The sequence below is a fragment of the Pithys albifrons genome, chromosome 16, assembly GCF_047495875.1.
Source record: "Pithys albifrons albifrons isolate INPA30051 chromosome 16, PitAlb_v1, whole genome shotgun sequence".
NCBI lineage: Eukaryota > Metazoa > Chordata > Aves > Passeriformes > Thamnophilidae > Pithys > Pithys albifrons.
In genome coordinates, this window is record NC_092473.1 from 10,981,904 (window position 1) to 11,103,799 (window position 121,896).

At 42.7% G+C, this 121,896-nt stretch overlaps 1 protein-coding gene across 8 annotated transcripts; it reads right to left on the reverse strand.

The window, feature by feature from the left end:
• Positions 1–26,421: 26,421 nt before the first annotated feature.
• PDGFA (platelet derived growth factor subunit A) lies at positions 26,422–114,125 on the reverse strand. Of its 8 annotated transcripts, XR_011699170.1 has the most exons (9): positions 113,225–114,125; positions 112,049–112,145; positions 104,630–104,734; positions 102,302–102,489; positions 95,507–95,633; positions 87,499–87,672; positions 33,912–33,983; positions 32,800–32,953; positions 26,422–26,484 (listed from the first exon to the last, which is right to left on the reverse strand). XR_011699170.1 is itself a non-coding variant. In XM_071570795.1 (7 exons), exons 1-6 carry the CDS (start codon positions 113,285–113,287, stop codon positions 87,539–87,541), a joined length of 714 nt encoding a protein of 237 aa, XP_071426896.1. In that variant the 5' UTR covers positions 113,288–114,125; the 3' UTR covers positions 78,868–80,959; positions 87,499–87,538. The 8 variants fall into 8 exon arrangements, 4 of the variants coding, with proteins under 4 accessions (XP_071426896.1, XP_071426895.1, XP_071426897.1 ...); XR_011699169.1 differs by lacking the exon at positions 26,422–26,484 and having other exon boundaries at positions 32,502–32,953; XR_011699171.1 differs by lacking the exons at positions 26,422–26,484; positions 32,800–32,953; positions 33,912–33,983; positions 87,499–87,672 and adding exons at positions 89,395–92,567; positions 92,673–92,786; positions 93,768–93,850.
• Between the last annotated feature and the right edge of the window lie 7,771 nt (positions 114,126–121,896).

Consider the following 121,896-nt stretch of genomic DNA (forward strand, 5'->3'; position numbering starts at 1 on the left):
CACGAATTGTGGGACTCACAGGTAAGTTCCAAGGAAAGAAACGTGTACTGGGAGGCTCCCCAACATGTTTGAGCTCTTTCCAGAGGTGATTTTTACACCCTAATTAACATCTGTCACCAGTCTCTTCCCTCATCTCTTCTTGGGGAAGAAAGCTCTGCTTGTGGCCTTGTGTGCAGTGAGGCCAGAGGCAAACTGGCATCATTACATTGGATTTCTGAATTGGTGGATTGAATTTTGAACTTATATTTTAAAAGTCCAGGCACTTTGAGAATAAACAGAAGACACCTGAAGTTCTTTATTGTGCAGCTGACTGGGCACTGGAACAGACTGCCCAGAGATGTCATGGAGTCTCCTTTTCTGGAGATATCCAAAAGCTGTCCTTAGTACTGTGCTCTAGGGATCTTACTTGAGCAGAGAGATTGGACTAGATGACCTCCAGTGGTTCCTTGCACTCTTACTCATTCTGTGATGCCACTGCATTCTTGCAGAGGTTCATGCCATCTTTGTAGTCCACCCCAAAGAAAACTGTTGTCCTGCAGAGGCAGCTTTGGTGGAAAAGGTGTCCCATGATGTGGGAGTTGTCACTCTTAGTTTTCATATGAGTATTCCAGGCACAAGATACTGGTCTACAGTTTGGACTTGAAAGGTAAGAATAAAGTGAGGCTGGGAAATGCACTGAAACTGTAACAACAACTTCACCAACATAAAGTAATAAAGGCAAGACAGTCCAGTGTCTGTGAGTCTCCAGTAAGATGGCATGAAACATTACCCGAAAAACAATTCCTACTGTCTTCTCTAACACCAAAACCTTTTTAGAGCAGTCAGCAGTGGTCAGAAACTGCATCTTGGAGCTATCCCTCAAAACCACATAAACACAATCAAACCAGAAGGTGCTGCTGTGTCTGGCGAGCTTGACAAAAATAACCTGAGGGTGAAAAGCAAAGCATTTCCAAGTGACCAGTCAAAGGTTGTTTGTGCCATGCAGGGTCACCAGGAAGGACACGGCAGGAGAAGAGGTGTTGCTTCTCACATGGTTTTCTATCACCTTACTAAGTGGATGGGATGTTCTTTGCAAGGAAATGTCTTCTCAGAGGAAGAAGGTGGGAGAAAGGATCATGAAATAACATGACAATTCCATAAAATTTCTCAGGTCCCTCCCTTGGCACTGGCCCAGTGCCAGTCAAGAGTTGAGGGATGTTTAGCAAAGCTGGTTGAAACCTGGAATTTCCCTTTGAAACTGGGGATATAACAATATTCTGATTTTATTTTTTTTCATACCTTACTGGAAAAAGAACAAGAAAGGTTGAAATTTCCAATGAAATGGAAATCCTGAGTGATTTTGTCCTGATAGCATCAGAACATCCTCTTTGCAAACATTTGTTTCAACATGCCTGCAGCCTTCACAAAGTCACAATGCTTCACATCTATGGCACTGTTTAGAGTTTTAGAAAACATAAATTCAACAGGAATTTTTGAGTGAAAATACAATCTTTTGTTTTCTCAGAATGGTTGTTCTCAGTAACTTCCTCCTGAAAAAAATCGGTTTCCTTTCCAAGCATAGCTTTCCTTCATTGAATAAGTGCACTTCACTGGAAAATGTCCACAGTCTCCAGTCCATTTCCAGTTAAGCCTGTGCAGAGAAGCATTGCAAGTGCTTACATGTTTGCAGGAGCCACGCCACGGACATATCATTACAGTTCCAAGTTGTTTAATCTTTTGTCTAAATATAAATAGATGAGTGAATATCAGTAATTTCCTCTGCCCCTCTCTCTGAAGGGGGTTTATCTGTGTGAGGGAGGGCTTTAGGATTAGGGCCAGTCATTGGGGCTGTTTCCAGGCTATCTGCTCAGGAAGGCTCATGAGCTGTTTTGGAGATAACACCCTGTTCATACTTGGCCTGATCAGCCATGGTCCAAGGGGCATCCCACATCAAACCCAGTGCTGATTTAAAGAAACAACAGCTCAGCTGTTCTGTGCCTGCTGCTTCGGGTGCAAAATGGGAGTTTCCCACGAGGCTGAACTGACTGAAAGGGCCTTTTCCTTTCATTTGGCTGCTTGGGCCAACCTCCAATTTCTTTAATTCCCTGCTGATTTGGGACCTGCCAGTGAGCAGAAAGCACCTTTTCCCCATAGACCTGGCTAGCCCAGTAAAACTGGAAGTTGTGGGTAGTTTCTTCAAGAGAGATCTTTTGGAGTTTTGGGCCAGTTTACAGGAGGTTTTGCTCTTACTGGCCATGATCACTGCCTTTATCTTTTCCCGTAAGTGTTAGCAATGTTTTTCTTTTCATCAGAAATGTCTTCTTTTTCTCCCTCTTGATCTCTAGTGGGTCACTCACCTACCAAATATTCAAAAAAAAGGGGTGAGCATTCACCCTGATGAACTTGGATCCACATTTCTTCCCAGTCCCAAGATTATCCTCATATGACCCCAGTTTCTTCTTTCACTGTCCAAGTCCTATAGCTAAAAAAAACAACTCCATCACAGTGGCTGGCTGACACAACCAGATAAAGACGACACAGCTCATAAGGATAACTTGGAAGGGAAGCCCTAACGTTTGATTGCACTACACAGGGAACTAAACTTTATCCAAACAAAAGGCATGCTTCCAAAAAAAAAAAAAAAGATTCCTGTGGGATCCCATTACCCCATAGGGATTAAGACCTGTGCTTAAGCTGGGCCAGCTCTCCGGCCTGGTAATGTCATAATTGAGAAGTCTGCTGAGCTACAGCTATTTGTAGTTGTTAGACTGAAACGTCCTTTCATCTCTGCAATCTCATTCAGTCCCTTAGCATTGTGGGGATGCAGGCAAACCACTATAAATAACTGAACCTTTTCATGTCAGCTGGTACAAATACCAGCCACTTTGAACAATCTGACCTTTCTTGGGGATTCTGACCAATCTGCAGTGGAAGCTGGCTAATATCTTTCAGGATTTTCCATGCTTAAGGTATATATAAAACTTGCTGGCTGTTTGTGTGCACTCTAAATGCTTTCTGACTTGTTTAATCTGGCTGTGACACTTTGTTCTGTAGTTAAAAAATGAAAGTAACGTCCCAGTTAATGATTTTTGATGAAACCCATTATTCTCACAGCTATTTTTAAACACCTTGGAAGGCAAATCAATCTAACACACCTATAAGACTAATATTTTAATAAACTAACAGCGACACTGGGCTAAAGCCATGCTATTTTTTTCCTCTGAACTCATGTTTTTAAGTGAAACCCTGTGAGGTTACCTTGGCATTCCTTTGCATGAAGAAAGCAAAACCTAGAAAATAAATTGCTCTTGCTGTCTCCTGAAGTCTGTGTTCAGCTTTAAGTGGAAAACAAAATAGAAAATGGCTTCAGTTTCATAATTAGCAAAAGCTGATGAAGTATGTTCCTGGAGAAGGTATTAAATGATTATGAGATTTCCCCTCCTTTCACACACCTGTTAAATGGAAACTGATAATGCCTCTCTCTTATTAATATCTTATGAGGAAAGTCAGAGGAGATGTATCCTTGATCAAGAGATATCCATTTTACACTTACTGCTGTAGTTCATTCTGGAACATAGAATAAATTGTGCCTCTTTGAGAAATTGAAGATATTGACCCTGAGTTTAGTCATTGCAACCAAAAAAATAATGAGAAAAGGTTATAAAATAAGGAAAATAATCTAGACTTGCTTTCCAGCTTTGCTAGAAGCTGCACTGAAATTACAAGCAGATTTTTCATGTCTGGCATCCCCCCATTCATTCACAATCTATCTGAGAGCTTTACCCCAACTGTCCCATTTATCAGGAGCAGGGCAAAAAGGATCAGAGTTTTCACCCACTCGGAGAAACAGCTTAGAGTTGTGAGGTTTTTTCAGCCACTTTGCAATCCCTCATAAGGACAGTGCATTTAAACTATAGATGTGCATTTGTTTCAGGATAAAAATTCCAAAATATATTCAGAGAGCAGAAATGTATCTTGGTCTAAAATACATTTTAGACTTTCACCATGACATTTCTTGGGTTTGCTCTCTTTCATTTTGCTCTTTTCTAACTTGAAGCCAAGTTCCCTTTTGTTGTAGCTGGTGGCAGAGCTATGTACAGAAAAGAAGATGCTCAAGAGCACAAATGCCCATTCTATAAAATCAATACATCTGGTCTGAGACAGCAAGATGAATTTCCTATTCTGTCCTTATATCAAACCTGAGGTTGCCCACAAGCAAAGCAGTGTGTTGGTGAGAGGGTATTTTGCTAATGCAGAGCAAAGCTGGAGTTCATGAAATTATTGCCTCGTTATAAAATCTGCAAAAGCATATTGTCTTCAAACAAGGAGATGCTGATGTGAAATTTGAGAAGCCTTTCACCACTTTAAAAGTGCAATAGAATTGAAGGACATCGATGAGGAAAGGTGAGGAAGGACTGAAGAGAAAAGGGATCAGCCAGAATACTTTTCCACCTCCCTGCATTGCTTTCCCTGCTCCCCAAAATAGCAGGCAAACTCTCCCATATTTTCTGGGAAAAACTCACAGAGAGCCTCAACTCTCCTCTGAGCTGGACAGTCCACAGCCACCATGAACTCTTATTTCATAACCCATCCCTTCCCATAGAAGCTGCTCTTGCTCACAGCCCTGTGCTGTGTTGAACAAACACCCATGTTCTTACATTTGGCCCTTTGCAGTGAATAGATGAAATGTTCAGGGACTGCTCTGTCCCTGCAGCTCAAGGCAGGAGCTGTAGCAGGGAGAACAGAACGACCCCATGACTGGCATTAGCCGTGCTCTCTCTTTTAAAGGCAGCTGTCAGAAAAGGAGAGTCACTGAATGTCAATTAAAATGCTTCAGTGATTTAAGTGGGCAGCTTCCATGCACTGCTTTGTAACACTACACCCCTCTGTGTCCAGCTAACGGCTCTGCTCTTACAGAAGCCCCTAGTAGGTCAATTTATGCAACAGCATTGACAGTGACCTTAAGGAGGGATCATTAAACTATTCTCCTCTCCTGAAATTTTGTAACTCTATCTGCTTTCTCTGCAGGAGAGGATGAGACAAGGTAGGGAGGGAAGGAGCAGTTCATTGACCACCCAGAATGAAGAACCTTAAATTATTTTATCAGCTTTGATTCTTCTGGTGCACATTCTAAGTAGAAAAGTGAGCAAAAAAAGCAGGTGATGTGGTACCTGCAGTGGGTAAGAGCTTACTGGTGTCAAACAGCAGAGCCAGAGGGATCCTGTTCCCTGACGGAGTGGGAACACACTGAACAATGGTGAGTTTGGGGGCTTTGCCGCTGCTGGGGAGGACAGCAGGGCCCTATTGTCCCAGGGTTCTCTGAGCCACTTCTCCACTTGCTCCTGCAGCCAGAAGCACCACCAGCACCCAGCAAACTGAAACACAGCCAAAGTCCAGGAGGGGACGTGCCAGCAGAGGTTTCAGCAGCTGTGCCCATTAACTTCTGGGAAAGGATGACTTTTGTCACTTGTCTCATCTCAGGCACACTGCAGAGTTTAGCTGAAAGCTTTTAATGGTCCCTTGACTCTGAGCCTGCAGATACAGAGAGATAGAGAGCATAATAAACTTTCAAAATATGATCTAACTGCGTAACACATCAAATGTGTATCTTAACTGTATCCAATGGAGCTGAATGGAAACAAACACACCATTTCAAACCAGACCACACACAGCAAGACAGTGCACATGACTAATTTTGATGACTGATTTCATATAAATAATGTACCAAGATTAGTAGAGGCACTGTAACATCTCTTCATTCCACTCCTTTAATTACCTTTTCATTGAGAATCCCATTGGAAGTGGCTAATAAAATGTTTGCTTTTTGAGACTTAGATTAAAACTGCATCCTGTCCTTACCAAAAACAGGGAGAAATTGCACGAAACTTATGAAATGGCCAGCTTGATGCCATTCAAAATAGTGCCAGTGTTACAGCTCTTAGCTGGGTGGCAAAGGAAGAAATAACAGGTGTAGATAAGAAGTGGGAAGAGCACAGTATTGTGGTTGCTACATGTTGTAAATTGCTATGGGAACCAAACAGTTTTGTTCTAGATCAGTTTTGCCACCTACACAAAAGGGGAATAAGACACAGATAACCCTACAGCTGAGTTCTGTTCTTCTGATGCCTGGCACTGTTTAAATGAACTCATGAAGGAAGTGTTGAGTAGTGAAAGACAAATGACCTTTTCCATCTGGGAAAGGTCTTAAAATCTTAAAGCTGCAATGCCTGTGTTTATCAAAGAGAATGGGGAAAATGTAGGTGAGGAAGAGAGAAGCCAAATCCCCACTGTCTGAATTCAAAGAGGATGGCAGGATTTAAAAGAGTTAGTGACCTTCAGGAAATTGATCCTGGTGTTGATGGATCACTATATATAGGATGCAAACTAATAGGTCAGCTGCTGTCTTTTCACTGTATAAAAAGATTTCCTACTCCTCCAAAGACAGAAACTTTAAATTGTTTTAATGAAGCAATGTTAACACTTATTACACCATCTCCAGGGGTTTTCAAGTTATTTTGCAAATAAGTCAGGCAGGTAGGGCAGAGAAATCCTCCCATCCTGTCATTACTGATGATAAACCTGATACAGAAAGATGTGACATGCCTTGTTCCAAGAAACCTCTGTTAGAGGCACTGTCATTGCTTATTTTAAAGGAACAGTGAAACTAAGGCAATTTTTTCATTATTTTAATTTTCATACTCAGTTCTCATATTCTACATTTCAATGTGCCTGAAGGGTTTGCATGGAAGGTAGCTTGCAGATTTCCAAGATTTCCAGATTTCTGTTTCTGCCTTGATCCCAAATTTCAACTCCACTGAGGCCAGCAGCCCCTCCACACAGCATTTACAATACTAAAATCTAAGATATTATTTGGATGGGACCTTCTAAGACATATTTACAAGCTCCATCTGTAATGGATATTGCCCCACTGTCACACCACGGTGTGGGAGAGCAAAATACTACAACAGCAGTGTCAAAGCTGGGTAAGGGAAGTTAATAACAGCAAACAGGATAAGAGAAAATAAATAATAAAAGGATTACCCACTGCATGGAAAGCTTCCCAAGGTTCAATATGACATGGGAAAGAATTCATAATCCCAGGTTGAATTCAGACCATTTCTGAGAACAAAGGCACCTGTATTAAAATCAGTAGTGTTGATTTTGGCAAGCCATGATCAAACAGAACAGAAAATAATAGAAAAATGGTGCAAATCTGATTATCCCTGAGCACATAATTCTTGGTGCTTCACATTCTCTCTACCCTTCCCACATACTTCTTGGCATGACCTGGTATCTTTTGTTTTGCACCATATCTTTTTTGATTGAGTGAAATATCTCTAAGATGGTAAATAGGTTGTGAGTAGGAGAGAGTATTCTGTGGCTGGAGTGAGCAGGCTTCACAGGGGCAGGCCCACTACCTGCCAAGTCTCACCACAGTCTCCTACCCCCTGGATTCTTTTGGAATCCACCCCAAGAAAAATGCAGTCATATGTTTAGTTAATTTTAAACTAAAAACTAACAAGAAGACAACCAGAGTTAATAGTACTCATTTAAATTAGAAGTTCTCCCCTATATAGAAAAAGTCCTTGGCTGGGTTTCTCAGCAAGTGGAAATGCTGAGCTCTTGGACCATGGGCTGTTTCACAGCAGCTGAGCACCTTCCCCAGCACTCCATTCTAAAGGCACCAAGAAAAGAAAGATGAGAAACAGAATAAATGCTGGAATCATTCCATAAAATCTTATCAAGATAAGAATAGCAAGAGATAATAATAGCTAGTAAGGAAAAAAGGAGGACAGGATCCTTCCAGTGCAACGTGTAGAACTACGTGTGGAACTACTGGAGACCACTCCTGAAAATCAAAGTGTAGCACTGCAGCACAGCCCCAAGACCCAAAGGATTTTACAAGCAGAAAGAAGTGCTTCCCCAGCTTCAAGTGCCATTCACTGCTGAGCTGTAGCATGGAGTGAAAAATAGCATGCATTGAATAGCTGTTTGAGAGAGAAAGTGAAAAACAACATGGCCTTTGAAAGGGCAGGAGGAATTTCTGGTAGGCAGAGCACAATTAGCCAAGTTGGCCCATGGCCAGGACATAGAGGTTAGTCATCTCCTTTTGTGAAAAGTGCCACTGACTAAGAGCATTCAGGACCTTGGGTTTTTGTCTAATCCAGAAGATGGATAACAATGCTAAAAAGGAAACATCAGAGGCGAGTATGATCATAAACAGGGAGGATATTCAAGATATCTTGCAGATAGAGGGGGAGAAATGGAGCTCTAAGCACTGGCCAAAACAAACAGGAGTCACCATGAGTGGATGGGGGTCATTCCAGGCTACTATATGAGTTACATCAGAACCAGCATTGCCCTCCATATGGATTCACAAAGCTTGGCTTTAACACTTGAATGCCACTGAAAGAACAAGACAAAAATGCTGCACCCACAGCCAAAGAAAGCCAAGAAGGAAACTCAAGGAGGTACAAGTTAGGAGTCCAGTTTCACCTGAGGGAACAATTAAAAATGATTTATCACAGTTGAACTAATGGATCTTTATTTTTAGAGAAGAGAGTTAGGGAATTTTAAGAGTTTCCCCCTCTTAGCTTGTATTTAAATAATAAATAACTATCTGAGTTCTGGGGAATGTTCTAGACAGCAGTTCATGCCCTTGCAGCCAGGCCACAAGACATTGTTTTCAAAATCAGAGCAATAACCAGCATTCCTGGAGCCAGTTCAGATGTTCTGCCATCTCTTCAGAAAACACACAAATAAATAATTTCACCTAGTGTCACTATTGGGGTCTATCCTGTTAAGTTAGAGGATATTTAAGAAACTCCAGGATTGATCTGTAACACATCATTCAGCAAGAAAGTCTGCAACTGCGAAAATAAATCCTGTAAAAATAATCCTGATGGATTTTCAGCCATCGACAGACTGAACAAGCCTGGATATAAATGCATCTGTATCGAAGTTTCTCTATGGCTGAAAGAAGGGCTGAAAATCAAATCTGATGCTTTTCATCTGCTTCAAAGTAACTAAAATGCAGATCCGCAAAGCTAGCCCTAATTATTTATTTTGAAAACATCATGCACTTTGTATTGAGCACAGCCTTTTACTCTGTCTGCAAGCTATTTCTGGGGATTGTGTCTTTATCCATTTCACCCACAAAGGTCATTTCTAAGTGTACATCAGGAGGGGAAGACAGTGAAGAGCTGTGCTGGTCAGACTTGCTCCTAACCACTTGCTGTTCAAAGAGCTGAGTAGGGCTAGACATTAATGTATTTGACCCTTCAATACCTGAGTAGCCAATTAGCTTTCTAAAGGCTCTGACGAACTCCGCTCATTTACTGTGCATCCACACACTCCAGTGTTGTATTTAACAAGCAGTGGGACCAGCAACAGCTGCCCAGCAAGGCCACACTTAGTGTTGAGGCTGAAAATGTTGTCACTGGAGAGGAAAACAGATGTGAAAAGCTTGGGATGACTTCCACCAAGAAAGAGATGTCGTTCACAAAACTGTAAGATTCCAATCAGTTCTATAATTTTCCAGTTTCCCTTGAATTCTCAGGAACAGCTCCAGAACATCAGTTCACTTTGCTCCAACAAATGCAGGTCTTATGTATCCTGCCAGAGCATCAAAGCCTTAAATGCCTGGAAAACCCAAGGTGATCCTTGACATCTTCATTGGAAAGATGGTTATGAAATGTCAGAATTCATTGGAAGATGTTCACACCTTTGCTTGACAGGTCTAGCTCATGTTTCTCTCTACCTCACCCACAGCATTCTTGGCCAGTACTGGAGCCCATCATGACAGAACACTTAATTCCCATCCATAACTCACAAGCTGATCTGCTGATTTTCTTCTTAGATATCAAAACAACTTTGCCAGACCTCATAAAGAGAAGTCTAGGTACATAAATGCAGAGATACATTATCAGAGACCCCTATTTTTCAGTGTCCTTCAATCAGTGCAACACCTGAAGATCAGCAGGGCTGATAGCACAGCAACCACAGTACAGTTGTGAACACCCTTTATCTGAGAAATAAATGCACATACTTAGTCAGCTACTTATGAAGGGCATTTATTGGTCTGGTACCAAATCATTGAAACACTTAACATATTCTTAAGTCATATACGCCCCACAAGTGAAGTGTGTCCTTGGCAGGAAGCTGAATCCAAACAGACTGAAACACATGCTTAAATATAAGCACATACATAAGTGTGTCACTGAACTGTGGCTGTGTTGACATTTGTATCACTAGCCAAGGTGTCAAGCAGAATCATTTATTATTTCCTTCTCTCTCCTCAATTACCTTTTTTTTGGTACTGGTGCCTTCATAAAAAGATGTTGTGCTTCATACCACATAGGCACAACTCATCAGTCTATTTTAATAAAGAGAGAAATTCGATGAGAAGGACAATGGTGACTGTGAAATTGCTGAGATGTTGATGTGTTATTTTCAAAGCCCCTAATTTTTTTAAAAGTGCTGTATTTTAGCACCTGGTCACCAGTGATTGTGCAAAAATAAGGCAAATTTGAATTAGAGTTTTCTTTTAAAATTTCCAGTAAGCTAAACTTAATGGAAAGTCAGGGATGTTTTCTTCATGAATTAAAGGAAATTTTCCCCTTTTAAGTAGCAAAGCCAGAGATGGGGAATGTTACTTTTTTTTTTCCTCAATATATAGCAGTTGTGCTGTTGTACTCCCAAAACTTCATGTGCCTTTTATGTCTCTCAGTTGAGCTGCCATAATCTGCCTAGTGACAGTTCAGTCCCACATCCATTTGAGGGCTACATCTAAGACAGCCTCAATTTGTCAGGATCTGATGGCAACCAATCCTGAGTGAATCTCCTGAGAGCTGGACACCGCTCACCTTTCATGGAGCAAAAACATTTATCTGAAGCTCCCCACCTGCTCCAGGGCCACTTTGTCAAATATGATACTTCAGGAGGTGATGCCTCCCTGTCATACTGATTTTTGGATGTTGACACAGTGGTTGGAGCAAACATCTGTTGCTGCTGCTCCACTGGGATCTCATTTAGACCCTGCAGAAGCAAAGATGACATGTTTTGGTGTCTCTCTCCTGCCCTCTCCTCCTGAGAAACCCTCTGCATTTCATCTGAGCATCTGAACAGCTGTGACCAGATGACACTTTATCTCCTCTCTTTGTAACATAAGTTTAGTTCCCATCTACTTGCTCACTGAATCCTTACCACTCGTGGTAGTCCTCTGGGTATCATGGTCATTTCTGATACTTTCATATAAATATCTTAGAACCTAAACCAAGGGGAAATCAGGTCACCTATTTTGCAGCCAATAGAAAAGGTGAAGAAACAAACAAACAAATATATCTGAATGCAAATCACAGAGGAGAGAGCTCTAAGGTTGAGTGTGCCACTGAATGGGAGTGTGCTGAGATACTGGGACTGGATAAGGGACCTAGTCAGCTAGAGAACATACTGGAAGCAGTGGGTTGCAGCCTGCCTGTGCTCCCTGCTATGGCCATGTGCCTCCTGCAAACCATTCAGAGCAATGCATACTATTTCATATCTCTAGAATTTGCTCATTATTCTGGTTTGGAAGCTTTAGGATCAGTTTTATAGTCCTCCTACCTTGTGCAAGCAAAAAAGAGTTCCCTTTCTAAACAGCTTCAGTGTACCTGGCTGACTAGAAAACGGGCACAGATGACCAGGTTCCACCACCATGTGATGCTACTGAAAAAGACACAGGCAGGGTCAGGGAGGAGGGTTAGGATGGGTAATGTAGAAAGGACAATCTGTTTCTGTACCTGCTCACTATTAACCTGTGGGAAGCTACCAAGGTCAGTTCTCACTCTGGATCTCAGCCTAAAAGCCTTTTTTTGGGCTGCAAAATGAAGACAAACAAAAACTGTAGTCCTGTTGTATTTCAGGCTTAGATGTGGTATCAGTCCCTCTTTTCAAACGGTGACAGCAATTAGAGGCTGTGGCTGATGCTTTCTCCCAACAGCCTTTTGTTTAATGAGCACCTTCTCTGCATCTAAGATGTAGCTGCCCCTCTAGACTGGTGACGCTCTGTCTCAAGCACAAAGCTTACACACAGCGTCAGGAAATAATGACAGCAATATAGTCATAGCTACCTACAGGATAGACATTCCCTCGGTACAACAGCTTCCAGAAGTTCAAAGCTTTGCATGAGCAGAATACACGAAAGCTCTGTGTTAACTAATCAGTGTTTCCATCTCTATGTGATCATTTTCTAAATTGCCATAAAAGTGGCACCAGGAGCACTGAAGATGACACTCTTCTGTCTGGATGCTGTAATCACACTGAATGTGTCTGAGCAGACTGCATAGCAAATGGGCACTGGAGATTTTAAATATCTCGGTTTTCATCATCAAACATCAAGAGCTAGTTCCTGTTTCCTTCTCAGTCACCTCTCCTGACTCCATCAGGCTGTTGATGCAATGCTGAGTGATATGTGGCAGCATGTTACTCTCAGTGGAGATTAATTATTTCTTTTTTAAGAGTCCTACATCCCCCATCCCCTCTGGGTCTCTCAGTTGGTAAAGCAGCATGTCAAAAACTAATGGAAAGGTGTGAGACATGACATGACTTTAGGAGAAAATAAAATTTGGGACAAGGAAGATGGAATTTGGATTTTGACAGCGAACTTTGTTTTTCTGTTTGTTTCTTCCCCTTAAGAATATGTTCCTATTTTTGAATCTGAATTCATTGCTGTGATTCATACTATAATTACTATAGGAAATTGGGAGGGACTGCACCTGTGTTGGACCATGAGGGAGCCCAAAGTGACGCTGGTTCCTCCCCACACTGACTAATCCCCTTTGTCTCCTGTGCAAAAACACCAGTACCTGCCCGAAACCCCTTCAGCCCCCAGATTTCCATTTAAAGCTGTCTCCAGAGTGTCACAAGGAGACATGATGGATGGGCAGAATTTTATTTCTGTTAGAATGAAGCCAACTGAATATTTCCAACAGCTTTATTAGAAATACTAGTTTTTGCTTTGCTTAATCTTGAAAAATGTGGCATGTTCCTGCAGCTGAGTTTGCGTTTTGTCTAGGAAATGAATGCCTGAGGTGGAATGATCTTCTGGGGGAACAGAGTAAGATGCAATTTAATATCTTCCCTCTCACAGGAAGAGAGCATACAGCTCGGGAGAGAGAAGCTGATAGCCCACAACTGCCATCTCCCCAAAGGGAGAGCTTCAGATTCTTGGGAACATGATCCATGAAGTCCAACACAAAGGCAGTCAGGCTGATAACTCAAACTGGAGACCTCCCTGTCATCTCAGGCTCACTGCTCTGCTCCCTGACTACCAAAAGGCCTGCAGAGCATTGCTCTCCCTCCTCAGTGGATTTCTGTCATCCCTGCTGTTGATACACTGCCTATGACCCGTAGTTGGCATCAGTTACAGAAGACTTCTAGAAGAGAGCACTGAAGTGTTTGGGTTCAATGGGATGGGGTGGCAGGGAGGGAAAGAAATCAGAAGCACATGAACTTGGCGTCTAACACAGGGGCCTGAGGGTGTCAGTTTTGGGTGAACCACTGCTCTGTCTCCATATCTATATAACTAAAAGTCTGTCCAAAGAATGGAGTTTGTTCAAGGTTTCTGTTTTCTTGCACTGCTTTTCCTATTTCCCTCTTGTTTTCCCAGAAGTAGAACATGACATTTATTTTCATGGACATGGTCTTATGGCTATTCCCCTGTGACGGAGTAATCTGAACACAATTATGTTCTGTTGACAAAAAGTGATAAAAGTGTATTGTGTCAACACTCTGAACTAACAGATTTGTCATCTGTTCTACTCCCAGATAATGGAACCAGAATTAGAAAATGCTCTGAGAGACTCTACCATTCCCTATGGTTAGGAGAGCCCCAGCTCTGTGCTTGGTTACTGTACTCCAGTATTCTCCCTCTTCCAGAAAAATCTGCCTGGTTTTAAATTCAAGTGTAGATTTTGCTTTGATGAACTCTTTTTGGCAGCTTATATTCTCTGAAGTAGTTTGACCTAAGTTCTCCATTTCTCTTCAGTTCTACTATTACCCTTTCTTTCCATGTCTTTGAAAAACCCAACTCTTTTTGTGTATCCTTTTTTTTTTTTGTACCATGCAAATTTCCTTCTAGAAAATGTATTTGACAATAGTACCTGCATTATATCCTCCCTCCAGATGACTTCTTGAGTTCATGGTCAGAAATCTATGTGGGCTGTTTTTTTCCTGAGACAGGCACACACATTTTGCCCAATATGTAAGGCCAGCCCTAAACACATGCAAATTTTCATTGGAAAGATGTGTACACATCATAACATAAAACAACATCTCCTGCTAGGTTTGAAGACAAGTCTGCACTTCCAGCTCTTGGTTAGTTGGATGACAATTACTGCTTAAGAACTAAAAGCATGATGAAATCATTCAAGCAAAATAGAAGAAGCTTTTCCATCACAAAAAAAAAAAAAAGACAATTTAAAATTTCTGTAAAACATTTTGTTTTCCAGCTGTGATTATTTCACTGTTAAATGTCATTAAGCAGCATTTCCACTCATGTGCAAAGTCTATTAAGGCCCTCCAAAATTATGAATCAGAAGCCACCAGATCCAAGTGTGGAATGAATCAAGCATAACATTTGGTGTTCTGGCTGCTGCCTGCCTGAAAAGGCCACAAGCATTGACCTCCTCATCAGAACAGAAGAGTTGATAAGTACCATGAAGATGTTCTTAGCTTACATGACTGATCCTTCCTCAGCTCATTCCCTCAGCTTCCAGGTTAAGCATTATGTCAAACTGAAACTCCTGAAAATCAGCTTTTAGGACCACAAACATCAGACTAACCCAAAGTCTGCTCTAATTTGAGGTGAATTCCGGACTCCTTCTTCCCCCTGCCTATCAAATACTGCGCTTTTGCTCCTCAGCTTCTGGCACATCCAGCCACAAAGAGCTTGTCCCTGTGCAAACAGCATTTTTCACAGGTTTTTCCTTTGGTTTGATACATTTGTTCGAACAGAAATATGCGACTGGTTTTGACAGCAGAGTGAAATGAACTGAGTCTGTGCACATGAAGAACAATTGTTTATTCCCCCAGTCCAGCTCCTGCCAGTGGGATTTTTAGTGTGAGGGTGGAATCAAGGCATTTACATCCTGAAATAAGAATAATTGTCTGGTATAGTGACTTAAGGCATTTTGGCACCATATTCTGATACCCGTAGCAACCTTTACAGAAAATTGAGCTGGACACTGTGATGGAAACTTAACACCATCTACAACTTAATTCACAACCCAAATTTCCCAGAAGAAGCCATAGCTCATTACCACACCTACAGAGCCACTCGTGAAAGAGAGCATGGATCTCACTCTTGCTCTTCCTCCTCCTCTCTGAGCGACAGCCAGACTTGGTGCTCAACAAAAGGATGCTGCTGTGAGAAAACAGCTAGGGGGGGGGAAAGGTGCTAAATTTCTTTGCAGAATTGACTTAAAGCAGTATATATGTTGTGTAACTAACAAGTTTGGATAAAACCAAGCAGCATCATTGCAGACCAGATTTTTGTTTAGACACCAGGTTTATGCTCTGTGTTACTGCACTTCAGTCTTATCAAGTCCATCTCCTAGAATAAATGAATATTTATCTTGTTTTATCAGTAACTATCCTAATGTATCATGCCATAACAAAACAAGATGCATATACCTAATGTGATTTATTTTACCAAAACACTTGGTCCTAACTGTAATAATTCTCTAAGGTTACACTCAAGATTATTTTTTGGTACAATTTGGTCATGATTTTAACACTAATCCAAAATATCTTGGAATCCAACATACTCAGCTTGTAGCACTTGAGTTTTCCACTGGAGTCAACGAGAACATTATTCACATGCTTAAAATTAGGCATATGCTTAAGTTCTTTGCCCTTAGGATAAAGAGCCCATTTGGGACTCTACAGTACTTAGCTCTGATAAAATCCATCAGTCTTGCTTAGATGATTAAAACAAAAGCATCTTTCTCAGAACTTCCAACAGATGTTTTCATAAATTTTAACATACTTCTTTTCCCTGTCTCATTCGTTTCCAGTACAAGTATTCCCTTAAAAGCTGCATGAGGAAATCTGTAAACTTAATGGAGGAAATTTATTTGGATAGAAAGACATCTAAAGAAGTATAACAGCACTTGCAATGATCTCCAGCCAAATTCTGCACCCGTTAACTTTCTTTATGCCTTTCCCCGCTGCCAGATGTATCTGTGCAAATTAGATTTTCCAAAGTAACTATTGTCTTATTTGAATCCCAGAAAATTCTTTTAATAGACTCTGAGCAGAGTTTTTAACAAACCAAGTGAGTGTGTAACTCCTCACTCCATATGTCTGAAGTGTATTCTTTCCTCCATCCGCCCCATTTCATTCTGTCGACAACAGGCATTTTGTCAAACCTCTTACTGCAAATCATTCAGTCAATGAAACCGAAAGACATTTCAGCACATTTTTATCAACAGAATGTAATTTTGTGAAAATCATGCTGTCAACAGGAAGGAATGCCAAAAGAAAAGTGAAAGAACCCAAACGCATTTTGTCCGCAAAAATTAAATTACAGTTTGCTTTTATTTTGTGCATGTAGACAAAATGGAAACACTGAAATTCCCCCATCTGTGGACAAAATTGAGATTGATCTCTTAATCTAGGAGACTGAATGGTATTTGATAGAAAAATAGCAATGCTATGAAGGACAGCTGAGATGCTGAGTCAGAAGAATTTTTCCAGAACTGTGCAACTTTTACTGGTTTTCTTGCATCAGTGAAATGCCACCGAAGACATTTAATCCATTGCAGCAAAATACTAAGTGATGGGCTCGAATACAAGAAGGCAGCCTGAGTTAAAGAAAAAGGCAGATGCTGTTTTCATTTTCCAGCTGATGAATGCCTTGGGTTGCTGTGCAGGTGCATGTCCAGCCTGCGTGGTCACTGACACTCCTAACAGCTTTATGCCATAGCTGCAGCCACATCCTATTTTTCTCTGTTTTCATCCCTTTGTTGCTTGAGTTTTGGTCCTATTATTACAAAACTTGTTCTCTATACCTCAGGTCCCAGACTGCCTGGCACAGCCTGGTGGTCACAAAAGCTCTGCAGGACAAAGCAAAAGCTGGTTTCGTTGACTGCCTTGCAATCATTCTTCATCACAGGACTGGAACCACCTCCCAACAACTAAAGAGCCTATTTTGCTGGTGCACACTGGATTCCTGCCTGGACTTCAGTTAATGCCCAACTAGGCAATGTGCCTGGCTTCTCTAAAGGTGAAGTGAAAATTGGCCCCTGGGAGAGGGAGGTTACAGGAGGACATTTAAACATTTGCTTTCCTACACCTACTCAGGTTTTACTTCAAGGTAAGTTCAGCTGATTGTGATTGCAAAGTTATTTTTTTAAGGAGATCTGTTCAATTCCTTTCAATCCTTTGATACTATTTTCCTATGGACTGGAGTTATTTCTTAATATGGTAAAAAACAACAACAACCTTCCTGGATTTTTTTGGAGAATTTCACTGTGTTTTAGATCACCTTATCCCTTCCAGTTCTTCAGTGAATTGTTCAAATAAGGCCTTGGAGAACTGACAGTCCCGACGAGTTTGTATGGGGCTGGAGGAGCAGAGACACTGGCTGTTATCCAGCATTTTAGAAATCAGAATGAGACTTACCACATGCCATTTTGGTACACACTGTGGGGGACCGCAGATCATTTGCTCCATCAGTCCCCAGTCTTTACTGGGGAAAACAATGATCCAGCCAAATTCCCCAAGTCCTGCTCACCCACAGGAGAGGGATGCACGGAGAGAAGGTACGCATTGTGCAGCATTAAAAATGTAACTGCTTTGAGACACGGGCCAACGCACTGACACCAAAAGCTGGCAGCAAATATGTCAGAGGGATCACGAAGTTGGCATGAGAGGGTTTCAGCTAATACAAGAGATTATTTTCAGGGCCTTGTTGCATGCCAAGCACAACACAAAGCTGGCCTCAGAGAGCAGCACTTCTGCTGGAGCCGTGGGGGGTGGCAGCAGCGCAGAGTAGGCACTCGGGGAGAAACCTGGCCCAGGTTTTGCTCTGGGACAGCACTAGGGCTCTGCAGGGACCAGCTACTTTTTGGCTGTGTGTCAGTGCTGCGTGTCCAAGCCGGTCTCTATTTGCATTGATCTGCCCGAAGTGCCTCTGGGCTGGGTCGCCTTTCTGAGCTCTGTGGTTGCCTTGACGTAGCATGAGTAGGGGGACCTGGTGCATCCCTTTGGCTGCACCAGGCTGCTTAAGTGGAGTTCAGATTTGAAAGCCATCATTTCATCAACATCAAGGACCTTATCCTCTTTAAATCTTACCTGCCTTTCTACCCGGAGCAGCCCCAAAAGCAAGAAAGCATTCATTAGTCATAGTGTCACTTTAAAAAGTGGTATAGATTCAGTGGGAAGAAATATCCTGAGGAACGAAAAAATTATTTTATACTATTTTACTCTTCACTTCTCATGGTATCTTCACGCCATTTTGGTTGTGCTGACAGTGCTGCATATTGAAGGAAGGATTCTTATCTGGGAGGCATAGACACCAAGCACTGCAAAGCATTTGCTTGGCCTGGATCGACAGAAATTTTCCTCACTTTAAAATCTATTATGTCAAAGCCTTTCTGAATAACTGGATGAGAGCAGTGGCTCTGCCTTCAGCATGGCCATCTTTGTTCACTGGCATGAAATGCCATCACCCTGATCAATCCGTTCTGCTGGTGTGTGGCACAGGGCTTTTGCATAAGCATAGTGAACAGAGCCTGAAACTTGGGCATCTTTGTTCCCCCCACACTTTGTACTGTGACACTCGGAATCGAAGTCTTGCTAACTGACCTTTTTTTTCTCTGTCTGTTGACTTCATCTTGCACAAATTCTTGGTCCTGTCCCAGCTCTGTCCATCCAACTCCAACTTTTCAATACAATTTTGAACAAAAGAGAGGAAATGAAGACCTGGGAATTTCCATGTTTTCATGACTGATTTCTTGTTTGCATGTTACACAATTAATTCCCAAGGAAAGATGAAAACTTTATATCAATGTGAAACTACAGTAGGACACCTGGAAATCAAATCAGTAATTACTAACACAGAGGTAGATTGTAAATTCTCTGCTGGAATTCACCCACACCTTCATTCAACAGCAATAAAATTATGGCAGTGGTGATCAGAATCAAATACTTAGATTGCAACCTGTGTTGCTTGCCTATTATTCTGCCAAATGCAGCCCATCAGCACTTTTAATTTAGAGTGAATAACTGGGCAGAGAGGAATAAAAAATAGGGAGAGGATCTGAGTGGTTACTTCATGGCTCAGCAGAAACTGCTGCAAAAGCCTTGTGCACACTGAAGGGAGTCAGTGCAGCAACTGCACTGGTTCCCCCTTCATTTCAGCGGAATGGAGGCTGGAGATGGGTGGTTGAGAATAAGCTGCTTGTTCAGTAAATCCCCTGAACATGTTGCTGAGGTTCACCCCAGTCCACCCTGTCCATCATATCTAGTAGATGGTGGCAAGGCCTCACAGCCTCCTGTGATAAACATGGGGTGCAGCCACAGGCACAGCTGACTTCTTCCAGGTTAACTTATTAAGTGCATCAAAAATTATGAGCTTGAGAATGGAACTAAGTCACTCCCTGGTACTACTTTGATGGTAAGGACTAAGCTGCTTGTTTGGAGATGTACCTGTCAATGTAAATGTGCCACTGGAGGGAAAAACCTTACTGTTGTTACATGTGGCAACAGTCTCCTACATCCCTGTGGTTGTGCTGCTGTGAATTGGTCAGCTCATGGCCAGGAAAGGGTGATAAAGACAGTGCTCATGCAGAGCTCTGGACAGGTGTGTAGGAGCACAGTGAGGGTCACCTGCTGAAGATGAGCTCCCAGCCCTTCTGCAAAAAATGGCTATTTGTATTGAAAAAGCTGAGCTCCTGGTAACAGTAACCTGGAAACCTGGCCATTTGTTTTTAAATGTCCAAAGCAAGCTAATGGCAACTTCTCATAGAAGGATAGAGCAGTTCAGATCAGAAGGGACATCAGGAGATTTCTGGTGCATCCTCCTACTCAGAGCAGGAACAACGCTGAATTCAGCCCAAGTTGCACAAGGCTTTGTCCATCCCAACACTCCAAATGCAGGCTCTCTGGGAAACTTCTTCCAATGTGGACAGGTCTCATGATGAATTATTATCGTTTTTTATCTTTTTTGTGAGTTGGAACCTTCCCTTTCTCAATTTATCACTGTTATCTCTCGTGCTCCCCCATTAACCTCTCTCTCACTTAGGGCTGATTTTCTTGCATACATGTTATGCAATAGAAACTTTAAGTAAAGGAGATCATTTGACATGTCCCAGTAATTCTAAGTGCATTACAGCGAAGCAAAAATACAACTTTCAGACAGAGGTATTGGTTATGCAGCCAATTAATGTATAGTGGCATTATGTGGGAGTGTGGCCTCATGAATCCAAACCAATTCACTGTGTTCTGCTCTACATCAGGAATCTGCAAAACCTTTAAATGTCTAACATTTAAAAATATATATAACTTCCAACATGCAAACCTAGAAAATGTTCACAGGCTTTGATATTGGCACTTGGCATCACTGTTTTTTGGTTGTTTTTTTATTGTCATAATAAAATCAGTTGTGATACAGAACTTACTTCATTTGAACTGCAGTTCAGAGGAAAACAATTCTTGGATTAACTCCTGTCCAAAAATACCTGCCACTGAATTCAGAGATGGACTTCAAGTCCCATCATTTGCTAAAACTGGAATTCAGTTCCCTGATGATAGCAGTTGGATCCGAACCTGATGTCACATCAGTCTTGGCAATCTACAAAAAAACAGTGACTTTCAACCCCCAAACCACCTGTATGTTAAATTATTTCTTAAAAAAACCACAAATCTGGAGCAGGTATCTGCAAGGCTAGGGAAATCAGCAGGGCCTGGCCTCTGCTTGGCTGGAACAGCTGGCATTCCAGGAAAGAGGCCAACAAAGGACTCTGGGGTGATTTTTGCCAAGCTGAGTTTTTAATTTATGTACTTATAAGAGTGAATGCAATGCAGATCTCTAAGGTTCAAAAATGAGTAAAGAAAACTAATTTTTACCAAAATCCCACAAGATTTAGCCGGGGTGCTTTGCCTCCTTCTTCGTTTTGCTTGAACACATTTAAACCAGTCTGAAGGGCAGTGGAAATGAATCAGAAACAAAGGTATTTTGCCCTAAATAATTTGTACAGGGGCTGATAATTTTCCCACATCATGTGTAGCTAAGATAAAATCCTGGGACTCTGCTCTCCCATGTAAGATATATCCTGCAAAACTAAGGGGAATGAGGGCAGTGGAATGGAATGGGACCTTCCAGCTCAGCAGCCACGATACTTTATTCATTAGAACAGAGCCAGTGAAAGGTATTTTGATAACAATCAGCTGCCCAATTTTCTAATCACCTCCATTTCATGTTTTCATCATAGTCCTTTTCTCCATACTATTAATCAGTGCCAGTGCCCAGGATACTTTGTATATATTGGGGTGTTCCTCTGAGCATTATACCTGCCTTCAGGAGACAGTGCCCAACCTGTGCCCTGCAGGAAGCACTGCCAGTACTCCTATAGAGCAGGTGTAGCCAACAAGCTCCCAGGCACAGCTATTTTAATGAGCAGGAGCCAGGCTTTCCTCTCTTCCAGGCTGTCTCTTCCAGGGCTACTCAAAGGTTCTCACTTTGTATCTGAATTGCACTGGCTTTTAATGCATCCAGCAGATTTACACCTGCTTGTGGAGCCAGCCAAGAACATTCTCAAAGTACCTGGCCTACAATTTTGTCCACCCTTTGCTTGCTGTGCATTTCCCTGATATATAGAATGAACTCATTCACTCCAGCTATTTGGATGCACACCTACCTTTTCCAAAACTGCCCGGTATATTTTAGCATAACATTCAAGAACTTCCTTCAACACAGAGACTCATTGAGAGCACAGCACCAGTTAAGCACCTGACAAACAGCTGCATTGCTCCAAAACTGATTTATTGAAAGGGATTTGTGGAAAAGGAGATTTAACATGCCTACTCTTCCAATATAAATGACAGTGCAAAGCTGATCTGCTTTCCGGTTTGTTTGACTTACACGTTTTACATGGCACGTGTCCCTGGAGGAATTTATTAAAACACACCAACAATTACAGTAGGGAAAGAGATATTGGGCCTGTTGCCTTCAGCCAGTCATTGGGTGAACTCCAGGGATGACAATGCCCTGCACCTGATGTGAGACCTCTGGAAGTCACCTGGCCTCCAGGAATGGAGCTGCCCAGGTGAAAGGTGGCCTCAGCACCCTCTTCCTCTCCCCAGCACCCCCAGGCTGCCAACACACTCGGCTAGGTCAGCTGCCTCCAGCACTGCCATTGCTAACCACTGCCCTCAAAACACTGGGAACAGCCTTTGTCTCAGGGGTACAGAATTAATTATTTAATTTGTGTGGACAATGGCATTTTGGAGATGCTGCACTCTGTCTAATTGCCAGGGACTGTAATAAGTCCCAAGTGCATCTTATTCCTTACAAAAGCGATGCTGCACAGGCAAAACCATCTCTGGGCCCTCAAACTGCTGCATTATCACTGTGGCAAAAGCTTGCTTATTTGAAGGTGAAGGCTGAATCAGCCTCTGGCTATCAAAGGTTTGCTCTGGTTGCTACAACAAGCAATGACTTTCTGGGTTAACCTCTGCATTACATTAAAGGTGGCAGCAGAAATGTCAGGGCCCTAATGGAGAAAGGAAATTATTGAGAAACTCATCGCTCTGTGTCCAGAAACACTACGGGCAGGATCCTGATCCTCAGGAAAAGCTTGAGGATGGAGATGTGAGAGTGATTCTTCCCGTGGCTGTTCCTCTGGCTCAGCCTGTGTTATTGTTTCAGAAACTGTATGGAAGAGACTGAGAGATGCTGGAGAGCACACAGCTCTCAGTAAAACTGAAATTCAAGTGTGAGGTAACAAAGGAGGGGAGGTCAGTGTTTCTCTGGAGACCAGACAGGAAGCTGTTTCGAGACATGGGGTTGTATACCCATGCTGTGTGCCAATTCAAATGGAGGTGAAAAAATCCACCTGCTTATTCAAGTCTCTGAGAGCATCACTGTCACATTTTCAAAGCTCCAGCCACTCAAACCACATCCTCTGCATGACTCTGTGCAGAAGTCCAAGCATGCAAAGCACAAGAACCCTCCCAAAGCAGCACCACAACAGAAAGTGCAAGGGGTTTGTTGAAATCAGCCTATTGTAGGAAGGAACAGATGAAAAGATGGGGAGAAGGGAATTGCAGTAGCATATGGAGAGCTGTGACAGTGGGGGAAATGGGGCTTAGGAAGTAGCACAGTGGTGGAAGGATGTGCAAAGGGAGGTGTTCCAGGACAGGTTGTTGGAAGAAAAGTCACCCTGGTCTGCAAGAGAAGGGTCACCACTGGAGCCACGGTAATGAAAAGAGTCACCTGAGTCCTTCTGTGGGACCCAAGGACTACAGCAAAGCCCAGGGCAGCACATGAGCTTGCTCAGAGACAGCTACACCCCCTCCACGCAGTCAGTCTGGTTTGTCATATACAAGCAAGTTTTCTGTGTGCTCTGATGGGCTTTCAGTCACACCAGTGACATTTTGCAGCTTGGGAGCATTGTGTAGGTGTTCATTCACTCCTTACCCAAACATGTCCCACTTTTCTGGCAAGCATCCCATGACTTAGGGGCACCTCAGCTGGGGACCTGGGCACCTCCTCATGCATGTCTGGCACCCTGGTCCCACCCTACAGTCCCCATCCACCAGGCTCATCCTGCTGCTGCTGTAATGAGCGAGCCATGGGATTTTGCACAAATGAAGTCCCTGGAGAAACACAGGTGTGGGACTGGAGTATGAGATGCAATGCAGAGATACAAAAAAAAGCAATAAAGCAAAGTCTGCAGTGCTTTCTCCATTCTTTCTGTCGGTCTTATTTCCTGTTGCTATGCCATTCCCCAGGCAAGTACAAAAGAAACAGCTTCCTCAGCCACAAAAATGAGATTATTCAAAGAGCCCCTCTGTCTTCTCATATTTATTGTGATAGGCACTGTTAGAAGTGTTTGACAACAACTCAATTATTCACAATGAATAGAAGCAGGATAGGCAGGCAATTATCCACTTTACCATGTGAGAGACACCCATATTCAAAATCCACATTCAGAGAGATACACATTATTTCCAAACCATTTTGCATATTTTTAATTACCAGCTTCCATTTAGCAGGATGGTTATGACTCCAATCAGTGTGCTTTGGAAGGGCTGAGCACTTGGGTTTAAGCCAGCCTTGCTTTGTCTCATTCACATCAGCACGCTAATGTGAATATTTTGGACTGTTTGGGTTAGATTTTAAGAAGCAGCCTCCAGATTGATGCACATCATTAGGGAACCTGATTAAAATTTTTAATCAAAATGCAAGGAATGAGAAAATTTCCTCAAATACAGAGTTCAATGAGGTGGAAAGATTATATCAAAAATAAATTAAATGGAAAATTTCTATTGCATGGACTTTTCTTGAACATTTAGATGTTTTTTAGAATTTATTTTCAAAACAAAACTTATTGCTTGATAGTACAAATGTATTTAGTTAATATTTGAAATATTTCTAATTAATATTTTTAAAATTTTGAGAAACCTAAGCTGTTTTTTCTGATGGAAATATTTCTATGGCTTTGATTTTATTTACTGGGTGGGAGTAATTCACAGCTGCATCATAGGAAGCTGAAAATCTAGTTTCTACTCCTTTGAAGTAAATATATGTCCTTCTCTATTATTTGCTTCCAAGCATGATGGTAGCAAAAAAAATGGTAAAATGAAGCTCAGGTCATGGAATTTTTCACTTTCAAAATTTGAAATCAGACTTTTACATCCACTGTTGTGTGTGTTGTCAGAGTACTCTGGCTATAGGAATCCATATTTCCCTGTGTGAAGGTTTCTAAATTTCACAGTATCAGGATTATTCTTAACTCTTCAGCTGCTGGAAACATGAGATTAGATAGGATTGACACTTCCTATTTTTTTTAAAGAAAACCTTAAAACATTGAATTATCAAAAAATATTACTCAGCATAATTTAAACTATTATTTTAAGTGCTCTTGTAACTTCATTCATTATTTTTAATGTACATCTTTGCAATGCCAGTGCCATAATTTTAATAGTTATTCCTAATTTGCTGAGAAATAACAGGTATCAGGAGTTGATCCAGCATATTTTTTACAGCCTCTTAAAGTTTCTACCATTTCCAATTCAAGCTCAAAACCCTTCCAAGTGCTCACACATCCCACAGCAGCCAGGCCTCAAGCACCCAGGTTGCTGCTGAATGAACAAACCCAACTGCAGCTTCTGCCAGCTGTGAAGATGGACACAGATGAGATCAAAGGATCAAGGGCAAAGGCTTCCCATGGCTGCCTCTCTAGAACAGTGTTGGAGGGAGTATATAAGCTGATCAAGTCAATGAACTCTCAGTTTCCATCCTTGGTATGTACTTCTCCTTTTCAATTTCATTGCATGTTCTTCATCAATATTCCTCAAAATGTTGACTTTGAGCTGAACAAAGAGTACATACATCTTGCCTGGACCTCACCAAAGTCCAATGCCTATGATATCTTGCACATTCTTGTAGGATCTCACATATTTCTTAATATCACCAGCTGTCCAAGGTGCAAAACCCCAATTCCTGGCTCCAAAGGCAACACACAGAGCCTGCTTGGCTGGGCCAAGCTGCAGCCAGGACAGCTGCAAAACTTTGGAGCTTGTAGTAAAACTATGCAGGAGATGCCAGCAAAAATGAACAGATCCACTCCTCATTTTTCTTTTTAATTCTTCTAGCAATATGTCCTTAAGGGCATGCCTGCTGTCAAATGTGACATTGCCTTGCCTGTGTGGCACCACGTTGTGATTTCCCTGTGTGTGTGTCAGGTTTTGCAGCACTGCAGCTCTTTAAGGTAGTAGAGGCAAAGCTCCCTGAAGTCAATGAGCCTTGGATCAGCTCTTAAAAGTTTCAGTGCTGTGACTATTATTTAATTTTTATATTTTCCTTCTCATTCTCCCAGAACGTCAATAAGAAAACTTGTTCAGGGAAATCGGGGTCTATATTTGCATATTTATGCAGGAACATTGTGGGTAAAATTGGCTCATGTTTTACAGTGTGTTTGTTTTCATTGTGCAGATTTCATCTGCTCAGGGGGATCAGTTATTTGACCTATATTAATATTTAATGGTACAAATACTTAAAATAAAAGTCCAGGCACAGCCAAGGCTTTTGGCAACTCTGCTTTAAACAGCCATCCTTCGTTAAAATCTGGCTCTGCTTGAAAGGTTTTGATTTCTTGCAGGGATTGAAACAAGGAGCAGCACTTTTGAGGACTGTTTCATGGCTGTTTGAATATTTTCTTGCTTAATATTGTTGTACATCAAGTCTGCATTGTAATGGACTTTTGTACAGTTCCTGATTTACTGAGCAGAGAAGACCTGCAGAAAAAATGAAACAGAAAAATCTCAGCTGGAATAATAAAATCGGTCATCATATCAAAGCAATGTCTGGTTTTGCTTTGCAGTCAAGCTAGACCAGTATTTCAGCATGGGCAGTTACTGACAATATAATAAAATGTCTTTCTTTTCTTTGTTTCCCCAAACTAGTAACTTCCTAAGTTTTTCACTAAAGATTGTAAAAAAAAATTTATTATTCCACCAACTGTGTCCTCTTCTAAAACATGGTTCACCTGGGTTACCATAATCTCCTCAATTTCAACCAGAAAGCAATCTTTCCTGGCATGCCTGTAAAGGAAATTTAACCTGTGAAAAGGGAAGGAGGCTTCTTGGCATTAAAGTAAATTACCTGCATAGTACACTTCAGTCTATAGATTTTTTTTCTTGCTATGTAGCAGCATGAAAGCAAGTGAATGGCTTGCTCTGAATCAACCAGCAGCTTTTCAGTACCTCAGTCATTAATCCAGCATATCTCAGCTTGCCTTTCACTCCATGCACAGGGAAGAATATCCCCATGTCTACCTTTGGTGAACAAAATGCACACTTTTGCCTCAGGCTAGGGATGTGTTGAGAAGTGGAGGAAAAAACATAAACCAAGCCTCTAAAGAAAGAAAAACAATCTTTAGAAACACACTCAACACAACTATATAAGAATCCTGAAAGTTGGTGACATAAAGAAATTAAAAAACCAACAAACTTAGAGCAAATGTGCAATCAACTTGGATACGATGCAGTTAAAAAGCAGACAAAAGCTTTATACAAACTAATGAATTGATTTAAGGCTCCACTGGGAGATATACAATGACATATTATTTATGTAACCTGTAGTTTACTGTTCACATAGTAATTTCCACCTCCCACCCTGTCAAATAGAAGAAAGTTTTTCACCCTAAATCTTAGATGATGATGAGACCAAATAGCAGGAGAGGATGTATAAACGAAAGTAATTTAGTGAAGAAGGCTTGAGTGACATGAAAACACAATAAAAGTTATGATAATGTTAGGGATATCAAAGTGAACGCCAGGTGGGCAGACGAGAATAGGCAAGTTCCCAAGTCAATCTGAAAGGCATTCTTCAACACTGGGGAAAATCCAGCCATTTATTTTTCAGCTTATCACTCTGTGGGTCAAAAACTATGTATTAAATTTGGAGCACAAAGACCTGCCTTGTCTAACAATTGTACTTATTGTAGAGACGGACAAGGAGGAGGGGGAAGTGGAAGACTTTCAAAAGCTCAACACATACTTTAGAGAAGATCTGGGGTTTTCTCTTTAAAAAGCAGACCAGTTGAGTCTCACCTCTCCTATTTTTCAGGGAGTCATATATTAAAATGCTTTTGTCTAGTGCTTGTGATTACTTTTTATTGGAGCATGGTTTCCTCTCTTTCTCAGTTCACTGCGTGTTATTCATCATCTCCACAGAGGAAACAACCTGGCTCCCTGAAAGTGTTCCCACATGGGATTGCAAGACCAGGATTTTCAGAAAAACTGAAGAAATGAAGCTCTGAAAATTATCTGAAGCTGTGAAAACCACCTCTGATATTATTAGACTGCCTACCCAACATTTGGAGAGTGCATGGCTTACCCCAGAAACCCAATCTGTGTTCAGCTGAAGAGATGCAGTTTGGATAAAGCCCTTACAGACAGTGTGGCTAAAATCCAGCAGATCAGTTCTCAAAATCAGAATGCTGCCAGTTTGTGAGGAGCCAAGCTGCATGAGTGATGGGTGCCAGGAACAGAAGGGCTGAGAGGTTGGGGTCCCACTGCTGATGTTATTCCCTGAGGACTCCCTTCTAGCCCAACAGGAATTGAGTCGGTAGAGAGACCACCAGCAGCTGCCAACCCACAGAGACTTGGCTACTGGATTTGTAAAGCACTGACAAGCCAGTTATATATAGAAGGGTCATGCTCTTTCTCAGATGGGCTTGACAGATGTTTAGACATTTTATAAATAACAAGAAAATAAGAAAACACTCCAAAAAAACATGAGCACTTCAGTTGTGTGAAGGATCCTACACTTCATTAATATTCCTTTTTCTTCCTGTTATTTTCATTGGTGGTTCTGTCTGTGCCCTTATAACTGCCCTGCAAAAATATAAAAAAACCCAACAGCCTGTGAAGAGTGGTCTTTGCTTGAATCTCTTTCCATTTTAAGCCTCCATGTCCCCAGACAAAAAACAAAAAGCCCTGATCAGAATGAACTACATAACATCCCTGCTGAGAAAGAAGTAAATAACAGTCCCAGTGTTTAACTCCTCTCCTTGAGAGCACACTCTCAGGTGCCCTGAGCACTGGACCGAGCCACTCCAGTTTAATGCTGCCAACTTGGAAGCAAAAGGGGAATTTTTTTCATACTTAGGGAGAAAAAAGTGTGAGGCATTGTTTTCCAGGACAGAAAGGGCATGAAGGTTTCTGAACCTGCTATTTTTGGGACCAGTCCATGAGTCAGTGGAGAGCCCCTCCATGTGCTGACACAAAGGAAATCCCAGCTCTGGGTGTTGCTTCCGAACGTGCTCTGAGCTCAGCTGAGAATACACACACCAGGGCTGGTTCAGCTCGTACTTCTGCGGGGGGTGGGTGGATGGATGGATGGATGGATGGATGGATGGATGGATGGATGGATGGATGGATGGACGGATGCATGGATGGACAGACAGCAGGGCAGTGCAGCTGATGGAGGACCAGAGGGGACATTATCCTGTGAATCATCCTAACAGTAAAACCAATGTGTTAATCCATTGGGTTTCCTTCCGGGTATAAGTAAGAAGAGGAAATATCATCATGACAAGGAGAATGGTTTCACTTTCCAGCATCCACTTCCTGAAGAGGGTACTGGGTAACTAAAGATAAGGCCAAGTTTGCCAGCAGGTTGGCAGCATTAAGAGTTCCCAGCTTTGGACATCTAATTTTGTCTCTTGGACTGAGCCCCTTAAGCATCCTTGGAGCTTGTTCATTAAGTTATTCTGAACTGCCCCCACAACAGCACAGAAAAGTACCCAAAAATGCTATTACATGATGAATATACCTGTGGCTCTTTTCACATCTGTTTATATTAGTTTCCTCAGTTCTATTTTGAATATTTTTAATGCCCTCTGACTGCTTGGCAATATTCTACACTGTGCTGATGAATGGGTCAATTTTGTCATGTGGCTTATTTTTAGCACCTTGATCAGCTGATCTTCATCTTAAATAAAGAAAGAAAAGCTTTGGGGACCAGACTGCTCTGTGAAGCAGCAGTTTCTGAAACCATTGGCTTCTCATCTGCAGCTTAACAAGGCTGAGATCAGTAACCAAGTCACAAACCTCTTTATGGGCAAGTGCTTAGACTGAGAAAAAGAGCCATGGCACGTAAACACAAGTGATTCCTCAGTCCCATGAAAGGAGGCACAGACTCAACTCCTTCTGATGTTTGCATTCTGCAAACACTTGTGCCAATACAAAACTACCAGCCCAATGTCCATGGAAAGGAAAAGCACAGGAGTGCAAAAATAGAAGTGATTAATTTTCAGACACAAATAAATATTTCTGAGGGGGGAAAAAACCCAATATTATTTACCCATACAGCTCAACTTGAATCCCTAAAATCAAAATAAGGTTACTGGGAGTGTTGAGGGGAAATAGGAAAAGGTAAAATAGGCATAACTTTTGGAGGCTATTTCATTGATAAGCAGGTTACACCTGCATCCTTATAGCTAAAATGAGTTTATTCCTGCTTCTTCACCAACTGATGGAGCTCTTTACTGAGTGGTGTCTAGCAGTCATCAAGGTGATACTATATCTCTTCAGAGAGGCAGCCCTCTCCAAGGAACTGTTAGTGTCATGACTTGCCAATGACGTATTGCTCTAAAAATGGTGCCTTCTACAAAAGAACAGGTCCTGGAGCAGATTTACTCCTAATTACAGGAAGGAAGGAACAGGAGAGGTATGCAGATACCAGAAAATTCATCTTGCCAAAATAGAAAGTGTGTTGCTGCAAGCTGGAGAATTTAAATGGTGGTGTTTTGGGAAGAGTCCCATTCTAAACAAATACCTCCTCTGCAATAATCAAGAATTAGGCTAGAAAAATGCAGATATCTGAAATCATAATGTATGTGGTTTTTTAGATAAGAGATTTACTTCTAGCCAGAGAGACTCAAAATACCTTTTTGCTTCATCTTCCAATATAGCACAGCATCTCACATTGAATCAGTGACTCAGTATCATACAATCACATCCTGGGTTTATTAGGTAATTAGTTCTAAGAAGCAACCAAAGAAGTCCTACTCCCCTCTCGGTACTTCTCAGCTTTCCTACATTTGTCACCTGAAGGTGATTATTTGCCATCCTGTGTTACTGCTAATTATCATTATTTTTTATACTAGACATTTGCATTAGGTTATTATGTTAGTCTAATAAAGATGACGCCCCCATGCAATGATACACAAGGGTGCACATCTGACAGCTTTTTATGTTTTTCTCCATTTTAAAGCACAAGACTTTCAAAATGGTTGAAAATATTCTACAGCCTTAAACAAGTCATTTAAACCAGTAGCAAGACCAGGAATAAAAAAAAACAAACACCACCAAACCATCTAAATCTCAGCTCCCACTTTAACCAGAGAACAACACAAATGTATCTCTGTATTGGTTCATTATTCTGTATCACATATCCACCAGTACATTGTCTTTGAGACCGGCGCACAGTAGGCATCAAGTTACTAAATGTTCTTATCATAAAACAGATATTGCAGTCCTCAGGTTTCCTCTGATAATCTGTTTGTATTGCTGTATCTGGAGGATAAAAAATGTGGCAGTATGAAACATTGTTACTTAGCAATTATAAAACAGCAATGGAGCTTGTGTGTTTTAAAATATGTGAGACAATGTTTGATTTTATGCCTAGTTTAGAAATATTATAAGGAACGAGGCATCTTCTATAAATAATTTAGAACTCTCTACATGGGGAGATAGGTGTAATCAAATGAAAAAGAGACAGAGTCCATTCTGAAAGTTATGACCTTTATAACAAATGTGGGTGTGTTTGTATGCATACAAATCTCTGAGTGCCAACTTCAGCATTAGGACTTGCCTATTCATTTAAACATATGCAAATGAATACAAGGTGTCGAGTTATGCCAGTTAATTGCACAATGAGTTGAGTTTGTCAGCAAAATTTCCTAGCACTACCCTTCCCCTGCTCCACTGATAACAGAAATATTTGTTCTTTCTGTATATACAGAGCTGGAGCATTTGGGGTTTGTCAGTGCTTCCTTGACAGGGTCCAACTATCATCATCACAGGGGAAGGGGAGAAGAAGTCAGTCAGCAGAGCTATTTTGACTGACACGTGGTGGGATCATACATCAAAAGTTTAGCCTGACAGAGTTTCTGTCCCTCCTGAGCCATAAACCCCTGTTAGCTTCATGCTGCAAAGAAACACCAGACAGAAATCCCCATGCTGAAAAATTTACACTGAGCCAGCAGGAAATTGAGCCATTTGCAAGTGTGTTCACCAGGGAGAAGCTGAAAGGAAAGGTCATGTTCAGACGGGGATTGCTGTGCCCTGATTTCATTGAGAGCAGGATTGCACGGGTAGGGGAAAGGCAAGGCCTGCAAGTCCTCTGGCTGTGGCCAAAGCATGTGGAGATGGGGTTGCAAAAGGCCAAGTGTGGTGACACAATAGTGTACAATAGCAGCAGAAAATACTGTCTTTGTTAGAGGGATGTTGGTTCGCCTTTATAGTCAAAGTGTATCCATGTTTTTATTTATTACTGCCAGCTGATAGACCATGTTTGAAAAATAGCCTTTAAGACTTCTATCCCAAACACTCACAGAAGATGAGTAAATATACAATAGAACCATAGCAGTACATTTTCAAAATCTGAGTAGAGGAGTGCCCAGGTGGAACTGGGGTTTCATCATAGAAAAGTTTGGGACATAAAGACAATTCAAGAAAGCCATGGGTGGCCCGGCTCTTTAAACTGACCACGGGCTCTCTTCACCTCATTTGAGTTGGTTCACAGCAAGACATTGGCTCCCTGACTTGGCAACTCTGCTGTGAGGTTCCATGTTTGTAATCTCACCTCATTTATTGTGAGACAGGACTTCTGCAATCCTTTCTTTGTCACTACTCCACATTTGGAGACTTTGTGAAGCACCAAGGGCTTTATGTCTCCCCAAAATTCCAGTGAATTGTGTCGTATCACAGAAAAGCTGCCTCATGGAAGGGTAGGAAAGATATGAGCGACCGCTGAGATGATGAGCTTACTCAAGAGCTTGAAGAGTATGGTCAAGATGTTGAGCTGGCCCAAGCACCAACCTTGGGAGGGACCAGAAAGACACTGAGGAAGTGAACTGTCGACCTCCATTATTTCTGAAACTTCCTTCTTTGACAATACCTTCATTGCTCCACGTAGTTATCAGTGTCCAGGGTAGGTTTGATGAATTTTCCAAGCCCATCGCCAGATACTTACCTAAAGAGAAATTACTCATTTTAATAGTAAGCCAGAAGGAGCTGCCTTCCTTGCCATTAATGCCACCTGAGGATTGAAAACCATAGGAATGAGTCTAGGAGGATGCCAGCCAAAGCATCCTATTGTTTCAGCAACAGTATCATTAAAGCATGGCACGGTAGTGCTTCCATTAGCTCCTGGAGATATTTCTCACTTCCCATTACCCTTTCCTTTCCATCACTATCCTGCCAAGCTCCTGCAGAAGTAGACACTCTTTATAACACCCACTGCTCTCCAGCAGTCTTGGTACTATTTGTATTAATCCCAATATTAATTATCACCATTCACCCCAGGGGAGCTGGGAGGGCAATTATCAGCTGAGTGCCAAAACAATGCCAATGATATCTCACTTCTGCAGGGAGTTTCATGTCCATCCCTCAAAGGCAACACAAAGAGAAAGACTTTAGGAGGTCAGATGTTGAAAAACCATAGAAAGCTTATACTTCCCTGGAGTACTCTGAACCCATTCACCTCTTTACTCTGCACCTTCTCTTGCAACTGTCCTGTATCATGGCAACCAGCTAACGGGACTGTGCATATAGTAAAAATAAGCTCTGCAACCAGAAATAAGGGAGTATTGCATATTTTCTCTCATTTGTGATTTTCACAAGCCTTTGTTTTTTAAAAATTTTTTCCTCTTCCTGCTGTCTTTTCCTGAGGTTCTCCCAAGGGTTCAGACCCAAGCAAGCTGAACAAAATTTTTAAATAAAATTAGCCAGATAAAAGTTTTGGTGTTTTTGTTTTTGTTTTTGGGGGGTTTTTCCCCCTAAATTAGAGGTTTGGAGGAGTTCTATGTATGTTGGACCTGAAGTTCAGATTTCCCATTTCACAAACCATGTGTCATGATGACATCCCAGGTGTTCACCTTGGAATGGTTTCCAAGGGGAAGTGTGTCTGCTGGCTTGTTTGAGAGACTTACCAGGGCACATGGGACACCACTTGTGCTTTACTGCAACTCACAAGCCTCTGTTGTCAACAAAACTGTGTGCTGCTAGAAACCAAACAAAAAGAGAGAGGAAAATAATTAAAATTAGCTTTGTGGAAGGAAGTTACTAGTTAAGAATGTGGTTGTTGGAAACAGGTGTTAATCTTTACTGGCTTGGTCCTGCAAAAGTCACACAGGGTGCCAAGATATCTCTGTGCTCCTTGAAACATCATTGCCAGCTGCATCAAGAGTGAAGCAACTTCTTCTCCCTTCCCTGCCCTGACAGATACAGAGGAAATAAAGGTGGAATATATTTGTCATGGAAGTCCTGCCTTGAGAAGTGCTATGCTGGCCCTATCTGCCATTGCCCACTGCAAACACCAACAGCAGGGATTGCAGCTCAGCTACAGTATTAACCCAGCAACAAACTGCTAATATGAATTTAAAACAATGTATGACTTTCTGAACTCTGATCATGTTACTTGTCTCAAAGTGCCTTCTCCTTCCACTTCTCTAACACACATTGTGAGTTTGTCAGCACTGCTGCACAGTCCTACAATCCCATGGGAGGTTGTCCTGGTGGAAGAGCTCCCATGAGCTGAAATGCAGCCCTGGCTGAGTGCAGAGTCCCAGGCTCCAGGCAGACCGACCAAAGGCTCATGAAGCAGTGGTGGAATTGGAAAGAGGTTTCAAAAAACCTCTCTGTGTAGTGCATGGGGACTATTGCATTGTATTCAGTAACAGAAGGAACCTCTGGCATTGTACCAGGCTTACTCCCACTCTTTCTGTGCAGGTACTCATAATAATGGCAAGAATTACATTCATTTCCCTATTCCTTCACCATACCAGGAGAGTCTGATTTTTAGACAACATGACACTGTTCACAGCTACCTTGTGAACAGATGCAGTTTGCAGCTGTAACACAGCAGGTTAAGCACGCAGCACACGCAGCTGTAACACACACACAGGTAGACCAGCCATGTCTTATTCTGCTTCTGGTCTTAAGCAATTAAACATCTGCTTTCACCAGGGAAATAATCTTTTTTGTATAAGCCTAAGGGGATAAAAGCTGTTTCATTTCATTTTTTACACTATGCATTTATTCTTCATTGAGATAGTTTATAATTAAGGTAGCCCAGCATCACTCAACCCATTCCTTTTCACCAATAAGGGGGAAACTTTTGAACACTGGCCACATAGACTGCAAAACCATCAATCTTTTTGCAGTTTATTCAAAGACCCTTTGGGGAGCTACCAGAGAATACTCAATCTCCAAACACTCCCAGGGTACACTTCATATCCCAGTTGCTTCGACCCAATTCTAATCACTATATTCAAATCATTATTTTTAGATTATGCATTTATCAAAAATAACCTCTATGTAAGGTAGGAAAGCCAAACTGAAGACAACTTGCAAATTTGAACCATCTGACACTACAGCAATGTCCAAGGGCAGGGCTGTAGAATCAGAGAATAGCTGAGGTTGGATGACACCCCTGAGTATCATTCAGTCCAAAGTGAGTGCCCATGGTCACCTTGGCTGAGAGATACCATAAATATAAATCTGTCACTTAGGATCTCAGCATTTGCAATGGGATTTTAAAATTGAAATGTTTCCCTTCATGTGCACTTTAGCTACAGACATATGATTTTTTTTTGTTGAGTAGTTACACATGAACCTTTACACAGGCAGTCAGGACATAGGAGCCATGTGTTCACAGCTATTTATGCCCAATATTCTCTGTCTAATGCTGCAGTGAACTGCAAGTAATTGCACCAGTGTTTAATCAACATAAACACAAATCTGGCCCCTAAACTTGCCTGGTCCATTTTGACACTTCTCCAAACTGCAGTGGCTCCCTCAGAAAGGCTCCCCCACTTTCCCCACATTTTCCCCTTTTTGCACAATTAGCACATTTCCATTTGCAACTTTGCGCATTTCCCAGTGCAATCAATTGTGTTCTCAAGCAGCTGAGGGTTCACTGATACACACATGCATTTTACACACTTTGAGCCTTCTAAGCCAAGTGGAGAGAAGCAGCAGTTTGGCTCCCACTAAGCCATCACACGGGTCTGGATCAGACCCAAGAGGGTGTGTGTGCATGTGTGAAAGGAAGAGAGCACTAATGAGCTCAGGTTGCATCCAAGACAAAACAGTTACTCATTGCCAGAAGCCAGTGGCTTTGCCTACTTGAGGAATTCCCATCTCTAACATTTGCAGATAAAAAAAAAAGCCCCTCACATTTAGCCAGCTCCTCCTCATCATCTCGTTTATCAAACACAAACAACTATCTCTAACAAGTCAACTAAAGCATACAGGGAAATGCATCATTCCCAGCTCTTAAACCTATCGGTTACAAGCAAAGAGCCAGTGGCTAAACAAATAAAGGAGTAATCTTTCAGAGCCCAATTGGCTCCCTATCTATTCTGAGAGTGCCTGCAAATTCAGTGGTGATTTATTAACCTCCATTGAAGGACAGAGCTGTTAATAAAAGCTCACCTACAAATACCTCAGAAAATGTCAATATCCACAAGTGACAAGTTCCTGAGATTCCCATTTAGCCCAAATCAGCACAGCACAGCGCATAAGAAATTGCTTCCATTCAAATAATATGCTTCAGTCACATTGGTTTCTCTTATTTGAAAGAAATACATAGACCCAGGGAAAAAAAACCACAACAAAACCCAGCACTTTTCCTGACCTGAGTTCTTAGAGCTGGCAACTCCATACAGTTAAAGTCATGTTCAATGTTACTGAATTAGGAACAAACTCAAAAAAAAGAGGTCAAGAATAGTACCTACCCTTGCAAAGATCTCTCATATATTAGTTATTTTCATTTGCATGAAAACTGCAGGTTTGGGGTATTTTTCATGTCTGCTGGCCTAGATTTCATGCAGTTCAAATGAGAGCAGAATTTGGCTTTGTATCAGTGGAAGTGTTAAGTGTATGATCTCTTATGGCTTAATATTCTGTGTGACTCTGCTTTTGTAGAGAGCAGGATGTTGTGCTAAGAGCCCTCTTCATTAGTTTATAGAAATTTTTTCTAATGCTTGAAACATTTTAAAAGTGTTAAGAACCATACAGCTGATGTGGCAATTAAAAAAAAATTGATTACATTTTTAAGTAAGGTACCAAAGATCATACTGTTCATGCCTGCCAAAAATAGCAGCTTTGGATTTCTCATAAGAAAGGAGGGGAAAAATGTCAGAGCAATCATTCCTCACTCTGGGAATCAGTGCAAAAGCTTAGTGGTCCAGACTGTGCAGATCCATAGTCCAGATTCCCACCACTGCGTCCCTCCTGTGCTCATTTAGACATGTGCAAAGTAGATATAAATTTCTATTGCAGCAGAGAATATTCCTGCTTTCCCAGTTTCCAAAAGTTTAAATGACAAAACCTATTATAGGCCAGGGGAGAAATGGCCCTATAATAGCAGTTGTTTAACTGAAACTCCTCAGATCCTTTTGCTTTTTCCCAGGAAGAAAAACTCCCTAAGATTAGCTTTTTCTTATATTATTTCTAATAAATTCTGGTTCCAACCCAGTGCAAATATGCTGGAAAAAGGCTTGTCAGACTTTTCCATGAAATTAAGAAAAAAGATTCAAGTAGAAAAACCAAAGGAAATTTTAAGAACTTATTATCAAATAATTATTTCATTCAGGTGAATGAAGGAGCTTGAATTAGGGGTAAAGCTTTGATAGGGATTTATGTAGTTAGTTTTTCTGGTTGTGACATACAGATCTGCCAATATTCTCATTGTATTTGTCCCATGTGAGAGTTCACTAGAAAGTTAAGTCCATTTTCAATAAAACAGGAGGCTTTAACTGTATATAGACTATTGAGTGTCTGTGCAATAATGATATGAACTCTATCCAATATATGTGCTGTTTGCAGCATATTAGTAAATATCAGGCAGAATATAAGTCATTTGTCGTAAAGGAGCCCATAATTTAAGACACCTAAGGAATTCCAGCTCTTTGCAAGGCAGTACATGAAGTAACATGCAACTCATGCTGTCATTAGGGCTTATTTGAGAGGTTTAGATAAAGGGGAAAAATGCCAAAAGCAAACTAACACTTCAGAGGCACAGTTAAGCAATGACATGCTTTGGGGAGAGGAGGAAGGGGGGGTAACATTTCCCTTGCTGATTCCCCCCCCTCCCCCAAAACTGAGTAATTATGACATTCCATTTCTTGCACAGCTTAATGCCTCAATGTATTGCTCAGACTGTGCTGCTCAGATACATTGTCAGGACACAAGGTTTTCTTTCCTAGGGCAGAGACCAAGAGATCTGATCCTCCACTGTCCCTGCTTGTGTCTGGGGCAGGTCCCAGTGGGGAGCACAGAGGAATCCTGTGGATCAGCCAGGAAGCACTGCCATGCAGGAGAGACTTTCCTAACTCCCTTCTGACGTGTCAGTGCCAACATAATGTTCTTGGCTTCAAGAAGTGTGAGTTTCTGATTCACTTTTTTATTTACAAATGAACCATTTCATGGTGGAAATCCCAAGTCTTTCCACTCCAAGGATTTCCATTATTATTAGTGACGTTTAGTTAGGGAACACTGGGTATCACGTAAGAAGAGCAAGTATTATTGGAGGACAAAACCGTATGTCAGATCCAAGCTGATTCTGCTGCTCTGTTCTGTGTCAGCAACCAGCTGGAGAAGACACAGGGAGGTCCTTCTGCCCAGGATGAGCAGGGTGAAGAGCATCATCTCTACATTCATGATGCCCACATTGCTCACAGAAGGAAGGCTCCTGTTTGGAGGACTGATGTGGAAAGTGAATACAAAGCAACTGAGGCATACAGAGGGGAGGGAATGACACAAGGGAAGGGGAAAAAAAGAGAAAAAAAAATTTGATCTCGCAATGACAGAGCGCTTGCACACAGGGCATGCCAAGGACAGAAGCTGCCATGCAGCAAGCACAGGCTCCTCTGCACCTTGTAGGCATGTGCCCATGTCAGATGGGTTTGTGTTTGGGTTTGGCCCTCTGCACATGGCTGTAATGCTCTGGTTTGGATTGTGTGCCTGACCATAGACCACTGATTCATAGTCCTGCCCAAAAGTGAGTTGGTGAGCAGCCCTGGATGAAGGAACGGACCTAGAGCTGTGTCACAGCATTGGAAGTTTAATGAGATATGTCACTTGCAAGAGAGTAAACTCAGCAGAAAAATGGGAATATCTTCAGAAATTTCCTTTTCTTCACCCCAGAATTAATCTCTTCTGCTTGTGGTCAAGCAGACCATGCTATGCAAAATCAGGGCTTGGTAATAAAGGCTTGGGCTACAAAATCTCCAAGGCAATTGATACCAGCCAAAATGAAGAAGCCAGGTAGGGAGTCACATACCATGTCTTGGTCTGGGTTTTGGTTTGGTTTTGGGTTTTTTGTTGTTTTTTGCTTGGTTGCTTGGGGCTTTTTTGTGGGGTTTGGTGGTGGTGGGTTTTGATGTTTTGGGGTTTGGTTTGGTTTTTTTTTATTTCCTTGGATCTCATGGCAGGAATTAAAAAAAAAAAGAAGCAGACACGAATTCAACAGCTTCATGAGTGCAGTGTATCACACTATAACCAGAGAGGGCAAAGCTGGGTGCATCCCTTCCATCAGCTACTCTGGACCCTCACTCTGGTTTTCGAGGTGCAAATCCTTGTCATTGCAGAACCATTCTGTTTCAAATAGACACTGTTTTAGTGTGGAGCTGAGAGCTCTCACATTTTACATTATAGACATGGCAACCCTGCAGACACATCAGCATTTACAACATTCTTGAGTTACTGTGTACGTAATGGCTCATGTGTTCGTGCCACTGGCAGGTCTGGCAGAAACCCAATATCACTCCTGACTATGTGGCAACCCCGAGTTTAATGATCAAAACTGAAACAAAAAGCTTAGATAACATTAAAGTCACGTTTCAGCTCAATCTCTGTAACTTTGAACCACTAGGTCAAGGCTGAAGGTTTTCTGAGGAATTTTTCAGCAGGACAGCCACGTAACTCACTTCAAAGAACACAGACTTCAAAATGTCATCTTTGCCAAGGGATCATTTAAAAATCACCCAGTGTTGTTGCAGGGCAGAATTCAGGTCTGAGAATGAAATAAACCATTAACTTTCCAACCTATTGTACTGGAGTGCTGGAGGAAGGGAGCCAGAAATTCCCTCGCCACCACCTTTTGGGACCATCACCATTTTTGGTTCTCACTAATTGCCTCACAGTAGGATGGAGGGCCCCCAACAGAGATCAGTGCCTGACACCATTGAAAGTTACAGAGGGTGGGATTCCTCTCACCTAATTTTAGCTGTCTGAAGATTAGCTACCTAGTTTAAACTAGTAATCTAGACTCCCTTTATAGTCAATGGAGAGAGATAGGCACCTTTGTGGTAAAATTGGTCAACGGTCCTAGCTGATGAATTTAATGTGTGTGTTTAGGCCTGAATTCAGCAAAGTACTTAAGCAAATGCTTATCTTTAAGCAGATGAATGATCTGATCTCTGTTAAGTGGAGCACTTCAGGATGTTCTGAGTTTAAAGATTACCATGGACCTAAGTGTTTTGCAGAACTGCTGAGCGTGGAGTTGGGCTTGACATGATGAAGCATGGCAGGGCAGAAACCAATGCACAGCATTACGCTGGGAAGAAAGAGGATTTAGGGAAGGGTAGAGGGAGGGAAGACAATGTTCAAGGGATGGCTGAAACTCCCGGGTGAATAAAAGAGACTGGAAGGATTAAAAACAACCCTGCATGGGTATCTCTGGTATCTGTGAAATTCCCAGAGGTCAGAGCAGGTGCTCTGCACTCCGTGCTGCTGCCACAGAAGGACAAAGTGACATTCAATGCAATGGAAAGGCAACAAATACAAAGCCAAGAAAAGGGAACATGGCTTAATCCAGGTACAGTCAGTTTATAGACACCACCACTACAGGAAGTCTGAGAGACCTTAACAGTATCAAAAAAGAGGCTGAATATTTCTGAGGATATCTAGAGAGTGACAAAAATAATACCAAGTGGGAAAATTATAGTGTGATTATTCCACATCCTTCTTTAGGGCTTGAGCCAGTTTCTAATGGCTAGAAATCAAGATGCAACCCACAAGGAAATGATGAGGGAGTGCAAGTAACTTCTCAGCAGTCTCTGTTCAGATCCCTCACATCACTCTAAATCTTTGTGTACCAACCACTGTCAGATTCACACTGAACTGATGTGTGTGTCCATCCCTGCGGCTGTTCTTTTGAACCCTGGTATGTAAAAAAACCTGTAACAGTCTCAGCACTTAAATAATCCCCCTGAATTTGAATCTAAAACTCTAGCTTTTCCTGCTATTAATGGGTGTTGGTTGGAGCACAGCACTGCAGTAGAAAAGGTTGGCTTGATATTGTGAAATTAGCCCAGTGAGACAACATCCATGTCTATAAAATACTCTGAATTATACCCCACAGTTTCTAAACACCCTGTTCCTCTTCATGCTGATGAAAGTGAGATCTTAACTATGTCCTGGATTATGGGTCAAAAACATTAACTCAGGGCGAATCTGTATTTTTATGTGTGGTTCAGGTTTTTATGCATCTCTGTCTGTGCCCAAAGCTGTCCTAGGTGTGTTAAGCTGAGATATCTTTCCTAGCAGTTATTTTTCTAATCCTGAGATCATTCTGCCTACAAACTGCTGACAGACAGATATCATGTAGATCACATGGAAGAGGCTGGGGGAAAGGAGGGTGCAGATACTGAACTCAGTGTAGGGAGAAAAATATTGAAGGGGCAACAAGACAAGCAGAAAACCCAAAGTAAATGCAGAAATTGAAATCTCACAGCAAAAAAAAATCACTGTTAATTGCACTACACAGCATTAGGGCCTCTGTGCAAGAAAGGATGTTTTACCAGTCTGAGTTTGGGACTTTCTTTTATAATCATGTTCTTCCATACAGAGCACTGCTCTGAAAGATATCTCTCCCTCTCTCTTTCAGGAAGGACAACTGATGCAAACATCTGGCAGGTCACTTTGCCTACAGCCCACATTACCAAATGTCACAACAGAAGCACAAAAATTACCACTGCACTTCAAATCAGGCATCTCTGATGTTGTTGGATGGGACAGCACAAAGGCTGGAGAAATCTGAACTCTGAGGAATAAATTCCTCTCTTTTCTTACAGAAAATCTTTGTATGACACAGTAATTTGCCCATGAGGCTCCAAATGGGAAACAAGCCTGAAAAACCTCAGCATCTGGGGATTTTAGCTGTCTTGGTCTAAGAGGCAGAGCAGACAAGGAAACCAAGATGATTTACTCTTTTTTGTGGAAAAAAAAGGACACTCAAGCAGAAAGTCAGAGGAATCTTTGCATAGTCTGATACAGAACCACTTTCACAATAATTTTCTTTCTCTGTTTATACTATATTCCTTTTTTTATGTATGAGATAGTTACAGGAAGCTGATTGAAGATGTTTTATAGTGCATGACAGGAAATATTAAAATCACCTTTTAATTACCATATAACACCCTGAGTGCTTTTACAGGATGTGGTTAGGGGGAGAGCTTTATAGATAAAATGAGTAATAGAGCACCTTTCAGGACCTAAGGCCTTTGGGTGCTGAGCGGAAAATTAAATTCCAGAAAAACCAATCAATATTTCTAACATTAATACATTGCTTCTAACTCTTTTGAATTGCCCCTCATCTCTTGGTATTTTGTTTTTCTTAAGTGGTCTCCCTGGAGACATGAGGTTCAGAGCTTTTCCTTAAAATAGAAGAAATTGTAAGTTTTTTAACTCCTGGTGCCTATGAAGAAAAACCTGTACAATGTTTCTAACCAGCCAGAAGCTGAATTAAAAAAAAATTTACACCCTTTATTTATTGTCTCCATTTTCTAAGCTCATCCCATGTATTTGGACACCTGCCAGATGAGATACGAATATTCCTTGCAAATTACCAAAATGCAAAGTGAAATAAATATTTAGGCATTTGACTGGTAGAATTTGGACAAGTATTCCTCGGTTTTGTCAAGCACCCAAGCAAAAACCCAGGTGCTGGAGCTGCACTGAGCAGCCACATGCAGCAGCACACAGGTCAACCCATGGCCACTGATTTCAAAGGACTTGGGGTCAGGTACAGCTACAAAATTCCCTGGTCTTGACTGTTCCTTTAAACTTTGTTCTTTCTGCCGAAGGCACTTCCATTGATTGATTAAAATCTTGGATCACTGGCCCAGGCTTACAGCACTGCCACATTGCAGTGGCTGTGGTAATTACTGCTTCAGCTCCCCACAAAGGAACGGGCATTTGTCTCTGTGTGAAGGAAAAAAATAATGTATTTTCCCCAGTAATCAGCAATCCACATGGATTTCTAATAATCAAAGGGCTTCCTCTGGTTCAGCAGTATGTTGTAAAGCAAAGTTTATAATGTTGAAACAGCGATTGCTGGCAGATTTCTTGCTAATTTCTTGCCTAAGTGAAGTGCAGAGACCAATTTCCCATTTTACTCTTACCTTCAATAAAAATTAGCATTTAACTTGTCAGAAGGAGCTATCTCTTGTGCCAAGCAGTGTCCCAATGTAAAACACTCTGCACTAGTAAGTTTCTGTTAGATTTTTTCCAGCAGCAGGGCAGTTCCCAGAATAAAAGAGCCAAGACTCAATTTCTTGTAATTATTGACAGAAGAAACACATGTGCTTAGCAAAAAGGCAGGCACAGAAGTACAGCCTAGGGCCAAGTTTAATGCTCTATCGGTGGTAGTCTGTAACAAATGGACATCTGAGAGATCTGGGCACTGCCTGTGAAATGAATGGAAATGGCTTTTTAATTATGCATCAGCTGCAGAACCTGTTTGCAGCCAAGCCACTTAGAAGCGGGAAGATCAAGACAAGAGGTTTTGTCTTGGGAGCTCTTGAGTTTGGTTTCAACTGTCTTGACACAGGCAAAGCCAAAGCCTTTTCTGGTGGTTACAGCTGAGGAATTAAAACCACTGCCACTGTCACCTCCATGTGCTCCTTCCCTCACTCTTTGCTGCCCTGCTCCCACATGGAGCACTCACCTCTCCACAAGCTGCACAGCTCATGGTGATGTGGTCATCTTGACTTTGAGGAAGGTCAGTTGGACATTCCCAGTGTGGTCTGCAACAACAACTGCTCGATCCAGGCCAGGTCCCAAAACCCACCTACCACACCCCATGGCCCACCCTGAAGTGCCTGAGCTGGCTATTTTAAATGTGTGTACTTTTAAGTAAATTAAAGATCTTTTGACACTGCAATTAGCGATGTGTGAGCAACCTGGGTGGGATCCATCTCATCCAATTTCAGCTTCTTAACAGAGTTGCCTACCCATCTGGGCTTTCCCTGTCATCAACAGAGAGAGGTAAGAACAGCCAGAGGGTGATTCATCACACCTCAGGTACAGGTTGGATACAATGAGTTGGCTTCTGGAAACAGATATAACTCTACAGGTGACAGTGGGAGTCTAGACACCTCCCTGCAGCCAGACAGCCAATTCTGAGACAGTGAAGGGAGAGGAAACCCACCCCATGTACCTGCTACAGTGACAGGCACTGATCTCAGCAAAGGGCCTTCAGTGCGACAGGAATGCAATTAGCAAGATTCATAAATGTTGACAGGCACAATTATCTGGGGGAAATTAATTTTCTTGGCTCCTTGACTTCTCAGAATTGCACCCCCTTGCATCACTTCCACTGCTGACTCCATAGCATTTGAATGAAATAGAACTAAGGGTAAGAAACATCTGAATTGGTAGATGGTGTGTTTTTGGATATTGCCCGACTATGTTATGAGGTTGGGCTTAGCTAAAATATGGAATTTGATAACATTAATGATAGGTTGGTGGGCTAAGAGTTTCTTCCTTCATTTTCAACCCTTTCTTTTTGGACAATCCTTAGAATTGAACTGTTCTGAAGTCCTATTTAATTTACCTGCAACAGGAAGATCAGGAATCTGTGATTGGCCATATCCTGGGGCCATTACTCAAGAAAAAGCTTTCTTTGACCTGACCAAACTCTGAGTTAAGAACCTCAAGATTTGGTCCTTGTGAATAAGCTTTAATGGAAACAACTGTGGTTGAACTAATGAGATAAAGGTCACCCTCTCAGAGGGCTTTTAATCAAAAAGATTGTCTTAGTTTTTGCACAAGTGGGGCTTCTTTGTATAAGCCCATTGACTTTGAGTCTGGAAGGGATTCTGTAGATATCTGAATAATTCTCTCATGCAAAACCCCCAAATCTCTGATAGCAGACTACATTGAAGCTTAATCACTTTTTATCCCAAATGTTCACTAAGCTTATATTTTAGGAGAAAAAAATATACAGAAAAAATCCACCAAGCAAGCAGGGATAGCTACTGCTCATTCTAAATGAGAGCTTGTGTAGACTTTTTCTCCTAGGTTGTTTGAAAAATTTTCCAAAGCTATAAGGTTTTGAGACATGCTCATATTTGACTGAAATTCACACTGCTGAAGGAAGGGTAAAACTCCAACTGACTTTGAGAGGAAGAGGATTAGGCCAAAACCAAGTACTTCTGAAAATCCCACACCAATATTTTTATCAGTGATGTCTGAAGGGAATGTGGCAGACATTCACAATTCATATTCACTTCAGATGTAGATCCCAAACTTAACATAATGAACTTGATTAATTCCAAGAAAATATAATTAGAACATGTTTATAGGCATTAAGCCATTCTGATGAAAGAAATATTTTTCAGCCTTATGAGGAACAAGTCGTAACAGACTAGTGCAGGTTGAAAAATCTCAATGTGATTAATGAATTGGATAGTACTTCTATCCGTAAGCAGAAGAGTAATTTAATTCACTGATGAGTAGTAAGAGGACAAAAATTAACAAAACACCTACTGCCTTCAAATGCAGTAAAACTCAGTAGCCCTACAGAACTTGAAGCAGTTCTCCATTTAAACCATGTTTAAATGTATATAACTTAAAAACAGAAGACATCCCTCTAAGCTGAATTAATTACACAGGTAGAACTGTATTTATAGCCTTTGAACCTCAAGGATGATCACAGTATTTCTATATTAGAGAATGAATCTGGGCTTTCCGGTTGTTATTTTGCAAGTTTTAGCCTTACCTCTGATAGTCTTAAGAAACAGACAGGCTGCTTAAGGCATTCTTCCTTAAAATCAGAGACAGAACAGCAGTCCATCCAACACCACGAGTGAAAAGCTCTGTAAAGTCATTCCGAGGTTTAAAGCATTGCTTTGCATCTGGCCATTCAAAGGAAGCAATGGGACTTAGGGATTTTAAAGGTGGTGACTACAAAACCCAGTGAACGGAGCTTTCTGTGGTTGGCAGCGGGAAACAAAAGAAGAGCTACACTCCAGCTGGTTTCAGGAATTGAGCCCAGACTTTGACAGACTTTCAGGACTTTAAAGGGGTAAATGGGAAGGGAGAGCAGTTGGATCTGAGACATCCAAAGGACTTTCTGACCCGGAAGGATTTCTGCAAGCTAAAATAAGCATTCTGCGGTAGGCTTTGACAAATGCTCTTAAATAAACAAGATGGGTAAAAGAAGTTACACTTTATACCATTTTCTGGAGACAAAAGGGCAGCCCAGCTGGAAGAAAGACTATCTGTTAGTTTGCCATGGCTGATTCTCTTCAACTCACAAAGCCTTTGGTAATTGGGAGGGATTCACAGAAGTTCAGTACATTCCTGATTTTTGTAATAACAGTGATAACGATGTTCATGATATGCTTGGAAACTCTCATCACTTTACATGTTCAAAGCATTGTATAAACATCACTTAATTAATAGTTGCTAAACAGTGCGTTATTCAGGTGGTTCAGATATGCCTTTGAAGGGTACATAGGTACTTAGATTGTATATTGTGAAACAATTTGATATATTTGTTCATTTTAATTAACTTTTTCCATGTTTACATACATGATAAAAGGTCACAGAACATGATTACACAAGTGCTAGAATGGAGAGGAGTCACGAGGGCCCAAGGGAATATAGGGAGCTGTAATGGGATGAAGCTGGAGAGGAAAATTAGACAGACTATCAGACAGTGTTTGCTACTGACTAAAACCTGGAGAACTCTTAACTGTGCACTGGGCTGTATTTATGGCAGTAAATGTGTTGGCCCAAACGATGCATGAGAAAGCTTGAGGAAAGCAAGTGAATTTCAGACACACAGCCCAGAAATACCATGGAAATATAAGGTCTAGTCCAAAGGACATCAAAGTCAATGGAAAGATTCCTACCGAATGCAGAGAGCTCTGGATCCCAGGTTTCCCAAGGGAAATCGTGAAGGTGTCATTTCTGGCTCATTTTATAGTGTAAAAAAATAAAATGGTAGAGGAGTAGTCTGCACTAACAGGGGTCACAACAGTGTCTGAATTCTGCTTATGCAAAGCCCAGAGAACAAGTACCTGGTCCATCTTAGCCTTTCTCCTTTATTTTTTGTATTTTCTTTAAAGCTCAGTTAGTCCAACCAGAGCCACTCACCTTTTAAGAACCTAGTAACAGTTGATAAAATCAGTTATTCCCAAAAATTGGTCATAAAAGGCTATTAGAGCAGACAGAGCAAATGGCCTGAGAAGAATGATTGTTCTTGCCTGTAAGTGTAGTCCTTAAATAATGACACCAAGGTCACATCTGTCACAAAAAGAACAATTCTACTGCTGTCCTTTGTCTGCCATCTTCTTCTGCATTTGGTTTACTGAACAAGAGAAGCAAGTCCACATGGTTGTTGGAAATTACTGGAAATGTCCAGGGACTGTGGTCTTTACTCTAGATTTTAATTCTTCTCATAGTATCTTTATCAGAGATAATCTAATTTGGGGAGGAGACATAGTTTGTCTCCAGTGTTTCCCCAGAGATTTTGACCTCTTCAGCTCCTGGATTCCACCCCTCTGACCACTGTTAAATATGAAGTCTATCCACTGAGTACAGTGGTGTATTTAGCCACGCTCATTTACAAACCTTTTTTCCACACTGTTCTCAGCTTCCAGAGTTTCCTCTGATCTTTTTCCTACACTGAAATATCTTCCCGAGATATTTTTTTCCTCCTGTCTGTCCAGCAAAGTCCCAAAGTCTGCCTTCATACACTTACCATGGGAGTTTCTGTAAGACACTCAACTTACTAAAATGTGTGGAATTTCTTGGTCCTACTAGTTAGAACATGATTTGGTCTTCATTCAAAGTGAAAGGCAAATATTTGTCTGGCAAGGTGACTCTAAGCATTTACTACGTGTTACTTATCCAGTTGAGTCTTGGCAGTTCTCCCCACCTTCGCACAGACTGACTCTCCTCTCCTTCAGTTTTTTATGCTTAGATACACTCAAGTAAAGCTCCTCCTGACTTGCTCTGCTGCTAAGACAAGCAATACTGATTTCCATTCTCTCAGTATGGGGTGTAACACTGCCTTCCCATTCATGCCTTCACCAGCTGAAGCACAAATATCAGTCCTTCCTACCCACAAAAATAAATGTGTTAAACACCACGACTCGTTCAGGCAGGACATTGTGGAGCCCATATAAGTACTTTGCTGGATAGACAGGACTGACTCCTAAAATGGGATAAACTTTCATCTCACTCTTCATGAGGATAGCACTGCCATTTCGCTCTGTGGGATCTTACATGAAGAAATGAGTTCTTGTGAACGTTTCATTCCCTCCACCCTCATGAAGGACACTTGCTGGCACGTTCCCAACCATGCTAGAAGATTGCTGAAGCCTCCTGGAGGTGAGCCAAGCAATGTCATATCCAGGGGGCCCACTTTGCATTTTTGGCTTGTATATGATTTTTGTTTTCAGTTATAGTGGATGAAGTTTTCAAGTATATGATTCATTGGTTCTCTGTGTCAAGCCTACAAATTTTTGCTTCTTCCCTTGCTCCTAAATAATATGCCAGCCAAAGCCAGAAAGGCAGGATTGTTATTCAGAGGCTTGCATATGGCTCTAGTGAAAATTGCTTAGTAGGGGGTGATGTGACTTTATGATACCTATGCTGTCAGCTGAGGAGGGCTTTTTATAGTTAAATGTGATGACAACTGCACCCTATTTATACCAATGAACTTAGGCATATCAAAATAGTAACATCAAGAGGAATATCCTGGGCAAAAAAAAAACCACCACACTGCTCAGTTTACACTTTAAAATAAATATTTCTTTAGCTTAGAACTGATCACTGGCTACAGACATTGGGGAAGTGTTTCACAGCTTTGACTCCACCCTGAAAATAAGAGGTTTGAGGCTTGGCTCTTTCAGGGCACACATGGATATAGGTTGTCATCCCTACAACCAAACATACATAGTACCACTGGACATTTCACTCTGTCTCCAGGGCAATTTGAGCAGAAAACAACCATTAAAGGGAAGAAAACTTGTAATTCTGCGGTTTGTATTGCTCTTACCATTATCATTATTATTATTATTATGAAGGGGGTGCAGTACCTCTGTCCTCCAAAATTTTGGAGTATCCTTTCTAAGCCAGGATCAGGGCACTTTCACCAGCTGAGTGCAGGGTGGAAGGAGCATATCTGAAGGCCAGGCATCCCTTTGTGCCATGGAGTTTTTGGGGGTGTCTTTAGGCCATGCTGAAATGAAAAGCAGCATTCCCCAGCTCTCAGCTTTCATCCTCCTCCCAAGAGGCTCCTGAGCAGCTGAGCACAGTCGAGTAGAGCCGGACTTTTAGACACATTTCATTTAATGGTGTGGGCAGACTGGCAGGACCAGCACTCTGTTGCTTGTGGTCCCAGAAGTGTTATCCACTGCTTATCCCATTTACTTATCTCCATGCTGTGCAAAGATTCACCTTCAGAGAGTAGGCAAGGCTTGCCTGCATTGTTGAAACAAAATTCAACTTTTAATAGCCATATTTTCTCCTTTGTACCCTGTGGTATGATTACCAGAATTCAGTCTGCTTCCAAATCCCCCTTCCCACCAGTTCCCACAACTTTGGAACAGTTTAGAGGTCACTCTGCATTTCGCTCTAGCCCTAATTACTACTCAGCACTATAATTGATACGTTAAAGCCTATTAAAGTATGGAGCAGAGCCACTGCTTTACAGTCACTGCACTTATAATGCCAAAAATCACTTACAGTTTGTTTCTGTGCTTCATTTCATCTACTTTTAAATAAATGTCTCTCCCCAGGACCTGGACGATGCGAAAGGGATTTAGTCTCAGAGTGTGAAAGTTGCAGCCTGCAGCACCAGAAAAAGAAAGCGTTCTTACAAAGCTATTCAAATGGATTTCCCTCACTGATTGCTTCAGCCAAAAGTAAATTATAAACCAGACATTATCAAAGAAAATCACTGTAGCACATTCCAGTTCATTTCACTGTACAGCAAGGATTTGAATGCAGAGGTGCAGGCCCTCGGTCACATTTTCATATTTGCTAGGCAAACTCACACACTAGAGCCAATATTTATTTACATAGGTATACTTTAACTATCACTTCTGTTATTTATTATGGCAGAGGATGCCTTCAGGACATTCTTGGGGGGATGAGCTGTCTGGCATGCATATAAAAATGAAGCAGCAAAATCAAGTACAATTAAACTTAGCAGAACTATTAAAAGCCTTAGACACCCAGCAGTCAGGCAAGGCTACTACAGGGCATTTCTATAAGCTCATGAATATAAGATAAGTGGGGAAGGGGCTGCCAAATGCCAAGGTGAAATGTGTGCTCTTGCATATAATTTCAAAAGAAATACTGAGAAACAGAAAGAAAGCAAGAGAGTTCAAAGGGCCAATCGACCCCAAAGCAACTTCTGTCAGGGAAAAGAAGAACAAGGAGAAAATACAAATAAGGAGATAAATATAGCTAAAATTTATCAGATAACAGTATTCTCAAAATCCAGGAAATACAGGGGTTTCTCCAGGATGTGCAAAATTCCACAAATACAGATGGACTAAAAACAAAGTCTACCTATTCCAAGGGAATTAAATGCTCTACAGCTAAGACCATGCTGGGAAAGCCAAGTCAAACTGAGTTCTTTAAAAGGAAAGAGTTTGGTCAAAGTTTTCAAAGGCATCTCAAAAGTCACTGGCCACTTCTATTCAGGCACATAAATGGGCACACACAGATTAACAGAGTTTGTTCTGCCATTATGTTTGTTTCTTCCACTGGAGTCTGTTAAAGAGGCATTATATACATGGAAATAATTTTTCATCTGTGTAGCATTTACCCCACAACAAGAGTGTCAAGCCTGGTCACAAGGTGTGCCAGGTAACATGTGGATTTGCTTTCCCAACCTCAGGACAAATCCGGACTGACACTCCACAAGACATGCAGCTTCAGAGGGGCTCGGCTACCTGTCTTGTAACACTTGAATGAGGACACCACTTTCCTCCTTGCCCACTCTTCAGCAGACTTCCTCCTTTTTTCTATTTCATTCCATGGTCCTTGCAGATGCAGCATGAACTACAGGTTTGGATTTAACCTGACAGGACATTCCCAGTGATAAAATCATGTCCAAACAACCTCAGCCTCTTTAGATCTGACTACATTCCAGATGTGATCCTCTACAGCTGTATTACATATCCAAACTCTGCATATCACACTCAAGTCTCTGATAAGGAAACAGCTGCTTTTGCAACTCTTCCCTTTGGCTGTAACCAGGACATTATGACAATTTGGCTCCCCTAAATTCTCACCACCCTTAGTACACTTGGGACAGTATCCTCCTCCTCTCCCATCTCCTAAAAGGAGGATTTTATTCTGGATCCATGAGAAGAAGAGGTAGGTGTCTGCTGGTGTGGTACAGATCAGCTTTCTGAAGATGAAGGTTAATAGTGTTTGAATACCAAACTCACAGCTTACTGGGGGGTGCCATCGTAGCTCTGGGAGTGCACGGCACTGCCAACCTCGAATATGTGCCTTATCCATCATCCTGCTACACAGGAGCTCTGAGCCAGCCAGCCAAAGTCAATAAAGTGCCATGAAGACTCAGGATAAATTTTAACTGGTACAGCAGTAATTGTGTCTGTCACTCTCTAGAGATGCAGAGAAAGCAAAACCCTCTGACACTATTCAAGGGCCTTTAAACTGCAGGGCAGACTGGCCATGGAAAATCCTCGAACTGAATGTGATCGCCACAAGGAGCTACTGCAGAGCCAGTGGGCAGGAGATCCAAACAATTTGTTCCATTTGAGATATACCGAGACTTTTCCATGATTACTTCCAAACCGGACAAGAACAAGTCTTTTCCTGCCATCTGAAATACATTCTATCAGTATAATAGTGGTTTAAGGAAAGGAAGGGAAATAAAAAAAGAAACCTATTAAAAACTTACCCTGCAGTTAAGCAGTGCCCAGGAAACATTGTGGAAAACAAATTTTGTCATGTGAGCGCTGGAGCATAGACGAGTGCTTTTAACCAAGATGATTGTTGTCCTAAGCTGGCTCTCTTTGTGCCCTTCAAATGGGCTATGGATTGCAAAATTAGTAGTTAGTAATAAAATGTCAAAGGGTGAAGGAAGTGCAGGTTCCTCCACATAGCTAGGTCCCTGTTTGGAAGTTTCTGAGCAGTTTTCCACATCCATTTGCTATTCAGCCAGTCTGCCAAAACAGCCAATAAATGGAGCAGTCATAGTCGTGCTTTTTGTGCTATTCATGCCCGGTCACTCCACATCAGACAGACGCAACTCATTCATTTCATAAGGCCACCAAACAGAAGCCGAGTGGTGAAGGCATCCGGTCCCTGCTGAGTTGGCTCAGGTCTTCCTCACAATGAGGGTCTCCACACACCACTATTGGCCCTTGGAGCTGCTCAGCCGATGAAATTTGTGTTCCTTCCTTCCAGTTAATGAAACAGAACCACATTGTCAAGGAAATTCTCGCAGTGATCTAATAGGTCATTTCTATCTTTAACTTCTATCATTCAAAATAGAAGGAAATTATTTTCCAATCATTTGAAAGTTCGCATTGTGAGCAAAATAAAGCAAAGTTCACCAACCTTTCATTTGCTTTGTGAGTTTTTCCTCTTATGGGTATTTAAAGAAATCAGATGTGACAATCCTGGACAATTAAACTCTTTAAGAAAGGTCAAAAATCTCCCCAAAATAGAGAAAATGTAATGTTTCCCAAAGGCTGCTAAATCTTTGCCAGTAGATTTTGAAATAATAATAATTTAAAAAAAAAAAACCCTCTGTTTCTCTGCCAAGTGCCACCAAACAAATCCGTATTAAAGCCAGAATCCTCTCATACAGGCTAGTTCTGCACACTAGAAAGATAAGTTTCCTGATCTGAAAATTAATCTGAGTCATGTCTGCATTTTAGCATTTGTGAGGAGCACTTTTGTAATACTGCTAATTCCCTGATTAGTCTGACAGGACTTTTTTTTTCCCAGATAAAGAGATTCTGTAACGCAGCAGACATTACCACATTGTCTTTGTGCTGTTGTAACTGCAGTGGGGAGGAACTGCAGGCTGGGATTTTCAAGGGCACATCAGCCATTCAGTTCCAGCTGAAACTCCACAGAACTGCGCACCTACCCCATCCTGTAACCATCACACCCCAGCTCTCCAAAATGTACAGAAGGGATTGCAGCCTCTTCTGGCACAGATTCCCGAGCTAACTTCACCTCTTATGTTAATAATATCAAGTTTTTCCTTCTCCAGCAGAGAGTGGGACTGGATGAAATTCAGCTCTGGCTTGCTAAAGTCCTATTTTGAGAGCTCACATGAGACTCTCCTCCTTGAAGAATGAAGAGCGTCTTTTCAGCCTCCAGCTATTGTGTAGATCACAGCAGGTGAAAGCAGTGTCTACAGCTCCTTCCTTGTTTTCCATGCAAACTTTCACTGCATCATTTCTCTGGAGGCTTAAGGAATGGTGATGGGTAGAAGAAGAGAGGAGGACAAAAGGAAGCTTTATCTACAGATGCTTGGGAAAAATTTCAGTGTTGGAATCGCAAAACTTAATGGTCGTGTGTGTGAGCATCTCCATGAGGAATTGACAAAGCCCAGGACTCACAGAGAATGCACTGAACCAGTGACATGACTTCGCTTCATGTCAGCATCACTCACAGAAAAAATAAAATAAAAGCAGTAATGCTCAGCCCTGGGTCAGAAACAGCTCTGTTCTTAGGGCTACACCGGCATGTTGTGTCCTGGCAATCCAAATGTGGCTGACATTACTGGAGAAAAATGGAAATTTAGAACAAAAGACACAGGCAGACCTATTCCCACATATGGGAAGGGAAAATCAGAGCTCAGTCCAGCTGTGAGCCCAGGCCTCCAAACAGATTATTGCTCCAACTTTCTGAAAGCCCATGATCACTGAGGACATTGAGCAATGTGGTATCCTCTTTGCAACACAGGGTCTCTGATGCAAGGGATGCATTTGGGGCTTCAACCACTGGAAGTCTGCTCGCTGCTCTCACTATTAACTCCTTATGTCAGGGCAGTTCACAGACACCAGATGCAAAAGTGCCTTAGAGCTGACAGCCTGAACAAGTCTGAATGACAAGTAAATTGGGAGAGAGAAAGAATTTATCATAGTGTCCTAACTAATTATTCTGTAATGGAAAATTGATACTTATTCCCCTTCTAGGCATTTTCCAAAGTTATATTTTTTTTAACTACCTCTAATCCCGCCCTGGTTACCAGGTAGCAAACCAGCTGGCAGCACCTACAGCCACACAGTTAATGTCTGACACAGTCACTGAAGCCAATCTTTGTCTCTGAGTGCCCTTCCACTGTGAACTCATTTATGGCAATCTGCTTAATGGCAAACTGGTTTAGACCAACATCTGCACTGCAGAGATCCACTCCAGTTTGCCCTGACGAGGCCAAAGGGGGTGTATTTATACAGTGACTCAGCAATAATTCCATTACAGATATTTAATAACTGCACGTTTGGGAGTGACTGGTGATGTCAGAGGTCCTCGCAGGAATTGTCATTATCAGCACAGCACAGCATTGCTGTTCTTTGGATTCCTGCTCCTCCACCTGCCTCTCCCAGAAGGTTTCCGTAGCATGTGATTTGCACTCTCTGCCCCAGATATTGCAGGATAACAATGACATAGGTTTCAGCATCCTTTTTTTTTTTCCTTTTCTTTAATTTTTTAAAATGATGCTAACCTTCCTACTGTGACTGAATCATAAAAATACAGACAAGTTATCATTTAGTAGGACACCCATTAATTCACCCTCTGCCCAAGTATTTTTGGAAATATTATTAGCTCAGCAAGGAATTAGAAATTAATAAAGGAAATGTATAGAAGCATTCACAATACCTGATAGATAAATAGGCCACATAAACACAGTTCAATTGGTTAACTACCACTTTCACTAAAAGCTTATGTAATAATCCATTATTTTCATAATCTTACAAATATATTTGCTCTTTATAGAACTTGCTTTTATTGGGTCGACAGGAGTTTAGCCATGGATTTTAAATAAAGAACAATTAGACCTAAATACGGTAAAGTCCTAGGAAATGTAGCAATATCTTGCTTCAAAAATGCTGGTGCTATATAAAACAAAATTTAATAAATTTACTTTCAATCAGATGATCTCAGTACAACAATGTGAAGAATAAAAAACAACCCAAGAAAATATTTCAAAGGAACTAGACCCCTGGAAGCTAAAAGTACAGTATATTAGGAGAACGATAACAGGATTGGCACAAAATAGGAAATTATAAATATAGACCAGTGTTGCTCAGCCTCTTCTGGACCATGATCCCATACTTTAAGAGAGAAAAATTTGGGACCTTATCCATGTAGCCATCAAGAAAAGATGGGTGGTTCCCTGTTCCCTGGGGATGGAGAACCATAGATCCCACACTGAGGATACAGAAGCAGAACCCCTTGGAAATCCAGAAGTAATTTCAAACAGCAGCTGCACAGCTTTTTGGAGGACTTACCTAGGTAACTTCAGATAATAGGCCCCTAAGTTATTTAGATATCTTGGGAAATGTTAATCTCAGATCTCAAGACCTATTTTCAAAAGAGGGCTGGAAATCAGGACTGCCTTGCTGAAAAGGTGGATCAGCAGCTGAGAACAGCCCAATGCTTTGTGTCATGACTCAGATTTCAAAGTCCATAAGGCCCAGGCTTATGACTACATGTGCCACTCCAAATCATGTCATCAGTCACCTAAAGCAATTAGGAGCCTACATGCCAGTTATCACCAAAGCAAACTCATCATCCAAGTTTTGTCTCAGTAGCATCTCTTATTTCCTTGCCTTTGTCCCATCCTGTCCTCAGCAGCAGAGGCAGCTGTTGACCTGCACCCTCTGGGGAAACCCCATCCTATCATTTTGGAAAGGGGCTCTGAAAACATCTCAGGTTGGCTGTGCCCCTGTTGTTATGAGTCTGCTGATAGAGAAGGAGGCTAACTTAGCCACCAGCTAACTACAGATACGTTTATAGGAACTCGTATCCCCTGACCAAATGTTGAACTCCTTGGGAATCTTGCCAGCTGGGTTTTGTTTAAAACATGAACCAAGCACTTGATGCCAACTTGTATTCTTTGTCCGTCATGTCTCATGGTCTCCTGTCTGTGCACAGCTCCACATTGGCAGGGCTGTGGTGTCAATGGCTTCTTCGTTTTACCTTTCTGAATTCGGCTTTGGTCCAGGGAAAGGAGCAAGCTGGAGAGGGTCACTGACACTAATATCCTTCTTGGACCATCTCAGCCACTGGGAATATGACTGTGAATCCCTTCTGTAACTTAGTTCAGATTTCACTTCAGTCCTTCCCTTACATATAGTCCCCTTGTTTCTTCCATGTGACATCAAGAAGTTTCGGTTAGAAAGTTAGAAGACACCATAGGTTTGTTCATTTCAAAGGATTTTATGGCAGCATCTTCACCTAAAATATCAGCCAGGTTCTCCTCAGTGATCTCACCCAACTAGATGAAGTGTCTAAGGAATATAAAAAAACCATGGGAAGGCACTCTACATTCAGAGAAAGATTTGTGTTTTGATGTTCATGACCCAGAACTAATAATGTGTTTATCCCTGAAATGTCACAGCTGCCCTACATGAGGAATGACCATGAATATGAAATGCACCTTCTTCCCCTGTGGAGCTCTGTGAGCCAGTGCCCACCCTTGCCCTCCCTACTGGTGGAAGAGGCATTAGTGGTTTTAGACAGACTAGGAACCAAATCCCTTCCAAACAAGAGATCTTCTCCTAAGTGTTTCCTCATGCCTGACCATGCTGCAGGAAGTGAATGGGACTGACTCCATATGAGGCTTCTCAGAAATGTCCCCAGCTTATCAACAGAGCATGGCACAGAAATGAGAACTTCAGCAAGAAAACAGGAAAGATCATCAAAATGCTGGCTGGGTCCCCCATCCCCACACGCAAAACAAAAAGAACTTTCATGCACACAAGGATTTTTTCTTGTCTCTGATTCAGATGGCCAAGCAGAGCAAATTTTCACCCTCTGGCCTGACTTGGGTGGGCTCTGTCTCCTCCCAAAGAAGGAAATGTTTATTGAGGAACAGACCTTCATAGTGTCTCTTAAGTGGTGTTTGAGTGAACATGACTTAGGGACAACTGAGGAGAGATTCAACAACTTACCAGGTAGTGCTGGAGAATGCCAGGGCTGCTTCTTTTTCCCATAAATTGTTTCAGGGAGATGGCTTAAAACCAGGTGCTTCCGCTACTTGGCTCATCACTGCTCCAAGGAACACTCCTGGCATTTCTGCTTCCTCCTGCAGGCTGGGTGTGCAGGGAGCACCAGAGCACCCTGTCCAAACACCTACCTGGGATGAAGCTTTCCTCCACCATTGCTTGTGCCAAGTCTTCTCAGGTTGTCTGTGCTCTGACAGGGGATGCTGAAGATCTGGGCCCTGACCTCCAGACTTCAAGCACCCCAGGACTTGCCATGACCCTGAGATCAGTTCAGTGGTTTAGAGCAAGGTGCTAACAACACCAAGGCTGCATGTTCAGCCTCTGTAAAGGCCATTCACTTAAGAGTTGGACTCAATGATCCTTGTGGGTCCATTCCAACTCAGAATATTCTGTGAAATGTGAGGGTCTTCACCTCACTGTCTTTTCTTCCTCACTCCACTGCTCCACCATACCCAAGCTGTATCAGGATGAACAAGGTGATGAAAGAGGCCACTGGAGGTTTAGGGACTACTTGACCTTCAGGGTTATCTTCTGCTACCAGAGAGGTGGTGATATCTTACACTACTTGGATGCAATTCACCAAAAGATCCTACTGAAGACTGAGAATTTCTGAAAAGCAGGCACTTCTGCCATCAGTTTTTAAGGTGCACTTCTTCCTGAGATCATGATATGGCTGAGCAGGCTTTCTAATTTATGTCTAGTCAGAAACAGAAGAGAAACCTAAGCAAATACGAATAAATTATGGTCAGCACACTTAGCTGCCCTGTGGACTGTTAATGATTTTCTGTTGTTCTGTTACATTCATTCATCCATGAGGTGCTTTTTGTGGTGTTACAATAGAGCCTCCCTGTTCTACAGCCTCTCTAGTGGATTTATATAATTCGTATCAGTAAAATTTTCATGTGTGCTAATACATGAGACAGCCAGAGATAAGAAAGAAAGTTTGCTCAGGGGGAGGGAAAACACCATTGGCACCAGACTTAGATGTTTCACTTAATAGCTTTCCTGGAATATACCCATCATGCCAATGGGAGATAGTAGCCTCAGTGAAGCCATCTCCTTCACACAACATATGGGAGCGCAGAGTGTGGGGAAGATGAATTCTTGGAGCTACCTTTTGAAATGTAATAGGATCGCCTGGCTCGCTCAGCCATTCTGCCTGTTACCCATTTAATAGTAGAGGAATGAAATGCATCTACTTGGATCCTTTTCCACTGTGGTAAATACTTTTTCTGCAGCTACCAGTTTAATCACAATACACTGTGATCTGCTCCCCACTGAGAGCTCCCAGCCATCCCACTGGTCTGCCACAGGGGCAAAAGCCCTGGGATCAACACTGTCCTGTCCCAGCAGCAGATGGGAAGGGTGAAAAGTCATAAAATCATGGAACAGTTTGGGTTGGAAAGGGCCTCAAACATCATCTAGTTTTTACCCCGCCGTCATAGGCAAAGACACCTTCCACTAGACCAGGCTGCTCAAAGTCCCAACCAAAGTGACCTTAAACACTTTCAGGAATGGGGCATCCACAGCTTCCCTGGGCAACCTGTTCCAGGGTCTCATCACCCTCACAGGGAAGAATTTCTTCCCAACTTCTAATATAAATCTGTCCTCAGTCAGTTTAAAGCCATTACACCATTTCTTCCCTTCCCCTCCTAGAGAAACCTGGCCAGGACACAGAACTGGGTGACCCACACACAGAGGAGCAGCAGCCATGGGGAGAGGAGTCACTCTGGACCCCTGCAACTTTCTCAGCTCTGAGACTCCAAGCTTTGCTGTCCTCACCTGCAGTGATCTTGGCTGTGGGGTCCCCTCTGTCCTCCTCCTTCCTCTCTGTTCAGGTCCCCTTCTGATCATCACTCTCCTCTGTTGTGAGGTTTTCTTTTCCCTTTTCTGTTCTCTTCCCTCTGTACATAATTTTTCTCCCACTTCACACAATTTGTTTTCTCCTTTCCACTATTATTTTTCCATCATTCTTCCCTCCTACCTCTGCTCTAACATCCTCTTCCAAAATTCACCCCAAGGCGTATGGTCTCACTGGAAATCTTAGGAAGGAAAGAATGACTGGGCTTATAAAACACAGCTAAATCTCTGCTCAGACACATCTTTCCTCTTTCTCTCTCCTCGCCCTCTCTTTCCTGCACACAGCAAGCTGTGGGGGCAGAGACATGATTTTCCTGCATATCTACTGGCACACACTGCACACTGTTGTTCTACTGAGCTGTGAACCTCCCCAGTGCTGTAGTAAAATCAAGTGGCTTAGACCAGGGATACAGTGGATATATTTGCCTTGTTTCTTGGAAACCTGAAAGCCAAAAACCTGTTTAGTAGATAATGGTTGGACATTTTTGCACTGGGAGCTGGAGGAGGGAAGAACTTTCAGCCAAAAAAATATCAGTTTTCTACTTGAAAATGGAAATGTAACTAAAGCAAATACTAATAAAAATGTTCAACTAACAATACAGTTTCCATCTCAATGGAAAAATTTCCAGCAGCCTTAGACAGTATTTTGTATAACTGAAAATCAGTTTCTAGTATCGTGCTTATTCTCTGTGGGTTATTTATGTACATAGCCCAAATCTTTTGTGGCTTTCTCTAGGTATGAAAGATTTTTTCCAAGATTAATCACTATAGCCAGCCTTCATGAATATTTATCAGAAATCAGTTTAAGATCAAAACATGAAAAGTGAGGTCCTAATGGTTTTTTAGATTTCCAGTAATTAATCCTTCCAGAATGTATGATTTTCATTCAGTAATAAAGCTGCATAAAGTTGTTTTTAATTCTTTAGGTCCCATTCTCAACCCCCCAAAAATCTTGAGAAAATCTCATTTCACAGTTTCCCATAAAACCAGGTGCAAAACAGCTGCTTTGGGCATGGAAGGATTCCTGAAGCACTTCATTGATATCAGTAGCCAGTGAAAATCCATGAAATTGGGGGGATTTTGATAGGTACATTCACAATCCTTCAGGAAGGTGCCATGGAGGATAGTATGGCTGAGCTAGTGTTTCCCACATTTGCAGGGAGGACATTCACGGGGTCTAGTTTTCCAAACTCTGTGAAATATTGCAGGAATGGCTTTGTTTGCCTCTGTGTTAGTTGAAAACACCCTCCGTTTGCCCAGCAGGGGTGATCTGGGTGACTGCACTGATATCTCAAAGCTCACTGAGACCATCCACAGGAGAAAGGAACTTTCCAGTCTTCCTTAATGACTGTCACTAAGATAAATGGCTTTGGCTGTTTAGTGTAGCATTCATGGGTTGCTGCTGCCTTTCCCATCCACCTTCCACTGAATCGCTTGTTCATATATGTCAACTAAGACCTTAGGTAAGAGAAGGGTTTTACCTATAACTGTATCCAAAGCCAATTAAAGACAAAGTCTCCCCATAATTCCTGTTCTTCAGCACTGCTTTGATTGATCACCAGGTTTCCTTCCACTGATTACCTGTCTCACTATAAGCCTTGCTTCAAAATTGTTCTCTCCAGAGAGGTTCCATAGGAACTGTAATTTAATTTAGGTGATTCAGTCCTAGAAACATTTACCACCTATGCCCCATTCTTCCTCCACCAGACTGAGTTCAGTGGTTTCATGGGAATATCATTTCAATGACCATATTTTCATCCACCTGGAGAACGAAAAGGGTGAGATCATGTAATGTAATAAAGCCTGTAAAATTAATCTTAAATCACTGAGGAAGCGAAAGAAGCAGCTGCAGGTTCCAGGTTGTTAGTTGTTGGGGGTTTGGGGTTTTTTTATTAGAACTCCATTGAACTACCTAACGTTCAGCATTGATTTAAAAATATGCTGTTCTTAACTACAGGTTAGGCATTTCGCTCACTATGTATGGCATTTGAGGAAGACATAATGATATGTGCTTAAAGGAGTCAAAACAGTGAATCAAACATTGATACTTCAAGAATGACAGTTCTTTTTTCAACCCCTGCTTTAAATGAATATTTTAAACAAGAACACAGTGAAAATTACAACAGCTTTAGCAAGACAAGTCACCTACTGGGACAAACTCTGACTCCATTGTATTGTAAAGGATGTTTTCCAGGGCTAGGGGGTAGATGGTCATTCTGGCTATAAGACTGATACCAGTGATATTCCTACTGTGAAGAAAGTATTCAGTTTTCATCATTTGCTTAAAAAAGTACCGTTTTGTTTTAACAAACGGGAACATAAATGAAAGATATTTCTGTGTGCTCTGCTTACATGAATATTTCCCAGTGTTTTTATATCTCAGTTCTCCAAGGAATAATGTTTTCAATTTCCTTCTGAAATGTAAAATAAGACCTCTGGGCTTAAGGACTCCAGAAATGATAGTTATTACTCGCTTTCTATTTAATTAGTATGAAACAGATCATGTAATCATTCAGGGATAAATCCTGACCTCTCTGGAGGGAAAGAAGAGAAAAGAATAAAGAAATTTTCTTCTTTTGTCAATAGCAAACAAACAAATGCAGAAAAGGTGTGAGAGTGAACTGGCATTTTCTGTTCTATTGAAATGTCAACCTCTGCTCAGAGGGGCAGGCTGGTGAAAGAACCTGACCAGCAGTTGGAGAAGGCATTTAAAATGCTGCTTCACATGCTTTATGCCATTACAAATCATAGAATCATTGAATGGTTCAGGTTGGAAGGGACCTTAAAGATCATCCAGTTCAATCTTACCCCAAGAAAACAAAATGCTCAACTGCTAAACAAGAGGTATTTACCTTCCACTGCCTGTATTACCTCCATATTCCAGATCAACTTTTGGTTAAGAAAAGTCCACAGATGATAAAGAACCATTATATAACTATGTGCATAGGCAAGACAAAACCTTGGCCCAGCACTCTCCAAACTGCCAGCATTTATTGTCACTTCTCGCATTTTCCCAGTGAGAAGCCTGCCTCTGGAAAAGCAAGCTGCAATGCTAACACAGCCCATAATTGGTTAGAGACGCACAGCTGAGCTTTCAAGCTCATGGACTCTGGAGACCAGAGCATGGGGACTAAACCCAGGACATTTTCCATGACCAATTCTCACAGCCAAAGCCCTGCTCCCTCCTTTCCAAAGGGACAACAAAACTGATGACACAAGAGGTTTTCTGCACAGCTTGGGTTAGCTCTGAGCAGATGAGGTTGGAAAGCAGCTTTGAGATGCTGTTGTGTGTGGAAAGGATTACTTTAAATACCACTATTACACTGCTTGGGTATCATTTGCTTTAACACCGGGCAGCCAGACCTCTCCGGATACGGAACAGGTTTAGTGCTGACCGCAAATAGGAGACTGCTCCTCAGTCTGCCTTTGCAAGAGCTGCATACTGTTTTTGGCCCAGGGATTTCTTGGATGTTGTAACCCTGACCTGCTGTTCTCCTGACTCCAAAGAGCTGTTTGTGCCCATGAAGTGCAAGGCAGGTACAGAGCCAGCCAGCCCAGTCTGCAGCAGGCTGTGTTTATTTTTCCCAGGAGAGGCTACTACAGACTATAGTTGCAGCAATAAACATCTGAAATGCCAGGAGAGATGGTCTACTAAAATGCATGAGGGTAAGGACATAAATGAGTGGAACAAGCAGGTACTGGAGAAGCAAATTAGACACTTGGCTTCCTGTAGCTAATTTAAATGGGAAATGGGAGTTGTTCCAGGTATTCAGTAAACAGCCTTGCAAATTAGCTTCCCACAGTTTCCTTATGCTGCTGTACATGCATATAAAGCATGTACTGCTGTTCATTGCTTTAACTCACTTTGTTTCCAAAATCAGTGAATTTTCCCATTATTTTCATTTTTTTTCAGAAATGTTTACACACCTGGTTGTGAGCAAATAGGGTCGGAGATAACTGGAAGTGAGTTGTTAATAACCAGGTAGCCAAATTCTTTATTTTTGAAATGCTTCCTGAACCTGGTGTTACCAGGGGATACAAAACTGTTTTTCAGTAGCTGATATCTCCCTATGCGAGAAAGAGAGGCTCAGAACAGCTTCATATCTTCATCCCCTTCTTTAATTCCATATGAATTAACTTGAGGCCAGTTCAGGCTCTAGAGGAGAAGCACAGAGGGAAGGGAAATCAGCTCCTGTTCATGAGGAAAAGGGGGTCTGGAAGGACACCTACTATTTAATAAGGGGGTAAATGGTGTAAACCAGGCAAGTACTTGACTGCAATTTTAGCCCTAGATTAGCTTCAGTCCTTACACCAGGATTAATCTGTATGACAACAGATCTAACTGTCTGTACTTGCCCTCAAAATATCAGTTCTCTGGCTAAAGACAGCAAGAAGATGATGTTACTGAGCTCATAAAAGTCTTTGGCGAGTACATGCATGTCCCGTAAGGTGTTACAAAGAGTCCCTTCCTATGTGCTCCCTACCCTTACATGGGATGTAACACTAGAGTGAGGGAACACTGTTTCCCTTGCTTTCAAATTGGTCAGAGACCAATAAGCTTCAGGAATATACTGTTAAATTTCTGGTTCTTGACAGTTGAAACATCAGCAAATGGGCCAACAAAGCTGGAACAGGACACAGGAACACCAGGACTACCCATAAACCATTTTTGCTGGGAATATTCAGTTCGCTACATTGTCCATTTAATTTGAATGCTAAAGGCAAAAAAGAAATCAGCATTTCCAGTTCTGCTCATTCCTTATATGGTGAAATGTTAGATAACTTGCGTTATTTATAACCTGCACATTTGGTATTTTTTTATAACGGGGGGAGGAGGAGGACAGTGGGCAAAAAGACTGGATCTTTTCCTGTCTAACTGGAGAAATAAACTGTGTCATAAGAGCAGTCAATTTTATACTTATGCCTTTTAGAAGGGCAAATCTTGATCTGGGCAATTAAAATTGATATAGGTCATGACTTTAAAAAAGGGATTTACACACATACTCCATACAGCATAGTAGGAAGTGTTGAATATCAATCCTAAAGCTCTGAGCTATAAGGTAGCCTTCAATGTTTGCATTTCAGCTTCCCAACGCAGTAACACTTCTAACAATAAGATCCTGAAAACAGGGGTTTGGACATAGAGACATAGAAGATGTCTTATATAAGCTCCTGGCCTTCTCCCTGCTCCAGCTGTGTTGCATTTTCCATCATGATGAGCTGCCTGACACGGCTGTGCCACTGCTCATTCTCAGGTAAAGTGCTCTCCATCCCTCTTGTTGTTGCCATCCAGCTGTGTATTCTCATCTGGTCATTTTATTTTTCATCAGTGTCATAATCCTGATGCTAAACCCTGCCAAACCTCACTTAAATGATCATTTTGCCACCCATGGTCCTTATGTCATGTGTAGTGTGGAGCCTTCCCATAATCAGACCCCAGGTTTCACAGACATCACTCACCAACTCCTTTTCTGCACCCTGAGAGGCTTTTATTTCAGATGTGAAGGTCACATCATTGCCCTGCCACTTACCCCAGTCCCCTGATCAGCATGTCACGACATTACTCTGCCATATCCATAAACTAAACTTTTTTTTTAATTGGGAAACAGGCAATTTTATTTCATGAAAATCACTTCTGGACAAACGACCTTTACCTGAATGTGTGTGGCATCCAGCTCTGTCAGGCATTGCTGCAGGGCTACAGCACAGAGAACTCAGAGGCACATAATGCTGCCCTGTATCATCTTCACAAAATGTCATTTATTTTCTGTCTAATGGCAATTAACTTGGGGGAAACCAGTTTGCATGCAACAGTCTTTGTCCTAACTCGGCACTCAGCAATAGCAATGATATGAAGAAGATCACAGATTATTTCTAAACTAAGCCTAAAGCAGAGGTAAGTAGGGCATGACATGTGAATTTAAAGGCAGCCTTTAGCTGTGGTTAAAGATTGCTTGCAGATGCTGACTACTGATTTTTTTTTTGTGCCTTGCTCTGTCTCTTAAAATAATGTTTTCAATGTACTCATTGTCTTATTAGCTTTCCCTTCCCCCTGGATCCAGCAACATGCAAAAGGAATGACGGTAGATGTTACTTTTTCCTGCTCCATGGCAGAGGGGAGTGTAGGGTTTCAGACATTGTAAACTATTTCTTCTGCACTGAGAGATTGACTGCATGGGTAGAGCCCATTAAATATATCCATGCTGACAGTATCGCTTCGGAGAGTTCTGTGGGAAAAAATCTGTCTGCACTATGTTGGTACCTCCAGCCAGGCAGAGAGCTGTCTTGATAACTCATTCAGATAAAGAATAAAATGTGGAATGAATTCCATGCAAGATCAACGCTCTGTTGATGTGAGAACCGGTCGCAAAACGTACGACAGGATCCTCCTGTGTCTGTTGTTTTAAGCTTGGCAAATACCATGGATTGTATATGCTAAAGTCAGGATTTTATTAAAATAAACTCAAAGCTCCAGAGAGTTGAGATATGATGCAGCTTCCTTTGAGCTCAGGTCCCCTTATCACCGAGATATGTTGTGTGTGAATGCAATTTATATGAAGATTTTTAAGGCTAGGACAGCCTGTTACTTCTGCCATGCCCAGAAAAATCAGAAAAGGTATGTAGCAGTAATAAATCAATTATTTCTTGCAAATTAGATGAAGATAGCATTGCCTAACAACAGTCTTCCAGATGTTTGGGATAAAAGGTGGACTGGGCTGGAGGGGAAGGGAGGATTTCTAGATAACCAGAATAAATGGGATACGGTTTAGCGGCAGAACTGTAAAGATCCAGAGGAATGACACCTGTGTGCAAGGAAACAGATATCTAAGAGCTTGGGTTATGTCACTAAGTTGGCAGAGCAGGTTTAAACAAAGACTTTCCCCTGACATCATCAAGAAGGCAAATCCTTTATGGTGTTGAATTAGGAGTAACCATGGGGAAAGTAAATGACAGGTTTAAATAAATGTGGTGTGTTTGTGCTCACCCAGAAACCTTCCTTCGAATGGCACAGGACACCTTCCAGCTATGGCTAGGAGAAATCAGTCCAATACTCTTCAGATTGGGATGTTGAAAACAATAGTAAGTACAATTAAAAAAAAAAAACACAAAACCCCCTGATCCTGCAAGTCTCTATCAAACACAGCCCCCAGAAGCAGTATATTTGTCAACAGAGCAATGCCCATAACCAAAGAAATCTGAGACTAATTAGCTAGAAATTATTGTTAACTCATTACTACTAGTATCTTGATATACTAAAATATTACATATATTGATAGTAATATATTAATACTAATTATTCTAAATTCATCTGTTCCTGATCAGAGAGGTAAACTCATCAGTGTTACTGAAGAATATCTATACATTGGTTCCCAAGAAGAAGTAGAGTTTGTTGAGCAGTCTTGATTGACAGCAAAACAGGCAATCACATGAGCTCCCCAAAGAGGCAGAGGTTCAAAACCCCAAAAAGTCCCTGACTACCCACCACAGATGGCGAAGTGGGAGTCCAAGTAACAGAATCCAGCCTGTGGGGCTCTTTCATGTGGCCTTGTGACAAGTCAAACAGATAAAAAGTATTTTTGCAGGTATTTGTCAGTGAGGACTCAGAGGGTCTGGTGAAGCACCACCCAGATGCTGGGCCCACCTCTGAACATCTGGCTGGGAATAAGAGTGGCTCTGAAGTGTAGGAAAGCTCATGGTGATAAACCAAATAATCCCAGCTAACTCTGTGTAACAGACCAATGCGTCTCTCCCTGCTAACTCTGAGAGGAAATTAGTCACTCAGATGATTTGGGATGAACCTAAAGGAACAGCTTTGCACTTCGTGGGAAGGAAGAAACACTCAACATCATTTTGTTCCTACGCCTAAAACACTGGTGAAGAAGTACATGTTTTACCAGAGGCACTTTTTGCAGTGTCTGAGTCTCAAATCGCTGCCACTTTCACAGCACTCCTAAGACAATTCTTCTGCATAATTCTTCCCCCATCACTGTGTTTGCTGAGGTTTAATTTCACTTGGACAGCTGATGGGAGCACTGAGAGCACACAGTCCAAAAGATGCATAGCTCATGGGGAACACACTCTGAAAGAATAGGGCAAATACAGACCCATGTCCCTCTTATCTTGTGCAGATTCTGCCCTGAACTTGATCCTAGGGCAGCATGGAATGGCCCCATGTTCTGCTACAAATTAGTTACAGACTCCCCACAGCTTCCCCCAGGATGATGTGAAGATCAAACTCAGCTGAGGACTCTCATCAGATGCTCGAGTCTCACTCTGCACTTTGTATCACTCCCACTGTCTTCATCAAAATGACTATTTTTCTCTTTTCAAAGACAGAAACCATCCACATCTGCTATATTTGGATGCTGGACATCTGAAAAAAAGAATCACCCACAAAAACAGCCTGAATGAACCTGCTGAATGGCAAAGCACTGCCAACGAGACTGAATAATTTTTCTAGCAGAGATGTTTTTGCTGGTTTTCCCTCTGAAGAAAATAAAAAAGGATGAAGGAAGAGCTGGTTTCTTTTCTCATGCACGCACCCAACATCAATAGCTTTGTTAAGGCAGGAAAACGATTTCTGGGTTGTTTTTCCTGTCCTTAAAACTTGCAAACTCAACAGAAGTATTTCAGATGTTATTGCAAGGTAATAAATACAAAACTTCTCTGCCTCAGAGTCCAGAAATTTCAGGGACAGAAGTATTTAAGCCAGACATAGTGAAATAGAAACATGAATCTCTTTCAGAATGTGGCAAGGGAAAACCAGAGAGCAAGGGAAGAGGATGATGGTTTGTTCCGAGGTCTCCTTTGTAATTGAAGAGGGTGGGTGGTGCAAGATAAAATCAGGAATTTGACTTCTCAGGACAGATGGATTTGAAAAAGGGAAAAAATACATCTACAGGCCAAACTAAAAATGGTTATCATGGTGAAGTTATGGGCTGTTTCAGGCTGCCAAAACAAATAGCTTGCATCCCAAAGCAGTAAAGGTTACATGCATGGAAAATGGAGTTATCCCTGAGGACTAACTAATATATTGCAATTATTATTACAACTTTTTCAAAGAGTTTTGAGAAAACCAGGGCATGCTGAGCTACCTACCTAGTCTGACTGCATCTACAAGAGTCTTAAGCAGGGATGTTCAAGCCTAGAACAATTTCATATTCTGATCTTGGCTAAAATCACCTAGCACAGTTTGAGAGGTGAAAGCAGTGTTACTTCAGCAATTAACCAGAACTTTTTGAGGTCACTAACACACTGAAAATGCTTTGAATTACAGTAAGTTTGAAGTTATTTCCTAATACACCTCATGCCACTTCATAGGAGATATACTCAAGTAAAATGCAATCACCTGTGGAATTTCAGCTAAGTGCAGGTATTAGAGAGGAAAAACAATCCACACTTTTGACAAGGTTGTATCAATCATCATTTATCTGCTGTTTTGGTAAAACTGCCAAGGTATTTTTAAAGGCATGTTGTCCAGACTGGCACTTATACCAATGCAATTACACATTATTATGCAATTTCAATAGATTTCTATGCATTATTATATAAGAATATTGCTTCCTTTTGGAACAACCTTCATGGTTATAAAAGAGTGTAAATCCCTCCCTGTCTCCTATTTGTCCAAAAAGTGTAGTCTGATGGTTAGAGGAAAGTACAGGATACTGGGATCTCCCAGGCTTCTTTCCCAGCTGTGCCAGCTATTAGGGTCAGCCTCTCTTCCACAAAATCAGTGAAACTCTGTACTGAACTTTCCTGGGAACATGATAAAATCCTTAATCTCTTGCTGCCTTTCTACCCCATCCTGCAAGATATCAAGCACACCAGCCCAGAAAAGCTCTTCAGCAAATGACTGAACCACTGTGGCCAAATCCAGCGCTTGCCGTGATCTCCGGGTGTGCTGCTGCTTCCAGAGCCAGGAACGAGTGGGGGTGATAGTATTCATCTACCTCCAGAGGATGTTTCAAACATTAAGTAACAGGATTCTTGGAGACTGGGCACAGGATGCAACAGAGGGAGATTATCATTTCTATCCCTATTCTTAATAGTTATTAATGGAAATGGATGATAAAATGTCTATATCTACATATACAACATCCCTCTCATCCTGTCAAGGCAGAGCATTATCCTGTAAAGAAATGGGAGTTCAGATTTGGGGAGGAGGAAAAAGAAAAAGGAAAAACTAAGCACGCTGTTGGAAAGTTTGTACTCTAATTCTCTCCTGGGAAGCCAGAACCTACCTACAGGGTGTGTTGAGTTAGTTCCTCATTCCTTCTTTGTTTTGTTTTCTTTTTAACTTCTTTTGAAATCACGGCCTGTGGAGCATACCTTGCCCTGGGGGAACATCTTGCTGAGCAGTTACTCACACTATAAAAGTGTGCTACTTCTCCCGCCTCCCTTTCTTTGAGGCCCCGTTTTGAGGTGAGGAAAGGGCTGATTGTCCAAACCACCAGAGTCCAGGGTTAACCAGCTCTGGAGTACACAGCAGGATAGCTTTGGGGTGCTCAGCCTTGGTCCCTGGCTCTGGGGGAACTCATGTGGGCTGGAAGTGCTCCAGCCTGGGGTCATGGTGGGCTTCAAGAAGAGAGTCTGGAGGTTTGGTGTATCTCCTAAAATTGTTCCAGCCTGGAAGCTGGGATTGGCTTAAGAAAGAGCTCTCCTTGGTAGGAATAATTTCCTATGAAAGACTAGTTTCTCCTGAATGACTGAGGATTAGGAGAGGGTCAAAAAAGGGGTGTTCTCTGAGATTTAAAGGTAAAAGCCCTCACTCCCTGTTTCAGTGGACTCTGCCCCTTTTCTGTTTGCTTTTCCCTCAGCATGTGCCGGCAGTTGGCCCACAGCTGAGGCTAATGCGGGGTCACATCGATGCCCAAGTCTCAGCAAGCTTGGCACTTTCCCCTTCCCCTCAGCACAGCACAGAGCCAAGGCTCCTCACAGGCCTCAGGGATGCAAGAGAAAAAGGAGAAATTCTTTATGGTTTATAAACTTCATTGAGTTCATATGTCCTTGTGATCCTGCAAGCCTTTCAGCTCCCTAACTTACCGCAACCTAAACTATGTGAATGAGGAGAAAATCATCAATGTAGTTAGCAATGTACCATGAAATTCACTGATTAAATTACTGGATAAATATTTGAGTGGATCTAGCTGACAGGTATGTCATGCATGCAGTCTTAAAATAGGAAGGTAAAGGGAAATGAGAGAGAAGTGAGCCAAGGAAGAGGTACAGGAATGTGATTTCCAGTGCCTTTTTGGCAATATAGAGGACATGTGTGGTGAAACTGAGAGGAAGGCACCACGTTAAAATAAACTGAGAGAAATTGCAGCTCTGCAGAAACAGAGTTAAGCAACAGTTCTCCGGGAATAAGACTGGCGAATGAATTTATGGGGCTTTACATCAGCTGAACCCATCAGGTAGCTTTTAACATGCTTGCAAGAAGCAGAGGTGGTGATTTCCAATAAAATCTTGGGAAGCTGGAGTGGGTGTGGGCTCTCTGGAGAGGCTCACACCAGCCTCTGCTGGTGCTGGGCTGTGGCTCTGTGCTGACTTCTCCACTTGCCATCTCCATGAGGGACTGTTCCTTCTGCAGCCTGAGGATCTTGTGTTTAATTAAAAAAGATGAAAGGAAAAGGTTGTCCTCTTGTAAAAACGCATCAGGGCAGTGTGTGGCAGTCAGCAAGACTCTGTTGATGTGCTGTCGAGACATGCAAAGCACGACTTCAGGCAGCATCAGCAAGGCAAGATTAGGCATCATCACACCCATCAGGTCAAGCCTGAGAAGGTCTGTAAGAATAGGCTGATCATATTTGTGTAAAAAGTCTGTAAAGTAATTGCTTTTAAAGCCACCTAATTAATTTTTGACTAATTAATTTTGCAAACATTTCCCCTTTCCTCAATGTGGCATTGACTGGCCCTGCAAAGCATTTGGCAGTGGCCTGCGTGGCGTGTGCAGTCACTTTGCTCCTTGATGTTACCTCATCAAAGAGCAGCTGAAAATGATATTTCCAGCCAGACTATTTTCAAGAGTGGCCGGTGAACTCGCTCTGCCCTGTGCCCTCCAACTGGTGATTAGAGAGGTTTCCTGTATGCCAATTCAGCTCAGATCAGTGATAAATTGAAAATTGTGACATGCTGACCAAAAAAAAAAAAGGTAAAATCATGACAGGCTATTTTTGGTTTCAAAAGAAACTCCTCTCTCTAGGTCTTTTTGAGCCCTCACCTCCACGTACAGCTGCAGAGGAGAAGGAAAACAGGATGCAGGGTTGTAGAGCTGGAGGAATGGAGCATAAATCAAAGGAGACAAGCTGGTCCCTGTTGGGTGCCTGGGTTAGACCCCAACCTTTGAGCAAGGTGAGCATTTGTCACTTGCTGGGGACTCTCCCAGTAACAGCATTGTCCAGCTGCCTGAGAGTTTATACTGGGCCATAGCCGCGTCTCACTTTTTTCCTCCCACTGTGTCACCTCCTTCCCTTGTGCTGACAAGTGATTTAGACAGCCTGCCCTCCTGGCCCTGCATTTGAAATGTAAATCAAACACATGGGACATAAAGCTAGGTTTCAAAGTTGACTATTAACTAGGGCGGAAGGGGTGGCGTAGCAAAAACAAACAGTTCCAAGTTCAAGTCTAAACCATAAGAGCAGGCTGAAAAACCCTCTTCCATTGCCAGCCAGTGTGAGGGTAAGCACTCTCCCTCGGGCAGAACATATTTAGTGGTTGCCTGAGTTCCTATCCCAGGTGCTTGGACTCCAAATCAAGTCTGACAACTGGCCTCAAAGGGAGGAGGATGCTGGGATGCTACAGCTGGCATTGCGCAATAGTGTGCGGTGATTTTAGTTATAGAATCACAGAATGGTTTGGGTCAGAAGGGACATTTAAACATCATCTAGTATAGAGCAGTTCTTGATGTCCTGAAAGCTTTTGATGTTGAGCTCTGTGGTATGCTTGTTTCAATATCTAACACCCCAGAACAAGAACTTAACCAGTCCCTGGCATGGAAAACCTGGTGTTCAAAAGCAGCATCTGCTCGCTTTCATCAGGAGAATTAATGACCAGCTGTACCTTGCAAGATGTGGGGATCCCCTAAACCTGGAGGCCACCACTGATGTCCTAATGCTTTCAAAACCAGTGGAAGTTTTACCCCAAAACTATGAGAGGCCCAAACCATTATGAACATGTTTTTTATCAAGTAGGGTGTACCTCTACCAAAACAGAATGTAGTTTAATATTCTTTACCTGTCATGCCAAATATTTCCAGGGGAAAAAAAAAACAGCAGCAACACCTATTTCTTTTTAAATAATTTCTACCATGACTTAGAAATTTGTCTCTGATAATTCTGGAGTGACAGCCTTACCATTAAGGTCTAACTTGGAACTCAGAGACAGGAGTAACTGATAATAGAGGTGTGAGTCAATGCTGCTAAGTCCAAGCATTTTGGTAGGTAGCAGTTTTGTGGGCTTGGATACAAAGCAAGATTTCTTTGCTCTCAAGAACAATCTTAACAAGAAAGAAAATCCTCACCTATTTCTGAATTCCTTAAAGCAGTATTTTCAGTGCAAATTTTCTGTCAGTGAGAGAGGGTGAGAAGAGCAACTGTGAGCAGTGCTGTCCTCCAGTGAGTAGTGATGATCCCAGCTGGGCAGCAAGCTGGCTGAGCAGGGGACAGCTCAAGCCTCCAAACATCCCACTCCAATAGTTGGATCAAGGCCCCTGGTAGACAAGATTGTGTCCTGGAACTCCAAGGAGCACCCTCGGAGTGTCAGCCAGGGAAACCTCAGGGCACATCATCGCATGTTCTTTTCCCTCAGCAACCCTATTTGTGGAGTGACTTAACCACTGCTGAAAACTGATTTGGGGAAGGGAAGCAATGCTGTAGAACTGCTGAACAATGTTTTCCCATGGACTCAGTTCTGTTTCTGTTCACAGCAACGGGCAGGGCTGTGCTGGCATCTGTGTATGCACAGGCGGCTGCTCCATCTCGGGGACCAGCTCCACCCCGGTGCTCTCTGAAGGCAGAAAGCACTAAGTGCAGCTTCATATGAGCCGCTCACCAACATATCTGCTAATAACATTCCTTTGTTGATAGCTTGGACTGTTTTCAAACAGGCTTTGTCATCTCCTCCAATATGGGAAAGCATTGTCTGAAACCATATAGGATTATAACTACGTCCTAGTCTTCCTGTAAATAATGTGTCATTCCAGTGAAAGGAACTGCTCTGCTCCTCGTTAGGCAGGATTGCAGAGCACGTTGAAGCCAATTTACTGGAGCAGCAGTGAGGATATCATTGCACGATCTTCATTTCCATTAAACAACTGGATCTAGCTCTCTTTTATTTTTAGGCTAACCATGCTGAGCTTTCAAATTGCCTTGATGATAATGTAGCTTTTAAATGATTTGTCGTGGCTGGTCGTTTTGCACATGAAAGTTGCTACTAGCTGATTAGGGGAAAAAAAATCCACCATTGCTTCTTCTATTGCTCAGGAAATTGCAATCCTCAATCTGCAGCTTGAAAAGGATGTTGCCATGGAAATGATGCTTATGCTGTCGTAAATAAAAGTATTCCAGGGTCACCAGGGTCTGCGGCATAAACAGGGGCACAAATACTGCCTGGAAAAGTGCCAGAGTGGTTTAAACATATAGGAAGATAATTTTAATGGTATTTTGCTTTCATCGTTATCATCAGAAGGACTGATGAAGGTTAGCACGTAGCTATAACCTTGGCACAAAAGCAAAGCAGAAAAGTCTTAGCTATTGGTAATACTAACAGAGTAGACAAAACCATATCATAGCCCTCCTGACCAGTATTTTCCAGCTCAGTCAGAGCAGTATTCCCTTCCCATTGTATCTCTTGCAAGTTCAACAGTGCAATCTCATTGTATGTTCATTTGGGGGCAGTTTTATTGAATTCGTGAGCAGAGCAGAGACCTCAGGAAAACCAGTTGATGTTGCAAAATGCTGTGTCATGGACTATCTGATGATGCAGTGAATACTCCCTGATTCTCCAGATACATTCCACCCATAGCCCAGGAGAAATCATGGGAAATTGGCCTTTTATGTGAAAGGAGACACTTTTGAAGATCTTGACTGAGGGAAGGAGCTTGTGTGCCTTTTGCTGCTTCTGTGTGAGGGCAATGGGAAACAACCTCATGCAGGACCAAGAGCCAGCATGGACACTGTTTCAACAGCGAAATCTGAAGGCCAGCAAGAGAGAGGGTTTGGGATGTGTTGGTTCATGTGAGTTTTCAGGAGGAAAGCAGGCAGTTACTGTTTCTGGTGGGTTCTTAACTGTTCAATGGACTGCTCAATGGCATTAAATGGGCCATACTGTGAAGCTGCCTTGGGCAGTATCAGATCAAGGATACACGCTTTTCTCTTTGTATTTTTAATACCCACACAAGCATTTAGAGCACAGGCAGTCACTTTAAATAAAACTACAGAGATTGCAAATGCCACAGCTTGCTTATTTACTTACTGTCTCTTAGTCTGCCCAAAATGTGGAAATAATGTTTCCAGAGATGCTGGAATTCATGTGCCTGTTGAGAATCCTGGCTCCTGTCCTGGATGATATTGCATATTCAAGGGATGATTCACTCACTCCTGAGAGGGAGGAAGGACTGTACCAGCTGTACCACCTCTCCATGGCTGACTGACAGCCTGGTGATGTTTCCACAAGGAAGCCTCATGCCTCCAGGTTAAGCCAGCAATTATGGAGCAAACAAAAAAGAAGTGAAATGGAGAGATGAATCACAGAGAGACCAAACAGAAGAGAATTGGAAAGGTGATGCCAAGCCAGACTGACAACAAAATTTCCATTTGTCTCAGCCCAAAATATGTAGACAGGATTCTGCATTTCTCTTTTTGTGTAAACTAACAATGCTCTTTGCCATCTGCAAGGAAGGATTCAGGAGGGACCAGTTCAGCTTTCAGGGCTTAACCACCCCACTCCTGTGAAAGGGTAGTAAAACCTACAACCAGCAGCCCTCAGTTGAGGACAAGTAAGACCCAACACTAACACCCTTGACAGCTCCATAAACTGACTTAAAAGTTCAAGAAATAGGTTTACCCCTTTGGTACTCCATTTTTAAAAGAGTTTTATCCCTGGGACAGGAACTGAGCGGGATACAGGGCTGATACCATGCACATTACACACCTCTCCATGGATTTATCACAGAAGGGCTGGCCAAGGCTTTGAAGGCAGCTGACAGCTCCCAGCTGGCCAGGAACCCACTCGTGTGGCCTCTGCAGCTTCCTAACGGGAACAGGGTGGAAAAGTTGGGCTCAAAGGTTGTCCAGAATGACTAAAAGAGAAACAATTCCTCCTGCCACTCCTGTGCTAATCAAAGGGGTGTGGAGAAGAAGTTTCGATTCCTCATGTCCTGCACTGTCAAACAGGAAAAAAAGTAAATATAAATATATATAAATTACACAGCCAATTCCTCTATTAAGGAAGGCGGCTTCATGCCACCAAAATCAGTCTTGAAATTAATCTTGCTTGTGGTATATGGAAACTGAACCAGATAGCCCAAGCTCCCTTAAAACATTTTTCAAACACACCTAATCTGTTTACTCCGAGCTTTTACTGCTGGCGGTACCTGGGACTTCGCCTCTGAGATTTCCTACAGTTTGTGATCTTGGCAGGTCAAAGTTTCCAAAGGTGGGGAGAAGAGGCAATCCCTTCCCTGCCTGTACAAAAGGTATGTGCCTCTGAGCTACTAATTTAGAACCAATGATTCAGAAATAAGTAACATAAAAACCGTCTAATGCTGATGTTTACCGAGCACCTCCTCTGAGCAGACAAAAGCATGTGTCAACAGGGAAACTGCTGTGTAGAGTTTGCATGGCAAGCGGCTCGGCATATTTAAACAGCTTTTGCAGAGATGTTAACATGTTGCTAGGGAAGCAGGAGCCCTCACGGATAAAGGTGCCCTCTTGCTCCAAGACCCACCATCCGTACAATGGGAAAATGGAGCTGCCCCGGCACTCACCGCTTTTTGTTTTCGTCTTTACAGCTTAAAAAAGGCAGAAAAGGCAGTTCTTCCAGCAGCTGATTAATGATCCTTCTGCAGAAACTGCATTTTGCACATATTTAGAAATCTTGAGCTAGATAACACTTTGACCTAAAATATAAAAGGTTCTTTTCTTTTTTTTCTGATAGTGTCTGACATTTGTACATTTTAATACCTCATTTTTGAAAAAAGTCTTTTCTAACTTGAAGAACAAAGTGGCCAGGCTGTGCTGTGGATGCATGTGCACCCCTTGCACGTGTGTGGCTGGTGGGTGCTCTTAGCAGGTCGCTAGACCAGCTCTGGGGCCCACTGACACATCTCAGACCACCAGGAGAGACGTCCCAGTCTGCCTCCAAGAGGCCCAGGAAATGTGCCCGGTGCACCTCCCATTCTCCTGGTGTGTGGTCTCTGGAGTAATCAATGTCATCCCCTGCCTGTGCACCATTCTCCAAATTTTCTCTTCTCCAGAATGCCCCATGTGTGTGTGATATGAGACTGGGTTATATTAAGCCCATTGCTTGAAGGACCAGAGACGATGCCTCCCATGGGCACATAGCACAGAGAGAGTGAAAAATTCAAGGAACAAGTGGCACTGTAATCTATCTTACCTCCCCGGAATAGATCTATCCACGTACTGATCTCTATAAACACACCCTTTTCTCCATATGGGTGGGTATATATTTATATGTACCAGCCTCAAAATACCAGTAAGTTTTTATTAGCCCCATTTGCAGATGGGGTGATGATGACAGACAAAGTGCTGTGATCCCTCTGGGCTGCTCCTCCTTGGGAGGGGAGAGTTGGGGTCCTCTCTCTCTAGGAGAGGCAAGAGAGCGAGGTGAGTTTTCCCAAATCCCAAATAGCTCCTTAGTGCGGCGATCTTCCTCAGCTCTCACTTTGAATCATGCTGGCAAATAAACATGAAAGTGAAAACGGTATTGTGAGATAGTTATGCAAGAGCGGGCGGATCCCAGGACTGAGCCATTGTTCCAAACGTTTAATTAACATTATGAAAGCTGATTAAAGGAAAATCTTTAACCTCCAGGGAAATCCCATTTTCCCTTACTTCCCATACCGCTGTAATTTTCACAATGTAAGAAGGAAAGTGTTATTTCAAGGCATGATTCATATCAGCTACAACCTGATCTTTGCCACAGCCGTGTCCTGCAGCTTAAACAATCGCGATCAGTCACACCAGACGGGGACACTTCTGAGACAGCATTTTTTCCCCCATTATCCCATGACCTGAATTGCCATCATAATTTCTAGACTTTGTGTCATCCTGGCATGATGACAAGTGTTCACCCACGCTCCACAACTAAAAGTTAGTTCACAAGGACAGTGATACCTACCCAGACACAGCATCTCAGATACAAAGTGCGAATGACACGCCACAGTCCGGTGTGGTAACAGCAGGAACTGTTTGCTTTGGTCACTGCAGCAAATTCCTTTGAAGGCAGGAAACTGGAGCACCATCTTCAGTGACTCCCCATCTAACCTTGAGAGAACGACTTACCCTTTCTCCTCTTTTGGAAGTGGGGATAAAGGCAGTGTTACCTCTCAGGGCACTGCAAACAATAATGATCGTAACCAGGCACTGGAGATGTTAGGTGGAAATTGCTGTTGCAAATTATGTTAGTGGAGAGATTTGTTTTCAAGCAAATATAGCCACCCAGTACTCAGTTTTGTATGGGTCACATTTTGCCTGTTTGTTCTCCTAGGACTATTTTAATTATATGTCATGGCCAGCCCATCAGAGACCTAATCCCAGGATCTAAACTTGGAGGCAATAGACAGCTGACTGTCTGCACGGTGCCCTCAGAGAAGCGCCCTTGGGGCTGCAGTGAGGGCAGTGCAGCTGATGGGATGGAAGGACTTGTACCAGCCACACATGCAGAGCAGGCACCTGCCCAGGGACAGCCCTGATCACCCACCTGGCCAAGGCACCACAAGCTCCTCAACCCCTCTAACAGGGATGGCACAAGTGTCATCAGGGAGACACCATAGCCCTGGGCCCTCCCCTGGTTAACAGGAGCGGGGGTGGAGGCTGCATCTACACACACGCAAATCTAATTCTTGAGAACACACATGGCTTCAGTCCTTTCCAAGCATCAGGCTTATATAAATACATACACATATAAATACATGGTATAAATACAGCCTCTGGCAGCAGAACAGTCTCGTATGCAAATCTTCAATAGTTCTTCCCATCTGTAGATCCTGCAGGACAAAGACATCGCAGAACTTCAGGGACCATTCTGAAAATGGAAAACACTATCTTTTCCCACTGTTGTCTACGCATACCTGATGCAAAAAATGTTTTCTGGATGATACAAGATCATACTCACTACTCCCACTATGAAGAACAGGCACCTCTTTTGTGCAAACAGAGACATTAGTAAAGTAGAAGCTTTATTTACAGCATGAAATTTCTCCTTCAAAAAGTACTAGAGGTAAACCAAATTCACACAGTGAATACAAAATGTATGAAATTCTGACTCAAGAAAAGGCAGGCAGCTGGGTATTCTGATAAAAATGGGCCTTTATTTTTTAATTCTTCTTTTCATTACCTGGATTCTGTGTTTGTCAGAACAACAAAATATAGTTTCTTTGATACGCAGCAAATCTGAAAACAATCCTGCAAATAGCACAAAACAAGAACTCCCACAAAAAGGGAAAGCTATAAAATTTGAGAGGCAACAAGGCTTTCAGAAGTGCCAGTTTCCCAGTGCAATGGCTGGAAGGGTGGCCTGGCCTGGCGGCAGTTCAATCATTTTGTAACGAAGGACAAATACTTTCAACATCCTGAGAAAGAGGGCGGGGGGACGGGGGCACGGCTCCCTTGCCTTCCCTCCTCCTGCTATTCTTTCTCTTCCCTCCCCCTACCCCTTGGATTTTCAATAGCTCTTTAGTGTTTCCATCAAAGGCTTTTACCATTCATCCTCCCTTGTGGTGCCTGCCTTCCACCTGTCTATCCATCACAGCCCTAACCCAGGTCCTTTTTCTCCCCCCCCCCCGTCCTTGCTATTTTTCATGCAGTGGGATTTGTTTATAAGCTTCTGTATTACCTAAACTGGAGGGGAAGAGGCTGCTGGGAGGAAAGTGAGAGAGCAGGATTAAGGGGGAATAATTCAGCTCCACTGCATTTCCATCTGAACGGTCATAAAATGTGCAAATCCTGTTCCTGGGAATTCCATGTCAGAGGCCTTCCCTGCCAATTGCCCTTCCCGTGCCCCTTCTCTCTTTCCCCTCTCATGCAAAAACAAGTGTTGGGAAAGATGCCTATAACTCCACGGACACCAAAAGCCATGATGTGTATGCTGGCAGAGAGGAGGGTCCTACCAGCACTGTGCAGGGAGACACTCCAGATGTGGCCATAAACGGCAGACAAGGGGGTGGGAGGCTGCAGAGATTGAATCAGGCAGGACAACAGGAGCAAGCAGGGAAAGGCCACTTAATACGACAGCTCCCAACACCTCCCCAGCTATAATTAATGAGCCTGGGTAAAACACAAAAATAACCTTCCAGGCTTGTTCATTCTGTAAGAAAATCATACAGAAATATATGATTCAGATCCCAGCAGCTTGAAGAGTTTCTACTATCTCCTTTTTAGCTCATCACCATCACAAGGCACCAAAATAGACACAGGCCAGCTTTCCAGACCCCAGAGATCCACCAACAATCCACCTGTCATCAAACTGCAAGACAGAAGAAGGACCACTGATGTACACAGGTCAATGGAGATTTGTCATTGATTCAAGCAGAGGTCCATGTGGCTGGATGTGGCCTCTGTGCACACTTACTACCTGCCCAAACACTCTCAGAACAGCAAGTAGTCTAAAAAAGAAGGTGGCTCCTTAACCTGTCCCAAACACTAGTGAGACTACAAACCTTTTGTTGGTAGAACTTCGTGTCATATCTGCTGGACATGGCAATAGCTGGCAGCTTTCTTCCACCTACAGACACATCCTGGAGATACTGAGGATCACCCAACAGGTAGCACGTGTCAAAATAAGTTCCTTTGATTGAAAGTTATTTATTATTTTTAAATACAATGAGAATAGATTGAATGGGTTGCCCATCAGCAGCTCAGTTTTTTGTTTGGCAACATCTTGGACAGTTTGACCATACATATAACAACACAAAATAAATTTCACTTGCTTGCATTTGGCTATAAATTCAGTCCATTGATGATTTATAGTTCTAGCAGCAGTGGAATATATGAAATTAGAAGCCCTTCCATCTTTAAACTGCTCTGCAGTCTGGTGGAGATGATGAAAGCCATTGTTCCTAAGGCCAGAGGAGAGGAGGAGTTCATTCAGCTGGCTGTGTTTGGAGAAGGTGTGCAAATTGGGTCCAAAGACGAGAAGAGGCCTAGAGAAACAGCAGCCCTTGGATTTTGCAGAACAGCCAAGAAGAAATCCTTAATGATGCTATCATTGCTTTGCAGGCTGGAGGGGAGCAGTATTTCCATCAACTAAAGGATCTCAACTCTTTGGCTTCCCTGAGGGCATTGCAACAGGACAGACTGGGATTGCTCAGCAGAGTCACTCTCAGATGTTTGTGTTCTTCCCACCCACCAGCAGCCTCGAACCTGAGCATGTCTTTGGCACAGCAGGTGGTATCCTTAATCCTGTGGAGGGCCAGCCCCAAGCAAAGATTAGCAGAAGAATTTGTTTTCATTAAAATCCAACCTACCATTACCATCCTCTCTGGCAGTTTGGGTTTAAAATGTGCACGTCCAGCTATTTTAGTGGCTCTGCTTCTACAGGGAAAGGGCAGCTCAACTTGCCTCATCACTTTCTACTGTCTTTCTTTTAATCAACAAGTAAATAAGGCAGACACAGTGAGGAATGTTAAATTCACCTCCTCCTGGAGAATTTTGCCAGCAAGATCAATGGAATTGGTATTTTGCCTTCAATATGTTTCTTTTGTCTGTGGAACTGGTCTGATTTTCCTCCCAGTGAAACACTTTTTTATGGAAAAAAACCCCACAAAACAACAAAACAGAGAGAGACATACAAAAAAACCCACTAAAAAGTGCAGGGAAAATACAAAACTTAGCACCATGTACTCCCCTCATTATTAGACAAAGGTTGGGAAGGGTTCACAAGTGTAAAATGCTCATGTGAATTATGAGATTACTGCTCAGTTTTCTTTCAAGTCGTGGGCTGGAAACAGATGGTGGCTGTAGCATTTATGACGGCACAACATGTTACTGCAAGCCTAGCCATCTCTCTCTCTCCTCTCAAAAGTGCAGCTGCAAGGAAAGTTGTGGAAAATCACATTAATAGTCTCTTCCACCACAGTTTTCCAGCCCTTCATCCCTGGCCAGCACATGGACAGAGCCATCTTGTATCCTAGCAAGAATACTCTTCTAATCCCTGTCCTGAATAGTTACCACTGACTGGCTTATTTAACAGCTAGTTAAAATGTGAGCTTTGTCAGCATCGTAAAAAAGCCTCCAGAAAGCAGGTCCTTAAGGTCAGAGCAGATGCCATGTGACCCCAAGCACTCCCCATGGGAAACACTCAGAAAGAAGTGATCAGACTGTCCTTCAGCTGTTTATTATTTAAACATTCTGTTCAGGCCAAGCAGGTTGATTTATAGAAAAGCAGAAAGACAGAATAACACTTGCAAAAGCATCTTTGAGACTCAGAAGTCCAAATCTCACTTTGAAGCAAGAGTAGAAACTTTCACAAGGGCAAAGCCTCTGGATTTTCCGTAAGACAGCCTTCCAGTGACTACAGGTTTAGAAATAACTGGGGCCCTGAAGATACAAAGAGCAACTAACCCCATATTTACATATCTTGCCTGTACACAGGGAAGAGATGTTCAAGCTTCACTACCCATGTGCTTCAGTCCTGATGGAAAAGCTCTGTCACCTAAAATGCATTCATACACACAGCAAAGTTATCCTTCCAGTCTGAGCGAAATGCAGGAGCTGGCAGGTGGACATACCCCCGTGGTGGAGAGCACAAGGTAACCAGCAAGTGTGCAATAACTGCATGTCACAAAGGTGCACCCAGCACCAGGTGCTGCTGACTTGGGGACAGCTCACCTGGACTTGAAACCACGAGCTGAGCATGGGACACAACCCCTCAGCTCTCCAGACACCATTGAGGGGCCTGACTACCCCAGGGAACTCTTCAAACAGTAGAAAACTGTTACCTGTTATCCTTAGGATTTCTGTGTGCTTTACAAATGTGAAATATTCCTGTATCACAACGTTTCTGAGAGTATTAACTCACTAACAGTAAATCCAGCAGCTTGGGATTCCAAAATCAGGATTTTAGAATTACTTCTTCAGCTTAGTTAATTATGACTGTCAAATAGCAATTTTCCAGACAAGTGTCAGTGGTAAACGAGACTATCCATTTTGCTGTTTACACTTTGCTGGCCTCACTACCTGATTGGGAACATCAGCACCAAGTTCACATGTTCATTCTTAGTCACTCAAATTTGTGTTCCTGCCATCCTTCTCAGAGCCAGCTACACACAGGGCAGCACTTCTGCCCTCTGGGGTGTAGTACAGAGCAACTGAAAACAAGGTAGACTTTCACCATTTGCTTTATCACTTTTCGCAGCTAGACCAGGAAGTTGCTGCAGAAATTCAATAGTGTACACACTTGAAACTCTAAATAGCCTTTTTCCAGAGATAGACTCTATCCAGGTGATATGACCATACATATCCACTGCATATCTGTCATAATTGCAAAAGCCCTCAGACCTTTCCTCTAAGATAGAGAAGGTGCCATTTTATTTTTCTTTTGGAAACCTCATCCTGCAGAATTCATTTGTATCCTATGCAACAATGTACTTCCTGTAAGTAATGAGCTATAAAGTGTATTAGAAGTTCCCACTTCTGGTTTTATCTTTTCCTGATCTAGCCTGAAAATTCTTTTGAAGTTCCTCAAAGTGTTCTTCATGTATGCTTGCTTTAGGAAATACCAGATCACTATTGGCAAACTTCTCCTTAATTAAGTGAGATAAAGGAATCAAGATTATATGATCTGCTTAATTTCCCACCTTTTTAAGGTACCATTTAAAGATATTTTTCTCACTTGCCTTAGAAAATAAACATGCTGAGGAAAATAAGGAAGGAAAAGGCCTTAGAGGCCCAGAGAGAGCAGACATGGCTATGGGCTACGGGCTCTCTAGTGAAGTTGAACTTGCTGGTAGAAAGCCACTGAATAGTTACAGCTTTCCCTCCTTACTATGGAATGGTTTACTGAAGGGTTTTAGACTCTTCTGAAACAACATCACTCTGGACAATGCATAAGAGTAAAAGGCTAAGCTACACTATGTTAGTACAGAGTGGGCTCTTCAGGGGCTCAGCTTAGCAAGCCAACTCAGATCATGCCTAACTTTAAGCAGGAGTAACTTCAAAGAAACATCTCGCATGCCTCAAGTTCAGCTTTCCACTGTCTGTCTTGATGAATCACAACTCAGAGTATGCAGGGAGCTAATAGGAAACATTTGCACTTGCTAATCCCAGCTGCAAGGTCCCAAAACCCCTATTAGCCATGAAGGCATAGCCTAACCATTTGGGATGGGCCAGCAGGCTCTTCACAGCAAATGGATACAAGCTGTTAGGCAAGCTCTTCTGAAGCCCATCTATGAAATACATATTCCAGAATAAAGAGTTAAAATTTGATTTAAAAGCAGTATTAGGGGCAATCAGTACAGGACATGAGCTGAGCATTAACCTGCCCAACTCCTACATGGCCTGCTGAAGAAACCACTCTATCTGGGATAAATTGCTCCTGTCATTTTTACTGTGGAAACCCATTGCAGTCAAGAGGAATTCAGACCTTGAAGCAGTTTTTGAGCAGCTTCCTGGCTCCAAAGAGACCTCTGAGCAGAGTATTTTACTGTGGGTGAGTCTGGACCAAGAAATGTCTTCACTTCCAAGTGTGTGTGAGCACAGAGCCCTCAGCCCACTTCCTCGAAGTTCTGGAGCATCTCTCCCTCCTTCTCTGGACCCCCACAGCTGACACAGCTGGGCAACAGACTCCAGCAGTAACGGAACACGGCCCATAGCAGAAAATCTGGCCTCTTGAGACTTCCCTGGTCTTCAGTGTAAACCAGCACCACCTTTATACAGAAAACACATGTAAAGCCAAAGCGCTAAGGTGAAGCATGGCTGGAGTGAGAGGAACTCCCCATCTGAAATGTCAGCCTGTTCCAGCAGTGTTCCAGTACTGTTCCAGCAGTGAATGGGGCACTTAAAAAGTCACTGCTGGGAAACACCTACACCAAAGAGCAAACCTAAGGTTTGAATGCTGCTATATAGGGATGGAAAGCATGGTCACATCACTGGGTTGAAATTAGCCTCTCTTCAGAACACAGCCATTCTGAAGGCAACAAACATTTCTGGAAGGTCACATGAAAATGAATTAAACTTGGACATCAAATCCCTTAAATTGCTGAAAAAATCACAGCTAGGGATGCCCAACATGTCTGGAGGGGCTCTTCATACTTTGCTGAGGTCTAAAAATTTGAGTTCATCCCCAAAGGGAGCTGAGGCCACTCAGCACTTCACCCACAGGCCCTCTGTGAACAGTCTTTTTTCTTGTGGTCAAACAGGGGCTATCTTGAATTTATGTCTTACTTCTCCCCTTGTGAGCAAACAAAACAATTTCTATGAGTAATTCTACCCGCTAATTGCCAAGGAAAAGTCTGGTAAGAAATGCTCTGCATTTTTGACAGGTCAGAGGCTTCCCTAAACAAAGTTGCTGTTTTATGTTTTCTACCAGAACATGTTCACATCCGGGGACCTCAGCGAATTCCAGTGTGGATGAGTCTCTGTGGGAAATTGCTTTTCTCCATTTTCTTGTTTAACTGCTCCAGGAAATGAGTCTATTTTTACAACGCTAAACAGCAAAATACGAAACCATTATCTGCTTTGTGGCAAGAGTTTCGGGTCAGTTCTCGGGTACCTGTCACCTCTACTGAAGTCAATGAAGTTGTATCTATTTATGCAAGTTGGTGATCTGACCAATTATGTAATGGTTGATCAGTTACTAGAACACAGAGCTACCACGAGCCCAAGGAGTGTCTCCTTTTCATGCGTCTCAAAGTTCATCCAAGCCCTGATGTATTGATAAGTGAAGTATTCCAGTATTATGGTCTGTAAAGATGATAATTAACTGCTGAGAGATTTAAGCATGAGCATTCTCTATGAATACCTACTCTGTCATTGAATGACCATTATAAGTACCTATCTTTTTTTTTATTCTTTTTTCAGCTGCCAAATAATCCAGGGTGGGATTTTCAGTAGTGTTTAAAATGCTTTTCTTCTATTTATTTGTGATGGCTTTCCAGAATCAGGAAGTTTTCAAAATCCCCAGGGGATTTCAAGCACTATGGACTCAACTGCATCTCTGGGTATTTCTGCTTTTTGCATACCTGGTCTTATCAGCTACTCTCAAAGATGGACAGTAAAACCAGTTGCCTTCATTTTGCAAGATCAAAAACAGTACATAGAGGCCAAAACACCAAGTTTGATCTGAAGCTGAATGTGTAACACTTGTTACAAACTTGGCTCCCCATTCCCTGGTTTGAGGGACTACTCCAGCCTTCATGTGTGAATTTCTTTTCCTTTGAGGCACACACAGGTGAGCCTTTTTTTGCATATTTTTATCTAAGTTCCTGGAAGACAACTGGCCTGCATAAGTACTAGCCCAAATTTTGAGTTACTCAAAATTCAAACCAAGTCAGATTTGATGGCCTGTTAATGAGTCGAATATAATAGTGATTGGATTCCCCTCCAGAGGAAGGAGATAAGACTGGAAAAATGTGTCACTGAAACCTTCAGTGACAGAAATTCTATCATGAGTGTGTTCCCAAAATTTCATCTATTGGTTATGAACAAGACCATGAGTCAGCACTTCCTTACTTCCAGGCTGGGAACTAGGTATCCGTGACTTTACACCTAATTGGAAAGCTGACCCAACGTCACTGGAGACTACCATACAGAAAACAAACTTAGAGACAGTATCTAAGGAAAACAGAACCTAACCTATGACTTGTTCTTCGATTTACAACTGTGATTGCAGGCCCCACCTCACAGTCATATGCCATGATCATAGGAGCACTTTAGCAAGGACCAGCCATAACTTTTTACATATTGTAGTGATTCTGAGCTACTTCAGCATATACTTTAGCCTGATGCAGCAAGTAAATAGAATGACTAAAGGGAGACGTGACATTCCCCAGCTGAAAAAAAGAGTGGTTGAGCTTTTCATCTTTATTCTACTTTCTAATCAATTTTTCCCCCTAAGCTGATAGTTGCCAGATTTCACATGAAATTTGCTCTCATTAATTTTTCCCATCTCAAATTTGTCTGTTATCAGTACAACTCTGAGTTTTCAAATTATATTTTCTGAAGTACCCAAACAGATCTTAAATGAGCTCCCTGGCATTAGTGACTGCAGTCCTAAATCCACCCATGCCAAGAAAGTACTGTCCCTGAAAAGAACAAGTGTTTAGTTCAAAAATGGCAGTATCCATGGGAGCAGAAGAGAGTGGAATTCTTCCAACTGTCTTCCTAGTTGTATATACCAGTCGTGCCATTTCATCTTTAGGGTTGCTTACAACATACTTCAACCCTCTATGAGCATGAAGACCCCCATCCTACAACTGGGATGCTGTGCCAGGAAGGCACATCCTACTTAAAAAATTAAGAAAGCATCAACTCTGCTCCATTTGCCTGAGGTCACCAGGATGTTTGTCCAAAGCTAGGAGACTGCTCAGGCACTGGTTTGAAGAAGAGCAAACATGGGCATCTCTTAGAGTGTTTTTCCACGTTAGAGCCTGGGAAAAAAAATCAGGATTGGGCCCATGATAAAAACAGTTCCCTGAGGAAATGTCACCCACACCATAAAAGGAAGGAATGACACTGAACTGAAGTAGAATGAAAATTGTCTACTGAATTTTTGTAAATTCCCATAAAATCTGAGTCATGCTCCATGTGCCTAATTTTCACTGTAGGTCACAAAAGCCTGACTCCTTTCAGAAGAAGGAAATTACTAGCTCATGGTAGGATAAAAGGCTGCTTAATTGCATGGGCAGAAAGATGGATTTTCATCAGTCACTACGTTCTCTGACAATACGGCAGTGGCTTTTGATCATGTATCCAACGTACAGTAATTAGGCAAAATGACTTACCCTCAATCTTTTCAGTATTTAGCTCTAAGGGTGCAAGGATTCATTCTTGGAAAGGGAAGATGGTCGTGTGATTTAGGGCACTGGATGAGCACTCAGATCTGAGTCCTATCCCTGGTTCTGCCACAGCCTTGCTGTATGACCTTGCACAGTCTTTTCTCCATGCCTCGGTCTCGCCTAAAATGGGATAACAATAGTTCTTTATTTCAGAGGAGATATGAATACAAACCAGTTCAAGGCTGTGCCACAGAGATGCTACAGCAAAGAGCAGCGCAGAAAAGCTCAGGGAATAATGCCTTGCTATCAAAATGTGGGAACACAGACAGCAATCAAATTGAATAATAAATACAAAATAAGGCTGATTTTTGAGGAATGCGGCACTGATAGGCTTTTCTCTGTTACCTGAAATTAAAGGAAATTTAGGTGGGATTCTTTTGAGTTTACCTGACTCTGAAATCTGTTAGCACCAAAAGCTGTGCATTAGAAACACCAAGAAAATTACTTAATTGAAAGCCTCCACATGGTGTCTGTTTTAAAGCAACCACAATTTCCAGCCCAAGAGAGGGTCAGATAACTATTGCCAGCAAGATTTTCAAAGTCATGGACCACGTCTACAAGCACGATTTCCTTCAATTTTCAGTAAAATATGAGCATGCAAATCCAAGCTAGTTTTGAAACTTTGAAATAAAATCTGAAACTTTCAAATTAAATCATAAATGGGGCCACTGATCTTTAACTAAACTGCCATATCTCTGGAATAGCTTCAATGCCACTGTTCTAGAGTCACACTGTTGCTGGAACTTGACAGAGCTTTAGCAAAGAGTCTTCAGTAACGGGTATTTTTCCAAATGCAAAGCTGAACCTTTTTCTCTCCACAAACATATGTCTATACAACAGCATTTCTCTTTCATGGTTGGGAGGTAAGTTTGGAACTGTAAGTTGAAACTGTAAGTTTGGGAGACAGGATCTAGGGGTTCACAGATAAAGCAGCTGATTTGGAGACAAAGAGATCAAAGGCTGTTCTGTCATGCAGGAGGAAAAAGATATGAAACACATCTTAGGAAGGGAAAATCATTTCTGAGAGACAAAAACAGAGGGATGGGAAAGTCAGGCAGAGAACAACTGAAAAACAGACCACAGACAGGCAACATGGACCTGAGGAGCACAGGCAAGAGAACCTCATAGCTGGAATGCTGAAGCCCATGAGAGGCAGAAGACCCACAGATGCTGTTCCAAGCAGATTAAACAGCCTAAGCCCAAAGACAAGTGCTGGGGCTGCCTAGGAACCTCCAAGGCTGGAGAGGAGCAACTGCGTGGAGTCACCATGCACTGCATAATAAAGCAAACGCCAGGCAGGACGGAGGACAGGAAAAAAGGACAGCAAACTGGCACGTAATCCTTGATTTCATTCAACAAAAGCAACTGAAAGGACTGGAAAGATGAAGCACAGAATTAAATGTACTGAATTGACTAGAGATCAGTGATCACGCACCATATTGTAACACTGACATTGGTTTTGCACAGTTCCCTCTGTTTCTATTTTCTGCTCAGACAAGACCTCAAAAAAAGATGCAATCAGACCAACAGCGGAAGTGGCTGCAGAATGTGAAACAGAAAAGTATTTTATCCCCAGATTGCTACCTACAATGTGGAAGGACAAAACCAACAGGGTGTTTAAGCATTGCATGGAAGTGCAACTTATGACAAGTATCATACTCAACTCCATTAAGCCCCTTATGAGCCTCCCACCCCACAAATAACAGAGCTATCAATCAGATACCTTGTGGCTCCAATTGCTGACACCCTTCCCTCTAACACTCCAAATGCAGCACATTACAAGTCCAGAAGGACTCCACCTCCAGAAGACAGCAGAAGAAGATATGACACGGCATTCACAAATGCACAGAGAACTGTTTAATTTACAGCCACAATGGTGAAACAAACCATTTCAGAGCTTGGACATTCAAAGTTAAGTCTGACACTCATTCTTATATTCACTTATTGTGCTTAAGTATTAGAGAACACAGGATTACATTAACCATACACGACAATCTGGGATCCCTGCGGGACCGAGGAGTGGAAGGGATGAGCAAGAATGAGGGACCAGCCCCTCAAGTGGTGTAAGGTGGTACAGCTCCACTGCAGGCAATGGAGTGATGGTGATTTACACCAGCTGAGGATATGGCCCTTGAAATGTCCAACTTAACTTTGAATTAACGTCTCCCATGTCACAACCTTTAATGTTCCTGTTCCTTCTGGTTTTATCTGCCACTTCAAAGGACTAATGCCAAGGCCTGCAACGTTGGAAAGGCTGGCAGGTAAGATCTCAGCTGGACTACAGGATGTGATGCTCATGTTGTGACACTACTCCTCGTAATTTAAAAACCATGGACTGGATCCCCATCTGATGTAAATTAGCTTAGGGGCAGCTGAAGTCAGAAACATTTGCTAATTTATAGTAGCTGAGAATATAGCCCTGAGATCGTTGTGTTTTCTGCCGCATGCCATATAAACACTGTGCTTGAGAACAAAGACTCGTGTGCGTTTCATTCCTCCTAACAAAATTTACTCGAGACTACAAGTCTCAAACAAGGACTACTGGAAAGGACTCCATTCAGTCTTCCTTCTCTCCTGGTTTGCTGAATTTGGCATAACACTTTTATTTGCTGGCACCAACAAAACACGTGCCTCTTGGTTTGCTTTGTTTTCAAGATTTACTACAAGGCCAGACTCCCTCGTGATGTAAATCAGCAGAGCTCCAGGATACTCCAGGAGTGGAGCTGGCCCACAGATCCGAACACAACCTTCTTATGCCAGTGCAACCACGGGACTCTCAGAGTTGCTTTTCAAATTATTCCACTTAAGTGACTTTGACAGCCTTTCATACCTGCACAGTGTCTGAGTGGGTCACATAATGCTTTTCATTTACATGATTTTAATGGATATATGTTTGGTTTTTTCATTAGATATCTTTTAGACAAAAAAGGAACGGAGCAACATTATTGGCATCCCACTGAAACATAAATATATAAATTACATTTTATACACTTTTTTAAACGCAGACACATACATTCATGTGCATAACATTGTGAACAGTACACTTAGTGGAAAACAAGCACAGACAATCTTAGTTAAATGTATTTCCAGTTTTGGTGCTCAACAAATACACTGGGAAAATGATCACAAAATAGAACGGTGACTAACTCTATCTCTGCATTAGCATCTGAAGCCAATAATGCCTGTTAGCTAACATTGCTTTGTTTGGTTGAAATTGGACATAGCTACAGGAACTGGAGGGGAATGTTTGAACTATATTTAGAGAAATGGAAAGGTTAAAAATCTTGCTCTCTTTTGTTGCTTTAAGTTTCTGCAGTTCATTCACATCTGAAGATATTTTTATTTGAGTGGAAACACTGTCTTCAAGACAAACTTTTTTGCTGTTCCAAACTAAGAAAACTCTTTCATCTCTTTGTAGATGTTTTGCAAATAAAAGAATCCAGTAGTTCATTTTACATATCCAATGTGATAATCCAAATCAAACAAAGGGTACGTAATCCAAACTACTGGGGTGGGGCAGTGATTTTGGCCAAGTGAGTAGCCATGTCATATCTGGCACAGCCCTAAATTTCCAAAGCAATACAGAAGGATTTAGCCATGTGGCTCCCACTGCAATCTGTGGGGAACTGAACATTTAATCCTTTGGCACTTTGGAAAAACAGGAGCTGGTGCCAGAGTATTTTATCTGCCCTGCTATAGTTAAAATAGATTTTGATGTTATTTGGGCTATTCTACTACAAAAATATGACCACAAAATGCTTTTTTTTTCTTTTTTCTTTTTTTTTTTTTTGGTTCAAGAAAACATAGCAGGCTTTCTCAGGTATATAAAACTGTTAATTTTTAGATAAAAATACAAACTTCACCTTTACAAAAACACATATTTCTGTTGAATACACATAAAGCATAACATCTTACCAAAAATAAAGAATTTTAGGTTTTGTTCAAATATTTGCAGCAAGGTAGTTCCCATGCCACGACATTATACAATGCAGATACAAGAATTTGTACATTTCACACAGCTCCAACATGTGAAATAAAAGTATCTGTATACTGATAAGAATGACAATTGCTAACACAATATCACTAATAGGCAACTGGCATAAGTCTTAAAGTTAAAAAAAAGATTTTTGCATGGATAGCCTATGATTTGTTTACGCACATCTCTTTTTTTTCTCTTTTTTTTCTTTTATGTAATGCTTTAAATTACGGGGGAGGTTGGGGAACATAAACCAAGAAACGTCTAGAAAATTATGCATAGGTATACCATTTTTATTTTAATACATCTCATTAGTTTGCATCCCACGAGGAGAAATACCATAATGTTTTGTGTTCTGCTTATTGTTATACCAGTCTTTTATATGTGTTATTGGCAAATGTAGTCCAAGAGATAATAAAAAGCTAGGCAAAGAGTAAAAAGAAAACTTAATAATCACTTTATGGTGTAAAAAAAAATCCACTTAAGGCTCCCCAGAAGGTTTTTTTGTATAGACTTTTAAAACACCACCAAGCAAGGATGTATTGTTCTATAGTGTTTGCGTGGCATTTGATCATTTCATACATTCCTGCTTTTTTTGTGCCTGAAGTCCACCAGTGTCCATCCATCTTCATCAAGAACGCAGGCACATTTCTTGACGTAAAGCACCGTTGACTGCTCTGACAGAAATTCACTATTCACTTAGATTTTTGTCATGTTTTTGAGTACTTTTGGTATCCTCCATTCATTCAACTGTCTTTTTTTTCTTTTCTGTTTTTCTTTCATTTTTTTCTTTTTTGGACAGGGAAGCTTCCTATTGTTTCACAGAGTGCTACAATACTTGCTTTGATGTCACATTAAACAAATGTACATTGTCTCTTTGTTCTCATTAAGTGTCCTTTTGAGTCAGTTTTTCACAAAGGAGAACAAATAAAGTATACAGTCAATAAGCACCATACATAGTAGGTTCAGGAATGTAACAAACCATGTACATCCATGTCCCAGAGAGAAGTTTTTTTTCTAGCTTATTTTCACCTTACATCTGTAGGAGAGAAAAAAGATACAATAACTCTATGATTAGAATCAAAGGTCCAGTCCTCGAAGTAGATGACTTTAAAAAAACTGTTCTGCATGAAGAGTCACTAACCTGGGACAAGAAGTTCTAAATGCTGTTTTGATTGAGTTTACATGCTCACTTTTAAAGTTGAATTTTAGAAAATCTTTGCTTCTATCACACTACTCCCAATAAATACCTGTTAATCTGAAACAGGATATCAAGTTTAGCATTCTTCAGAAATGATACATCAGTATAAATGAAAACTGCCACTGGGAGTTTATGTGCAAAAACAGGGGCTAGAAATTAAATTCACCATCATCGAGGCGTTAGGCAAATACACTGCAAAATCCAAATCATCCCCACTCCAAATACTAGAATCAGTTGTAAGTGCTGCAGTTTACATACTTTCAAGTCATTTAGAAATGGAAATTCCATATTTAATTTGGAATGTGTATCGCCATCATCATACATTGCTAATATATTGGCCAAAGGATTTCAGTCATTTTTGCACTGAGAGGGTGTTAGTTTTTCACTACACTGAAAACCTCATGAATTTTGATGATTGACTGTCATCATCCTACTGAGACTGAATAGAGGAAAAAAAATCTTAATTTTCTGGTGTAAATAACACAGGGCCCTGCAACACAAAAAGTGGTATTTCTAAGCATCTTCCTTGCCAGGAAGGTAGATGATCAGGTGCAGGAACAATCAATCCCAGTTCATGCCACAACCTGGGTTTGATGGTCACACACAAAACAGTATTTGCTATATGTACACTCAATGTTTCACAGCCAAGGACTGGGAACACAACTCTTTGTAACCTGGTAATTCATTCATGCATTATTATGTGCTGCTTTGACCTCAGAAATCAATAATAATGAAACACAAGCAGAGGCAATGGAACTTGAGATTTCAGAAGCTGAAGTATTAGCACCCTCCAATAAAAAAAAGAAATGGAAAAGGCAAGAAAAGGAGTAGCTCAAGAATGTAAGATGCTGATGGTGATGTGGAGCTTAAAGGGAAAATACCAGCAGGTAGAATTATCAAAGGCAATCAAATCTAATCTCTTTGCAGCCTTGAGGTAGCAAGTGTCAAGATTTTGAACAGTGATTAAGTTGAAGTGATGGTATTTGATTAAGTTTTCCAGTACTTGTGCTATTAGGGTGTTCAGCATATAGGTCCTACCTGAATATCAAATAGTTCCAGTAGGTTTTATGTTGGTTTTAACTTTTTTCGTTTCCGTTTTTTACCTGATTCCCTAGGCCTTCCTGTTAACATAAGGGCAGGGCTGGTAAAAAGCCCTAAGGTAACGCATTTTGTTGAACACTGAAGTAATAAATACTCAAACCGTTTACATTTCAAAGAAATCTCATTATCCTTTGCATTAAAGTAATAACTTTATAACATCTGATTTGACATTCTGTTTACAAAGTAATTATACAAAAGTAAAGAAATAATAAACGAAGTTGGCATTGCATACGTCATTCCCAAGATCCAGCTACAATTACTGTTACCATGCAGTACTCAACATTTGCTTTCAGCTCTGGAGTTAGGCTATTTTCAGCTCCCCATGCACTTGCTGGTGCAAATCTTGTTCCTATCAGTAATTAAATCCTAGAAATCTGTATTTTCCCATGACAATTCTACCCCTTTTTTTACACATATCAGAAAAAAAATCATCTTAAAATCGTAAGTGCTTGGTCTTTGGCAATTAAAGACAATTTGGAAAACTGAAACTGATCAAATGAAACTTGAAACTTTTTTCCCAAACAGAAGACATAGAAAATACATCAAACCATAGACACATTAAAAATAGCCACTTTAAATGTACTTGTCTACTCATAACTCCACCTAGTTTCAACTAAACACTCAGCTCAGATTATAAACTGATGTCCAATAAAATCACAGCAGAGGTCTAACTTTGCCCTAATACAAATTCTAATTCTTCTGCTCTGTACATAGCAACTGAAATTTACATTTGCTTGGACCAGGTTTATGTCTCCATGCTGGATGGAGACAGTACAGAAAGCCCTTTCTTACCCAGCCACCGACAAAATCCATCACCTTTGGGCAGCTTTCCTCCTATATTTATCTACTCTTCACTGACTCGGTTTTGGGCTGGGTCTACTGCACTCTTAAATTTCCTGTAGAGGTGCAAAACAAACTTCTGAGTCTGGCCTGGACCAGTATCAGAAGAAAGGGAGATGTCCTTTCCACTGTAGTAGGGTTCCATAATACATGTGTCAAGATGTGCATGGATTCCACCCTAGTAAGAAGATCTGAGCTAAGATTTTAGATGATGATTTTAGATTAATTTAGAAAGATTTTATGACAGCCAGATTAAAGTGTTTTCCCCATAAATCTTTCCCCATTGTAATTTGTTGTAAATGTTGTCTTGATAAAGCAAATTTAGGTTTAATGTGACAATGGAAAAATCCTTGACTATATGTACGTAAGAAAACTACAGGAATGGGCAATGTTGTTCAAAACTTAACTCCTTACACCGCAATACTGAATTTATTCCGAAATGCTTTACATTAATTTCATCAATATTTTCCCCAAGGTCAAGTAAACATCAGACTTAGTCCTATCTCCACCAGGTCTAAAGAAATTAGGAAACAGAGTTCACCAATAAGCTGCAACATGAGAACCTTTAACTTAGTGAAGCAAGACCTGAATACTACTGGGAATTCACATTTATTTAAAGGCTAACCTAATGAGAACTGATACATTTTGAACTTGAGATCCAAACTCCTTATACAGCACAAACTGTCCCTAATTTTCCATCCTCAACACACAGAGAAGTAGCTGGGAGCTTCTCTACTGAGTTCACTGGAAGCAACATTTGCTTTGCATTCTTTACTAATATAAAAATAAAGCCCATATGAAATCCGCATTAAAGCAAAAATAAAAGGAAAACATACCAGTTTCTTCTTCTCTATAATCTGAATTAGTATTTGATGATGTACAGGTGCATTCCATATGCTCTTCTAATCTCACCAGAACTTCTTTTAATTTTGGCTTTTTTCTAACATATTCCACTTTTGCCACCTATAAAATACGATGAGGTATGTACTGAGACATATTAACATGGTTATAGTTCAGAACTGAAGACAGATAACTATATACCTCTAATTTTAATGTAGCCAAACCCATACAAAATGTTAGCATGCTCATCATCTTTTATCTTAATTGTGCATCATGTAACTATTTATTGCACAGACTACTTGTTTATTCAAGTTCAGCAGTTTGAAACCATTTTCTTTCCCCCCCAAGAGATAAAACAGCTTCCCATTCATTTCAGTTTGAAGTTTTAAGCAACTCAGTTTTCACACATATCACAATAAACTTCTATATGAATTCAAATCAGTGGTTGTTCTTGCAAACTGCCACTTTTAGCACAATCTTCTGTACATGTCAAAGGCTGACAGTGAAGACATTAGATTGGTTTGTAGTACGTATTATTATTTACAAATTGGTATCTCCAGAGCCCTCTGAATGTAAAGTGCTCAGGTCTACAAAAAACAGGACCTGAACATCACCTTAGGAAGTGGCAATCATTCCTACTCACATCCTGCAATAACGCAGGACTTATTCACAAGAACTCCCATTAATAGCTTTTATAAGGAAACTTCTGCTGCAAAGTGACTGTCCCAGCAAACAAGACCACATATCACACAGATGCATAAAGAAGAGAGATGAGAGAGCAGAAAGACAGGAGAGGCCGGATGTCTTTACAAAAGTTACATGACAAAGCCATAAAGGCTGGTCCAGCCAAAAGCTCCTGTTACTACCAAATAAAGCATCCACAATTAACACTACAATTCTCCCAGTCACGGTTTACTTGTGTGTGTTGACGGGGATTTAATGCTCCAAATCAATCTTCACACTATGAATATCATTCCCTTGCCCTTCCAAAATTGGAACAACAGTGTCACAAAATGAGAGTGGTGGCTGGAAAAACCCATCACATTCCCAGCTCCCAGAAACATTTTTCTGGCTCTGTGGACATAACTATCGAGAACCTCTGAATGACAGTAACAGAAGCTAAAGCACAATCCTGGCCTTCTTAAAGCCAATGGAGATCTGCCTTTTCCTTCATGAAGCAAGGAATTCAGACCCACGTTCTAGTCACCGCCCCTTGTGTCAACAGGATCTGGAGATGATTTTCATTCACCCAGCAAATGAAAGTTACAGAGACAGATGGAATAACAGAAGTATCCACATTAAAAGGGACCTTCCAAACCTGTCAGATCTCCACATAAACAGATTAGGAGCTAGCCATGACATACAGGAACACTTCAGCTGAAAGACTAACTGTGGGTCGAAGCAGTATGTTTCAAAATCTCCTATCCGAACCCAACTCTATCAAGCCTTTGAACATGAAGATTTGAAAATGTATGGTATAACTGAATCATCTGGCATCAAAGGATGACTAATCCTTAAAGTTTATGAAAACAAACAGTAATTAAGACACCTCCATCATCAGAGACAAACAAGGAGACCCAGCAATCACGAAACAGCTTTCAGATCTGCCATGCTTATTACAGCTGTAAGAATAAACCAGTCTCATTGAAAATTACATGCAACAAAAATAAACTGTAATCAAGCTCTTAAAAGTCTGTCCTTGTTTTGCTTGGTTTTCCAAACCAAAAGATATATGCAGTTCCTGTGGCTATTTGGTATTAAACAACAGTAAAAAGAAAACAAAAAACAAACACAGGAAAGATAATACTTTGAAGAGGACCATGATGAATTTACGCAAGGATTTAAAGCTGGTTTTTACTACTGCAGTTAAAATACAGTCCAGCACATGTTCCACTGCCCTCCTTCATGCTACACAAGTTATAGGAATGTCGTTTTGTAAGATGTTGCAGATATTAAAACTGAAGCAGCACAAACCAGAAAAGCTGCTGTGTTTGTGTTCCCTGTTAACACCTGCTGCCACACACAATGCTGGTCTACAAAGATGAAGGCTGCAGGTCAGATTTTCAGTGGGTATAAACAGGGATAGCTGTGTGAACAGCATGGGAGATGGCCTTGTATACAGGTATTTCTTTCTTCTTTGGAGTTTTCTCCCTGGTGTTTATCTTGTAGTTACTCTCAAGTGTATTACCCAATGCCTTGAGGTGGTCAGTGCTCCACAAATCAACAGGATTCTTTTATTTGTCTCTAATGCAAAAAAATAAAAATCCTTGAATCCTCCAGACCCACAAAATATCGCTATATAAAAACTCTCAAGAGAAAGACAGTGAAATGACTGACTAGTTTAAATGGTATATAACTGGTGGCACTGTACTTGCAACAGCATAGACTCCAGGTCTACATCCTGCAATACAGTGCGGTGGCTAAGTAAACATGAAAATAATATCTGATAAAAGTATGTGGAAAGATCATGGGAACGTGTTTTTTAAAGCTGCTCTGGGAGAGATGAAATCAGGGACTTACAGAAAACAAACTGCAAGCAGGAATGTCCAAAACACCACTAGCACAAAGCCAAATTTGATATATCACGGGCAGGAACTTGCAAGAGATGTCTCAGCACAGAAAGTTCCTCGTAACAGCAGAACTCATGTGGCTAATGGCTGAATATGGGATGGGAAATAAACCCTAAAAGCAAGGAATGAGGATTCTTCTTGGAATCTATTGCCTCCATTTTACACATACTGGTATGATGGAGGGAAAACCTGCCTACAAGGAAGACGTAAGTCAACAGGGAATAAAGAACTGGGGAGACATCAGGGATCCTGAGGGACCTGGCAAGACACTGAGCTGGACAAGAGGGCAGGCCTGGAATGGTGCCCAGCTCCTCAGAGCCTGGCAGCCACCCATCCTGAAAATACATTTACAGGGCACTACCCTGGCAAAATCCTTGCCTCAGAAAAGCCTCAATCAGCACTAGTCAGGGTGGAGTCAGGAGAGTTGTCGCTTCAGGGAAGCAGTGGCCAGGGGAGCACTGTCTGGTCAGCCAGAGAAGACAGTGTCGTCACTGCTCCAGTCAGTGCCTAGGGCAGAGAGAAGCCCCAGGAGGGAACTGCAGCCCTGCCCTAGCCCTGAGCAGGTAGTGGGACCCTCAGGGACATGCTGGCATGGCACCAGGAGGGCACTGGTTGTCTGGGTGGCAGTGCCTCACTGAAGGCATGGCAGGAGGAAGGGTCCAGCAGCAGCTGCAGCAAACTCCTCCCCCCTTGGCTGGAGGGAATGATTGGTGTGGGGTCTGTAAGTCCCAAGTCCCTGAGCAGAGCAGCCAGCCTCTGCCCTCTGCCCAGCTGATAGGGCTCCTCACTCACTGTTTTTCCGCCTCCACCTCTATCAGGGCTTCCTTTGTTTCTCCCATTCCCAAACTGACCTTTGGTACCAGGTTGTACCTACAGGTCCCATCAAGTGATGGCTGCAATCGCCAGCTAAGCCACAGCTGAATCAAAGTGCTGTTTATCCTAATGACAGAAAGCCATGGAAGAAAAATGTTCTTAAACCTGAGAACATGACACACAGTCATTTTACCTACATGTCCCATTTGTTCTGCAAGGCCTTTTTAACCTCCTCAGAGGCTGGATTGCTCTCCTGAACAACTTGCTCTGAATTCCTGCTTTTTTTTCCATCTCTCTTCAAACCTCTGAACAACTCCCTGATGACAGCTGAGGAGCTGCTCCAGCATTCCCTCCCTTCCAGGTCCTTTCTCTGCATCTCTCTCTCCTGTTAATGTACTGTAAGAGCACATTAGGTTAAATTTCCCCAGATCAGCTCAACATTGAATATGCAAAAACGGTTGAAGCTGGCAGAGCTATGGCTGAAGGCCATCCTGAGGCAAAACTGAGGTAGCTGAAGTCATTTAGCTCTTGTTTCTTACTTTGGAAATGAGCAAACAACCATAATGTTCAGCTTGGCTATTCAAAATTAGCAGTATAGGCAGGATTTGCTCTATAATGTTAACTGGCTTACACTACTGTAATCAAAACCCCCAAGAACAACACCATGTTCAACATCACAAAAAATCTATTCAGAAGACTCAGTCCAGAACCCCTCCAAATAAATTAATCTGATACTTGGTAAGTACTTGATCTTGCTGGGCAGAAGCAAAAATATCTGCAGATGTTACTGCTTTGGCAGACAGAGTTGGAAATCTCTCTGTAGCTGACACTAACACCCCTAACTCACCCATTCTTGTCACTATTACTCTATTGAAGAGAAATGCAGTCCCTTCCTTCCTATCAAAGACCAGCTCCCAACCATAACTCTGTTACAGTGAAGGGCAAACCCACCTTTCACTAACCCACCCCCTGAAAGGGAAATCTTACAAGACCCATTTTAGGGAAGCAGTTCCACCCACACCCCTGGCTTGGAGTCTCCCTACAGTTCCAATTCCGTGAGCCCATTAACGCTGCTTCACTGACCAGAGCTCAGTGAAGGCAAAGTAAGGACATCCCCAAACCCTCCAGCCCTTGACTCATGTCCCAAGAACGGAATGCCCCAACACAAGCACCTCCACTGCTCCTCCCACACTGCCATGGCCGTCTCTTAACCTTGACTACAGAGGCCCTCAGTAAGACAAAGAAAACACCCTCTGCTTTTGCCTGTTGGATGATGCAAACCCACTTGCTGATCTTTCTGGATGAACATTTTTCTAGTGTGAATGGGCCAGCTATGATCTCACTACCTTGTCAATGAGGAGGAAGTGGGGAAAGCCTTTTCAATGTTCAATCAAAAGAGAGCTTTTATGCAGTCTGACATCAGGGGAAAACACAAGCTGGCTTTCCAACTGCACTGCAGAACAGCTGAGAAGGCTCTCCAAAACCACTCCCCCTACCTTTCCAGCGACCCTCACTCTGGGCCAGCTACTTAATGGCATGAGCAGACATTCAATTCTAAACGTAGCACTGGCGAAAGACTCAGAAAACCATCAATTACATCAAAGCTACAAGAGGATCTGACTCTGGAGGGCATAAATATGGATTCTGTTCTGAGAGTTCTGGTGTGACAGTGGGGTCAGCCTACAACCTTTACAATGAACATCCTGTTCCTGCTTGACCTCTTGTCCTTTTTTTCCCTGCTACTTAATGACTCTTTGGAGCAGCCTTGGAGCTTGGAAAAAAAAAGTCCTCCAAAGCTGGCTGACGTATATTGATATTGCTGGTGGCAATATATTTACACAGCCATGAAAAGCAGCTGCTCAGCTGAGCCTACTTTTAGCTTGCACCCTACTAAAATGAATGCAAATTTAAAAGCACTACAACCATATCAGCAAACTGAATGAGAGATGGTGCGCTGGGGAAGCAGCCCCAGCAATGACATCCTGCAAAGCTGCTGCCAGTTGGGGAGTCTGCAGCTTCCTGAGAGCGCTCTGTGTCCCCAGCAGTGGGGGACTTCAGCAACCAAATCTCTCTCTCATCTATTATCTCCTTCATCACTTGAAGGGTAGGAAATAAGGATGAGGTTCAATATCACACACAGGTACCAACAACAAGTTCAGAACACACAACTCTTTGCTGGGCACATTCAGCTGCTTTGTATGTGTTAGTTACTACATAAAATCAACTGGAAGTTCCATCAAACCCGAAGGCAACAGCACTAAATACTATAACCCTGAGGCACTTTGCTGTTTAGTTCCTACTCAAAAAGGCTTACAGTTGCAGTAATTCAACTTCCCTAGTTTGTTCTCAGCCCTCAAATAATTATTGATCCCAATTTTTACCTCATTTTTAATTGTTTCTGCAAAACATATCCCATAAAGGCAAGGCAGCAAGCAAGTGTAAAATATGATTATTTTTGGAAACGCTGAGGGAATCTGCTCAGATGTTTCTCCAGCTTGTTTGGATGTGAAAACAATTTTCAAATGTTCAGAAACAGAAAAAGAAATCCTGCTCAGATTCATGCCTGCATGTATGAAAAAAAATGAAATGGCTTAGATGCCTTATTTTCTGTCTAGTTCATACAGCTTTAAGTGAACAGCACCTTTCTCAGTAAGAAATACATTACAAGTACAGCGATCAGTGTGTTGTGCTGGGCAATTTTATGTTCAAGAGTGTGATTTTTATTTAATTCTGCTCTTAAAATACTCAGAGCAACAAGAACTCAGAGTCTTCACAATATAAATGCTAAGTGTAAGTCTAATCTCCTACACACAGATGTAGATCAACAGTACTTGTTTAAATACTGATAAAAATTAGAACACAGTGAAGCCAAATGAACATAAATATTTCACGTAATATTTACTGGAAAGTTGCAATAGGGATTTTGTCTAATGAGTAAATACAGCATGAAGCTGTTGAGTCTTCTGTCCCTGGGGTAAGATAATTTGAAACACATTTTTTCAGATCAAAAGTGTTATGTTGTCAAATATAAAAGCCCAATTTAGGCTGCATAATATTTAATTAAGAAAACAGCATTCCATACTGTGATTTATTTCTTTTTTAAAGTCCAATGCCCCTTGAGTCATTTTATCTTCTTAACTTTAAGATTTGTACTGTACAAGATCATGGGAAAGACACAATCAACTTTATTTTCATTACAAAAGAAGAAAACCTACAGGGAATCCTGCAAAAATCAAATCTGAACCCAAGATTTTCCAATGATCACATAACTTGAAAAGACCATCTGCTCACTCAAAATGGAGAGGATGGATGGTAAAGATTCGGGTCATGCAGCACAGTCCTGAGTACAGAGGGAGTGTTTGGCCTGAACAGGACCCTCTGAGGGCTCTGCAGCCACACTTTGCTCACCTTGACACTTCTGTGGTGTATCCGGGATGGCTGGCACTTCACGCTGCTGGTGTTGCAGCAGCCAGTGCATCGTTTCACCTCCACGCAGGGTGGCCATATCAGGAAGTTGGCCGAGGTGGGATCAATCTGACTCCGAGGTATCTCATATATAACCGTCCGTGTTTTACAGACAGCCGGGATGGCTTCCTCTGCGGACACAAGAAATTCACACCTCCAGGTGAGCGGCTGCTCTCACCTCAGAGCACCCAGATACTTTACACCATCCGTAAGTGACACCTTTAGCTGTGAGTGGAAATGGTGTTCTCAGTTCCCACTGGTGACTGACAAGTCGGTGCTGAGTGTTGTTTGCCTACCATTAAACTGCGTGTGCTACCCGAGGGAGAAGCTTGACTTGCTCCCAAAAGCCCACCCCTAAATGAGGGTGTACAATAGCCTGGCTCCCAACATAGCTCAGAGCACATACCATTAGATAAGCTAATTCTGGCTCCTTAGAAGTGACAGCAAGCCAGGGGCTCCTCCAGATTTGATGACCCTCCAATACACCCCCATAGTGACTGCGTAACAGCAGCTGTTGTTTTCCAGCATTGAGACAATCATTGCACACACATGGTATCACACAAACATGCAATACCTGGCAAATGCCATCTCAGAAGTTGCACTGAAGATATATGAATCATACCCAAATTGGTTCAGCTGGGACAAAACCTGCACCAGCTTGAAACTTTCAAGACTTGAGTTTCCACTTCCAAAACCTTAACTTCCCCACATCAGGGAGTCTGGTCCATTCACCATTCCAAAAGGCAACAGCCATTTTTATTGAAGTTATCAAAGCTTTATACACAGCGAGGTTTATTTAATTTGTTTTTTCTTGAATGAGGCAAAACCACAAGAGTAGCATGACCAAAAAAACCTGCAGGTAAACCAATACCCTGCTGGGCTCAGGTAAGGTGAACCTGCAGCCCACAGCTTTAGCCACATAAGGATTAGAAAGAATAGGTCTGTACTACTGTGTGATGCTACCATGACCCCAAACCATGTATCATTCTCAATCTAGGAACTGCTTAAGAAGTCAAGCTGATATTTCAAAATGGTCCAGTAAAAAATAGCAATCACGGGGACAAGTTGTTTGATGATAAGTTCTCCAAAGACAGCTTGGATTTCTTTTTTTTTTTTTTTTGCCTTACAGTGGAAGCAGTGATAGCTTTGGGTTAGATGTGTCAAGGAACTGGAACACTGCCTGCACTTCTTCAGTTACTTCTGAATACAAGAAGTTCAGGCCTGGCCTGTGCCTGTAATATGAAAATCTAGGCTTAGATTTGAAAGAGATGCATTTCAATGGACCAAATAGAGTGAAAATTCTTTTTCTCAATCCCCAGTGTTGTGAACTCAAGAAAATTAACAGATCCAATACTGTAAGATAGCTGGCAACTCCTACAAGTTATTGAGCATATCCAGTTCCCACTGACTTTTATGGGGAGGCATTCAACACCTTGCAGGGTAAGGTGCCAAGTGTAGCAGACTGTTTCAGAACCGCTGTTCTCTAGAGGCATTCAATGTGACGAGTGCACTTGCCAATTCACACTGCAAATCCATGCTGACAGCACGCTGTGCTCTCTCTGCGTACCACCACAGCTGAAAGTACAAATAGACTGACTCTGAATTACCCATAATAGATAAGATCATGGATGTTTTCCACAGTCAAATGGAATGGCAGAACACTCAGACCTAATCAGATGAACAAGCATTGCATACAAACCCTATTCTAGCATCTCTTTAAATTTGTATTTGGGCTTTTTGATGGATCACCATCATCATTGTTTAATAAGAATAAAATCCCCTGTAAACATGCCTGGTGCCCTCGCAATGATGGAAATCAGTGTCCCAGTGTTTCCATCAATGGCTTTTAATTTTTAGGATAAACTGTATTTTTCTTGTGAATAAAGAGTCAAGCTGTTTCCTTTTGTGGAGCTTCTGTACTGAAAACTCTACCAACTGTTGATGTTTTTTAAAGCACACTGCTGTAGTTGTTCCCCACAGTATGAATTATACATTGAATATCACAGCATTTTCTAACCAAGGTCTAGCTTTCGAACATGCTGCAACAAGAAAGTGAATGTAAAGAATTTGTGCTTGTCTGTCTCCTATGGCCATCCTCCAGAAGACAGCTTCTCAGGCAACGGCTCGTTTTGTGCAAAAAGAAAGGCAGAAACTAGAAATGGCCTTTTTTCCTTTGTGCGTGTCACATTTTGCCAGTGAAATGTCCTGCTTGGCTGACCAAAAGCACCCCCTCTGTTTTTGCTCCCAAAGGACAAATAGCTTGTTTCTTACCAATGCTTCTTTTTCTGCGAATGGGCACAGGACGATTCTCTTGCACATGTTTAGCAGAATGAACGCTGTAAGATCTCAAGTTTGTTTCTGAAACATCATCATATCCTAGAACAGGAAACAAAATATTAAACCTCAGGTATGTTGTTTGCATCAATGTCACTACAGGGCTGTTCCATACATACAAATCTGTGCTCTTCATATGCACAAGACCAAATCCTGCTGCAATCAGTCTAATGTAACTCCTGTTAATGCAATTGCAAGGGCATAAGGCAGTGAAGACACAGACATAGTTAAATATTATGTATAAGCATGCACAATTTAATTCTAATATTCATTTTACTGAAAGCCCCCTGAAACAGTGCACACACTGTGGCAGAGAACCGTATCTAAAGTAAAACAGTTGCATTTTTATGTGAAAGGTATAATACAGCTTTTCTTACTGCAAAGGTGTAGAAATAGGAACAATAATACTGCATCTGAAATGTTTCCTACAAGCATTCTGAAGTTCTGGTATGAGGCTACAGTAGAAAATATGGTATTACAGACCCAAGAGCAACAATGCTGCCTCTGTAAATTTTCTCTTGCTTGGTTTTCAGGGCAGTACTAGGACAGAATCAAAAGCAAAAAGTAACTAGCATGGGTTTCCTTTTAGCCTCTCTGTTGCAGAACAAATCCCCTGTGAAGTATCCTAACCTTTGGAGGGGCATCTGAAGCTACTGCAGACTCTGGGACTGCATCCAGGCTTGTCTTGTTCCCTAAATAAGCCTACCACATGGGTTAAAGGGCCATGAGAAAAAGCAAAGATGGAAAACTTGGCATTTCATTTATCATAAAAAACAACAAAATAACTGCTCCAACTATTTGGTTTTGTTAAGTGAAGCAGTTCAGGTCGTGGCCCATGCAGTGGGGTTCTGAAAACGATGAGCACAATCTGCAAACAGGGGACCAGGAAGATGTAAGCAAATGGAGCACTGCACACATATTCCAGCACACAAAAACTAAGGGTTTTTTAGCACTCTGCTGATTGGAGTGTCCTCTGTAATATCTGTGGAGGTTTCAAGGTTTCACTACTGGCTCCAAAGAAAACTGTGATGTGCACTAAAAAATGTAAATGGATATTACACATTACTCAATTACTCTCTCTGAAAGCTACCAACATCCTACACTTGCATCTTCTGCACTGTCACACTCCCTGCTTCCAGTTCTTTTTCTATACAGTTGACTGTGACTTGGAACTTGTTTTACTCTCAGCTTTATCAGGAACACACATCATAAGACTGCTCTACAAACCAACCAACTCCTTTTCTCCTCCCTCCAAGAAACTATGCCCTAAGGAACAGGCAGCTTGTGAAATCACCTGCAGAGCCAGGTGAGATGTGAAGACAGTGGTATCTTCAGCACCTCAGAAAGAGCTCTGTGCCTCAGGGTTTATCATCACTTCTTGGAAAATATTATTTTAGGTAGCTAAGAGGAGATAAAATGGGAGGTCCAAGAGATAGTGCCAGGATCACCCACTGGTGCTGCCTATTCTCCTTATCAGGTGAACAGATACTTGTATGAAATAAGTAATTGTGAAACCCAGAGTTTCCATTTACCTAAATAAATAGGTTACTTCCCATAGACTTGAAAGGGAAATTTTGGAACCCAACTAATTAGCTGGTATTGGGCCTTATTTGCAGTCCCAGTCCTGTAATGTAACACAGCAATGACTAAAGGATTTTATTTCTGCTTTTATTGTACCCCATACTCCAGAAAACTCATCAGTGGGATAAATAAAATGGCTTGCCAGAGATCCCACGGGAAGTTTGCAACGGAGCTGGGGAGTGAAGCCAGGTCTCCCACATCCCATTCCAATGGCACCAGGCCATCCACCTGATCCCAAATGGTGTTATGCAAAATGAGAATCCGTTCTGATGTGTCTCCAGCCCTCTTCTGTTTCCTAGCACTCAGCCACCCAACACCTTCATACTGACCTCCTTTTTGGCAGCTTGGAGTTGTCATAACCTCTCTCTCAATTTGAGGCAATGAAGTGATACTCAAAAGAAATCAGCATGAATTCTGCTCCATCTAAGATCCAAGCTAGGCTCAGAGCAAGAAGCATCTCTGTCCACCAACAAACAGTGTTTAAAAAGAGATTAAACACAAAACTAATGCCTCTAATCCGAACTGGTTGGTGGGCACAGGCATCCCGCGGAAAAGAGAAACTGTTGATGCTGCCAGCTGCATGGCAGGTCTGGGCCACAGGTCCTAATCCCACACTCAACACGCTGGCAGAGCTCCCTTCTACTGTGACGGATTCCTTGCTGTCTTGTTTAAAGAAACTGGTTAGACTGAAGGACTAGTATGATCAGATAACCAATATGTTAAGCCATGTGCTTATATATAACTGCTCGACTCAGTTGCAATTAGCCATATTCCATCATCTTGTTTATAAAGCAAAATGACACGTCGAGGAGCATGTGTTGCTTATAAGATGATTTCTAAGGTGAAGAAGGCCCCTGGCTCATACTGTATCTCACTGTCTCACTACATATCTTAAGCATGTATATCATTCCTAAGTTCATGTCTCTCTTTGAGGGTTAAAAAAGAGATCTACACAGCTAGCACAGCAGACTGCAAAACAAGTTCCAGTCAAACCTCAGTGCATTATGCAACACAAATGGTATTATTTCTCTCGACACAGCATCCATGTTGGGTGGGTTTTAATGAATAGAATTATGGAGCACATGGCTGGAGCCAGAAGACACTATAATGCTAAAGGCACTAACTCGGTGTCCCCCGATCCCCACAGGCATTTGGAAGGAATTCCATTTCCCAGTGAAGTCAATGGGAAATCATTGCACTTCAACCAATCTTTAAGTCAACAGTCTTGCTCAAGCAGGACTGAAAAATCACGAAGTCAGCTTTGAAACTCACACTGAATTCTTGTATTTCACCTAAGTTACAATGTTACAAATAGCACTCTCTGGTTTGACTTTAACGAAGGCTGATACCTAATTTGCATCAGTTTTTCCCTCTAATGTACTGATTTAGTCGCAGGATAAGGATAAGCTCTTAGCAAAGGAAATGGGCGTTTATGGGTGCTTAGCGCCTCACAAAATGAGCCTTAGACCAGAAAACCTAGAAACGGATGGTTCTTAGTTTAGAATTCGAACACTGCTTGTCACCAAATGAAGATGGAGGGTGCTGCTCAGAGCCGGATTAATGCAGCTCTCTTTTAACGTTTTAATAATAAAAAATGTTTTCATGGCAGCTGATCAAGAAATTTCTCTGTAATCTTTTATGTACTGACAACGTATCAATGATGGGCATAAAAACTCTTGCAATTAACCTTGGTCAATCCATTAGTGTAGCTGAAATTGTTCTTTTTTTGTCAGATTGGCAATTTTCCACTGGGTCATGGAGCATAAATCACAGAGTTCCCGTGACGGTCTGCCAATACGTGATTACTCTTCTCAATAAAGAAGCACGTGGAAAGCATCCTAAGACTACTGCTAGTTTGTATTTATCAGTTTATCCTTCTACATTACCTTCTTCTTCCCTAACTATTTTATATGAGGTACAAACCCCAATATATGCAGGCATAACACAAACCCTTCTAGATGTCACTTTGATGTCCATCCAGAAAGTACAGAAGATACAAGACTTCTAGTACCAACAGCAGCAGTTTAGGAAGCTCTCATTATCTCCTTTTTTTTCGGGAATTCAGTGTAAGGTACAATAAACTGAAATGATCTGTCTTACAAATCGGTCCTAGAGCCAGAAAGCCCAAGGCAACATCAGTCTGTTTGTTTGATCTTTTTGGCTGATTCAAAATATGCCCTTCTGACATCCAATTGCAGAGGTAGATGTCATTAAGTTTTCAACTTTGATCTATTAAAGGAAATATAAGTAGCTGCCTGCAAGATCCTGTTTTGGTTAGGTTTTTTTACCTTTACCTAGATGTGATCAACCAACTGTAAAGGAGGAGTATTCCCTCCTCTGTCTCAGGAATAACACAGGACACACATGGCAGATGCCTGCCCCTTGTAATGTCTAAGAGGTGCAAGGAAAGCCAACACATTGCACTGTAACATCCTTCATTTGAGCACCACACCAAAAGCCACAAAGTCAACAACAGATTTTCCAATAGATTGAGCTCTGCAGCAAACTAACACTTTTCCATGAAACTATACTGTTAATTTAGAACATTTCTCCACTTAACAAAAGCTGCACTGCTAGTTCTTAATCACAGGCCGTTAAATTCACATGGCCTAAGGTGACCCTGCTGTGGATGCCCTTAAACCATGCAAAGAAGCACACTCGGCCCTGCCTTTCCCCACGCAGGGAGATGACTGGGGGGAAAAAAGCCTGTTCCCAGCAGGAGGCAAACATAATAGGTGATGAAATGAACTCTACCTCCCACAGGACAGACGGGAGAGGTGAAGCACGAGGAGGAAAACCACACTGCTAAGCCAAGGAGAACTTCACTGGCAGAATAGAGGAAATGCCCTCGTTTCGGTGGTTTAGTCTGTTCGTAGTAAAACTGTACTCTGCACACTAGAGCTGCCTCTTCCTGGGGCTGTGCACGCTCTCGCCTTTAAACAGGGTCAGATCCTGCTCTCCCTTCATGCCAAGGCAATTCTGTCACTGCCTATGAATCCAAACCACAGCAATTAATACAAGACCCTATTTTCTGATGTAAAGAGAGAATTTTCATGTTGCCTTTTCTCTTTGAGACGGACATGTAGCAATGGGCTCTGACAAACTGGCCTGGATTTTCTTTTTTGAATACAATGATAAGCTCCATGTTGGGTAGTGCTTTTCTTTAAGTAATATGCCAGATGGTCTGGGGGTGTGGTTTCTAATTTTATGAAGGGGGTTATCAGTCATCTCTGCGCTACAATATAGAGACCAAATCTGTCAGAATAGAAGAAAAACCTGCCCACTCTGACTTACAAAACTTACTTTTCCAATTAAAAATATATGTTTTGCACTGCAGAAGAGAAAATGACTGTTCTTGCTTCATTTTCCACAGATTCTGCCTTGCTACTCAGAAATATCAGACATTTTCTGCATGCATGCCTGATCCTGCAAACTCTTAGCCAACAAGATCATTCTTAATTCTCAAGTCCACCCACTGAGTTTAAACAGGGCTACTCACATCCAGAAGGACTGGCAATACCACACACTAAAATGAGAGAGAGAACAGTCACTGGAGTGATTTTGTTCTGAGCCTCAGTTTAAAATGAATATATGTTGTCAAAGAGAACTATACCTATTGTGCAAGCCCTTACAGAACTAGCCCTTCTCTAAAGACAACTGCAGCCCTAAGGAAATATATTTCAGAAATATAATCTTACCAGGGACAACTAGAAAACATTTGATTTGCTAAATCAAGCTAATACTAAATATAGTAAACAGGCCTGATCCTGTTTACTGAAGAAAGCATGGCAATTGCAATGTTTGATTAGTCACTCTGATAAGCCTTTAGTAAGAATTACTCATGACAGTAAAGCCTGTGGGACTGTGCCCAGAAAATGCAAACACTGATAGTAAAGACAAGTTACTCTGAGAAACCCAATCGTGCCTGTGTAGCTCAGAGTACAGCTTAGCACACAGGCAAAAGGAGCACTCACATAAGCAAGAACCGGGTGAAAGGCTGAATATTTTGGTTTTATTTTTTAATATTGTTTGAGTTCATGTCTTAAGGAATTACTGTTTCATGTTGAAATAGTAAAATATTTATGCGACTTGTTTCTCTAATGGTTTCTAAACTGACAAATAGCAAGAAAACAGCAAAATCAAATGGCAAACTCGTGGCTGACCTCTTCCATTTTTGGTCTTGCATCCTCTGGTTAATATTCACCATGAGGTAAATAATTATGTTCTGAAATAAATTTCTCTGCTACATCTACTAATTTGTTCAGCTCCTGCCATTTCTCCACTTGTCTGCTTGATTCTCTTGCAATGGAGCCACGTGAACTTTTGCTCTGCTTCTAAGTGGTATTTAAAAATGAAGCATGTGCTTCTTACACTGAGGTTATTTGAAAAAATAATGTATTCTGGTAGCTACAGAACCCTGACTCAAAGGCAGAAGCAGCATGCAATATTTTAAAATGTGAGCACTCAGATCCAGCCCTTCTGCAACAGCAGCCAACTCCACTGAGTTCACTGGGAAAAAGATTTTAGCAGTAGTGCACTTGTCTGGTCCAAAATAGCCTTCTGTGAGGAAATATGAACTGCATACCCCTCTGCTGTTGTGAAAGCTTCTTTAACTGCGGTAATAAACAACAATGATGGAGCACTGCTCTCCAAAAATATTAAACCAATGCCAATCTGGTAATTCGTAATTAGCCTCTATGGTGAAGTGTAGTGCAAGAGAGAAATATTCCCATTTTCAGTGTAATGGGAAATCGTTTGCTCCCTAATCACATGAAAATTGAAAGCTATGACTGCAAAATACATTCCTAGTGCATTCCTGCTCATTAATAGAGCACTGTACAAAAAGCAGTGAGTTAAACTCTAGAAGGATCCTGCAACACTGAATGAAGGTGATTGAACCTGGCACAGACTTTGCAAAAATACATAGCATATGGTTTAAAAGGAGATGGCCCAGTACCAATGCAAGCAAGAACTCATTCATTTTTCTCCATGTTTGTGCTTCAGCAAGATGCAGGTTTCCCTTGGGCACATCAAAAGGTTCCGGGTTTACTCTCTCTCAACTGAGGGAAGAAATCATCAGGAACAAAGTGCATCAAGTGAAACCAAATGATAAGAAACCCAGCAATATAGTGCTTCTAGATCTCATTTACTGCTGCAACGATCTGTTTAACTGCACGTTCTCACTAAACCTATTTGCATGCCTAATGATGCAGAAAATAATCTTACACTATTTTCTTTTTTGGGGAAAAAAAAGGTGTAATTTTCAGCGTAAGCTTCATATGCAGGTTCCTGTTTAAAATCAGCTCGGACGGTTTATTTTCCTTTAAATAAAGCCCAGCGCTTGAAGAGACATTACTTCATTCATAAATATTGTTTCAAATATTTTAAATACCTCTAGGACAGTAGTTTAAAGATAACAGAGCAATGCAGGACCAGCAACAAACCTCATGGAAATTCTTCTCCGCTTGAGAAGACAGAGAGGTCTGAAAATACGGGGGGTCACTAGGTCCTTCTCCACCCAGAACCCCCCGAAGTTTTAATTCCCGATCGGCCACTTGGCCGCCGCCTTTCTTTTGACATCAAGCCCAGGACCGCCTGCCTCCCGGGGCCGCGTCCCCGCACGGGTCTCGCCTGCGATGCGCGGGGTCTGGAGCGCCGTGCGGGGGCCGGAGCGCCGTGCGGGGGCCGGAGCGCCGTGCGGGGCCGCCCGCGGTGCCTCCCCCCGGGGCGGCGGCGGCCGACGGCGCGGAAGGAAGGAGGACGGGACTAATTTACCTACGGAATCAATCTCCAGGAGGCGCTGCAAGTCGCGGATGCTGTGGATCTCGCTGTGCGCCAGCCGCTCGATGAGCTCCTGCGGGATCTCGGCCTCCTTCAAAGACACACACACCGCGGGTCACCGCGCAGCTCCGCGAGGCGCGCCCGCACCGCCGGGCACTCCGCGCGTCGGGGCTTTGCGGTTTCAGGGAGAGTGCGGGGTGTTGGCGGGACTCGTTTCGACTAAGCAGGGGGGAAATCCACGCACACACACGCCCCCGCTCCACAGAGCGCTCCCACCGCCCCCGCCACCGCTCAATCCCGGCCGGGGCACCGAGTGCCGGCAGCGCTGCGTCCCCGAGCCCCGCTCGGCGGCTGAAGCCCGCCCTGGGCAGCGGCTGCACAAGTTCGCCCGAGCGGGTGCCAAGTCCACCGTGGGCGCGGGCTGCCCCGACCCGGAGAGGAGGAGGAGGAGGACCGCATCCCACGGGGCCGCCGCCATCCTACCAGCGACCACGTCGCGGCTCCCAGTGCCAAGCAGAGCGGTCCCGGGAAAAGTTACAGCCGCCCAGCAGCGCCAAGCACCGCGCTCGCTCCGACCGGGGCCACCTGTAGCAACCCCAGGACGCGGCTCCGCGCCCCCTCCGTCCCCGGGCTGGCTCCTGACTGCTCCGGGGCAGCTTTGCAAACCGGGGAGGGGCGTTTTGGGGCGGGGGGCATTCGCCCAGCTTCTGCCCGCGGCACTGGGGGTGCCCGCGGCCGGCGCTGTGCAGAGCCGGGCACCGCGGGGGCGGCCCGGGCGGCTCCGCGCACCCTCGGCTAACACACAGCCGCAGCCCGCTGGCACCCGCGGGGCGTGGATATTTTACCATGTATTTATAATATATGTAATATACATATTGTATACATATATATATATATAAATTTGTACGGGCAGCCAGCCGTCTGGAAGCGGAATGCACGGTCATTCCCTTTCGCCTATGCCATGCATGAAATGGCAACTTGCTCCCAAAGCCTCGGCCGCGCAGGGCCCGGGGCAGGGCAGCGCTGCCGGCGGGGCCGAGGCGCGGGGATGCCCGCGGAGCCCAGGTGGGTAGCCCGCTCCCTCCTCGCTGCCCTCCGCCCAGGCTTGCCCCGACCCCCGGCTGCGGCGTGCCCCGAGGACCTGGTGCGCAGGAAGCCGCTCTCACCTACCTCGGAGAAGGTAAAGGACAGGTAGCCAAAACCTATCAGCAAAACGCAAGCCCAGGTCCTCATCGCGGTCTAGTGCACTTTAGACACGAAGGGAAGGCAACGCTGATGGAGAGGAGCTGCAGGCCGGCTCCTGCCGCGCAGGAATTCAGTACCATCCCTCAGGGGAAAGGCAGCGGGGTGGCTCGGGGGTCCTCCGCATCCAGGGGTGGGTCGGGACTGCCCGGGGCGGCGGTGGCTTAATGACGGCGCGGCCGCTGTTTGTACGTTCCCCTCGCTACGGGAGCGTGGCTGCTCTCCCTTCTGCCGCTCTCGCTCGCTCCTCTTGGCTCTTAGGACTAGACCAGCCGGTACTTCTGCATATTTGCTTAGATCAGACCAAAGTGAAACCCAAGGAGTCGATCCGGAGCGCAGCCGAAACGCCCATCACCTGTCTGGGGCGGCTGCCCCCCTCTCGGGCGGCGCTGGGGCCGCCTCCCCCCGGCCGCGCTCCGCGCCGGGACCACGGGGCTGCGCTCTCCGCCGAGGGCCGGCCCCCCCCGCCGTGCCTGCCCTCCACCCGGCCCCTCCTCGGGAAGGGGAAAAAGCAAAAAATCTTTATTGATACGGAGAGAAATGTTTCTCTTGCTGAGAATGGTCCCGCTTCCCCACCTCCCCGGCTGGGGGCGAGGTCAAAAATAATAATTAATTAGGAATAATAGCAGGGGTAAATCGGAGCAATGTTGCAGGATCTCGCGGGCTGCCTTGGTGCAGTTCCTGCTCCACTTTGCACAGGAGAAAAAGAGAGGAGGAGGAGGAAGGGGAAAAAAAATATATATGCAAGAAGGTTTAAATCCCAAGGGGACCGGAGACGAACTGCAACTCCAAGCGGAGAGAAGCTCCGGGCTCGCTCCGGAGCGGTGGCCGGTCTGGAGGGTGGCCCTGGCGAGGAGCAGCATATACCGCTCCCGCCCCGCCGTGCGCCGCCCCCGCCCCTCCTCCCGGGTGCTCCGGCACCAGACCCACCACCAACAAGTCGTGGGGGTGCCGGCAGCTGCGGCGCCTGCTCGAGGGCGAGGGGGCTCTGCTCACTGCGAGGGGAAAACAAGGAGCCGGCGGCGGGCAGGGGCCGGGGGGAGCGGGGCAGCCCCCGCCGCCGGCCCTCTGCGGCACCGGGCGGGGGGGCGGGCGCTGCTGCGCAGCAGCCGCCGTGAAACCTGGCGGGATCGGCCGTGTGCCCTGCCTTTACATAAGGCAGAGCGGATCGCCATGGCCACAGAGCGATCCTGCGTGCGTATCTGTGTATGTGTGTGTGCGCTTTCTTACCGTTGTTATTATTTTTTGTCGGGGGGGTGAGGGGGGTGACTTGCCTTTTGCAGAAGGGGAGGGGCAGAGCGGCGTAGGGTTGTGGTGTGCGGGTTTTAACGTCGCTGTTGCAGCGCACCCTTCATTGCGAAGGAGCAGACACACGCACACACACCCTTAAGGAATACAAAAACACCCCCAAAATAAGCGAGAGGCGGCGGGGGGCAGCGGCGCCCTCCGCCCTGCGGCACCTGGCTGCGGCAAGCGCGGGGCTCCCTGCCGCGGCCGCGGGGACGCGGCTCCGCGGGGCTCCTCCGCAGCCGGACCCAGCCCCGCAACTGCACCGGCTCCCGCAGCCGTCCCGCCCCCCCGCAGCTGCCTCCGAACCCCGCAGCCGGCCTCGGTCCGGCCTCGCTGCTCCGCTCGCGTTCTGCTTGCATCCTCCCCGCCGCCCCGGCGAGAAACTGCCCGCGGTTCCCCGGCGCGGATTGGCACAAGGTGCCTGCTGCACCCTGACATCTCCCTGAACTCATTGTGATTTAAATAACAGCCCTTTCTCATCTAAACAAAGCTTCTTAATAGCAGATGCAAAGAATTCAGCTCATCTGAAAATCCAATAGCATTTAAGTGGATTAACTGCAATAACACAACTGAGGAGTGATACTATCCTTCATGGAAAACAATAGACTGTAAATGCACAGCCAGGGAGACTTATCCTTTCATCTCTGAATTTCCTTCAGCATTTCAAAAGCGAATGCTTTCTAGAAGCCCTGAAGGGGTTTGCACGCTACTGGCTTGGACATGCTTCTAGGAAACAACCTGTGCTTTAATGGGCACTTTGCAATTGCATAGAAGTTCCCACCAAAACAGAAGTGGCCTTTCAAGTACATTTAATTCTCTCTCATGATGTCATGTGGGCTTACAGGGTGGTCTTCAGGACCACAAGGGGGGGGGGGGGGAGTGGGGGGAGAAGGTGGGGATTGAAAAGAGAGAAAAGGAAAAGAGATGTAAAAGATTTGGAAGCACTTTAAAAGGGAGAATGCTGCTACTTTTTTTTTTTCAAGACAGAAAATGCTGAGCCAGTGTGGAGCCATTCTCAAATGCCTCCTAATACAGAGAAAAATGACCCGAGTGCCACACTGCAGCAGAGCCATACGTGCAGGGCAGGAGGCAGAGCAAGGGCAGGGCACTCTCATAGTGCCACCACTTTCTTACATGGCAGAAGTAAAAAGTGATGACTTCAGTTAAAAAAAAAGTCTCATCTGCACTTATCATTTGCTGGGGTTAAAGAAATAATTCTTATGCTCTGTGTTGTCATAGTAATAAAAAAAATAATTACCAAACAGTGAAATAGATTCTGACAGTACCGGCTGACTGAGCATTTACTCCTCTCTTTCCTTCCTTCGTGTGTTTGGGATCAGAAGTGCTGGGTATTTGTAGCTCTTGCAAGTGGTATTACATTGTGAAAGCCAACAGAGATAATTCCTGCTTTGTCTATTGGTAAAAAGAAAAATATATTCAGTTTTGATTTTTCTTACATTTCTCTCATTTTACCAGAGACATACTGCATCAGCATCTTTTTTAAATCTGTCATTGTGGAGCTCAGATAAGCATCTTTCCTCTGGGTCAAGTTACACTTGGAGTAGCTTTTAACATTAGACTGTTTATGGGGATCATTGCAAATATTTGATAATAATGCAAAATATGTAAGATCCCAGGAGAGAGCAAAGACCAGAGAACGTAAATAGAATTCACACAGATTCTGCAAACAACTTTATACTTGGTTTGTCTGTCTGCTTACAAAACACATTTTGTCCTTGTCTGTTGTTTGATCTAAAAATGTGTTTGTGCCCTGTAAGTCCCTACAAGCATGAAAAGATAGGGCTGTGTGAAAAACATCACACCAGTGCATGTTTGCTTCATCATGGCACTTTCCTGCAGTCTGCACATGTACTACACACATGTGCACCACACATGAAATACCATCTTTTATGTAATACCTACGAGCCATGCATGAGGAAAGAGTGACAGGATGGTAGTTACAGGTTTAAAAGAAAATCAGTACAAAGAAGAGAGCACCAGAAAATTAGGGTTTGCACTTTTTTATTTATCTGAGAGCAGCAAGCAAGATATTGCTGTCTAATTTAAAGCATGTACTGTTAGAAGTCCCTCGAATGTCAGGAATTATAATAGAATTACACCATGACAGAGTGTTGAGAGGGAGGATTCCCAGGGTTTGCAAAGCACTTGGCATGGGGGAAGGGATGCAGAAGCTCTTTGACACAAAATGAAACCACTTCAGTGTCACCAGTGCTTTCTGTGAGCGGTGTCACCTGAAGCCAGGGTGCCCCAAATGAGGCTTCCAGCACCCACTACAGAGCTCATTTAAAGCTCTGCTGGATCAGTTGTTAGAAACACAGATCAAGCCATGTAGCAGGACCAACTCATGTTTCACGGACACGTGCTGGGCTGCGGTGCATGGGGGAGCCTGGCTGTGGGAAGGTCACTGGGAGAAGTGCAGTCCAGGGATGGGCAGCAAGGTGAGCACTGCGGTGCTTGGAGGGGGCTGACGCCACTGGGGGCACTGGGCTGGCTCCAAAATGGCCTGCAACCCATGGCTTCTGTTTCAGACATTAGGCTGAAATGGTGCTTGCTTGGGTCTCCTGACAAGTCTTGAGGTTGCAAGAGGAATCATTTCATAGCAATGACATTCCTGCTGAGGGAGCCTTGGGAAATTTGAGTCTTTTTCAGACTTGATTTTAGTGGGGATTTTGCCTCATAGATAATCCAGTTAAAATTAACAAAACAATGAGTATGGGTAAGGGTTTTTGTTGGAAGGGTGGCCTGCTTTTATTGTAGTGCATGTTTGGGGCTGGCCAAAGCAGCTTGGTGTGTTCTGCAGGATATATCCCACCATGACAACTGAGAAAGGACCAGGAGCCAAGAGCATCCTGGCTCTGGAAGGGGACCATAGGAAACACTCTGAGGTCTCAGATTTGGACCTGCACTGTTCTGTATCAGTGCCACACAGTATATAATGAAGGATAAAAGTTCAGAATGTAAAATTCAGAATCTTGACTGGAAGCTGACCTGCTTTGGGTAGTTCCTCTTCTGGTTTTGAACATTTCTTTGGCCTGTATCTTCAGAGGGGCATGTGACCATAGCGAGAAGAGGTTGTTTTCCCACTCTGCAGCTCCATTCCTGCCTGCTTGCAGAAACAGGCATAAGGCTGGCGCAGGTGTGGGTGAAGTGCAGGCAAGGGATTACAAATGCAGAAAGCACTGATGGCAGAGATGCCATTCCCTTTCCTGAATCTTTGCCCATAAAGAGCAACAAGGAAAGCTGCAAGAAGAGCAAGGAAAGCAGTTACTATTCCAGCTGGTACACCTACAAACATGATTTCCTTCTTTCCCAGCTATTCTCTTTGGATCATTGCACTGGCTCCATCCTTCTGGCTGAGCTTTGTTGTCTTTGAAACTTTTGTTGGTGCAGCTTTCCAGATGCTTTCACGGTTGATAATTTTCTTAAATAGTCATGAGATGCAAATCTGCTACAAGGTTTCAGCTAAATGGAGTGATCAGAAGTGGTGTGGAAAAGATTTATGATGTCTCTTCCCTGAACACAGAGGGTGACCATGGTCAACATCCACCTATGTGGGTTTACACTTAAAGCCACAATATTTCTGGAGATGCTTTACCCCACAATGAAGGGGGCAGGGTCCCTCTAAAGCTGATCCTCCCCCCAAAACTGCCCATTTGACTTCAGTGGGGTTAGACCCAACTGTCTCAGGAGAAATGGTTTGGTTTAATAACTAAGAGAGTCAGTTAGTAACGCTTTTGTTAATGTGCTCTTCTCTCCCCCTGCCCAGCTGCTTCTTACCCCGATGGTTCAGCAGCACAGCTGAAAGCGAGGGACTGTTTGACCTTCCCTGCTGCTGAAGCCACTGCTGAGTGACACAGTTCACCTTCAGGGCTGGAGCACGAACTGGCAGCCCTGCCAGCCTGGGTAGCAAGATACCATGTTTAGGCATTAAACTAGGGCACTTGCATACCAGCACTGGCCGCTATTTTAGTGGGTATATGAAGTTGATCCCTGCTCCCCACCCTTGTGGGACAACGGAGCTGCTGTGAGTGAGGGATATCCTCTGCCTGGTGGATAAAGCTATTAAAAATGGGCTGTGTTTTGTTAGGAGTACGTAGTTCATCCAGCTGAATGGCTGTAAAAGTACCAGCCAAGCCTAAGGTATGCTGATAGACATTGTAAATGAGAGCAATACACACAGGGCTCAGCCCCTGGGGTCCTATGCTTGGTATGCTCTTGTCTCCTCGGCAATGTGGGTGTAAAGCTCTTCTGCTCTGACTCAAATCAAAGCCAGTTGCAGTGATTCTGTGGAGACCATCCAGGATGTAAGTCAGCCACGCTAAGTACCATAAAATTGTGATATTATTCTTCATTGTTTGTAGCTTGGAGGCTTGTAGAGGCCTAGCTTGGAGCAGGCAGTTTTATTAAGATCCATCCAAACAGAGTGAGATAGTTGTTCTTCCTGAAGAATTCATATTCTCAAAGTGCAAGCCGCCCCGTTTGTATTCTTGTATCTATGCAACTTTGTTGCTCTTACATTACACATTTGTCCTGTGAGATTCCCTCCCTTACAATAAAAACTCACGAGAATGATACACACATTTTCAGCTCTATGCACACCAGAGACTGCAGGATTCATCAGTACCTAAAAGACACGGGAGATATAGAAACTGCTGTAGTGGAACTGCTAATTTATTTTGAACTGCAGATGTTTGTAATGGCTGTGAAGTTTCCTAATTGAATTTCTGACCCTTTTTGTCACAGAAACCCAGTTACTATAGGGGACGGAGAAGAGCAAATAGAAGGATTGGTGATTGGTTTGCCTTTTCTTTTTTTAACAGAAACTCCAGTGTAGAGTTATGTACATTTTTCTTTTCATTTTCTTACCTCCATAGCTGTCTAGATGGTCTCAGTGGCCACACATCATTCAAAGGGTCATGCCTGAAGTCCCCAGCCCAGTGCAGTACCTCTCCAGAAGGGCTACATGGAGCCCAGCCTCAGTCTCCAAAGCTGATCCTCCCTGAGTACTTCCATCCTTTTGAGGCACACTGTTACCCATAGATCCTCTAATGGTGGTGATAGCAGGCAACTCATGTTGTGGCATCTGTCCCTCAGCAGAAATTCCCAGGGAATTCAATCCTTTTCATATGTTTATTCTTAACACTTATGCAATTTCTTACTGAAAGCTGATAAAGAAGTTCTATAGCCACTAGGAGCATCAGCAATCAGAAATGCAGAGAGGACATAATGATCCTGCCATGGGGCTGTGGCAGGGAACAACCATTGCCAAATCCCTTTTCTCAGAGTCACCCACCACCTCAAGACAAGTTTTATTATTGCCCTGCTGTGTTCCAAGTCCAACAGACCTCTGATAAGCACACAGTGGTCACATAATTTGCCTGTGTCACATGGAGATGTCTTAGCTTGATCTGTCACCTGCTAGACACCATGGTATGGTCACTAGGAGTATGTTCTTGATATGCTGCTGAGCTAGAAAGGGAACACATACCTACATTTACATCAGAACTGAATTTCTTGGTTCTTGCAAAAAGGGAAGGGCAGAACCATAAAACTGTAGAATCATTTAGGTTGGAAAAGACCTCTCAGATCATTGAGTCCAACCATCTTCTCCATCCTGTTGAGCATAGCATTTGTTTATCTTTCAGTGGTGATTTGTCGTGCTGTACCCATCAGTTAGGATACAGAACTCCTCCCTTCTTGGAAACCAGTGAGGAGTACAGTGTTAAAGCAGAGAGCAGGCAATGGCCCTTTAAGCATTGTCTGTTTAACTGTAGCATGATCTCTCCTGCACTCCAGTGTTTTCCATAAACAGCAAGTCATCCTAGAAGGGGAGGGAGAGGATGATAAATAATCCTGTTATTCATGCGACTGCGTTCTTTCATGAAACTGGGAAAAGGCAAAATAAAGTGGCGACTGCGAGACTGAGAATGAAATGCAAGGCAGTGGGTTGTGGTGCCGCAGTTATTTTGGGCTGGAAGAAAATCTGAAAAGAGAAAGGTGAGCAGAAAAGTTTAAAATGCCAAGAAGAAAGGCAAAAGCCAGGACATAAAAGAACAACTTTCCCTGCATCCCTGCTTTGTGTTTCGGCTCACTGCTGAGGCTGGCTGTGGTGCTGGCTGTCCACCACCAACTCCAATGGTGTGGCTACCTGTGCCAGAGGCTTTCTTCAGTGTGTGCACCTTGAAGAGAGGTGGGAAATGGGATATGCCAGAGCTCCGGTAAGGACAGCTGGACAAGGAGAGAGGCAAAACTGAGCAAACCCTGGGAAAGAAATCCCATGGAGCAATGCGGAAGCAGAGAATAAACTTGTATTCTAGGGGTCCTAGCAAATGAGCTCTAGTTTTCCTGGGTTGGTCTGTGGTATTCCCTTCAGCACACTTTGCACCAGTGCCTGTGGTGCCTCCCCGCTTGTGTTGGAGCCATTGGTGTCCACACTGCAGCAGCTCCAGTTCTCCACCTGCCCCCTCCATGCATCCCCTGGGCCCTGAGCTGGGACAGCTGAGGCCCAGGCATCTCTTCCATTTGGTCACCCCTGCTCACAGACAGCCTCCCACCAACAGCCCAGCCAGACAGCTGTGGGGTAACATCTTAAACCACTGCAGCTGTTTGCTCTCTGCATGTGAGCCAGAGCCCTCCATCCTTGGGATGCCCCTGGAAGCAGCCTGGTGCTGTACTGCTGTCTTATTGCCCAGTAGTAGCCTCTTACTACTTCAGTTCGTAAGAGAATCTCATATTGGGAGGGTGTGCCAGCTTCTCTGAGACTTCAGTAATGGCACACATCCGGGACTAGGATAACACAGCCACCTTGTTATAATCTTCCAAAAGTGCCTCTTCCCCTTGTAACTTCATGACATCAGTGCAATTCCTTCAGGCTTATAAAAGCTTAAGCCATTGTAAACATGGCAGCCTTGGAGCCTAGGTATTGTAGGGAGAGAATTCCTTTCCATGTCCTAGATATTTTGGATGGGGAAAAAAAAGGAAAAGAAGAGCATTTAAGACATCAGCTTCCCTTCTAGTGTAAATGGGACCAGATCCATCCAACTTCAGTCTGGTTTCTCCTCTACACCGTCAGTGTGAAGCTCCCATTAAGGCAATGGGAATTACACATGGTGTGATGGGAAAGCAGCAGGTACCTTTGTAAATACTGCACCCTCGCACGAGCCACATGTATCTTTCCTGAGACACCCTGCCAAACTAGCAGGTGTTTTTTAGATCAGGCCTTATATTAACACACTCCTACGTATGTCTGGCTGCATCTGCTGCATTAACGATCCCTCGGTGCATAATGG

Excerpts from the sequence above, each read along its gene's own strand:
- PDGFA (XM_071570795.1), bottom strand. The coding sequence starts at position 113,287 with ATGAGGACCTGGGCTTGCGTTTTGCTGATAGGTTTTGGCTACCTGTCC. Across the intron at positions 102,490-104,629 it reads TCGCAGAAAAAGAAGCATTG|AGGAAGCCATCCCGGCTGTC; the intron begins GTAAGAAACAAG and ends TTGTGTCCGCAG. Across the intron at positions 87,673-95,506 it reads TTATAGAGAAGAAGAAACTG|GCGAGACCGAGGCATGGAGA; the intron begins GTATGTTTTCCT and ends ATCCCATTTTAG.